Genomic DNA, 143,637 nt, shown 5'->3' with positions numbered 1-143,637 from the left:
TCAATGAGAGGGCCTCAACATCGATTGGTTGCCTCCTGCATGCCCTCTCCCGGGGGCCCAGCCCACAACGCAGGCATGTGCCCTGGCCAGGAATTGAACCTGTGACCTCCTGGTGCATGGGTCCATGCCCAACCACTGAGCACACCTGCCGGGCAGGAGAAAGCCTTTTGGGAAAAAGGGAATGATCAGCAAAGCACCTGGAAGCAAGATGCTATGTGAGAAGCTCAGAGAGGAGAGGAAAAGGAAAAAGGGACCAGCGTTAGTGACTGAGGAACCGTGAGAATCCATGACTCCTGTGACTTCAGCTGGATTCTCTGCACATGGTGAGTCACCATCAACTCCAAACAGGAAGGCCCAGCTTCTCCTTTGGAGACACGAAGGTGAAACCTCAGATATTACAGCTGCTCTCCAGCCAGCCTCCGTCCGGAGCGGTGGCAGCATCCGAGGGGGGAGGAACAGGTTGCATTCTGGGACTGGGACTGGAAAGGAGAATGGATGGCTAGGGGGCTGTCCTGGGAGACAGAAATGACCGTGGATGGCTTCCCAGGCAGAAGGACTGGACCTTTCTCGAAACTCCTTTTCTTCTGCCTCAAAGGAACAATATCCCTACTGTTATCCAAGAGCAATTCTTCTCCCCGTGTTTGTGAGGCCTGGGCTGCCTGCCGGAGCTGAGCCCTGGCTCCACCGGCCGTCTCCTCCCTCGTCTGTATTTTCCATGGCTTCCTCCAGCCTGGCTCCTTCCCCTCAGACTACAATAACGCCACTCGGACCTAAAAGAAAGCTCTCATCCTCCACCCTTCCTCCCCTCCGACTCCTGCTTTCATTGCTTTTACCCCAAACTTCCTACACCGATGCTCGCGCTTCCTCACTTTCTTCTTGCCTGCACCCACTGGAATTTGGCTTCTGTCCCTGCCACTGTCTCCAAAGCCACCGCCACCTCCTAATTATCAAGCCCAGGGCCTGCTCCTCCAGGTCCTCGCCTCAGGCTTTCTCTCTCCGCTCTGTTTTACACAATGGCCGCCCATCCACTGCTTCTGCAAACTCTTGCCTCTTTCCTGGCCCTCACCATCCCGCACAAGTGCTTTCCTCTCCCTCCGTGCGGCCTCAAGAGTCCATGACCCTCTCAGTTCCAGAACTGGTGGTCTTGTCTCCCCCTCTGGCCTCCTGAATGATCTCACCCATACCCTTCCACAACCAGCTGGCCATGAACGGATGACTGACAACTCCTTGCACTGGTATTTGCAGCTGCCTGTGTGACACTTCCATGTTCCACAGGCAAACAAAATCCGTTTGCACTGAGTAAATGTATACAGATGCTCCTTGACTTAAGATTGGGTGATATACCAATGAACACATTGTCAGCTGAAAATATCGTAAGTTGAAAATGCATTTACTATATACATAACCTGCCAATCACTATAGCTTAGCTTGCCTTAAACATGCCCAGATCACTTACACTAGCATACAGCTGAGCAAAGCCATATTATAACACAAAGCCAATTTTATAATAAAGTATTGACTATCTCAAATAATTCATTATGCATATTGCTTTTGCACCATCGGAAAGAGGAAAATTTGTAAGTCAAACCACTGTGAAGTCAGGACTATCTTTATTAAGTACATGTTTGTTGAATAAACTGTGTTGTTTTTTTTTTCTTGCCAACTCCTGCCTCCTACATATTCAAGAAAAAACAATAAGTAATAAACAAAACGTAAACACCTCCTCCCCTCCTGTCTGGGTTAATGGGATGACCTCACACCTTTTTCTCTCACTACATCTAATAAATCACACAGGCTTATTGATTATCTCTCCAAAATGTTTCTGGAACCTGTCAACCAGTGGTCATTGGCGCTAATTCAACACCAACAGGAATCCCCAATTTGGGGTTGATGAAAAAGGCAACTGTTCCAGGCAAACAGCTCAATTGTGATGTAGCATGGCTGTGAGGTGATCCTGGACCAGGTAGCCCTCTCCAACTAGACAGTTCTGCTCTGCTGTGGTTCAGTCCAGTAGTGCTATCTTCACAGCCCCAGGCGCAGGCCCAGCCCCAGGCCCAGCCCCAGCCCAGTCTTTAGTCTTTGGTGGGAAGGGAAAGGGGAGCTTACTTACTAGTATATGCAGAGAAATCCCGGATCCTGGTCCCTCTCCAGCTAGACAGCTCTGTTCTGCTGTGGCTCAGTCCAGTAGCACTGTCTTCGCAGGCCCAGGCCCACCTGATTGGGTCTGTCCTCATGCAGATGAGGACCCCAAAGCTTCACAGTTTGGTTGGTCCAAAAAGCACTGTCCTTATTGGTCAGAATGGGGCCACTCTGATTGGTCAATACAGCTCCAATTGGATGGAAAAAGTCTCAGTCCTATTGGTTGAAATATGACTCAGGTACTCCTTTATAAGAACTGGCTCAGCTGCCAGGGGACAGTTTAGTGTGGGAGGCAGGCAACTTAGTGCGGGCTTTTCCCTGAAGTGTGGTTTATGTGAGAGGCACCTGTTTAGAAATAGCTATTAAGCTCTGTTTTTAACTTTGAGCCCAGTTAGCCACCACGAACTCTTCGTGGTAGGTATTTTCTTTCTCAGGGTTGACAAATCTTTCCTCTTTTCTCCTTCCCATTCCTACTCTGCTGATATTCTCCTCTCTCCAGCTGACTAACACTGAACCTAATTCTGAGGTTTTCAAATCTGGCTACACATTAGAATCACCGGAAAGGTTTTTAAATCCTGATGCTGGGCCCTGGCTGATGTGGCTCAGTTGGTTGAGAGTCGACCTATGAACCAGGAGGTCACGGTTCAATTACCAGTCAGGGCACATGCCCAGGTTGTGGGCTCGATCTCCAGTAGAAGGCATGCAAGAGGCAGCCAATCAATTATTCTCATCATTGGTGTTTCTATCTCTCTATCTCTTTCTCTCCCTCTCTGAAATCAATTAAAAAAATCTATAATAATAAAAGCATAATATGCTAATTAGACCAGACATCCTTCCGGACAAAGCCGGGGCTGCAAGGGAAGCCCGGGTCCCAGGTGCCAGAGGGAAACTGGTGCCAGCAGCTGGGGGAAGGAAGGCCTACTCTTGCATGAATTTCATGCATCGGGCCTCTAGTTTAATAATAAAATAAAAACATACTTTTTCAAAAACCCTGATGCCTGGCCCTATCCCAGACTAATCAAATCAGAATATCTGGGGAGTGAAGCTGGAGCAGATGATTATTATGGGCAGTCAGATTTGAGAACCACACATGGTTGCCTTCTCCGGTACCCAGTACTTTCCTCCAAAAAAATCAAATCTGATCTTAACACTCTTCTCCATTGTTTTTTTTTTTGTTTGTTTGTTTGTTTGTTTTGTTTTTTTTAGAGAGAGAGTGTAAGGGAGGGGGGAGAGAGAGAGAAACATTGATGTGAGAGAGACACATCAATTGATTGCCTCCCGCACCAGCCTCAACTGGGGCCGCAACTGAGGTACCTGCCCTTGACCGAGATTCAAACCTGCAACACTGAGGTGCTCAGGCCAGTGCTCTAGCCACTGAGCCACGAAGGCCAGGGCTGATCTTAATACTCTTCTGCTTTAAAACTTCAGATGACTCCCTATATCTTACAGCAGGATTCTTAACTTGGAATCCAGTGTCGGGGGAGGGGGGGAGGCAGAGCTGTGAACCCCATTGAAGCATACACAAAATATTGTTTGGAGGAAAAAGCTTCACCTGTTCTAAAAGGAATCTGATGCAGAAAAGGTAAAGAAATATTAGCAAGATGTAGTGATAGCTATTGAATACCTACTGTGTTCCAGGCACTCTGTTAAACACTTTACTTATACACTAGCTCATTAGCATTCAAAACTAACTCAGTTATGAGTATTACCCCCATTTTACAGATGGTGGTGAAGCAACTTCCCCAAGTCAACCAGCCCTTGGAGTCTGGGCTCACATCCTACTAAATCTCTTTTCCACCTCCCTAGTTTGAGGAAAGGATTCAAACACTGTAGCACAGCAAACAAGGCCCTCCACCATCCACTTAACTGGAGACATCCCTCCCCACCACCCAATGCTCCAGCCACACACTTCTCTCAGTTCTCTGAAGAAGTTGTGCAGTCCAAGCCTCTGTCGCCCGTATATGCTGTGACCACTCTCTGGAATGTCCTCCCTACACGTTCCCGCCAGGCATTATACTACTAACACTTCAGGACTTAGCACAAAGGTCCCCTACAAATCTCTGAAGTCTTCTTTCCCCTCACACTTTGCCAGAAGATATGGATGATGGCATGATCAGCATCTGATGATAGATAGTGGTACTCACCGCCCACCCCTTCCCCGGCAGGTGGAGTTCCCTGAAGGAAGCAACTGTGTCTTGCTCATCTGTGGCTCCCCAACACATTGCAGTGCCCAGGCCCGTGGGCGGGGCTCAATGAGCATTGGTTGACAATAATATAATTAAGTGTGCTTAAATTATATTTACTAGAAATATAGTTACCGTAATCTCCCTACGTGCTAGGGAGTCCCCAGGTTCGAAAGTCCGGGGAGTTGGGCTTTCTCTTCCAAGAATGACGTGTAGGCTGTTCTTAGGTTGCCAGTCTGTCCCTACTGACCTCATAGAGCTATTGTTAAGATCTGATGACATAATTATTTAAAAGCACTTTGCATTGTTCAACACGCTAGGAAAAATAAGTTATTAACTAACTCTCGGCTCACAATCCAGGGGCTCACATCCATTGTGAATGTCAGGAAATGCAGACTCAACAGCCACCAGCTCCATGCCTTAAAAAAATGTCTGTCATCACATTGGCATCTCCTGCTCTGGAACAAACAATGTCCTCATTGCTGTGGCATTCTGCACAGCTGACAGAGCCACACCAGGAATGCTCAATTGAATTAATACGCACTTAAAATTAGTTTTGTAAAACATGCCTCAAGTGTCTTCAGAGGTTCAAACAAAATTGCTTTTGTAGCGGAGGGAGCGGGGCACCAGGGGTGCAGTTGTACACACATAGGCCATGAGGAAGCTTCTTGATTGTGATAGTATCCTGCTGAGCTGAAATAGAGCACTTGGGAGAAAATGAGATAAAATTAATCTTTTCATAAGAATGATCCTATTGAGGCAAAGTCGTTTAGTTTGATACTGATTTGGAATGTGCTCGTGCTTTCTAAGTACTCTTAAAGGTGACCCTAGCTTGCCCCACTTGCTAATGAGAAATTGGGTAATTTCATTTGTGAGGCGTGATTCCCAGGCCCATACCGTCTGGTGGCAGAGAAAACTGTTAAAGCATCAGGAAGTGTGAGGCATTTGGCAACTTGCCAATGAAGGAAGGAAGGGAGGAAGGAAAAATGAAATAAAAAAGAAAACTAAAAATTGAAAGTCTATAAGGAAAGGATGACTGGAAACATTACCTAGTTCCCCATGAATGGATACCTATCTCTAAAAACTTTTTAACTGGGAGAGTTATAAGGTGTGTGTGTGTAAGAGAGAGAGAAAGAGAGAGAGAGAGAGAGAGAGAGAGAGAGAGAGAGAGAGAGAGAGAGAGTTTGCTCTTGTGCATGTACTCAAAGTAGAATATTAAAAGAAAGTCTCAAACTATTTGGCGGGCGGGGAGTGGGGGGTCAGAAAGACCCTACCAACTCCTGACCTCATTCGATTCTTCTTAGACAACAGTATGATGAATAGTTAAGAGTTTTGGTTTGGAAGTCAAACTGTTGGGTTTGGAACCCAGTTCTACCTCTGAGTGGCAGAGATCACTGTTTGATTTCCAGTATCCATTCTCCCCTTCTTCCGTGAACTGTAACCGGACATGTGACCAGAATAAAGACCACATTTCCTAGCCTCCTTTGCAAGTAGATGTGACCATGTGGCCAATGGAATGTAAACACAACTTCCAGGCCATGCCCTTGAAAAGAGGGCTGGATCCTCCATTTTCCTCCTCCCTCCACCCCCCAATGGAATGCAGAGGTGACATTGTTCCTTCTTTGACAAGGTGGAAGAGGGTAGCCCTTAGGGAAGGCAGAGCAACAGGGAAGTAGCATCCTGGGGCCCCAACAAAGTTGAGCTGCTTATCAGCCCTGGACTGCTCCTAGTGAGACTGACATGAGAGAGAACTAAGCTTCAATCTTGCCTAAGCCATTGCTACTTTGGGCCTGTTAGCAGCCAAATTGATATCCTAACAGTAACTGATTAAAAGCAAGTTACTTAACCTCTCTGGACCTCATTTCCTCATCTGTAAAATGTGGAAAACACAATAACACTAGCCAACAATAATAATACCTTCATTATAGGAATGAGTGCGTGTCAAAGGATTAGATGAGGTTCTGTCACATAGTGAGTATTCATAGTGTGCACTGGAGATGCTCTTATTATTAAAGTAAAATTATTGAATTCTGGTAATATGCATGGCATGATAGTAGTCTCTGGTAGTTCTAAGTTTATTCTTTATGCAGCCATCCTCTCCTCATTGGCATTTGAATATATATTTTTAAAATTTTTTATTGATTTCAGAGAAGACAGGAGAGGGAGATAGAAACATCAATGATGAGACAGAATCATTGATTGGCTGCCTCCTGTACACCCTCTACTGGAAATGGGTCTGCAACCCGGTCATGTGCCCTGACCTGGAATCGAACCTTGACCTCCTAGTTCATGGGTCAAAGCTCAACCACTGAGACATACCAGCTGGGTGGCATTTGAATATTTTTAGTCAATTACTAAACACTATTGTAATTCTGTTTGGCGGGTATACGTTCTGTCCCCTAAGCATTGCATGCTGTATTTTTTTGTTGTTGTTGTTTGTTTGTTAAACAGCTATCCTGTATAGGTTCCAGAATATGATTTTTTTTTTACAGCAAGGAAATTTTATACATCAGGTCAATAGGAACATAACTTAATGCTTCAGAATCGACAACTTTTTCTTGTCTGTTCACTACATACCATCCCTTCCCATGCCATTAAATGTGCAATTTTGTTATAGTATAACCACAGCAGAATATGACTTTCACTACTTAAGAAAATCCAGGGCAAGCTTAAAGATAATCACGAAGGCTAGTATATACTTGAGAGATGGGCAGCTGTGAAACTCCATTAAAATCAGGATTTAGCCCTAGCCGGTTTTGCTCAGTGGCTAGAGCATTGGCCTGTGGACTAAAGGATCCCAGGTTGGATTTGGGCCAAGGGCACATGCCCGGGTTGCGGTCTCCATCCCCCCCCCCCCCCCGAGTGGGGGCCTGCAGGAGGCAGCCAATCAGTAATTCTCTCTCATCATTGATGTTTCTATCTACCTTCCTCTCTGAAATCAATAATATATATATTATTTCCTAGCCTCCTTTGAGGCTAGGGAAAAAAAAAAAAAAAATATATATATATATATATATATATATATATATATATATATATATATATTTTTTTTTAATCAGGATTTATAATAGAAAGAGCAGTCATACAGATAAACTCATTATGTTCAGAACTGATTTCATCTCCCAGGCCCTCTCCAAACTCAGTCCTCCTCCTGCGTTAGCCCAACCCACTTTACCCAACTCAACCCAACCACTGAAGTAAAAAACCTGTCTGTGTCCTTTGGGGCTGAGCTGCTCTGGTGGTAAAGTGAGGTGGTGCCCCTCCCAAAGGTACCCTTGTTTGCAACCTGCAAAGAACTTTCTGGAAGGAAACAGTGAGACCTAGAGCCTCTCCTTTTAATTTAAGGGTTAATGTAATATCCCTGCTGGACTTGGGGTGCAGTCGGAGGTGGCTTGGACTCAGGTTGGCTGGCAGGAAAGAACAGCCGTGACCCTGAGGAGGCTCAGGGTCAAAGTGGTGTTCTGCTCGGAGAGCTGACTGTGGGAGCAGTGTCCATCCCAGGGCCAGTGCCCATGGTCCAGCCAGCTGCCCCACCAGTGCACCCAGGGAAAGTGGCTAAATGTGAGGGGAAATGTTAGGCACTGAGCATGCGGGCCCCCTTGGCTGTGGAGCAGTCGCATCCAAACATAACACAGGGCCTCTCTCTCCTCAGACTGAGACTAGGGGCCTCCCTGGGGCCTGCGCTTTTCACTTTTCGCCAGGGCCTCGCCTGGACTGCCCGGTGCTGCCCGCATGCGTGCTCAGTTACCGGGGTAGGTCCAGAATGGATGGGGCCTCCTGGGGAGCTGAGGACTTACCTAGCTGGATGGCTTTGTTCTTGGGACCCTTGCACCTTAAGGCACTGCAGAGACTGATGCCTGGGCCTGAATGAGCTCCCCTGGGGTTTCCTAAACTTCTCCTGAGAAGAACCCCCAAGAACCGTGGTCGGCAAACTGCGGCTCGCGAGCCACATGCGGCTCTTTGGGCCCTTGAGTGTGGCTCTTCCACAAAATACCACGGCCTGGGCGAGTCTATTTTGAAGAAGTGGCGTTAGAAGAAGTTTAAGTTTAAAAAATTTGGCTCTCAAAAGAAATTTCAATCGTTGTACTGTTGATATTTGGCTCTGTTGACTAATGAGTTTGCCGACCACTGCCCAAGAAGAAAAGGAAGTAAAAGGTGGAAGGGAAGAAAGCGTCATCATGACTACTTGAATATACATTTTAAAATGTCTCTGGAAGGGTGCATAAGAAACTAGAAACAGTGGTATCTTTTGCCGGTCAGGGTGGGAATTGAGTGGATGGGGGATGGTGAAATACTCTTCACTATCCCTCCTTCTCCCCCTCCCCTCCTTTTATAACTGATCTAGGTAGAGGAAGGGAGGGGAGGATGGAAACATCAATGTGAGAGAGAGAAACATCCATCGGCTGCCTCCTGCATGCACCCTGACCAGGGACGGAATCTACAACTCAGGCATGTGTCCCAACTAGAATGGAACTTGCCACCTCCTCAATCCTCCTCACCCCCCGCAACCCTCACTCTGCCCACCCCCAGTGCACCTGGATGATGCTCCAACCAACTGAGCTACACCAGCCAGGGCATTCACTATTTTCTTATACTTTCTAGATTGTTGAAGCATCTGAGACAAAAAGTCAAATAGAATAAATTAAAATAATCTACCTATATAAAAGGCCAATATGCTAAGTGTCCTTCCTTCCGTCGGGTTAGTGATGTCAAGTAGCTACACCTGGCTTCCTCCTTGCAGTTTCTTCATCCCAGGATCACTTATACCCAGGTGGAAACACTTTACACTGTAACCAAATGTCTGTGGAGCATTTTCCCGTGCCTCATCTCATTTGATCCTCACAGAAGTCCTGAGGTAAGTAGATAGGAGACTCGGTGGAATCCTATTTTCTTTTCATTAGCCAGAAAAACGGAGATTTAGAAAGCTTAGAAACTTGACCCAACTGAAAAGAAGTAAGAAATGGTGGACCTTGGAAATGACTTCAGGTTTTCTCATTGCACAGAATATAGTCAAACACTGCTGCAGTTCAATATTTTACCCTTTGTTCTCTCTGCGTGATCTACAACAATAATCTGCTTGGTGTTGATATTTACCACTGTGTTGCTGACAATTACCTGAAAGAGAAGTTGGGGTACTTGACTGGGCTGGAAAAAGTTTAGCTAAATCAGAAAGCAGGTCTAATTAAGCAAGTTTGTTATATATATATACTAGAGGCCCGGTGCATGAAATTCGTGCACGGAGGGGGGTGTCCCTCAGCCCAGCCTGCACCCTCTCCAATCTGGGACCCCTCGAGGTGGGATCGGGCCTAAACGGGCAGTCAGACATCCCTCTCACAATCCAGGACTGCTGGCTCCCAACTGCTCGCCTACCTGTCTTCCTGATTGCCCCTAACCGCTTCTGCCTGCCAGCCTGATCACCCCCTAACCACTCCCCTGCCAGCCTGATTGATGCCTAACTGCTCCCTTGCCAGCCTGTTTGCCCCCAACTTTCCTCCTCTGCCAGCCTGGTCACCCCTAACTGCCCTCCCCTGCTGGCTTGATCATCCCCAACTGTCCTCCCTTGCAGGTCTGGTGCCTCCCAACTGCCCTCCCCTGCTGGCCATCTTGTGGTGGCCATCTTGTGTCCACATGGGGGCAGCCATATTGTGTGTTGGAGTGATGGTCAATCTGCATATTACTCTTTTATTAGATAGGATAGAGGCCTGGTGCACAGGTGGGGGCCAACTGGTTTGCCCTGAAGGGTGTCCCGGATCAGGATGGGGGTTCCCTTGGGGCATGGGGCGGCCTGGGTGAGGGGCCTATGGTGGTTTGCAGGCCAGCCATGCCCCCTGGCGACCCAAGCAGAGGCCCTGGTATCTGGAATTTATTTACCTTCTACAATTGAAACTTTGTATCCTGGAGCAGAGCCAAGCCTCCTGCTTGCTCCTTGGCCGGCAGCCATTTCTGTTGGGGTTAATTCACCTTCTATAATTGAAACTTTGTAGCCTGGAGTGGAGGCCTAGGCCTGCCAGGGCTGCAGAAGCTTTGCTTCCTCTGTTGCTGGGGACAACCCTGGCCTGCTCTTTCCAGCTCCGTGGCTGCCGCCATTTCTGTTTCGATTTGTTTACCTTCTATAATTGAAACTTTGTAGCTTGAGTGGAGGCTTAGGCCAGGCAAGGGCAGGTGGAAAGCTTGGCTTCCTCTGTTGCCTGGGAAACCTTGCTCTCTGTGGCTGTAGCCATCTTGGTTGGGTTTATTTGCATACTCGCTCTGATTGGCTGGTGGGCGTGGCTGGTGGGTGTAGCGAAGGTATGGTCAATTTGCATATTATTCTATTATTAGGTAGGATATATATATAAAAGGCTAAGTTGACTCACACATGCACAATACATATAAAGCTCTTGCTGGCACCAATCGCACATGTGTGTTTCCATCTGTCATTGTCGATCATGAATTTGGTTGACACTTCTATTACAGAGAAAGGACAAATAGTGATATTAAAATGTTTCTTCTAATTAATTTCCTTTCGATGTGCACGAATTTGTGCACCGGGCCATTGGTAGTAAAATAAAAGACATGTCTTCAGGTAATTTAGGTAGGCTAAGCAGGGTGCACTGAGAGGAGGAAGGAGAGGGGAGGCAGCTGCAGACCCCGCTCCCATCACAAGGCTCCCACATCTTTGTCATGAGAAGGGGGCATGGGAGGACCTGCCACCCTCAGCTCTGTAGGCTCGCTCCACCTCACTGTTAAGTGCAAGATGAAAAGAAATGTAACCTCATTTAGGACCTCAATCTACTACAATAGGTACACTTATTATCTTGTCTCTGATATCCTCCTGAATATGGGCTTTCTCCATCTCTCACCTTGATTACTCTGACAACCTTCCTACTGGCCTCCTTGGGCCAAGCTTCCAACTCCTCAAACTCATCCTCTAAACTTCACATTTCTTTCCGGAAATGAACAGCTGGTCATGCCCCTCCAGGCTCCCTCCATGCTTAAAATCCCTCAGTCACCCAGTGAGGACAAGACAGTGTTGGAAGCTACCCATTGTCTTCACTATCAGAGAAGTGTGGACAAGGAGGCCGGAATGCTGGTGAATCTTGAGCCCTGGCAAAGGTCAGAGCTGTGCACTGACTGTTTAGTAGAGACAATGGTAGCTGAAGCAATTTCCCGACCAGATAGTCATGTAAATCCTTACTGATAAGATAGTCTGTCTGTTACTAGAATTGCCTGCCTAAGGGCTATAGGTGTATTCCAAACTGAATAAAAGGATGACAAGGCCTGAGCACAAGTGGAGTCCTTCCTCTTGCGTTGGGCTCCCGCCTGGCCCCCTAATTTCCAAATTATTATTTCTTGTTTCGTCTCTGTCATTTGCGTGTGGCCCTTCTCCAGAGCCCAAACCCTGAACCACACGGGACGTGGTTCATCACAAGACAACATCTACATTCCTTCTCCATCCTTCTAGAATCTTGCCTCTCCCCACTTACCTTTGCTCCGCCCACCCATGGCTGCGTGTGGTTTTCTGAATGGCCCACCCAGTCATGCTTTGTGGCTTTGTATATGCTGATCCTTCTCCATGATGTCCCCCCTTCCCGTATTGTCACCTGGAAAACTCCATTCTTTCATCAGGATTGGGCTCAAATGCCATCTTGTCTCTGTGACCCAAGATGACTTCTCTTTTTGCCTCCCCCCAGCCTGACTTACCCGCACACTTTGGACACGTGCCTCTTAACACTTTACCCTGTATTAACATTATTTCTACATTTTTATTAGACTCTGCCGCATGAGAGCAGGAGTTATAACTTACTCATCTTTATATTTCCAGCATGTTCCATGGAGAAACTTGGAAGAGCAGTTTGTTCTGGATTAAATCCTCAGGATTGGCCACAAAGAGCAACAGCTAAGGTACCCTGAGGTTGCCTTCCAGAATTCTGTAAACTTGGCTCTGTCCCTGTCTAAATAATGATGAAGTTTAAACACTACAATTGGCTCTGCCCCTGACTAAACAATGATTGGAGTTGAAACTCCAGCCAGCTAAATGTTTAGCTCACTTGTGTGTGTGTGTGTGTTTAATGCTTAAGTACTTGAAGAGATGTGGCCTTATACCACGGAACACAGAGTGGATTTATGTGCTATGTGAATGCTTTGAAAGTTAGGACATGTCACATTCCTTAGTAACAGCACAGTGATACTGTGGCAACAGGTAGGCTCCAATGGCAACCATGTGTGGACAGAGTCACTTTGGGGGAACTCCAACGAGTAGGGTAGTGGTGTTCTTGGTTCCAGAGTGGAGAGCCAAGTGTGACGTTTGCACAGCGCGCCTCTCTGTAGGGTGCTTGTGGTGAATTCTAATGAAATGAGAAACTACTGAAAGACTAAAGCCCATAAAACTTTTTGCATCTCTTTTATTGTAGTAAAATATACATCACACACAAACCTACCATTTTAACCATTTAAAACAAGGGTGTCAAACTCAAAGGCTAACATGGGCCAAATAAACAAGGTTTAAGTTTATGTGGGCCACAAAAAAACAAAAGCTTCAATTTTCATAGAAATGTAGGCTTATTTCGATAGAGACGGGCTGAAATCAATGAGTAATCTTTAACATAAAAAAATAGAACATTTAAATAAAAATTAATATTTTTTCTTGAACATTAACTTATCAGACACTGAATAATTGCACAAATTAATAAGTGTAATGCAAATAAACCTATTTTTCTTGTTTTCCAAAAGCAAAATATTTCCTGTTGCTCACACCGAACAAGTCAGTACAAGCCTAGTGACGTGGCAATCAGCTGCTAAAATATTCGCTGCTAGTATTTGTGGAGAGATATGGTGCACCTGCGTGTAAGGCATGCAAGGGAAATGAATGCAACATGATTATAGTATAGTAATCAGTCATTAGTGAACATTGTAGTTCGTTAGTAATAACTAGAGGCCCGGTGCATGAAAATTCATGCACTGGACGGGGAGGTCCCTCAGCTCAGCCTGCCCCCTCTCACAGTCTGGGATCCCTCAGGGGTGGGAGGCGACCTGGCGATCAGGGGAAGATGACACCTCATCACACCTCTGCTGCTGCCACTGCTGGCAGCGCAAGCCTTAATTGGCCCTGGTTACCTGAGCCTCGGGCAGCCCTGGGCAGCTGGGCAGCTGCCATCCACAGCTTGCCTGTGCCTCAGGCCCACCCTAGGCAGCTGGGAAGCCGCCATCCAAGGCTTGCCTGTGCCTCAGGCCAGCCCTGGGTGGCTGGGGGGCTGAGGGGACTCGGGGCTCCGGATGCAGGTGTGCAGGGCGGGCCTGGCCTTGCCGCATGCCTGCTGCCCCAGAGGGGCTGAGAAGACTGGGCTCCGCCATCTTGTGGCTGTGGGTGCCTCCATCTTTGAGGGCATAACAGTCAATTAGCATATTCCCTCCTTATTGGCTGTGGGCACCACCATCTTTGCGATGGTGTGAGGGTCAATTAGCATACTCCCTCTGTACTAGATAGGATTATGTATAATAGGATATTGTATAAATTAGATTATGAAATGTTTATTAAAAAGTTTCTTACATCCAGTTATATTGGCTGGGCCACAAAAATATTCCTTTCGGGCTGGAAGTTTGACATGCTTAAATTGGATCCTCTGGATTTAATCCAATTAACTAGATTTTATTTGATTGGATCAGTTTGATTACGATTAAACCATTAAGCAATTGATCCAATTATGTTGACCCAATTAAATTGAGGCCAGCTAATTGGATTCAATGCAATCAATCTAAATAAGTCATTAAGCTAATTGATCCAATTAAGCCATTAAGCAAATTGGTCCAATTAAGTCATTAGGCTAATTAGTCCAATTAAGTCATTAAGCCAATTGGTCCAATTAAATCATTAGGCTAATTGGTCCAATGAAGTCATTAAGCCAATTGGTCCAATTAAGTCATTATGCTAATTGGTCCAATTAAGTCAATTGGATAATTGGTCCAATTAAGATGTTAGGCTAATTAGACCAATTATCCAATTGACCTCATTAGACCAATTAGCCTAATAACTTAATTGGACCAATTTGACTAATTCGATCAATTAGCATAACAACGTAATTGGACCAATTATCCAATTGATTTCATTGGGTCAATTAGCATAATGACTTATTGGACCAATTAGCATAATGACTTAATTGGACCAATTAACCAATTGAGTTAATTGGACCAAGTAGCCTAATGACTTAATTGGACCAATTATCCAAATGATCTAATTGGACCTATTAGCCTAATAACTTAATTAGGCTAGTTGGTCCAATTAAGTCATTAGGCTAATAGATCCAATGAAGTTGAACCAATTAAATAAGATCTAGCTAAATAGATTAAATCTGGATTATCCAATTAAATCACATATAGCTAACTGGATTAAATTTGATTCGATGGGATCAAGCATTTCAAATTCTAAGGCTAACACGGGCCAAATAAACAAGGTTTAAGTTTATGTGGGCTCCAAAAAAACAAAAGCTTCAATTTTCATAAAAACGTGGGTTTATTTTGATAGGAACATGCTGAATACAAAGGGCTGAAATAAGTGAGTCATCATTAACATAAAAAAATAGAAATTTTAATAAAAATGAATATATTTTCTTGAACATTAACTTACCAGACACTGAATAACTGCACAAATTCATAAGTGTAATGCAAATAAACCTATTCTTCTTGTTCTCAGAAAGCAAAATATTTCCTGTTGTGCACACCAAACAAGTCAGTATAGACTAATGACGTGGCAATCGGCTGCTAAAATATTCACTGCTAGTATTTGTGGAGAGATATGGTGCACCTGTGCATAAGGTGTGTAAGGGGAAATGAATGCAACACAATTATAGTAATCAGTCATTAGTAAACATTATAGGTTATTAATAATTATGTATAACATGATATTGTAAAAATTAAGTTACGAAATTTTTGTTAAAACGTTTCTTACATCCTGTTATATTGGCTGGGCCACAAAAAAATTTTGTGGACTGCATATGGCCCGTGGGCAGTGAGTTTGACATGCTTGATTTAAAATATACTAGAGGCCTGCTGCATGAAAATTCTGTGCCCTTGCAGTCTGGGACCCCTTGGGGGACATCCCTCTCACAGTCTGGGAGCCCTTGCTCCTTACTGCCTGCCTGCTCACTGCTCCTTACCGCTCGGCTTGCTGCTCCTTAGCACTGCCTGGGAGGCAAGAGAGGCTCCCCCCACCACCCCTGCACTCGCCAGCTGTGAGCCCGGCTTCTGGCTGAGCGGCGCTCCCCCTGTGGGAGCACACTGACCACCATGGGCAGCTCCTGATTGAGCATCTGCCCCCTGGTGGTCAGTGCGCATCATAGCAACTGGTCATTCCGCCGTTCAGTCGATTTGCATATTAGCCTTTTATTATACAGGATAATTCAAAGGCATTAAGTTTATTTAACTGTGGTACATCTACACAATGGAATACTATGCTGCCATAAAAAAGAAGGAATTCTCATCATTTGCAGCAACCTGGATGGAATTGGAGAACATTATGTTAAGTGAAATAAGTCAGTCAATGAAAGAAAAATACCACATGATCTCACTCATTTATGGATAATAAAGAACATTATAAAATTGAACAAAAAGATAGATACAGAGACAGTAAAGCATCAAACAGACTGTCAAATTACAGGGGGAAGGTTAGGGAGAGGTGGGGGAGATAAGAGATCAATCAAAGGACTTGTATGCATGCATATAAGCATAACCAATGGACGCAAAACTCTGGGGGGTGAGGGCATATATGGGAGTGGGGTGGGGGGGGCAATGGTAAGATATGTACACAAATAATACCTTAATAAAAAAATTGGAAAGAGAAAAAAAAACAAAAAAACAAAGGCATTAAGTTTATTTACGGTGTTGCATAAATACTACCCATTTTCACAACTTGTTCATCATCCCAAATGGAAACAATGCACTTACTAAAACATCTCCCTGTTAACCTCTATTCTACTTTCTGTCCTTATGAACTTGCCTATTGTAAGTACATCATACAAGTGGAATCATATATATGTCCTTTTGTGTTTGGTTAATTTCAGTAAGCATCATGTTTTCCAGGCTCATCCATGTTAGGGCATGGATCAGGACTTCTTTCCTTTTTATGACTGATAATATCTCACAATTTGTTCATCTGTTCACTTTTTTTTCGTAATCCTCACCCAAGGAAATTTTTCCCATTGATTCTCTTAGAGAGAGTAGAAAGGAGGGAGGGAGGGGGAGAGAGCGCCAAAAACATCAATGTGAGAGAGACACATCGATTGAACCTGCAACCCAGCTACGTGTCCTTGACCGGGAATCAAACCCAAGACCCTTTGGTGTTCGGACCGACTCTCTAAGCACTGAGTGACACTGGACAGGGCCATCCATTCACTCTTTTTAAAAATATATATATATTTTTTTTATTGATTTCAGAAAGGAAGGAAGAGGGAGAGAGAGATAGAAACATCAGTGATGAGGGAAAATCATTGATTGCTGCCTCCTGCTCGCCCACAATCCGGGCATGTACCCTGACCGGGAATCAAACCATGGCCTCCTGGTTCATAGGTCAATGCTCAGTCACTGAGCCTCGCCGGCTGGGTTCTACTCACTTTTTGATAGGCATTTGAGTTGTTCCACCTTTTGGCTACTGTGAATAATGCTGCTGATTCTTGAACAATAGTGTGCAAGAATCTGAGTCCTTGTTTTAATTCTTTTGGGTATATACCGAGAAGGAGAATTGCTGTATCCTTTGGTAATTCTATGCTCAACTTTTTGAGGAATTGCCCAACTGTTTTCCACAACAACTGCACCAGTTTACATGCACACAGGGCTTCCACTTTCCCCATATCCTTGCTAACACTTGTTGTTTTATTTTGCTTTGCTTGTGTTAATAACCATTCTAATGGATTTCGTGTAGTTCTTAATTACATTTCCCTGGTAACAGGGAGCACCTTTTCACGTGTTTATTGGCTATTTGTGTATCTTCTTTAGAGAAATGTCTATCCAAATCCCTTTGCTCCTTTTTAAGTTGAGTTTTTTTCTTTTTCTTCTTCTTTTCAAATTTCTTTCTTGTTGAGTTGTAGGAGCTCCCTTTATAATCTGGATTTTAATCCCTTATCAGATATATGACTTGCAAATACACTTTTGCGTAATATTAAAACCCCATTCAAAAGAAAGTAGCAGTGTTATCATCAATAGCCATGAAAGTGGTATCGGCCTGCCTATCGAATGCTAACGTGAAACACTTGTCGCCAGCTGGGAGACTAGCTTCCTTCCTGTCAGCGCCTCCGAAATGGGGGCAAGCCACCAACAGGTGGCAAGAATGAGAGCCCCACGGGGTCAGGGCACAAGGGGGAGAAAAGCCAGAGCGGGGGTCCTGTTTCAGAAACGTGGAGGGTCGAGGGATAGACCCTGGCTTCTCCCTCCTCCTGCCCCACAGCCATGCATATTGACTGGGAAAGCCTCTTCTCAGTCTTCCTCCCAAGTGGCCTGCCCTCCTCCCCCAGCTTCACTTGCTGAATTTGTCACCCTCTCTCCTCCTGGTCCTGTTCCCCCACAGGGAGTCAAGCAGTTATTTCAGGCCAGGCTTTCTTTTCACTTTGTTTCTAGGGCCTCATTCATCTGAGCTGACCATGGAGCTGGCAGTAAGATGGCTGACAGACCACATCTCTCCAAGACAGGGCTGTGGTTAAAGACATGGGCTCAGGCCTCCGGTGTAGTGCCATGTTTGAGCTCAGTCTTCAAAGCTGAGTTTGTATCCTGGATCCCCTCTTTCTGAGCCCTGTGATCTTGGGAAACCACTTCTCTGAGCCTCATTTTTCTCGTTTGCCATTGGGGAATCATCAGAGGGCTGTGGTAAGCATTAGATGAGATAGTTCCTGGAATGTCTAGACCAGGGATAGCATGGTGTATGGGCTTAATAAGCTATTATTGTCGTCGCTCTCTCCAAAGTTCTTCTGGAGTTCTGGAATTGGCACGTCCCTGTGAGTGACCCCAAACATGCTATGATTTTCTGCTCGGTGCCTTTCCCGGGTTGCTGACTGCATGCTCCACGAATAGACAATGATGCCGCCCCAGGTGTCCCGTTAACATTAGAAACTGAATCACGGTGCCCAGATACAAAGCAAGCGAAGAGGGTGTCCCAGAGAAAGGTGGGTCACTCAGAGCCACCCTGTGGAGCATGGACAACACTATGTGATATTTTCCTTGACTGCCTCAAACAGCATCACACCCACCTGGGAACATGATGCAATTTTAGTGTTGCCGCCAAGGTCCAGTTGTTGGCGGTGATAATGCCACCAGGCGTTAGACTGGTGAGGTCAGACCGGACCTCAGTTCAGCAACCTCGGTTCTTGAGTTCTGGCTAAGAAAGAATTCAGAGCCAAGACTCAAACCATAAGAGAAAGTTTATTTAGAAAGTCGCAAAGTGCCTGTTTGATTCTCAGTCAGGGGGCGGGGCGTGCAGGAGGCAGCTGATGGATGTTTCTCTCTCATAGATGTTATTATCTCTATTGCTCTCTCTTCCCCTCTCTCTCTAAAAATCAATTTAAAAATATACAGGAAGTCACAGAGGTAGAAGAAGTGAACTGTAGAAGACATGGGCTCAGGAGACGAGTTGCAGAGGCAAAAGAAGGGACCCCTGGCGCTTAGGAGAGAAGGTAAGGGTATGCACCTGGGGAAAGAGGAGGGGGATGGGAAGGGCGTGGGCGTACTCTTGATAGGGAGAAGGCACTGGGTCCTCTGTCCTAAGGGCTTTTAAGGGTGACTATTTCAGGGGTGCTCTCAGGGAAGGATCTCAATAGAATATTCATCAGCTTTCCAGGTGTGTCCTTTCGGGGTCATGGTCTCCACTGATTGTTCACACCAGGGCAGGGGGTCCTGATGTCAGCCACGGCGCGGGCACTGCTTGTCTGGTTTTGCTGCTTTTCTAGGCCTGTAGCTGAAACACAACTGAGGCCTAGACGTTATCCCTGGGGCTAATGCTTAAGGGAGTGGTTTTACAAGGGCCTCCTTGGAAGTTGATTGAGACCACTCTTTGGCCCCTTGTTCCTCCTCTAAGGGGGGGGGGGGGGGGAGGGTCAACCGCATGAGAGCGCTCTGAAAGGTCAGCGGGTGTAAACCGCATGACCAGCAATATGCTAAGGGAGGAAAGATTACCCTGGGGGCAAAGTCCTTGTTTTCCCAGTTTTGCCCCTGGCTAGGCACCTGGGGCTTCCCACCCTGGTGACCTTCTGTTCCTGGCCCATCAGCCCTGGTCTGATCTTGTCTAACTGCCTGCCACACAGCATGGCAGCAGCAACCCGGCCATGGATAGGTCTGGCCTGCCCAGGAAGGGATGCTTGAACGAACACCCTGACTCAGTCCAGAATCACTATGGCAGAGCAGCTAAGAGCATGGGTACTAGAGTTAGGCAGTACTACTCATCAGCTGTGTGACAGAGGCAAGTAGCTTACCCTCTCTGGGCCCCAACTATTTATCACCCGTAAAATGGGAGATTTTAGTACTACCCACTTCATACTATTTTATGTGGATAAAAAGAGTTCGTGTGTGCACGGGACATAGAGCAGGGCCTGGCATTTGGTAAGCACGCTCTTAAAAAATGCACGTAATGTTCTGGATTCATCACGAATCACGAAAGACACAGTCATGGAAGAGAAACGTAACCATCAAGGAGAAACACACGGAGAGAATGACCCGAGACCCAGCAAGCAACATGCTTGGCTGTGCAGGGAGGAAGAAGATAGCTGGGTGCCAGGCCTTGGTGTTGGCATAGTTCCGTCACTATCACACAGAGACACCTGCACCCAGCGGGGCGGGGCAGGAAGCTGAGGTGAGGAAAGAGAAAGAACCTCGCTGGGGCTCTTCTGGGGAAGCACGCTGGGGAGGAGCGCTCATTTCATTCAAAGCATCTTAGTAGACATCTCATGACTTAAGCAACGTCAGCTTCGTCATTATTACTACTATTATTTTGCCTCAACAAAATACATTGAGATAAATTTACATTGAAATAAATCCTAACACCCTTCCGTGGCTCTCCACACCTCTGCAACTTCCACATTCGTTAGTGTCAGGCAGTGGCTAAGGTGCTGCCTTTTTATACTTCTGCCAAATGAACTCAAAACGAGTCTGGAGCCCGGCCGGCATGGCTCAGTGGTTGAGTGTCGACCTGCAAATCAGGAGGTCACGGTTCGATTCCTGGTCAGGGCACATGCCTGGGTTGCGGGCTCGATTCCCAGTGTGGGGTGTGCAGGAGGCAGCCGATCAGTGATTCTCTCTCATCATTGATGTTTTTATTTCTTTATCTCCATCTCTCTTCCTCTCTGAAATCAATAAAAAAAAATTTTTTTTAATAAAAAGAGTCTGGAGGCTTGAGCTAGAACTAAATGTTAAAGATTTATTCACCGGTTTTAGCCTTTGCAAACTGGGAACACAACTAGGCAGAAAAACTAGACGTGTGTCAGAGAAGAGAAGGTAAAGAGTTCTTATTCTAAAAAGTACATTTTGAGAATTACCAGTCCTGTATTTTTAGCCCTAGGACTGACCAGGATGGCTATCAGCCAGACATCATGAGGTCTGAATAATGGGTATCAGGTGGATGTTAGGTAGCCTGGATGAGTGAGTCTTTGGAGGGGAGGGGGAGGGGCTGTAATCAGAGGGTTATCTGGAGGTCTGGATATCCAGGAATTGACCCAGGACTGAAAAGTTAACAAAGCTAAGTTTCCAGTCTAGTTAGGACAAGAATAGTCTTTTCTCAGCCCCAATCTCAATAATGTTAATGACTTTAGAGCTTGGCTAAAGTGACCCCATTTTATATATTCCTTAGCTTTACTCTTTCCTCATGTCTAAACGGGCACGCAGGGTCTGCTGTTTGTGTCCCCCTCGGTGTCCCAGGAACACCCCCTCCCCCCTCCGTTCCCCTCCCCACACACACACTGGGGTTTCCAGGAGGCAATCTATCAATTCTCAGGTTTCAAACCCCTTTGGGTTTGGCATTTGGCAATGGCTCCCTTCCTGGCTCAGCTGGCATTTCCTGGCACCCACTCTCCTTAAATTCATCGGCGGGGGAGACACAGCCGTGTCGCGTGGCCCTTAGAAGCACAGGACCAGATGAGAGTTCAAACGGGTCCTGACTGGCTGTGTGAATTTGGGTAAATGACTCCACCTCTCAGTGCCTCAGTTTCCCCCGCATGGGAATCACCTGCCCTCCCCAGCGCGGTGGTGAGGATTACCAGAGATAAGGGAGCAGCGCTTAGCACATACCTGGCTGCCTGAGTGCTAGATAAATGGGAGCTATTATTAGCTGGCATCTGATAGCTCAGCCAGGCCCTGCAGCTGCTCTTTTGAGTCCCCACCCAGACTCCCTCCTCCCTCCCAGTCGCCAGGGTTGAGGAGTAGGATAATTACGAATGTGTGGAAAACTGGGTGAGGCACAGGTATCTTTAAAATCACAAACCAGTTTGCGACAAACTATTTCGGCGGGCAGATAGTAGGGCACCATTTGCCCCAGGCTGATGGCTGCTGTTTTAATCATTTGGGTTGGGGGCGGCAGTGGGGAACCATGACTGGGTCCCAGATGCGGGGCTCTGTTGTTGGCTGACCTAGGAAGCCACCCACAGGAAGGGGGAGGTCACGTCCCTCTCCGTTCTCCTTGTTCCCACTGGAGTCCTTGCGAGGGCTGCGGACAATTGAGCCACAAGTAGGAGGTACCAGGGTTTGTTGCTGGCACCAAGGAAACCAGACTCTCAGTGGCTCGTGATACTCACTCGTTCAAAACAAAACAAAACATACAACTAACCCAGGCGTCTCTGGCCGGTATGAAGCGGAATGCTGACCTCTGAAGCAAGGTCACAGAAACAGTTGCTATCAGGAGTGAAGTATTCGGTGACTTTTTATAAAGCTGGAAGGAGCTCTACTTGTCTTCCAATCAGAAAACAAACACAAAACAAAGAGATCTTGGGTCCTCTGGTGCAAGGGAAAGCGGTCTTTATCTCTCTGAGGTTCATTAATGTCAAATGAAGGCCACGAAGAGGTCAAAAGTGCCCATGCTTATCTCTTAGCTAAAGCCAGGCTTTCCTTGCTTACAGCAAGGTTCTAGGCCAGGCTCAGGTGAGTCAGGGCCTTGTCCCCGAGTTCCCTCTCTCGGCTGCCCTTTGGGTCCACGAGCCTGCAAGGGACCTCTTTTGGGGACCAGGAAGCGCTGAGTTCCAGCCTCCCAGCTTCATGACAGCTGATGTAATGTGGCCAAGTGGACTGCATCGCGCGTCCCGTGTGGCATTTGGAATCCAAACCGGAGCTTTCTGCTGAATGAGAGGCGACAAGAGCGAAAGGGAATGGAGGGAACTGAGAGAAAACACAACAACGAAATTCCTTGTGGCGTTTCTAAGTGCGGCTGTAATTAAACACACAACTATAGTATCTGCTCTAAAAGCAAAACTTGTTTGGAGGGTATTTTGGGTCCTGATTAACCTTCCCTGGAAATCTCCTAAGAGAGTGCCAATGTCCAGCCCAATAGGGAACCCCAGAGTGCCCGCAGCCACAGACCCCTAGGCACCTTCTTTGTGAGGTGGGTGAGAGTAGGAACGTCTCCCCACGGAGGGGCTGGGCTGCATCCTAGCATGTCCGGCCTTGAGGGAAAACTCAAAACCCTCTAAGTACACAGGGAAGCAAAGCCTGGAAATACCCTGGGGCTTCACATGGGTGAGTCCTCAGCTTTGGAACTGGAGGGGAGGCACGGGGCTGTGGGAAACCCCTCCCTGCCCAAGAGGGGAAAGGCTTTTCTCCCTTGACACCCGGGAGCTTAGACAGAAGTGATTTTAGTTGATCTGCGTTTTTTTTGTTTTTCTGTGTGTGCACCAGGAGGGCGGTTGTGATTGTGATGGAGGTTTCTTTCTTTGCAGTTAGACAAAGGCATAGAAGAACTCCAACATCGGCTCAGAGGACCAAACGTGAACTTCGATCCTTGAAGGATTCCTGGAATACTGCTTAGGGGAGCAGAGAATCCCCACTCATCCCCAGGGAGTTTGATCCTTGCTGCCCGGCCCTTCTACACATGCCAAATAGACAACATGTGCTAACCCAGGAAGCGGAAGGTCTTGTGAAATTCAAGCAGAAAATGGTCTGAAGGCGGCTGACAGGGAACAGGGAAGGCAGCGAGGCCCAGGGAGGCCTTGGTGAATCACACCCACAGTGGCTCACAGTTTTGCCTGCAGGCACTGAGCCCACGCTGTGAAGTGATTATCCTATGTGAATATGTAAATAGGAAGTTGCACTGACACCCATTTTACAATCCGTGAATCGGAGGCAGCGTGGCCCAGGGCTCAGTGACCAGAGCCACACAGCCAGGTTCAAATCCCGACTCCATCACTACCCGGCCATGTGACCTTCAGCGAACTACCTACCTATCCCAGGCCTCGGTGTCCTCTTCTGTGATTGGGGAAAACAATAGTACCTGGAGGTGCTGTGAAAAGTAAGTGAAATAAGCCCAGCCAGCGTGGCTCAGAGGTTGCTGTTGACCTATGAACCTAGAGGTCATGGTTCAATTCCCAGTCAGGGCACATGCCCAGATTGCGGGCTCGATCCCCATTGTGGGGCATGCAGGAGGCAGCCGATCAGTGACTCTCATCATTGATGTTTCTATCTCTCTCCCTCTCCTTTCCTCTCTGAAATCAATATATAAAAGTGAGATAAGAGTGGCAACGTGCTCAGGGCAGTGCTGCACGCACATACACACACACACACACACACACACACAGTAAAGTATGTGCTTTATCACTATAACCTTGTTTACCCAGCTGGGAGGACATGGAGCCAGGATTAGACCCAAGTCATCTGGCCACCAAGGCCTCTGGTTGTGCAGGTGGATTCTGGGAAATAAGGAGCTGCTGACAAAGCCCTGGAAGCAGAGCATGGCCTTGCTGCTCCTGCTTCGGGTGCCTCCTGCTCAGGCAGGTCTGGGTTTTTCCTCTCACCCAGAGGCTGAGCCGCAGCTCTGACTCCCTCTGACACATCCATCAGCAGCAAGCCACAAGCAGACAGACAAAACCTGTGAGCGCCATCTGTCCCTGCAGTGGCCAGTTTTTGATGCAAAATGTTCCTCCGATTCTGGGAGGCCTCCCCTGTCTGTACCTTTCAGGCCTGGTGTCCTGCCAGGCACTGTGCTTGAGGCGGCCTCATTCTCCAGGCCTGGCCTCTCGGGCACCACTCTTTTCCATGAACAATTCAATGAGCTCTTTCTTCAGCCCAGCCATGCATCACCGAGGCACGACATGGGCTTGGCTCACCACCGCCGAGCAGAGGGACTTCTGGACTCCAATGCCCAGTTGAGTTGGCTGCCCTCCCTGCTGAGGGCTGCTCTTTCTCGGGTATTCCCCTGGCTTATACCCTCACCCTGGTAACTATTCCCAAGGGACTTCAGTGATTGTTGCTAAAGCAACTTCCCACCCCTACTCTGACACACACACACACACACACACACACACACTCACACACACACACACACACACCATTGTCAAACAGGGCCCCTAAGCTCAGGGAAATAGGCCAGAATTCAAGCCCATGTCCTGCTCAGTGGAGAGGCTCATGGGACATGAAGAAACTACCACCCCAAATCTCCGCTGAGCAGGCTTCTAGCCCAGGAATCTGTCCATTGCAGGCGTTCCTTCAGGTTATATTTAGCCTAAACCTCTGTTCCAGGTTGCCAGGACACACCTAGTTTACACCTGTTATTCTTTATTTTCTTTTATTTATTTTTTTGTTTTGTTAATCCTTACCCGAGGATCTTTTTCCATTGACTTTTAGAGAGTGGAAGGGAGGGGGAGAGACAGAGAGACACATGCATGTGAGAGAGACACATCGATTGGTTGCCTCCTGCACATGCCCAACCGGGGCCAGGATCGAGCCTGCAGCCAAGGTATGTGCCCGTGACCGGAATCAAACCTGGTTCCCCTCAGTCTGCGGGCTCTATCCACTGAGCCACACCAGCTAGGGCTACACCTGTTATTCTGACATAACTGTTACCAGGGTCCCTTTCCTTCTCTAAGTGTCTTGATTTGAGCCTAAACTATCTGGTCCTAGTTTTAGTACAATCTCTCTCTGTGTTAAGATGCAGCAAGGGAGGGAGAAGGAGGGAAAAAGACGCAACATGGACCTTAAGTACTTGCCTTTGCTAGGCCAAGGTACAGAAAAGTACTTAGGGGACTTGGAGAAATGGCTCTAGGTTTGTTCACCCGGTGGGGGGTGAGGAGGGAGTGCAAAGGAGTGAAGGAGGGGAGAGGCTTCAGATCAACTGTGCTGAAGAAAACACCTGCAGCTTCCTCACCTCCCTTGCCAACCCTGGTCTGGTCAGGTGCCACTTCCTGTGCTTTCTTACCTCCCCTGGGTTTCCTCCAGGATGGCAATTGCCTGTTGATCTGCCAGATTCTCCTCTAGACCACAGGTTTCCTAGGGGCAAGAACATGTTGTTCAGCTTTCTACCCCCAGTGTCTAATCCCACGTTTATTACATAGTACTCACCCATTAAAAATTTTCCCTGAATAAATGAATCTGAGACTCAATCTCTTAAACCAGTGGTCGGCAAACTCATTAGTCAACAGAACCAAATATCAACAGTACAACGATTGAAATTTCTTTGGAGAGCCAAATTTTTTAAACTTCTTCTAACGCCACTTCTTCAAAATAGACTCGCCCAGGCCGTGGTATTTTGTGGAAGAGCCACACTCAAGGGGCCAAAGAGCTGCATGTGGCTCATGAGCCGCAGTTTGCCGACCACTGTCTTAAAGGGACAACCTAGCTTTCCAAGGTGGTTGTGGGGCTTAGAGATATTTATGTAAACTGTTTATTTAACACATGCTCCTCCCCACCCCCACCCCCCAAAAAAGTATAGACTTTCATTAGATAATAACTCACATGCTATGTTATTATTAGTCGTGCAATCAACCTAACAGCAGTCCCACTGAAACGAAGCGGGAAGACTGGAACTGGGCCTCCCAGAGGGTTGCCATCTATTGTGACATACCTTTCCTTCTCTAGGCCGCCTCTCAAGTTCAACTGCAACTGGGCTCCGCTACAAGGACTTGATGGAATGGAAGGGGAAGCACACAAGGTGGCTTGTTCCACAACTCATTTAGGGTCATCAGCTCTTCGACAATAAGGCAATTAAGTAAAATGAATGGGGGTATAGGGGGGAAGAACCAGGTGTTTGGGAAGGGTGTACATACAACATTGTTGGTCACAGAAAGTGGGGTGAGGAGAAAGGGGGCAGAGCAAATATGAAAGAAGGGTGCTCCAAGGGCACCTTCATCCGTTTTGCAGTACTGTGCAGGACCGAGATGACAGCTCCGTTTCCGGGCGTCCTCACAGAGTCCTATGCAGCGGGGCATTATTACCCCTTTCACTGGAGAACACTGAGGGGAGTGGTCCGATAACTCACCACTGAGCACTGAAATGCACCCCAGACCTGCCTGGGCCAGAGCTTCCACACAGTCTTCCCAGCTCGCCGCCCTCCTGGGGTAGGGAAAGCAAGAAAGATCTGGAATGAGGTAGCCCAATTTCCATTTCCTGACCCAAGCTACAAGAGGTGGGATGCCGCTGGGCTCACACACACACACACACACACACACACACACACACACACACACCAGCAAAGGGCCTGGTCTCCAATAAGGCTCCCAGCCAACATCGAATGAAGCCAATGAGGACCGAGTTCAGGTAAGCTCTTGCTGGGCCATGGCAGTAAGGCAGACAAATACCCAAACTGGAATTATCATTGGCATCATTCCTGGATACTCTTTGTTTGCTTCTTACACAAGGTTCTTGAATCAGGAACCAAGAGAGAAATGTAATTATATATTTTGCTTGAAAACCATTACTTTTAATTTTTTAATTAAATTTTTTAAATTTTTTTATTAGTTTTAGAGAGAGAAGGAGGGAGAGAGAAAGAGAGAGACATCGATTTGTTGTTCCACTTATCTATGAATTCATTGGTTGGTTCTTGTAGGTGCCCTGACTGGGAATCAAACTCAATCTTGGCACATCGGGATGATGCTCTAACCAACTAAGCTACCTGGTCAGGGATCGTTTTATTTTTTTAAATAGGAGAAATAAAATAAGAGTGCCCATTAGCCTTTTGCACTCGGATGTCGAGTGTGACTCGACACGGTTAGCATCGAGATTAAAATTACTCTATGAGTGTATCAATAATTTGAAATATAAAAAATCCAAATAAATAAGTTTGTATGAAAAGAAACTCCAGTTTTTTATTCTACTGCCACGCTTTGTAAAATCTGGGGTATTTAAAAAATTAAATCCCGAGTAGAATAAAGGAATCGAGAAAAAAGCAAGCGAGTGCAAAGCGTTAGATGCCTATAAAAATAAGGTTGGCCTATATAATGTATATACAACTTAAAATTCATGCTTAATGACTTTCCTTCCATTCTAATACCTTTTTAAAAATTAGAATGTGTACTTGTAATATTTTGGAGCTTGGCGTTTCTCTGATCAAACACCTACTTTTCAGATGAGAAAGTTGAGAACAATTCGTAGTATGTGGCTTATCTAAGGCCAAGCTCTGTGGAGCTGGTTAAAAGGCACTCCCTCTAAGCTACAAGTTTTCAAATTGTGAAGAGTGACCCATTAGTGGATAATAATATCAATTTTATAAGTTATAATCAACTTTTATTTTACTTAAATTTTGTAAAAAATAAACTTCATTTTTAGAGCAGTTTTAGGTTAACAGAAAAAATTGCACAGAAGGTGAAGCATAGTAATCTCTATTTTGTAAAACTGTTTGGAATTCTCTGCTATTTTTAGATAGTCCCTTGTTCTGTGAGTCAACTCTGCTATTTTTGGACGGTCCCTTGTTCTGTGAATTAACTCTGCTTTTTAGCTTCTGTAAACACACGCTTCATGCTTGCTTGAGTAATAGGGAAGATAAGCTTAGCTGTCTGACCTTGCAGGCTAGTCATCTAACGTACGGGGCTGATACTCCCATGCTCTTATACCAGGTGCCTTTTAGTTATCTGTACTCAAGGCTACTGCACTGTGTTGTACTCTCAAGGCTACAGGCTAACTGCAAGATATCTGCTAAGCGTACATAGGGCTCTTTTGAAAACTTGCAAAAGGGACCGGAAGTCCCATATTTAGGAGACAAAGACATTTAGAAACGTATAAAGGGGAAACTTCCTCCATAATTGCTTTGCTCAGACTCTGGAAGCATTATCCCTCTGAGCCCGCTAGCGTAATAAAAGACTCCAAATTAATTTGGCTTATTAAGGCGTCCTATATTCAGCTTGCTGATTTACAATATAACAAAGGTACATTTGCTACAACTGATGAACCTATATTGATACATGATTATTAACTGAAATCCATAGTTTATGTCAGTGTTCACTGTGTTTTACATTCTGTGGGTCTTGACAAATGCATGTCATGTGTCCATCATTAGCATATCATACGGAGCCCCCATGCTTTGCCTGTGCATCCTTCCCCCACACCTGCTGGGCCTCTAGTGCGATATCTTTACATGTAAGATAGAATATAATTTAAAAAATCATAGTACATACCTCACAGCATGGGTATTATTTCATGAAACTTTTGCTTTATATGCATATATATGTAAATATATGTATACTAGAGGCCCGGTGCATGAAATTCATGCAGGGGTGTGTGTGTGTGTCCCTCAGCTCAGCCTGCACCATCTCCAATCTGGCATCCCTCTCACAATCCAGGACTGCTGGCTCCCAACCGCTTGCCTGCCTGCCTTCCTGCCTGATTGCCCCTAACTGCTTCTGCCTGCCAGCCTGATCAACCCCTAACCACTCCCCTGCCAGCCTGATCGACGCATAACTGCTCCCCTGCTGGCCTGATTGCCCCTAACTGCCCTCCCCTGCCAGCCTGGTCACCCTTAACTGTCCTCCCTTGCAGGCCTGGTCCCTCCCAACTGCCCTCCCCTGCAGGCCTGGTACCCCCCAACTGTCCTCCCCTGCTGGCCATCTTGTGGCAGCCATCTTGAGTCCACATGGGGGCAGCCATCTTTGACTACATGGGAGCGGCCATCTTGTGCGTTGGAGTGATGGTCAATTTGCATATTACTATTTTATTAGATAGGTGGATTTAGGTTAGAATGTAAAATATATTTCTTATTGTGGATTGGAGGGGGGGAAAGTCCAAGAAACACTGCTTTAAATGGTCTCTTACTTAAAATTCTAGAGACTAAATCTAGAAAATGAAATACACAGATGGAACATTTCATATGTGAAACCAAAACAAGAAAGATCACAACCAAGAGACATTAAGAAAATAAACAAGCACACAAAAATTTCCTGAAGAGTGAGTACAAAGAGGTCAGAAAGTTTTCCCCTAAATCAGTTTTGATTTTAGTTTCCCTGTTGAACTGCAAACCATTCAGATTTGAAAACTTGTTCTCAAAGTACAAGATATGGAAAATTTCAGGGGGATGGATAAGAGGAGCAAGGGTTTCATCCTTGTGAATCGATTTTGTTCAAAGTTACTAAAAACGTTTTCTGGGCTGTAAGCAACAGAAAAGGACTTTTTGAGGTTTGTTTGGCTCTACAGCTTCAAATTTCTTACCTTTTTTTTCCCCCCAAGTTATTAAATTTAATTACAGAGCAGTTATGGAGATGGTGATGAATCAGAATAGGTTAAGTGTACATCTCTTTAGTGTAGAAGTAACTATAGTTGATATTCCACATTGTTTGGGGGCAGTATTTAATTTATTTATTTTTTATCAGAAACATCACAGAAGTAACAGGGATGCTTCTGTATTTAACTTCATGTCGAGCCAAGTGTCTAAAGATTTCTAAAGGATTCTAATTAATGCTTGAGTTAGAGTCCTATATTTTAAAAACTCTCCCTTCCATATGCATTGATGCTTCACCTGTCCAGGAGCAATGTGGAATCTAGATACGCCAGGGTCTCAGAGAAATCGTGATTTCAAACTTTGAGTCACATCGGCCAATCATGTGGCCTGCCCCCAAGACTAGGATTCGAATCCCAGGTTCCAGTACTGATTACTGCGTGAGCCTGAGAAGGGATTCTCTCTGAGTATTCTTTTTCAAGCATGCTATGCAAACAGTCCACATTAAATGATGCTAAGATTATATTTGGAGCTTCTTATGAGTAACATGTTGGACTAAACCCTTTGCACGTGTCTAAGCCTATTAACAATCCTATGACAGAGAGATTATCATACTCATTTAACAGTTGAATAACCTTAAGCTCAGAAAGCTCAGGGAACCTGCCCAATATCACCCATGATAGCAGTGAAACTGGTTGGGAACCCATATCTGAAAGAACATGGGCCTATTCTTCGGAGTGTCTCCAGGGCCTAACATAGTGCATGGTACATAGTACACGTTCAGGAAATGTGTCCTGAAGGGATAGCTGATGTGAAGAGCGAGGCTTAGCAAAGATTGTTGGTGGTTGTAAGGATAAATAACGCTTTTTTTTTTTACTACTACTATGCCTGTCATTCATTGAGCACTTACTTCATGTCAGGCACTGTGCTAAAGGCTTTACCAGTACAGTTGTGTATAGATAATGTACACAAAGGAATAAACATGAGGCATGGCCTATAGTAAAGACATCAGTGTTACTAACATAATTCTATGCCACTATAATGCTAGCTATCATCATTATGGCAAAAGAGCATAACATTGTGATCACTTCCAACCCACACGCTGAGCCACATTGAACAGGGCACACTGAGGGTCAGCCCTCTCGAGCAGTGAACTAGCCCCAGTCTGGTTTCTCTTTCCACCTCCTTTTCACTTAAGTGCCATTACAGCATATTGTGTTGGTTGATCCCTAAATTACATAAGGATCCCCCAGTGTGCTTTTTTGTGTGAGGGAGGAAGGGGGCTGTGTTCTGTGCTCGCACTTAGTTTGCATAACGTGTTCTTCTCTCTCAGGCTGAATTGAGAAAGAGGCTATGTGGTCTGGTGGCAGCAGCTGGGAGGCAAGTGTGTGACTCAGCAGTGCTCTGCGTGGAACAGTGCAGGGCAGCTCCGAGGAGCAGCGAAGATCGGCCTCCCCCGAGCCCTGAGGGAGCTGCGTGCTCTGAGCAGAATCAGCCCCTCAAGCAGCCCTGGCTGGGAGGAAGGAGAGGAAGAGAGCTCCCGTGGTGGGACCTGGTCAGGCTGTGTCAGTGGCCTTGAGGAAACTGAAGAAGTTCTGGGGAACCGGACCATGTGGTATCATCCTAGTATGGAAAGTTCTCTGTTCCATAGCTGGTTTGGCTCAGTCAATAGCGCGTCGGCCTGCAGACGGCAGGGTCCTGGGTGCGGTCCCAGGTTCAATTCCAGTCAAGGGCACATGGCTAGTACATATTAAAAAGAAAAACAACACACACACACAAAAAACTTCTTTGTAACCTGAGCTAAGATATTTTAGGGTGAGGAAGTACTAGGTACTGGCTGCCCATGGGTCTAGGTTAGCTCTTGAGCCTACAGCCTTGAAATTAAACTTCTCCATGGTAACTGGGATCCAAGAAGCATAGGCCACAGCGGGAATATTATGCATATTTGTAGAAACAGAGCAGTTTATTACAACAATAGATCTTGAATCTAGTGGTTCTACTATTAAACTCAGCATCAATATATTTTGAAAGAGGATCCATATAAATATGAAGTTACTGCTAACTCTAATGTCTTGAAAGTTTTTCACCAAAAGTTCTCATGAAAGAGATCTTAGAGGTTATTCGTTCATTTGTTCATTCATTCATCCCTTCATTCAATCAATCAATCTGCAATGTATCATCCTTAAAAATGATTCTTTATATTCTCTGATGTAGAGTTGATGGTGACCTGAGCAGATAGAAGTCAGAAGGCTGGTGTGTAAGTCCCATTTGCACTAGTGGCTTAATTGTGAAATCTTGGGGAAGTTTCTAAGAGGTGAATAAAAACACTTTGCTTGTATTACAAGAACTTTTTAAAAATATATTTTTATTGATTTCAGAGAGGAAGGGAGAGGGAGAGAGAAATAAAAACATCAAAGATGAGAGAGAATCATTGACCAGCTGCCTCATGCCCCATACTGGAGATTGAGCCTGCAACCCAGACATGTGCCATGACCGGGAATAGAACCGTGACCTCCTGGTTCATAGACCAATGCTCAACCACTGAGTCATACTGGCCGGGCCCAAGAACTTTTTAAAAATTCACGAGATAATGTATGAAAAGGGATTGGTAAGTGGTAAAGCACCATATGAAATCGTGGTGTTTTACCTATTAAAGAAACTGAGACATGGAATGACAAAAAATTTGTCCAAGGTCATAATTAGCTACTAAGGAAGGGCCAATAAATTCAAGTGATTGAACACGTTACAGGCTGGAGTTGCTTCAGCAGAACAATTTTTACTTTTTGGCCAGGATGCCCGTGATGAAAAGGGGTAGGAGTACTTACTGAGATTATCCAGCGATCTCACAGCATTCAAGGATGGAAAACAAAGTGCTGCCCTAACTGGTTTGGCTCAGTGGCTAGAGCATCGGCCTGCGGACTGAAAGGTCCCAGGTTCGATTCTGGTCAAGGGCTTGTACCTTGGTTGTGGGCACATCCCCAGTAGGAGGTGTGCAGGAGGCAGTTGATGGATGTTTCTCTCTAGTCCAGGCGTCCTCAAACTACGGCCCGTGGGCCACATGCGGGTGTTTTTGCCGTTTTGTTTTTTTTACTTCAAAATAAGATATGTGCAGTGTGCATAGGAATTTGTTCATAGTTTTTTTTTTAAACTATAGTCTAGCCCTCCAACGGTCTGAGGAACAGTGAACTGGTCCCCTGTTTAAAAAGTTTGAGGACCCCTGCTCTAGTCGATGTTTCTGTCTCTATCCCTCTCCCTTCCTCTCTGTAAAAAGTCAATAAAATATATTTTAAAAAAACAAAGAACAAAAAACCCAAAGTGCTGCTGGGCTTCATTTACATTGGCCAGAGAACGGGGAGCCCTCAGGGACAGGTGGCTCGCCCTGTGTTTCTGTCTCTGCTCCTGAGCAGCTCCAGCCCTTCCCCCACTGTGCCTGCCTTCCTCTGCTCCTTCATCTTGCATGAGGCCCAACATGGCTGCTCCTCCAGGACCTGCACCAGGACCTCTAAGCCCCGGCACCCACCTCCGTTGGCAACACACACTGAAATTGTAGGGAGGGAGGGACTGGCCTGGCTTCTCTGAGTACTGGGGCCACACGGGTCATTTCTGAGCAAGTGATTGATTCCTCCTGGGTCAGGTGTGTGCTTACCCCTGGTCCAATCAGCTCTGGGCTTCCCCACCCCCACCATCACCAGCTCCATCCTTAGAAGTCACATTATCACACATTATCTTAAGCAGCTATAGCTTCCAGAGAGCTGTGGGTGACTGTGAGCTAGATTGCCAGGCTAGATGTTATCACATAAAGAGAGGAACTATTTATAGGGAGAGTGTAGTTGGAATGATTTTATGATGTATTTCAATCATGGAATTTAAGACTCGGATTTCTTAGTCAAAAAAAATTAATTCAATGTAATAAATATTCTGTTGGGCTCTGAAGCTAGACACATATGTCTACAAGATATGTGCACAAATAACTATAATATAAGACAGTCTATGGAAGCACAAAAAGAGGATTAGCTCTAGCCGGTTTGCCTCAGTGGATAGAGTGTCAACCTGTGGACTGAAGGGTCCCAGGTTCGATTCTGGTCAAGGGCATGTGCCTGGGTTGCAGCTTGATCCCATGCGGGAGGTAACCAATCAATGTGTCTCTCTCACATTGATGTTTTTCTTTCTCTTCCCCCCTCTACTCTCTCTAAAAATAATGGAAAAATATCCTCAGGTGAAGATAAAAAAAAAAAAAAAGAATTAAATCTGGGGGACTCCCAAAGGTTGCACTGAATAAGTGCAATTTGAGATATATCTTTAGGTATTCACTTAATTTTTATAGAGAGAGATGGGAGATCGGAAAGACACACATGAAACAGTGGATAAAGTATGAAGCAAAAAGATGGAGAAATGAAATTCCATGTATGCTCTGAGAAGGCAAAACCTATAGTGTGGCTGAAGAGCAGGGTGCGAGGGAGAAAAAGAAACCAGCATGAATTGACTGGTATCAACTATATGACAAACATTTTCAGATGTCACCTTATTTAATCCTTTCAACACACAATCCTTGTTGTGGTGTGTATTGTTCCAATTTTACCAAGTGCACAAAGGCCAAAGCCATTCCTCCCATGGTAATGATGAGGATGACGTGAAAAGCCCAACAGAAAGCAGATAGAAGGAGATCCACCCATCATATAAGGAAGCCACAAGGTTCGTTTGACTCTGAAGGCATTGAGACGTCTTGCAAGATTTCTGAGCAAATCATAGCATAATCAGATCTCAATTTTAGAAAAATAATGCTGGTGGTGATGTGGGAATTAAATAGAGTATTCTTTCTCTCTCCTTCATTAATTTAATTAAAAATAGATATTGAAGCCCTAGCCGGTTTGGCTCAGTGGATAGAGCATCGGCCTGCAGACTGAAGGGTCCCAAGTTTGATTCTGGCTAAGGGCACATGCCTGGGTTGTGGGCTCGATCCCCAGTAGGGGCTGTGCAGGAGGCAGCCAATCAAAGATTCTCTCTCATCATTGATGTTTCTCTCTCTCCCCCTCTCCCTTTCTCTCTGAAATCCATAAAAATATATATTTTTAAATAGATATTGAAAATTTAATGTAGGCCAAGATTTTGTACCAGGCACTATGGGGAAAAAGTTATACATGCCAGACACAACCCCAAATCTCATGAAGTTTACAGTCTCTCTTTGTGTGACTGCATATAATACATAGCCTATATGTGCCTTTGTCTACATAAATATTGTCTAATATATGCACAACACACACACACATATATAATTAGAGAGAGAGAGTAAACTTTTAAATTTTAATTCTCTTTTATCTCACAGAAATAATATAATATTCCTTTAAAAAATAATCTGTAGATTCTGGAAATTAATTCCTTAACAGATATAGAATTTGCAAATATGTTCTCCCATTCTGTGAGTTGCCTTTTAACTCTGTTGATAGTGTCTTTTGATGCACAAGAGCTTTATGTTTTCAGAACATCCCATTTGTCTGGTTTTCTTTTGTTGCTCTATTTTTGGTGTCATATCCAAGAAATCATTGCCAAATCCATGTCATAAAGATTTCCCCCTGTTTTTTGTAAGAGTTTTATAGCTTTAGCTCTTAAGTTTACATCTTTGATCCATTTGAGTTAATTTTTGTATATGGTGTAAAGTAAGGGTCCAGCTTCATTCTTTTGCATGTGGATGTACAGTCTTCCCAAACCATTTGTTGAAAAGACTGTCCGTTCCCCCATTGAATGGTCTTGGTCCTCTTGTTGAAAGTCATTTGACCATGTAAGTCAGGGTCTATTTCTGGGCTCTCTATTCTATTCCATTGGTCTAGATGTCTGTCCTACACCATCACCACACTGCTTTGAAAATTACAGCTTTATAGTAAGTTTTGAAATCAGGAAGTGTGAGTCCTTCAACTTTGTTCTTTTTCAAGGTTGTTTTGTCTATTTGAGGTCCCTTTAGTTTCTATATGAATTTTAGGGTGTTTTTTTTTTCTTTTTAAATATATTTTTATTGATTTCAGAGAAGGGAGAGGGAAGATAGATAGAAACATCAATGATGAGAGAGAATCATTGATTGGCTGCTTCCTGCAAGCCCCACACTGGGGATTGAGCCCACCACCTGGGCCTATGCCCTGACTGGGAATTGAACTGTGACCTCTTGGTTCATAGGTCGAAGCTCAACCAGTGATACTTGCCGGCTAGGCAGGGTGGGTTTTTCTATTTCTGCAAAAAAAAAGATGAGATTTTGATAGTGATTACATTTGAATCTGTAGACTGCTTTGGGTAGTGTTTGCACAGCATTTTGAATGCACTAAATTGTACCCTTTAACATGGTTAATTATGTGTAATGTGAATTTCAGCTCAATTAAAAAAGTGATAGGGTGATTATACCTGCAGAGTAGGTATGGGGGTGGCATGAGGCAGCTGGAAGGGAAAGGAGGTTGCAATCAGATGGAGGAATGTTGGGCTTTAAGACCCCTAATACAGAACAGTGTAGGGTAGGTGAAGGAGTTGAGCAGATAAAAAGGCTGCGAGGCTAAGGCACTCCAAGGTAATCAAAAAAGACACCCACTTCACAAGGAGGCTCAAGACTGCACTTTCAGAGGGATACATGTGCATGTGGGAACGGTGGACATCACTGGAGTGTAGGGTTACAGGGGACTTTTATTATTTAAGGAGAAAAAATAATGAAAATTGTTTTAAAGCTGTAATATAGAAAATTTAAGGAGACAGTGAACAAGGTGCCTCTCTCACTTTCAACCACCGTGGGAGTGGCAGGAAGGTGTTAGATGATACGGGCATGGATAGAGAGGGGGTGGGCATACCAGCTGGTTTAATCTCTTATTTATTTTCAGTATAATGGTCTGGCAATAGCATTGTGGAGCTGGGAGAAGGCCAACCCTGCCTCCCAACCCTGAAGTGTATGAGGCTTGGTAGGGTAAACACCCCTCGATTCAAGACTTGGCAGGGGAAGCTATGTTCTTGTAAGACAGCCAACGTTCAGTTAAAGCAAGGAGTAAGAGACAGGCTGGGGATGTAGAGTGGTCTGTTCATCATGGAATGATCTTCCACAAGGAACAGAAGGGAGTGTGAGGAGGGAAGCAGCAGTGCAGGAAGGCACAGGATGGGCTGGGGACCAGTGAATAGGATAAGATGGGTGATCGAAGGCGCTTAAATTTTGGGTGCTTCTCTAGCACAGGAATAGAGGGGTTCAGTAGGGAATCGTGGCTTTGTCAAGTTTAGTAACAGTGGAACAGGCCCTCTAGGATCTGAACAGGATGTTGGACTTGAGCTGGGACACCTTGGAGGGTAGAATTTGGATAGACAAGACAACAACAGTACAGAGTCCCAGAGTCAGACACTAGCACGGATGACTTGAGGGCCAGTGAGCAAACTAGACAGAGCTAAGGTCAAGGTTTGTGTCAGGGATTAGAAGGCTGGCTCCCAAGGATGGAGCTGGGTTCTGAAGAACTGTATAAGCCAGCGGAAGAGTCAAGGTGTGATTTGTAAAAAAAACAGAGGTTCCTTATGGGTTTGCCAGTGGAGGGACAGATGAAAACAGCATTAAGGAAGATCAGTGTGAAAAATAGCCACGCAAAGTGGATTGGGGCAGGAACACTTAGACTTGCGGAGGATTCTGCAACTATTCACACATGATGTGGTGTAGGATTGGACTGGGAGGAGAAGGAAAAGATAATTTCAAAATAAAAACAGAATTTGTTTTATTTTTTAAATTTTTGTTGTTGAATTCATTAGTGTGACATTGGTTAATAAAATCATATAGGTTCCAGGTGTACCATTCTATTATAACACAGCATCTGTGCATTGTGTTGTGTGTTCACCACCCCAAGTCAGGTCTCCTCCATCACCATGTATGTCCCCTTTACTTTCTACCTCCCCACCTCCCATTTCCCCCTGGTGTTGTCTGTGACTATGAGGCTTTTTGTTTTGGGCTTAATCCCTTTACCTTTTTTAACCCAGCCCCCAACCCCTCTCCCCTCTATATCTATGAATCTGTTTCTATGTTGTTTATTAGTGTATTTTGTTCATTAGATTACATGTATGAGTGAAATCATATGGTATTTGTCTTTCTCTGACTGGCTTATTTCACTTAGCATAATGCTCTCCAGGTCCAGAACTTTATATATGGGGAGGTGAAGAAAAGGGATAAAAAATTTTCAAAATTTTGTACCTGGCTGATGAGTTATAATAAGAACATGGGCAGGGAGCCTGAACGAGGAGTATCGGTTTAGGCCAAGGAGTGGACAATGATGAATTTAGTTTGGGACCTAGAATCCTTTGCATCTTACAGTTAAATGAGACTTTGCATCACACTATGTGGAACATCTAAATATTTTATAGATGAAGAAATCTGGAGTTTGAGATAATACAGATCATCCTAGTAGAGTTGTCCTAGAGGCAGTTTGGCCATTTGTAGCTGGATTTTATGTGTGTAGTTTTGTGGGTTTTTATTTTATTTTAATTTTTATATATTTTTATTTATTTCAGAGAAGAAAGGAAAGGGAGAGATAGAAACATCAATGATAGGAGAGAATCACTGATCGGCTGCCTCCTGCACACCCCCTACTGGGGATTGAGCCCCCAATCCGGGCATGTGCCTTTGACTAGAATCAAACCTGGGACCTTTCAGTCCCCAGACTGACACGGAGCCAAACCAGCTGGGGCTATGTGTGTGTGTTTTGTTTTTTTTAGAGAGAAAGGGGAACCGGGGGGTGGGGGGGGTGGGGGTGGGGGGACGGGCAGACAGACAGCAGATCAATTGCCTCCTGTACACTGGGGATCGAACCTACAACCTAGTTATGTGCCCTGACCAAGAATCAAACCCGCAACCTTTTTGTTGCATGAGATCATGCTCCAATCAACTGAGCCACCCGGCTGGGCCATAGCTAAATTTTAATGACACAAAACTAGTGATACCAATTTTGGATTCACAGTAATAGTCTTGTCAAATAATTCTATAAGAATGGATGAATTATCTGAGAGAGGGAATGGAGAAAATGAGGAGATGACTAAAGACATGAAGGAAACAGAATTGAATCAAGAGGCAAAAAAGAGACAGGAATTTTAGCTTTGCTACTTACTCGCTATATGAACTTGACAATTTATTGACCTTCCCTGGGTCTCAGGCTGCAGTCATATCCCAGGCTTGAGGTAAGGGGGTGGGGGTAGGTGGAGGAGGAGGGGGTTGGAAGGGTGGAAGGCTCTGCTTCTAAGCTCACTCATGTGGCCTCTGCTCCTTGCTGGCTGTTGCCTGGAGACATCGGTACCTTGCCATGTGGGTCTCTCCTTAAGGGCACTCACAACGTGGCCGCTGGCTTCCCTAGAGTGCTCTTGCCTCCTTTGCCAAATACTAATTGACCATGGAGGCATGGGTTGATTTCTGGGGTCTCTGTTCTGGTCCATTGATCTATATGCCTGCTCTTATGCCAGTACCAGGCTGTTTTTATTACAATGGCCTTGCAGTATAGTTTGATATCCAGTATTGTGACCACTCCAACTTTGTTCTTCTTTCTCAAGATTGCTAAGGCTATTTGGGATCTTTTTTTTGGCTCCATATACATTTTTAGAGTATTTTTTTCCTAGATCTGTAAGATATGCCATTGTTATTTTAATAGGGATTTGTGTTGCTTCTATAGATTGCTTTGGATAGTATGGACATTACATTAATTCTTCCAATCCATGATGGATTATGCTTCTACTTGTTTGTATCTTCTTCAATTTCTTCAATGTCCCATTGTTTTCCGAGTACAGGTCCTTTACCTTTATTAAATTCCTAGGTACCTTGTTTTCTTAGTTGCAAGAGTAAATGGGATTGTTTTCTTAGTGTCTCTTTCTGATAGTTTATTATTGGTGTATAGGAATGCTTTCGATTTCTAGATATTGATTTTGTAACCTGCTACTTTCCTGAATTCATTTATTAGATCTATTTATTTTCATAACATTTTAAAATGCAAGTTTTTTAAATTATTTAAAACCTATATATTTGGGGTTTCTATATAAGGAGTACTTAACGAATGAAACTCAGCAATAAAAATTGTTATTAAGCTCTCTTTACACAGTCCCATTAAACTGGGATTTTTACTCTCAGTTACTATTGGACTCTACACTTACCACATTTATATGTGACTATAAAATACTAGAGGCCCGGTGCACGAAATTCGTGCACGGCGCGGGAGGGGGGGGGTGTCCCTCAGCCCAGCCTGCAGCCTCTCCAATCTGGGACCCCTCGAGGGATGTCCAACTGCCCGTTTAGGGATCGGGCCTAAACGGGCAGTCGGACATCCCTCTCACAATCCAGGACTGCTGGCTCCCAACTGCTCGCCTGCCTGCCTTCCTGATTGCCCCTAACAGCTTCTGCCTGCCAGCCTGATTACCCCCTAACCACTCCCCTGCCAGCCTGATTGATGTCTAACTGCTCCCCTGCCAGCCTGTTTGCCCTCAACTTCCCTCCTCTACCGGCCTGGTCACCCCTAACTGCCCTCCCTTGCAGGCCTGGTCCCTCCCAATTGCCCTCCCCTGCTGGCCTGATTGCCCACAACTGTCCTCCCTTGCAGGTCTGGTCCCTCCCAACTGCCCTCCCCTGCTGGCCATCTTGTGGTGGCCATCTTGTGTCCACATGGGGGCAGGATCTTTGACCACATGGGGGTAGCCATCTTGTGTGTAGGAGTGATGGTCAATCTGCTATTACTCTTTTATTAGATAGGATAGAGGCCTGGTGCATGGGTGGAGGCCAGCTGGTTTGCCCTGAACGGTGTCCCGGATCAGGGTGGGGGTTTCCTTGGGGCGTGGGGCAGCCTGGGCGAGGGGCCTGTGGTGGTTTGCAGGCCAGTCACGCTACTGGCAACCCAAGTGGAGGTCCTGGTATCTGGGATTTATTTATTTTCTACAATTGAAACTTTGTAGCCTGGAGCGAGCCAAGCCTTCTGCTTGCTCCAGGGCTGCAGCCATTTCTGTTGGGATTTATTTATCTTGTATAATTGAAACTTTGTAGCCTTAAGAGGAGGCCTGGGCCGGCCAGGGTGTGCGGAAAGCTTGGCTTCCTCCATCGCCGGGGAAACCCAAGCCTCCCTCCTGCTCTCTCCATGGCCACAGCCATCTTGGTTGGGTTAATTTGCATACCTGCTCCTGATTGGCTGATTGGCATGGCTTGTGGGTGTAGCAGAGTGATGGTTAATTTGCATATTACTCTTTTCTTAGATAGGATTTCTGTTATAGGCTGGTGATTTTAGGTTTACCTCTTGTTTTTGAGTGACTTGTCTTTATCAACAATCTAATTCATTCAATCTTTTATATCTATTGGTACAACAGTAAGTAAGTTTGAGTCAGTGTACCAGGATGACCTAAGTGTTAATGGTTATATCATTTTATCTTAGGGCTCTCTATTTAATGATAATATTTCCTCTGGCACTACCTGTGTATGTGTGTATGAGTAACCCAACTTGGCAAAAAATCCAAAACCTCAAACCCCAAACACAATTAAATATGCTGTTCTCATTGGGAAGCTATCATTCTGTTCAAGTTACACACTATGCTGTCTATTTCATTGCAGTACAGTTTTCATGGTTCTATTGTATACATTGAAAGCTAGCATTTATTCTTTAAATGTGAATACAATGTTTAATTGTGGGGACACACCGTTTGAATAATAAAAGTTGAATTACTTCAGAATAAATGATGCCGGATTAGGCTCTAGTCCAGTAGCTTCCACTTGAAAGAGTGGTCAACATTCACTGACTTCATGTCAGCTGCTCCTCACGCCAGCCTCTGCAGCTCATCTGTGCCTCCCACTCCACTGAAATTGTTCACTTAAAGGTTACAGATAACTTCTTTTCAGGCCCTTATCATTCTTCCCTGTGAATCACTACAATAACTTTCCAGCCCAGCAGGTGTGGCTCAGTTGGTTGAGCGTCAGTCAATCTGTGCATCAGGAGGTCATGGTTCAATTCCGGGTCAGGGTACATGCCCTGGTTGCGAGCACAATCCCCAGTGCAGGAGGTAGCCGATCAATGTTTCTCTCTCTCTCCCTATCCTGCCTCTCTCTGAAATCAATAATTTTTTTTAAAAAAAAAGCAGAAAAAAACACCAATAGCTTTCCAAGTGTTCTCTCGGCCACACACAGTCCTTTCTCTTACCAACTCCATATTATTCTCTTTTCTAAACTTCAAACTACCATCATGGTTGAAACTTTTTCAGGATAAAAATTCAAACTTCTTTAGAAAAAAAAAATTCAAACTTTTCAATGTGAGACTGGATTTACCAATGATTTGCCATTTGCCAAAATCAGAACCCCCTTTTCATCCTGCTTGAGGTATATGATATCCTGATCACTCAGTCCATCTTGAAGGGCTTGACAGTGTACAACTGTGACTATCCCACTTCTCTGGCTGGTCTTCTGCGCCGGCATCCCTTCTCTGGCATTTCTCTAGATCCTGTGCTTATATCCCTTTTCCTGTAGAGCTCAACATTTCCTTAATTATCATGCCTATAGAAGAGGCTCCCAAATTCACAGCCAAAAGGGCTCCAGCTCTCCCTATTTCCAGGGGCCTTTGCACCATCTTTACATGGATATTTCATCAACAGCTCAAACTATGTTCAAAGCAGGCTCATCTTCTTCCCTCCAAAATTCGTCCTTCTATTTCTATCTCTCATGATCCCAGAATTCTCCCTGTTGATTAGCTTAAATCTCCAAATCATTTGACACTTTATGTCCCATGACATTCAAGATTACCTCTACTTTTCCTGTCTTTTCCTTCCCATCCATTCTGAATACCTTAGTCCCTTAACTGCCGTGAGAGTCTCCTTTACTTTCTCTCTCCCAAACGTTCTATTTTCAATCCCACCGATGCCAGAGTAACCTTTTAAAAACATCTTTGAGTATATCGTGTCCCTGCTTAGTGTTTCCAGAATAAAGTCCAAGCTCTGATCCCGTCTTGACCTCACCTTAACCTACCTTTTCAATCTCATTTGCAACCTTGCCCCTATGTTGGATCCCGAAAGCCCATTTGCAGTTCTATAAACTGGCCCATTTCTGTGCCTTCTCTCACCTGGTTCCCTTACCTGGAATATCTGCTCTCAAAGTCACTTGTTTCCCATGTTTGGAACTTCTGCTCTCAAAATCTATCTTTATCTTTTCCCAGCAGCCTTTTTCTCACTTAGCTGCAATCATTTCCTCCTTCTATTAGATTCCATGCAGCATTTTATCTATTTATCTGTCAACAGTTCAGTTATTTTGTGTCATCTTATTTCCCCTGCTAAATTGTAAGCAAGATTTCAAGTGGTGTATTCATTTCTTGCCTTCCTATTTCCACCAGGGGGTCTCGTGAAGTGCTGTGCTTATAAATATTCTGAATCAAAGAGAATTTTTAAAATGAAAGAGAAAGCCAGGAAAGCAGAGTGAAATATGGAAAGACAAAATCAGGAATAGAGTCCACAGCTTCTGATTTCTACCCAATATTTTCATCCGAGAGCCCACATTCCAGCATTGCTCCCTTTCCACACAGAAAGGCTCTCTTGCCATTTGATGATTTATTAATCAAGCACAGAGCTGCTCACAAAGTAAACAGACGGCGGGGAAGAACGGAAAAAAAAAAAAAAAAAACAAAGCAACTCAGGGTCTTAATCTCAAAGACTTGAATTTTGGAGGGGTGTGTCAATTCATATTTCATTTGTGTCCCTGAGTCTGAGTTGCAAGGCGTTTTCACCCCAGAACTCAGGGTTTCTCATCACTAGTGCGAAGACATTTTTAAAAGATGAGAAATAAAAAAAAAAAACAACTATGTAGGTTGTCCCAGGCCCGCCAGTAAAAGTTTGTTATGCAGTAGTAACATTAAAATAATTGCGAAAACGAGACGGGGGGGAAGATTATAGTAATGCGAGCTTGGAACATCAGTAATCCCCTCGCCAACACCGGTTCTTGATTAGTAAGGGCTGGGTCTGACTGCACCAGCACCTTTAAAAATGAAGACATACAAGCCGCCCTCCTTAAAAGACAAATCCCTACTGCACCGCACTGCAACTTCCGAGCACTGGGGACCTGCTCGCGCGGTCACCAACACGGGGCGGACGGGCCCTGGCGATTGGGAACCCGCAGCCCGCGCGGGCAGGAGCCTCAGGCTGGAAGGTGGTGCCAGCTCGCCCGCCGAGCTCGCCCTCACCAAGCCGAGGGCTCCCGAGGGGGGGGGGGGGGACGCTCCCCGATGGCCCCCACAGGCCTCCTTCACACCCTCTCTCCAGGCAGTGCTTGCATCCCGCTAGCCCGGGCCCGAAACAGCACGGGCTGCCGGGGCCGCCGGGAAGCCAGGCCCCGCTCCCGAAGCTCGGGCCGCCGCTGGCGAGAGCTCAGGAGCCCGAGGGGCGGGGATGCGGGGCGGCGCCGCGCCACGGCTCAGCCACCTCCTCGACCCCGCCCGCCCGCCCGGGTCCGCGCCGCCGGCCCTCCGCCAGCCTGGGACGCGCGGACCGCGGGAGGGCGGAGAGACGCCAGGCGGCCGGCACCTGCACCGCGGGGCCGCCCCGCCCCCTGGGCCCCGTGCGCGCGGTCCCCTTTCGCTTCCGCCCCCTCCCTTCGGCCCGGCTCTCCGGGCCGGAGCCGACTCCGCCCCGCTCGCGCGGCTGCCGGCCGGCGTGACGTCGCCAAGCCCCGCCCCCTGCTATAAATACTGGCGGCGCCCGCACCGCCTTCCCACACTCTCTCTCTGGCTCTTCGTTCCGCTGCAGGGTTTCCTTTTTCTTCCGCCTTCGCTGCCTCTTCTCATCCTTTCTCGCTCTCCTCCTCTGTGGTGTGGCGACGCCGAGTCCTCTCCCCACCCGCTCCTCGCCCTGCTTCTAGCGCCCGCGCTGGGGTTCAGTTTCTCTCCGCCGGCCGCCGCCTCCACTGCTGCCCAGCTGGTGTCGGTGCCGCGCTTTTCCTCCTACGTCGTCCCCGCAGCTTATGGCCCAGGCCGCCTTGGGTATTTCTGCTCAAGGTAACCACATCCCTCTTTAAAAATTCCGCCGAAAAAGAGAAGACGCTTTACCCGACTCTTTGGGCCGTTATCTCACGTGAGTACCCCCATCCGAGGGGGGCGGGCGGGCGGGCGGGCGGGGCCGGGACCGGGACGTGGTGCCGGCCTCGGGGGGCGGCCGAGTGCCTCCCGGCTGGGCCCCGCCGCCGGTCGGCGTCCCCGCCGCTTGGCCGCCTCGAACATGGCGGACGGCGGAGTGTGTGGCGGCGGCGGCGGCCGGTGCCGCGGCGGCGGGCGCGCCTCGGGGCCTCGGCCGGGCGCTCGGTGGGAGTCCGAGCGGCTGGGCCGAAGGGGGCGTGTGCGTGTGGGGGGCGCGCTGGGGTCTCGCGGCCGGGGAGGGGCGGGGGTGTCGGCGTCGCCTCCGGCGGCGTGGTCCCCCCACCCCTCTCCCGTGGTGCTTTGCTGTTTCCGGGGAGGGGGCCGGGCCGTCGCCCCGAGGGGCCTGGGTCCCGCCGCCCCGACCCGGAGAAGCGCCGCGCCTTCGCCTCCTTCCTTCGGGCGCCCGGCGGGCGGTGCGACGGGTGCTGTGGCCGGGGCCGTGGGTTATGAATGGAGCGGGGCGGGCCCGCGCCGGCCTCCTGTGACAGCTGCCGGGGGAGGACGGGCGCTGGGCGGGCGGCCTCCCTCTGGTGGAGGAAAGTTGACGCCACGCGGGGCCCGGCGGCGGGGAACCCCGGTGTCAGGTAGCGAGGGAGAGAGAGGCCTTTGGCCCCTTCTGGAAGCCTCGGGCCCGCCGCTCCGCCCCCCGCGGCGCCCAGGATTGGGCCCCGTCGCCTTCACTCACCCCCCCAGTCACCTCCCGGAGCCGGAGGATTAGTCACCATGGCTTCGTACTCCGGTCCACGCCGCGATTCCTGGGCCGGGAGGGAGCACCGTGGGCTGGGGTGGCTGATCAAGGACTCGTTGGACTGCCAACCGTCGATGGTGGTAACGTGTTTTAACTCTTAACCCAGACTATATTCTGAGCGCAGGCTTCTTGTGCTGAGCTGCTGGTTCGGAAACCTGGAAGGGCCGGGGCCCAGTTTACAGCCCCCATGATGTTTCAGCAGTTTTCACGGGCTTTGGGGGAGGCGGAAGGGGGGGGGGCATCTTGGATACTTGATGGTATTTTGGTGTCCCGTCCCGTTTCCACTGTTGAGCTCCCTAGCTTAGGTGGGAACCCGAGGACACTCGAGGAAGAGAGAACTACCGAGCCTGGCAGGAACTTGAGCAAAGCCCTAATAATCCTTTTATTCCTCTTACAAATGTAAGAGTTGCAGATGCTGGTCCTGAATACAAATAAGCCCCGAGGAGTTTGCCTTTTGGTAGTGTGGGTAGACTCCTAATTACTCCTGGGTGTAGGTGCAGGAATCCAGTGACAGGACCTTCAATACTGCCGCCCAGGTTTAACTTGTAGATTTTCAAACATCCAGAGAAAGGGGAAAGAATTGCACCCTCGCCTAGATTCACATTTAACTTTTATTTGCCATCCCGCTATCCATTCATCAATCCATCACGTTTTTCCATATATTTCGAAGTAATTGCATGCCCTGGCCGGGTGTCTCGGTTGTAGCAAGGTCCCATACACCAGAGTAAGCTGAAGTTGCCTGAACACTTCACTGCTCCAACTTCAGTATGCACATATCATTAAATAGGGTTTAATACTGTTTATTCTTTTATAAAATTTCTTTATTGATTAAGGTGTTACATATGTGTCCTTATTCCCCCATTACCCTCCCCTATTCCCCCACTCATGCAATACTGTTTATTCTTTAAAGAAAACAACACACACACACACACACACACACCCTGATAAAATTCACATAGTTAATGCACAACCCTCAAGTAATACCGTTTGATGAGTTTTGACAAAAATAAAGCTGTGTATTTCAAACCTCTGTCAAGATGTGGGTTGCAGCACCCCAGAAAAGTTATCTTTTACCCCTTCAAACGCTATCCCCTTCTCACCACCGAAGCAGCCATGATTGTTTTTTGTTGTTTTTAGCAGATTAGTTTTGTCTATTCTAGAATTTGTGTCTATAAGTGGAATTATACTGTATGCATTGCTTTGTTTAAAAGACTTCTTTAACTCAGCATATTTTTGATACTCATGGTGCATATATTAGCAGGTTTTTCCTTTTTGTTGCTCAGTAGTGGTCCATTATATTAATCATTTTTCTAATTTTTTAAAATAAACTTTATTTTAGAATAATTTTAGATTTATAGAAAACTTGCAAATTTTGTACAGAAGCTGGTACTGCATACTTCTCACCCAGATACGTTACTACTAACTGTACTCCAGACTTTCTTTGGCTTTCACAAGTTTTTAATGTCCTCTCTCTGTTCAGGATCCAATCCAAAGTACCACGTTGCATTTAGTTGTCCTCCTTTCCCCAGACTCTCTGATCTGTGACAATTAGTCCTTTTTTTTTGTTTTTCCTGTCCTTGACAGTCCAGAGAAATATTGACCAGATATCCAGTAGAGCGTCTTCCAACTTGGGTTTATCTGGTCTTTTGTCATGATTATTCTGGGGTTTTGGGTTTTGGGAAGGAATAGCACAGAACAACTTTAAAAGTCAATGGTAAAGGCAGTGTGAGTTCAGAGAAATATTGGCAGTTTGGTGTTACTAGGTTTTTGTGGGTAGTATCTGTCAACGTGATGGGAGAAGTTTCTTTTTTGTCTTACTAGCTTACTGCCGACTTTCTGTTCACCAAGATGAAGACAGTCTCTTCAAACAATTGTTAAGGAACTTGAATGCAGTGTTGTACATGATCCAACTGATTTACACACACCATTCTAAATGAGAATAATTTATTTTCCTATGACTCCTTTTCTCCACATTTTTATCTTACTTTTCATGGTTTATCTTAACTGTACAGATAATTCTGTTTATCCTGTATATAAAGGTTCTCTTACTCTACATACCCTTTTTATTATTTCTGTTGAGATATGCTTTTCAAATTTTAGGGCCTTCATTTCCTACTCGTATCTTTTAGTTATATGGAAATGTTTAGAGATCATACTGAAGAACATTCTTGAATACCTGAAGTTTAATGGCCTTAACATTTCACATCACTGCTCTTGGGTTGCATTAAGCAGCATGATATCTGGAACTATATCGGGGAAAAGAGAAAAATGTCTCTGTCAGGATAATTACCCTATTTCTTGGAATAATTGAGAATAAACCGTCTCTGTCTCCAGCATGAGTATTTTAGTTTATTTTTAAAATTATCGTGGTGTGGGAAGAATCAGAATCTTTGTTATGGAGTTTCATGTAAGGTTGTAATCATTGTTGCATGCTAGTATCTTGCCTCATCATCCATTAGTATCATTGAGAGTGTGAGCAGACCCTAGTAGATTGAAAGAACATTTTCTTTACCTCCTACAAAGGTGACCATCCTGGTTGAGATGAGATATGCTTTAGATATGTCTATAGTGCTTCTGAAATCTCTCAGATTCTTGCCCTTAAAATTTCTAGTTTTGTCATTTTTCTGATTTCTTTCTTACCTCTTTTCTAGCAAATGCTGCCAGGTTATATTTAAAGTAGCAACCACGGAATTATGAATAGAAGTATGAATAGGTCTAGCGATTTACCTTAGAGATTATATAAGTCTGTCCTATCAAACGATAGCAAGTAATAAGCATTCCTAAAACTTACTCAGCATTTTGTAGTGTGCCAAGCACATTCACATTCATATGTTGTTCCTAGTATAGTAGAGTGACTTAAGTCTAGACAAGTGTTAGGTATGAGGAGGTAAACCTTTAGTGGTCACTGCCCAATATATGACAGTTCTCAAAAGTTAGTTCACATATATACATAATGTATTAGCCAAGTCATAAAGTCTTTTTATCGTTTTGGTATACAGTAGGATTTTATACTTTAAGCAAAAAAAAACTTGGAATATGGAGAGTAAAATAAATGTTCTGGGTAGTTCTAGACTACCTGTTATGTTAGAACAGTGGTCGGCAAACAAACGGCGGCTCGCGAGCCACATTGCTGCTCTGTTGGCTAATGAATTTGCCGACCACTGGACTAGACTAAATGTTACCGTGTAGTTGGAAGCTGTGAGGATTAGGCAATTGTGGCATATTGTGTGCAAAGATGTAAAGGGTAGTATATGACAGTGGTCGGCAAATTCATTAGTCAACAGAGCGGCAAACCGCGGTTTTGTTGACCACTGTGTTAGAACATTATACATACTAAGTCTTGCCTACACATCAGGTTGGTGAGAGTACTGGACATTTAAATTTTAGGCAACTTAGAAATTTTGGTTTTGGAGGACAAATAAAAGCAAAAATGAAATTAGATGAAGGCTGGAAGCTGAGTAAGTAGGTAAAGATACTTGGTAAGATGACCATGTCCTTAGGTTATATGAATTTTGTACTATTGCAGCTTGGAAATGCTTACTGTGTAAAAAGTAAGTACTTCATACTGTGGTGTAAACCCTTTGAAAACATTTTGTGTAATGTGACATTATTGAAACCAGAGGCCCAGAGCACGAAATTTGTGCCCAGGTGGGGTCCCTAGGCCTGGCCAGTGATCAAGGCCGATTTGAACCAGGCCTGCAGGCTGGGTGGAGAGACCATGGTTGGCCTGCTGGCCCAGGGGAGGGACCTGGGGAGGTTGGCTGTGGGAGCACAATGACCACCAGGGGGCAGCTCCTGCGTTGAGCGTCTGCCCCCTGGTGGTCAGTGCGCGTCATAGCGACTGGTCATTCAGTCGTTGGGTCGTACTGGTCACTTAGGCTTTTATATACTAGTACTACTATATATAGATAGATTCTATTAAAACTAAAACTTATTTCTGCAGTTAAGATGTCAATTTAACCTAACATTTATTTTTTATTTTTTTATTATTTTTTTTTCCAATTTTTTTATTAAGGTATTATATGTGTACATATCTTACCATTGCCCCCCCCCACCCCACTCCCATATATGCCCTCACCCCCCTAACCTAACATTTTTAAACATAGGATTATATGCTACTACTTTTATTTTCTTCTTTAGGGCGAACTTTCTGACCAAGTGTACAACTACCCAGAAGGCCTAGGAGAAGTGCTGTATAGAGAGCAGTTCGACTTCAACGCTGAGCCACCTTGGGAACCTAGCTGATGATAGGGGGGTTCCATCTCCTAACTTGTCCATGTAAGTATTTTCACATCCATGCAGGGGTCTTGTAAAGTTGAAATAAAGAAGAGTTCTGTTTGCTCGCTCTTTTCCAACCCTGCAATTGTATTTATCTCTTAAAATGCAGTGACTCTTAAAACTCTTTAAAAGTTCTAAAACAGGCTTGGCATTAGAGGTATACTGATTCAGTTATATGCATTGTTTACCAAAGACTGGACCACAACATTTATTTTGATTACATGACACGTATGATCATACTTAAGTATTTATTGTAGGTTACATTTTAGGAAATCTTAATAGTCCAGGTTTTAATATAAATTGGAGAGAGGTTTTTAAAGTTAAGATGTGGGTAGTAGTTTATCACATCATTCATGCAGAGCAAATGCTCTCTATTCCACTCACTGCACCTATATCCTAGAGCAGGCGTCCTCAAACTACAGCCCACGGGCCACATGCGGGTGTTTTTGCCGTTTTGGTTTTTTTACTTCAAAATAAGAGATGTGCAGTTTGCATAGGAATTTGTTCATAGTTTTTTTTAAACTATAGTCCGGCCCTCCCAACGGTCTGAGGAACAGTGAACTGGCCCCCCGTTTAAAAAGTTTGAGGACCCCTGTCCTAGAGCATGGAATATGAGGAGTGAATCTTAGTTCTTGTTTTTCTAGTTATGAGCATCTTGCCAGTGATGTTTAGAGTTTATATTCTTTTTTATAAAATAACTTTATATAACACTCAGCTGCTGGGGAAAAACGGGTTGTTTTTAGAGGACTTACTAGGAGATCATATATGTACACCTGAGCAGATTTTTCAGGGGGTAGTTTTGTTTTGACTATACTTGATTTTCTATGAATGAATTTGACTTTTGAATTAAATCTCTGAAAAATGTAATTCCACCGTAAACTTGTTTGAATTTAAATTTGTGCTGCTAGATTCATGTGGTTAATTTTTAAATCTATTAATGTATAGATTTCTTGCTTTTGAGATTTGGGTTTTGGATGTTTTTAAGTTGGCCAGAGACTTTGCAAGAACACTTGAAATTTTTAGGAAAGCTTAGGGTATCAGTTTAGTTTTTGTTAGTCTCTCTTGTTAAACAGATTCTATCAAAAGTATTTGCTCTATCAAATATGGGAGAGTATCTTAAAGCAAACCTTTTCAACACATTTGATATTAACCTCAAATTACAATTTAAGACTTTGGTTTTTTAAAGATTAAAGAGGGGGGGGGGGAACACAATTTAAATAATAGCGTTTCTTGCAAGTTCTGCTGACTTAGAACCCTGACTGGAGGGTTTCTCATAGCTTTATGAATTTGAGCAAATTGCTTACTTTACAGCTGTGATTTTTATATAATGTTCCTTTATTTTATATAAAGTTCCTTTAGTCCTGAAATGATAAAATGATTTCTCTTTGAGTGTGTGGTCTTTGGAACAGCATCTATTAGCATCACTTAGAACAGAAATTTGGGATTTTGGCCCCACCCAAACCTTCATTAGAATCTGCATTTTAACCAAGTGGTATGTATGCATATTAAAGAGAAGCACTGTTGCCACCATCTCAGTTACCAAGTCAATTATCTCTTAATTTTTGTTAATCATCTGTTCTATTTCCAACATATCTGATGTTTTCCCCAAGTTGCCTTGGATATTTAAAACTTTCCTGAGGTGGCGTCAGTTGACATCATAGTCATAAATAGATTCTATTCTAAGGTGGAAATTTAAGAACAAGTGCCATTATTATACATTATTTTATTTATTTATTTATTTAAAATATATTTTATTGATTTTTTTTACAGAGAGGAAGGGAGAGGGATAGAGAGTTAGAAACATCGATGAGAGAGAGACATTGATCAGCTGCCTCCTGCACACCCCCCACTGGGAATGTGCCCGCAACCAAGGTACATGCCCTTGACTGGAATCAAACCTGGGACCCTTCAGTGCGCATGCTGACGCTCTATCCACTGAGCCAAACTGGTTAGGGCTTATTTATTTAGTTTAGATTATTTTTTAAATTGATTTCTGAGAGGGGGAGAGAGGTAGAAACATCAATGATGGGAGAGAATCATTGATTGGCTGCCTCCTGTACGCCCCACATTGGGAATAGAGCTTGCAATCCAGGCATGTGCCCTCACTGGGAATTGAACTGTGACCTCCTGGTTCATAGGTTGAAGCTCAACCACTAAGCCACGCCAGCCAGGCTCTAAAGGTTTCCTGACTAAAATTAATAAAAATGGCAAGAGAAAATTTTATGTTCCCAAAATATCCTCAGATAACTTATAGCAGTTGACATTTGAAATTTCGAGGTTAATTCTTTGTGGAACAACAATACTGTTTGGAAAACTGGAAGTCATTAAAGCACTTAACACACTGGCCTTTATGGAAAATACTTGGCATGTCGCATTGCAGACTGTGTAACTAAACTAAACTATTTGAACCATATAAGACTCGAATACTCCCAATAGGATTTCTATGCAGGTGGTTTAAGATCTAGGACTTGGCTTCAGAGTTAGGTTTTTAAATCAGATAACCATCTGAATTTTGAGGTGTGGTCTGGAATTTTTGGAAGTTGCTTACATAATGAAGTTTTTTTCTTTCAAGACTTTTCTTTAGAGTATGTGTATATTATAATCTGTGACCACTCGCCCAGTTGAGCGTTGACCTATGAACCAGGAGGTCACGGTTTGATTGCTGGTCAGGGTACATGCCTCGGTTGCAGGCTTGATACCCAGTGTGGGATGTGCAGGAGACAGCCAATCAATGATTCTCTTTCTCTTTCCCTTTGTCTCTGAAATAAGTGAAAAAAAGAAGAAAAATATGACCGCTATAAAATATCTTGACAAGTATTTTTTATTATTGTTTAAAGTTTTACATGTGTCTCCTTTTTCCCCAATTGGCAAATATTTTAATGCCAATAATCTCAGATTAATAAAGGGGTGCTAATTGTACAAAAGTTTTTTCATGTCTTCAAAATTCCTTAGGGTTTTATGATGGAGTGGTTTTTTTCCAGTGAGCTAGATTTTCAAGTTGTTTTATAGCTCTGATTATAATTAATAAATTAGCCCAATGGAAAATTTTTAAAGATTCCATTCCAGAAAACTAAATTTTCTTCTAACCAACAGCTTCTATTAGTTGATGATGAAATGAGATTGAATTAATCATTAGCATATACCTTATGTGTTGTATCTAAGTATGGAAAAAGGATGCAATTAATTGATTTGTTCAAATGAACTCTTAAAATTTGCGTTATGTGTTTGTTCATGTAGAAATTTCATATGAACATCAGGGTTTTAAATATCCATACTCTCTCATTTACATGTGCCTTCATAGGACCTGCCCAACCTAAATTGATATTATTTTAACTAGGGAAATAAAATGTTCTTTACGAGTTTACTGGTACTACTAGAGGTCTGGTGCACGAAATTCCCATCAGGTTCCCTGCCTCCTTCCCTGCCACCTGCACACCACCACTGCATGGTTCTCCACACCCCACCTCTCCCTTCCCTAGCACCCTCAGGGCCCCACCCTGCTGCTAGTTGCCAGCATGTTCCGTGCCGTCCCCTGGTGATCAGCACACATCATAACGAACTCCTGAGGGGACACTTTGCTTGCATATTAGCCTTTTATATATACTAGAGGCCCGGTGCATGACATTCATGCACGGGGAGGGGGGGAGGGTTGTCCCCTTAGCCTGGCCTGCACCCTCTCGCAGTTCGGGAGCCATCAGTCAGACATCCTTAGTGCTGCTGCAGAGGCGGGAGAGGCTCCTGCCACCACTGCTATGCTTGCCACCTGTGAGCTCAGCTCAGGGCTTCTGGCTGAGTGGCACTCCCCCTGTGGGAGCTCACTGACCACCAGGGGGCAGCTCTGGCGTTGAGCATCTGCCCCTGGTGGTCAGTGCGCGTCATAGCGACCAGTGGTTCAGCCGGTCAGTCTGTTTGCATATTAGCCTTTTTTTATATAGGATATATTTTTTTTTCTCATGTTTAACTGTTAACTGTCAGTAAAAAAGGCAAAATATTTACTCATTATGGAGATAAGAAATTTTAGTTTTGGTAATTTAAAGATTCTGTGATGCAAACAAATTCAACAGTACATTCATTAATGGTTGTTGGTGCTCTTTGGCCAAAAAGCTGAACAAAACTGTCATTGAAATTAGGAACCAGTTTTTCTAAAGTAAGTGTATCCTCTTGACATGCATAAAGTAGGTAGTATCTGATGGTGATTCATTGCTTGTGTAAAAGTAGCGGAAATATATTCTGTACAAGCACAGTATGAATAATAGCATGTTAATAGATAAAACACTGTTTGAAGGACATGATATTCTTTCTTTGGGCCAATTTAAGAATCTTTCTGGGAAGGCCAAAAAGATTGGAAAGCAGTGTAGACCAGTTTTTAAAGGGGGGTAAAATGGTTCCTGCATTTATTACAAGAGTCAATTGAGCCTAGAGACTTAACAATGACTATCAATATGTGTGTTCATTACACTCTCTTTGCCTGGTCTTATTTCAGAGTTTTTGAGTTTGAAGTTTCCTCCCCTTTTCCAAAATAAATTTTTTTTGAAACACTTAATTCCAATTAGGAGTAAAGGTGGTATTATGTAAACTATAAAATCTAGGTAAGGGTAGGCTGCCATTCTAGGTTGGCCATTGATAAAATAAGTCTAAGGCGGCTGTTACACGTGAAGTGCTCTCAATACTGGAAAGGTGTAGGAAACACAGATATTTTTGTTCTTCACTGCCATTTCGGGGTCATCCATGCACACTTGAGCAATTTGTCGCAAGCTAACTGTAGCAAAGATTTGGCCTCCCCCCCTCCCCCTTTAGTCCAGTGTTAGCCATTCTTATCTTCAATCCAGTGAATATTTTGAAGAACATTATGGCATAAATAGAAAATATTTGTACAGCATACAGTTGCAAGGATTAGGCTGATTGATGTTCAGCCTGCCCAGACCATACCTAGCCTTCAGGAGGTCTATAACTAACAGTAGGAGCCAAGATAAACTCTTCTGGAATATTCTGCTCTAACCTTTTGCCTTTTTATTTTATGTAAGCACACATTTCAATCTCTCTTTAGGATTTCACTTGCTATGGAGTTTTGTTTCCTTACAATCTGACCTTTTGTTAAACTTATGAATTGGTCTTTGCTACCTTGAGCAAAGTTATTGGGGGTGGGTAATCTGTAATGTGTGTGGACTTGGTCCTTAGTTTAAAATTTTCTTATGAAAACAGAATCTTCTAGAACTGCTCTGTTTAGTACAGTAGCAACTAGGCAGGTGACTATTTAAATTTAAAATAAACTTTAACTAAAATTTGAAATTCGGTTCCTCAGTTGCATGAGTGTTTGGGAGCAATATGTGGCTAATGGCTATTGTTTGAATAGTGATATAGAAAATTTCAATCGCAGAAAGTTCTATTGGACAGCATCACTCTAGGATAATTGTTATTGTGAGTAGTATTAGCCATAATAATCTTAAAACATCTATTAATAATCATAAGATTTATGTATTCTCTTTGTTTTTTTTCCTCCTTACATTTGTGTAATAAAACAACTGTTCTTTAAAAAAATATTATAAGGACTTTTTTTAGTTTCTTTTTTTTTCCTTTTCCTTTTTAAAAAAAATTTATTATAATAACTTAATAGAAAAAAAGAAAGAAAAAAAATTTATTGTTGAAAGTATTACATATGTATCCTTCCCCCCCCCCCCCCCCATTGACCTCTTCTAGCCCACTCCTGTTCCCTGCCCCAGGCCTTAACCAGGACTTTTCAGTTTTATATTCTAGTCGAATTCTTTAGTTGCCTACATGTTCTTAGATCACAACTTCCTACTACTTTATGTGCTCATGCAGACTGAAATTAATATTAGGTTTATGTTAACTATGTGACTTTCTATTTGTTACTTTTTACTGCAAGATCCTCTGATGCCCAGTTTATAAAGAACTCCTAAATAAATATGGTATTTTCTTAGCTCATTATGTTTGGCATGACAGAAGTAGAATGGGATATCCTAATATGTTCAACATGGACACTATAACAAAACTCCCCAAATAATTAAGCAATCCTTAAAATAGGAGATATTTGTATAATAAATAATGAATATTTATAAATGTAGCAAAAAATGGGAAGTAATCTATAGGTCAGTTCAGATAAATAAACATGGTATATCTATATAATAGGATACTACACAGCAATGAAAAGTAATGGACTCCAGTCACATCAGTCCGCATGGATGAACTAAAACTGTAAAGTTAAGCAGAAGAGGTCAATCATAATAGAGAAACAATAGCAATTCCATTTATAGTTTAAAACAGTAAAGCTAATGTTTTAGGGACATATGCTATATACTATATAGTAAAGGGGTAATATGCAAATTAACCCTCACACCCTCACAAGATGGCTGCCTACGACCAGGCCAGCAGGGGGGGTTAGTGAGGGACGACTGAACAAGCAGGCTGTGTGGGGCGACCAGGCCAGCAGGGGTCGTGAGGGGCAACCAGGCTGGTGGGGGGGGGTGGTGCAGTTGAGGGTGACCAGGCTGGCGGGGGGGGGGGGGGGGGGAGGCAGTTAGGGGCAACCAGGCAGGCAGGCAGGTGAGCAATTAGGAGCCAACGGTCCAGTATTGTGAGGGATGTCCGACTGCCTAAACCAGCAGTCAGATATCCCCCAAGGGGTCCCAGATTGGAGAGGGTGCAGGCTGGGCTGAGCGGACCCCCCCCCCCCCCACCCCGTACGAATTTCATGCACTGGGCCTCTAGTAGAAGAATAAAACTATTAAATAACGAGGAAATGATGATTAGAAAAGTCCGACATGCCCTAGCCAGTTTGGCTCAGTGAATAGAGCATCAGACTGGACCAGGGTATGCCGGGTTTGATTCCAGTAAGGGCATGTACCTCAGTTACAGGCTCCTCCCCAGCCCGGGCCCTGGTTGGGTGCATGCAAGAGGCAACCAATCAATGTGTCTCTCTCACATTGATGTTTCTCTCTGTCTTTCCCTCTCCCTTCCACTCTCTAAATCAATGGAAAAATATCCTCGAGTGAGGATTAACGAAAGAAGAAAAGTCTGACATGCATATTCTTAAGTTTTCCTCTTGGAGAGGTGACAGTGAGATCTGCTGCTATAAGGTATTCAAAGTAGTAATTAAGTACATCTGTTTACAGGGTTATTCCTATGCTGCACCAGGAGAGCTTGAAATTAATATGGTTATGTATTTTCTGTTCGTGTTATATTACAGTAGTTATCTTTAATGTTATCACCTCTTAATTACCAAAACAGATATTCCCTCCAGAAACAGACTTAGTTTTCCCATCAAACACCTTTATTTTTAAAGGGAGCCTAATCTTGTCAGTTGCATATACACAAGCATATTACTATGAAAATCCCATGTTTCATCTCATTAAAGATATATTTTAGAATTTATTGTGAGGCATTTCATTGGGCAGCTTTATACAGGTACTTCATACATAGCCTGTTGGGTTCATCCTTTTAGGGGTTCCCTCACCCCTCCTTAAATCTATTCTATGCATTCTTGTTCTTTTCTGTCTTTTAAAATTCAAGCAGTCAGCTTTAATGTTCTTCCTCTAGGATTTCTCAATTTTTTTCCAACCTCATCACCTGAAAAATAACTTGAAGGATGCTTATTGCCATTACTGGCTTTCCTCTTACGTCGAGTGAAGTAAACCCTGTCCTGTTTCTTCTGAGTACTCAATGTAGGCTATTGTTACCTCTAAGACTACCAGTTCCAGAGTGTAGCTTCCTGGAACTACTTTTTTTTTTTTTTTAGCAGGTTTACCTGCTCCAGGCTTCCCATCTATAGTGCCCAAGCCAACTTTTAGAAGTCTCTTCTAATACTCTTTTGCCCAGTTACTTCTAAAGGTATTCTGTATGGTAAGTAACTTTTCTTTTGGAGGTAGAATGCAGAGGTGACTGACAGCATTGTGCATATTTTTAAAGCTGTGAGCTGAGTGCTAAATTATCAAATGCCAATGTAATAAAAAATAATAAAGTTAGGCTTCTTCAGAGTAATAGTAGTAGTATAAATTTCCAAATAGGTCAAGTTCTCATTTGTAATGAGTAAAAGTCCTTTTAGAAAAGTGGTCGATGTATTAAGGTTGGGTTTCCTGAGTAGGTGTCTCTGAAACAGTGCTCTTCAACCGTTCAGCTCTCCCTGTTCTGCTTCCAGGGAGGTCTTCACTTCAGAAATCCAAGACTCCTATCCATCCAGCCTGGTGTCAAGTGGGCTGTTGCTGCCAGAATTATCTTGTGATTATTTGAGAGATGTATCAGTTTCTTCTGAAGTACAATCAACTGTAGAAGCCTTTGTAGCAGGTGTGTAACAAGGCAAGTGCCCAGTGCTGCAGCCATTACTCTTGGAGCTGCCTTTTTGATGAACATGAGGACTCAACTGCCTCATGAAAGGCTCCAGGGAGAGCAGTGTGCAGTTCTTTGGAGATTTTTCTTTGGCAGCTCTTCATAAAAAATGTATTATCAAAAAACACCAATGTGAAGGTGTATAGGAATGTTCAACAGTTCTTTCTCCCCAGCTAGCCAAGAAGAAATTACTTATTACAAAAGTAGTAGTGTGATTACACCACTTGTATTAGTGTAAAATAAGATGAGCTTTCTTTCACCATGTATTGTATTCATAAGGTGTTTAGTTATGAAAATAGCTTGAAGACTTGTGAGAAGAAAACATTTCTTAGTATCTATTGATAAAAGTAAATTTGCTCTTAAGTTATAAAGCATTTTGGAGAGAATGTAAGATTTACATATGGTAGATTTTCTCAGGCTTAATGTAAATAATTCAGTATCCAGCAGCACCAGACTATAGTATGTAGTGGTCTATATTGTATTGAAGCCAGTAAATCAGTCCTGTTTCTGACTTACAAGCCATAAAAAGCGGTACAGTGTCTGTTAGGAATTTTACTCAGGATTAGAGCACTGGGAAGTTTGGCAGAAATTCCCTATGGTGCTTAAAATTGAGGTGGATTAACTTGGCAGATCTGGCATAGAGCATAACCTCTGCTTACCCCCCAAGACATGCACACTTATTTTCATTTTGGCCGCCTAGAATATGCTCGTGTCTCGGATTCTGGGTTAATGTGTCATCACCAAGTAACTTTACATGTCACTTGAAAACATTTTAGCAAAATGTTTTCTTATTATAGTGCTTTAATTAAGACAGAGATGTTCCTTTGTGAGACAGTGGACTTATGATTAAGAACTGCTTTTTAGCCCTAGCCGGTTTGGCTCAGTGGATAGAGTATCGGCCTGCGGACTAAAAGGTCCCAGGTTTGATTCTGGTCAAGGGCACATGCCCAGGTTGCGGGCTCAATCCCCAGTAAGGGGCATGCAGGAAGCAGCCAATCAATGATTCTCTCATCATTGATGTTTCAATCTCTCCCTCTCCTTCCCTCTCTGAAATCAATAAAAATATATTAAAAAGAAAAAAAAAACAACTGCTTTTTAGGAATCCTTCAGTGAGATTGGGGGTAGGAAAGACTCAATATCTGCCCACCCTTATCCAACTATACTTAAGCCTCTTCAGTTTTGGAAGTAGGAGGCTTCCAAAGTGACACTTGGTTTGAACAAAAGGCATTGGTGGCTCAAAATGTATTGAAAACTTCCCTCCTGAAGGTTTTTGTGTTTTGCAGATTATTTTGAGGAATTAGTTTTCCCTGGGCAAAGCTTTTAGTGTTTTAACAGTAACTGACAGTTGAGGTTTACATTTACTTGTGGGTTGCTCGTGAATCAAGGTTTTGGGCTCCTTTTTAGAATGTGAAAGATGGATCATGGTTTTCAACACACTTTAAGGGAGTGTATTGCTGTCACCACCATTGCTAAGTTTAAAGAGTTGTGAAGTCCTTTGTCCCATCTGTTTCTGAGCACCTACTCTGGGTTAGGAATTAGGGGAATGTCAAAACCTTCAGGGAGCATTTAAGAAGGTGGTGGAGATAGAGCTCACTTATTCACATTTACCATCTGTTGTGTATAGGCTTTATTAGTATTGGTTTTAATAAACAATTTTATTGCAATGCTTGGTATAACTAAGTAAATTAAGTAATATTAACGTCCTGTATTTCTTTTAGTGTTTTAAGTGTGTTTACAGTAGTTTGTTAGTCCTTTGTCAAATATTGCCAATATAATAAATGAGTTTATTTTCCCATCAATGTCCTTTTATGAGTCAACCAGGGTTTGGTAAGCTAATGCTATGGTTACTTCTGAATTGAGAGTTCCATTTCAATGATGGTATTAGTCACTCTATAAGCATTGTATCTTAATCACTCTATAAGCATTGTATCTTTACTTTAGAGCAGGGAATATTTTCTAATATTTTTATTCATGTTGGTAGTACCACTATTTGCCAGCTGTTTCAGTTTGGTGCCCTCAGTTGATGTTTAAAATTTTTCACTTCTACAAAAGTCAGATTAGACAGAAAGCAGATGTGTTTTGAGGTGGAATTGGGGAATGATTGCAAAAGGGACATGAGGGAACTTATCTTTATAGTAGTGGTGATTACTGGGGTGTACACATTTGTCAAAATTGGGTACACATTGTATGCAAACTGTTGATACGGTGGATGAAAAAGGAAAAAAATAATTTTGGGTTTTTCCTTGAGAATTAGGCAAAAAAGAAGGAGCAGCTAACAAGGTTAAAATGTAGAAAATATTTATATGACGAAAGGTTAAAAGTCTAGGAATGAGTAGGCATGATAGGATGTTTTTATACCAAATTTGAATAAATTTAATTACTGACTAACAACTATGGAAATTTAGTCTGAGAAATGGTTAATAGGTTATGAGAATATGCTAAAGCTCTAATAAAGAAACTATTAGTTGTGTTGGTTTTCCCGGAAAAGGAATCCTGTGTGCTGAGGAGACAGATTTTTCCTTTTATTTTAAACATGATTTGATCAGCATCTCTAGAGATAGCCTAATTAGTTATTCTGTGCCCCAGTGTCTTCAAAGGTAATTAATAACACCTTGGTTTTAAGGGTTAAGAAAATTGATACTAGATAGATGATGTACTTAAAACAGTGCCTGGCATACTGCTCTAAAAAACCATTTGCTGTTACATTTAAGCTAGTTTAGCAGGCAGTGAGTGTTGGGACATATAGATTATGTCGTTCAAAAATAGCTTGGGGGGAGGGATGTCCTTATCTCTATAAGCATACTACTCTAGGAAAAGCTCTGAAGAATATGGGCATTCAGCAGAAAAGACTGCATGGAATGGGCCTGATCTTTTGTAAGTACTGAGGATCCTGACATTAGAGGAAAATTACCTTTTCCCTAAGCACTATTGCTATAAGAAACTAAGATTCATCTTGTCCTGACTCTAAAGCTAGACTTCTTTAAAAAATTAAAAAGCTAGAATTGTTGAATTTAGTAGCAATTGCCTGTGGTGGTCTATAATTGATAACCCAAGATTCCCAAGTAAATATTATATATATATAGTAGAATAGCCCTAAGTCAGTTTGGCTCAGTGGAGAGCATCTGCCTGTGAATTGAAGGGTCCCTTGTTTGATTCTGGTCAAGGGAATGTACCTGGTCGTGGATGTGCTGGGGGCAACCATACCAGACACTGATATTTCTCTCTCTGTCTCTCCCCCTCCCTTCTACTTTCTGTAAAAACCAATGGAAAAATATCCTCGAGTGAGGATTAACAAAAATAAATAAAAATAGTAGAACATACTGAGGAGTCACATGAGCTGAAACATTAGGCTAAAGACCTTGGTTAAATTATTTCTCAGTGTTAATAGAATAAATGAAAGCCTTTTTGCCAGAAAGATTTGTGGTATAATTTAACAGGAAGTTTCTACCTACTCTTTTTACACTTAAACCTTTCCATTGAACTTTTTGAATGAGTAGCCTTTATATTTTCTGTTTCTCTTAGTGCATAGTTGACTATCTCCCTAAAATGATGCTCTAGCTAGAGTTACATTGCTTAAAATAAACATGTATCCTCATGCCTACAATGTCTTACTTTCTGGGCACAGATTTATACCAGTCCTAGTATAACAAACTTCAGAGAACGTTCAGACCACCATTTGACTTACTGCATAAGTAGGAGGTCTCCTGTTAATATGCCCTATTAACTTCCTTGGTAAAATAAAAATATTCTCACCTTTACAGTTTCTACTATTTCAGAAAGATTTGATGACCTAAACCAGCGATCGCCAACCTTTCAGACCTCACGGACCACTGGTTGGCGACTGCTGACCTAAACTGAATGTAATTGACTTCTTGGTTGTTGGTGTTTAAATTTTAAAACTAAGCATTGTTTGTATTTCATGAAATTTGACTAGTATTATGGCTTATTGATGAGTTTGTTTTGGTGCAACCAGAAAGCTGACACTTTGGGAACCATTGGAGTATGCTTCTAGGATGAGGGCCATCACCATGGTGAAGACCTAGGCTAGAACAGGGTTGGTGGGAGGAAAATGGGTTGAAGACTCAAGAAAGGCTGTGCAAATTTTAAAGTAGGTTGCCAAGGGCTGGTCTATGCCCATTGTTAATGTGGCAACCAGAAATCTGTACAAGACAATGAGTAGTATCCTGCCTGAAGGACTTCGTTTGTGGACTTAATGTTAAAAAGATGTTTATGTCAGTACTAGAGGCCTGGTACACGAAATCGTGCACGGAGTGGGGGGCCCCCTCAGCCCAGCCTGCACCCTCTCCAATCTGGGACATCCCTCTCACAATCCAGGACCTCTGGCTCCTAACTGCTAACCTGCCTGATTGCCTCTAACCGCCTCTGCCTGCCCGCCTGATCGCTCCTAACTGCTCCCCCTGCCAGCCTGGTCGCCCCACGCAGCCTGCTGTTCAGTCGTTTCATCGTCCCTCACCCCCGGTGCCGGACTGGTCACCCCATGCAGCCTGCTGTTCGGTCGTTACTGTTACAGTGACGGTGTCCCGGACAATTTGCATATTCCTCTATTATTAGTATAGATATGCTGCCCTAGAGGAGAATGGAGGTCTGGGTAGGGGAAAAAGTTCTTTGGAGAGGGATGGGATTTAGTCTGATGCCTTTTTTTTTTTTTTTAAGGTCTATATTTTTATTGACTTCAGAGAGGAAGAAAGAGCGGGGTTGGGGGGGAGAGATAGAAACATGAACGATGAGAGAGAATCGTTGATCGGCTGCCTCCCACACGCCCCACATTGGGAATCGAGTCCACAACCCCGGCATGTGTGCTGACTGGGAATCAAACTGTGACCTCCTGGTTCATATATGGGTCGATGCTCAACCACTGAGCCACATCAGCTGGGCGCTACACACACACACACACACACACACTAGTGGCCTAGTGTACGAATTCATGCACATGCAAAGGGAATTAATTAGAGGAAATATTTTAATATTGCTATTTGCCCTTTCTCTATAATAGAAGTATCAGAGATGAAAGAAAATTAATAAAATGTATAGGAAAATCTCCCTCCTGTTTGAGTCTGAGGCGTGCTGCGGGACCCAGAGTCAAGTCCCCACCCACCCGCATGTGCCTCGAAATCACACAAGACCCAGACCTGGCCGGCCCCACCCCCGTCAAGCCCTGCAGGGCAGGGGATGCAGCCTCAGGCCCCCCATCAAGCTCTGTGGGGGGTGGGAGAGGATGGGCACAGCCTCGGTTCCCCATCTAGCCCTGCTGGGGTGGGGGGCATAGCCTCAGGTCCCCCAGCCCCGGCGTGAGGGTGTGATGACCATTTGCATATTAGCTCATTATTATATGGGATTATATAGGATATTTTTAATCTTCACCTAGGATATACTTACTGATTTTAGAAAAGGGAGAGGAGGGCAGAAACATTGATGTGAGTGAGAACCCTTCCATGTGTGTGCTGACTGGGATCCAAACTGCAATCTAGGTATATGCCCTGACCAGAAATCAATTTATATTGAACTAGTGCCCTGGTGCATGAAATTCATGCATGGGGCGGGGGGGGGTGGTGGTGTGTGTGTCCCTCAGCCCAGTCTGCACCCTCTCCAAATCTGGGACTCCTTGGGGGATGTCCAACTGCTGGTTTAGGCCAGATCTTACAGGTCTAAACCGGCAGTCAGACACCCCTCTCAATCTGGGACCACTGGCTCCTAACTGCTCACCTGCCTGCCTGACCGCCCCTAACCACTCTGCCTGCTGGCCTCCTTGCCCCCAACTGCCCTCCCCTCCTGGCCTGATCGCCCCTAATCACCTCTGCCTCTGCCTCGGCCCTGCCACCATGGCTTTGTCTGGAAGGTCTCCCGGTCTAATTAGCATATTACCCTTTTATTAGTTTAGACTAGAGGCCCGATGCATGAAGATTCGTGCAAGAATGGGCCTTCCTTCCCCTGGCTGCCGAAACCGCCTTTCCGCCCTCCTACACTGCCCAGAGGCCCAGACCTGCTGGGGCGGTGCAGAATGTCTGTGTCATCGCCCTGCCCCTGGCCACTTGGTGCCTGCATATGCAAATTAACCAGCCATCTTTGTTGGGTTAATTTGCATACTCCTGATTGGCTGGTGGGTGTCAGGAAGGTATGGTCAATTTGCATCTTTCTCTTATTAGTGTAGGTACTTACATTCTATTGCCCCTGGGGGGGGGGGGGTGTCCCTCAGCCCAGACTGAACCCTCTCTAATCAGGGACCCCTCGAAGGATGTCCGACTGCCCTCTCACAATCCAGGACTGCTGGCTCCCAACTGCTTGCCTGCCTTCCTGATTGCCCTTAACTGCTTCTGCCTGCCAGCCTGATCACCCCTTAACCACTCCCCTGCCAGCCTGATTGATGCCTAACTGCTCCCCTGCCAGCCTGTTTGCCCCTAACTGCCCTCCCCTGCAGGCCTGGTCACCCCTAACTGCCCTCCCCTGCAGGCCTGGTCACCCCTAATTGCCTTCCCCTGCAGGCCTGGTCACCCCTAATTGCCTTCCCCTGCAGACCTGCCCTCCCCCCCAACTGCCCTTCCCTGCAGGCTTGATTGCCCCCAACTGCCCTCCCCTGCTGGCCTGGTCCCTCCCAGCTGCCCTCCCCTGCTGGCCATTTTGTGGCCATCTTGTGTCCACATGGGGGCAGGATCTTTGACCACATGGGGGCAGCCATCTTGTGTGTTGGAGTGATGGTCAATCTGCATATTACTTTTTTACTAGATAGGATGCTTACATTCTATTGCCCCTAGTGTCAATTTCTATAGACTCATTGACCACTAGTTAAGATTTATTTTTATTTTGTACTTATTGGTAGAAATTTTGTTGTATACCAACCTTTTGGTATACAGGACAATGCTCCAAACAACTGAGCCACACCTGCCAGGGCTCCGATGCCTTTTTAAAAATCAGTTATCAGTAAATGGTTTAGGATGTACAGTGAACTTAGTTTATACCTTGTTTTGAATTACGATAGCATTTTTGTGTTTCTGGCAATTGGCAACTTAATTTTAGCTCTAATTACAACATTTTGAGGAAGTAGTTAAAGATCATTAACTAAAATTTAAAGAAAATGACCTAGGATTGCAAAGTTGTTAAAAGACATGGCCAGGACCAGGTCTTATGACTTCTAGTTCAGTTAATCAACTCGCCTCATAAGACACATACATTGCTAACCTGACCTAGTCAGTCTATTACAAATTTCCTCTTACATCACCCTCCACTTCCACTGACTTCTATTACTTACCTTTCATCTACTCTAAAATTTTATTTAGAAAACATTTATTTGAGTTACCTGGTAGCATGCTATGTTATCTGGCTGGCAATATATTGAAACTCAGTATTTTAATTTCTTGGCTGTAGATACTTAATTCACTAATTCATAAGCTTTCTTCACTTAAAATTAGTAAATTGTGTTATGGAAGAATTATAAAACAAGATGATGATTAATACAGACTGGGTCTGCAACTTTATTCATTAAATTAGGCATTTAGCACACTTTCGTTGACAACTTGTACACTAAGGTTAACTACTGAAATAATATAAATTTTTAAATAACTTCTGTTTTGACAGTTTGTTGCATATTCTAAGGACCCAGACATAAGGATTGGTGGCCCGTCTCTTGTTTTTCCTGGTTTATGACTTTCGGCTTTGTGGAATACGGCTGAGATGAAAGGATTTATTGACGATGCAAACTACTTCGTTGGCCTGTTGGATGAAGGAACAAACCTTGGAGATGTTATTGATAACTATGTTAATGAACATACCCTGGTAAGTGCGCTGTCTCACGTTTCTGAATTCTAAAATACCAATGCTTTATTTCCAAGATGTTAATCTAATAAAGTACCTGTTCAGATGTTAACTTTTCCAGGTTGTCTTTTTTTCTAGGTTGCCTTGACACTTCCATTGAATAGGAATGAGGTTTTCTTTCCAGCCCACATTTTTAAAAAACATGCTCCCTGATAGCCCTTTCCCTGCTGTGCCCTTGACTGAGAATGAACCCTCCATCCTGCGGTGCTGGAGGCCAAGCTATAACCACTGGAATTACACTGACCAGGACTAGATCTTCATTTATATTTCAGATAATCTGGTGTATGTGGACTGAGAATTGATAATTTACATTGAATGCTTACACTCTACTGCCCCTAGTGTCAGCTTCTATAAAATCATATTCATGGCTACTTAAGATCATTTATTTTTTATTTTGTGCTTATTGGTAGAATTATTTTTGTTTATCACCTTACTGATAGAATTTGCTTTTTTATTGGAGCTAATTTCTCATATTCCCCAAATTTGTTGAATTGTTTTCATGTTACTAGTGTTCAGTAATAGGGTGGGGAAAAAAACTTGTTCTTCTAGGGGCAGGTAAATAGAGAAAAATAAAACCAAAAAATGATTCTCCTCTTGACTTTTATAGATGTGCTCACCTTCCCACACCCCAGCAAAGTTCCTTTGTTTCTGTCTTATCCTGCCATCAAAATTCTTGGGGGTAGGGGGAGCCACACTTTGTCATACTATTCAATCTATTCTATAGCAGTCACTCTTCAGTTAATCTCTCATGATCTTTGACATTCTCTTTTCATCCGTTCTTGTTTACAGTCTCAAACATCCCACATTTAGTTAAATAGCTGTGTTCTCTTAATGATTTTATTTAATTGTATGGCTGAAGGTTGATTTACAACTGAATATCTTATTTCTCTTGCTGGTACTTTAAATTGCTTTTTTTTTTTTCATGTTAAAGTAAAAATAAAAAATCTGTCTTCAGGACATTAGAAATGGCATGTCTTGTAAGGATGGGGTAATTTCAGTACAACTGTCTCATATCTGCCACTCATAGCCCATAATTTCCAATCATGTCTATTTCTTGGCATGTTTCAGTCGTACATATATTTTTCAAAAATACGTTTAAAAAATAGAAAGCAGTAATATTGGCTTCATGGCTTTTAAAACAATATTTGGATGTTGTATATTCTAAATAAGATTATTTTATCTGCCAACCAACGTTTTCTCATTGACGTGTACGATCATCTTTCTACCCCGGGAGTAGGCACAGCTTTTTAAAATCATTACAGATCTTCCCCGAATCCCTAACAAAATCACTTTTCTTTTGAAGGAAGGATATTTTTATCTGATATTTAGTATACTTCTGGAATTTTAAATTTAATTTTGCCTTTTTAAATAGTGGTATGGAAGGAAATAGGTAATCTCCTTCCCCTCTACTCCTAAAAAGTAAAATTGAGGTAATTCTGAAATAGAAAGTCATTATAATATTTTAAAATCAAAGTAGAGAATATTTTATATGCCACAATATAGTACAGCAAAAAGTCAAGTTAAAAAAAAAAAAAAAGAACAAATGTGTTTAGATTCTCCTTTGTTTGCTCAATCTAGCGTAATTCTTCCACAAGCCTTAAATGTAGTGTATAAATAATACATGTTTTGGCTCACTTGTGGAGGAAAAAGGGAGTTCTTTCCTACTCAATGGTCCTCTATTTTCAGTAGGTGTGACTATTTCTCTCTCTTTTTTTTTTCATGAACATAATAGACAGGAAAGAAGGCATTTTTTGTGGGAGATCTTGGAAAGATTGTGAAGAAACACAGTCAGTGGCAGAACGTAGTGGCTCAGATCAAGCCATTCTACACGGTAAAGTGCAACTCTACTCCAGCTGTACTTGAGATTTTGGCAGCTCTTGGAACTGGATTTGCTTGTTCCAGTAAAGTAAGTATTTTTTCATTATTTTGCCATTAAACTGTAATACTTAAAAGTTAACTTTCTAACTTTTGATTACCCACAACAAGTGGAGAAAAACTTCAAGGAAATTTGACTTTTGGATAGGTTTTTTAAAAAACTCTTGTTTAAATTTGCAGCCTAATAGTGGAAATTGATCAACTTTTTAAGTGTGCTATCAATGAAAGTTTCAGTGAGATGAGACTTTTAAAAGTTTTCTTTATCTTTAACTGGCACTTTTTTCCCCCCTCATTCCCTCTCTCTTTTTTAAATATATTTTTACTGATTTTAGAGAAGAAGAGAGAGAAAGAGATAGAAACATCAATGATGAGAGAGAATCATTGATTGACTGTCTCCTGCCCACCCCCTACTGGGGATCGAGCCCCCAACTTGGGTATATGCCCTTGACCGGAATTGAACCTGGGTTCCTTCAGTCCATAGGCCGACGTTCGATATCCACTGAGCCAAACCAGTTAGGGCTGTTCCTCATTCTTAGGCTAGACCTAGCTAGATCAAGTTACTTCTGATGACAAGTAATATTCTAAATTAAGAAATTTCTTCGGTAGTAATTATACCTTTTAAAAGGTTTTAACACAGGGTAGTATAGTAAGCATTACCAGAATATGTACTGCGGCATTATGTAATACAAATTTAACCTCTTATAACTTGAATTTAACAAAAGAAATAAAAATATAAGGTAGTAATTGAATGAAAAGTTAAAAGGAAATTTGCCTTTTAGATGACACTGTTTAACATCTATTTTTACAGACTGAAATGGCTTTAGTGCAGGAATTGGGTGTGTCTCCAGAAAACATCATTTACATAAGTCCTTGCAAGCAAGTATCTCAGATAAAGTATGCAGCAAAAGTTGGAGTGAACATCATGACCTGTGACAGTGAAGTCGAATTGAAGAAAATTGCACGTAATCATCCAAATGCCAAGTAAGTGTAAAACTTAGTACCTCGGTAGATTATCTTACTTGCTTAGGGTTTGGGTTTGTCTTATCCTTTGAAAAGGAGGCAGTAGTGTGTATTGTAATTATTTTAACTTATTTAAAATTTCTATATAGAAAAAGCTAGTGTTTTATTGGGTATTTCTGACCCTTCAGATGGAGTTAGGATGAGATAAGGACAGTTTAGGGCATGAATTTATAATCTTTAACTTAAGGAAGATGTGGTTGGTAGGATAAAAATTAGGGCCACAGCTATATTTTTATAACCACATTAACCCTGCTAGTTATGTCGTGTTAGGAACAGGGTGCATTTTGGTCAGCTTTTTTTCCTGGTTAGCTAAGGATATATTCTGCCCTTGGCTATAGCTCTTGAATGGTTGTCCTTAGTGATTTGAGGGATTTCTTTAAAGTCCACACTTCTATTTGAACAGAAAGTGTGATTTTTTTTTTTTTACTTTGCATTCCAAGATTGTTTTATAAATTAAAAATTTACTTTTTAAAAGCAAAAAGTTTTGCCCTCGCCGATTTTGCTCAGTGGATAGAGCGTCAGCCTGCGAACTGAAGGGTCCCAGGTTTGATTCCGGCCAAGGGCACATGCCCTGGTGGCAGGCTCAATCCCCAGTTGGAGGCTTGCAGGACGCAGCCAATCAATGATTCTCATCACTGATGTTTTTCTCTCTCCTTCCCTCTCCATTCCTCTTGAAATCAATGAAGAAATGTATATATTTTTAAAAAGGCAAAAAGTTTAGGCAAAAATAATCTCAAGAGGACTTCAGCATATACTTAGTCTATTGTATTAGCACAAAATTATTTGCTTGCTTTGCTTTTTTTAAAATTGATTTCAGAGTGGAAGGGAGAGGGAGAGAGAGATAGAAACATCAGTGATGAGAGAGAAAATCTGTCGGCTGCCTCCTGCATGCCGCACAACCCAGGCATGTGCCCTGACCAGGAATCGAACCGTGACTTCCTGGTTCAGAGGTCAATACTCAACCAGAGCCATGTGGGCTGAGCATGTTTGCTTACTTTGAATGAGTTATATGTTCCTGGAAATGTATATGATCCATATTTTCCTGGTATATTTATAATTTTCTTAAGTGATGTTAATGTTATCCTGAGAAAGGCATCCTGATAGGATTGATTACCCTAAAAACCTTTGGGCTTTTTCAGAAAATTTTCTAGAGAACTCTCTCTAAAAGTTTCTGTTCCATGATCTTCTAAAGATAAGCCCTGATTTGGATGGAATGTTTACTGTGTTAAATTGTAAATGGAATGGTATATTTTTGCTACAATTTATTCTACCCATAGATAGAACAATTTAGTTTTTTATCAGATTTGCCCATTCATTATCAGTCATTCACCAAAACTTCCTACCTAGGGAAAACAGTATTTGTGTATTTGCAGTTTTTAGTGGTTTTGTAATTATTTGAATATCTCATGATCATTTTCTCTAGATTGTCATGGTTTGAAAGGAAATACCAAATAGATTTAAATCAGTAGTCTAATAAGCTTTAATACAAATAAAATAACTGAAAGCTTCCCAAATTTTTTGTTAGATATAAGAGATTAATAGGAGGAATGTTCAGAATAAGTGGGTGGAAAGTTAGTGGTTAGAATAATTTAGAAATTTGAAGCCCTAATATTTTTACTGAAAAAATGATGGCATTGCTATTCAATTTAGTCTCTCCAGGTGGATTTATGGACTGATGGACTTCATTTGAAAGTAATGTCTTTCATTACAGAGCCCTACCTACCCTTGCTGCTACAACAGAGTCTTAACTTCCTATTTCCAAATTCCATCCTTTTAAGCTTCATGCTTTAGGCCCTAATTGCTAGTTTTTTCTCTATACAGGATTGTTTTTCATTAGGTTCACTTGATTCATCCGTCGCTGGATTTGGGAACACTGGCAACATAATGAAAACAATTTCTACAATCTTCAGGCTTCACATGTGCTGATGATGATGTAAACCAACTCTGCCCCAATCATCTTCCCCTTCTCTTAGGGTCTTACTACATATTGCAACAGAAGATAATACTGGAGATGAAGAGGGTAACATGAAGTTTGGCGCTACCCTGAAGAACTGTAGGCATATCTTGGAATGTGCTAAGGAACTTGATGTCCAAATTATTGGGGTTAAGTGAGTATTTGTTTTAAAATCATTTTATGGTGATAATCTTTGTCTTAAGATTATTGATTTAAGACTTCATTCGAATGAACTCATAGATTCAACTTGCAGTTTTGTATATTTACATATATATATTAATGTATAATGTATATATATTTTTTAACCTTCTTAGTGTAGGAAAAAACTAAATATGCTTTATCTTTCATACTATTTTGTGCTTCTCTCATCTAATTTTCTGAGTTGCCATTCCATTGCTAGTCCCACTACAGTACAAAATCTTGCTTTTTAAATTGTTCATAAAGATGAATAAAGAATCGTCACTGTTAATCACTACTTTAGGTGACAATGTTGACATATATTTGAGAGTTTTCACATTTCAACTCAATTTTATTTTTTAAGTTAACAGAGGGGAAATGACTTTTTGGGGGGGTAAACTATGAATTTTAACAGATTTATGTAATCACTGCCACAATCGGAGTACAAAATCATACTTCAGTTAAATTTAAGTATTCTCTTCTAAATCTGTCACTTAAGTAATACTGACAAGTTTAAATGTGTAATACTCAGGTGAATTAATGTTCATTTGTATTTCACAATAGACATGTTTTTATATTTTGTCAGCTAAAATTACACATTCATATTAATGGTTTTTGTGGCCCAATTTTATTGGTGGAACTTGTTACTCTACCATATCTGCAGAAACCTTCCCTTCCCCAATCTGATAGCCATGAATCATGACTGATAGCTCATTGTTAAGTATTGTAACTTGATAATTAGAGGTTAGGGCTTTTAATACTTGAACTATTTGATAAAGTTAAGGTACATACTTAATTGTGTCAATATGGTGAATGAGAATTGAAAGTAATTACAGGAAGGGCCTCTAAAATTTGCTGCTGCTTTAAATTTATTACTTTATTTCTTTCAGATTTCATGTTTCAAGTGCTTGCAAAGAATCTCAAGTATACGTACATGCTCTATCTGATGCTCGATGTGTGTTTGACATGGCTGTAAGTTTTTTCCTTAAATTTTGATATTTATATCAGGTTGTTAGAAAAACACTTCTATCTCTGAAGTACTCTCAGTATATTTATGACCCATACCTTACTTATTTTTTTACATTATAAGCAGAGTTCCATACAGTTCATTTTAAAAGTGGGTGAAAGAATTAGTGATTTACTTGTCTACAAGACAGTACAGACAACATCAGGAAGCTAACATATATAACATTTAATTAATCTGCTTCTGTTAGGAACCAAAAAACTTGCTGTATTCAATGTCAGAACAGATATTTATCAACCTGGGAGGGGCTTTTCAAAATGTTCCTATTTTTCATCTCTAGGGAGAATTTGGCTTCACAATGAACATCTTAGACATTGGAGGAGGCTTCACAGGAACTGAATTTCAATTGGAAGAGGTAAAACTGTTCAGTGCATGGACATACTGGAATAATCTCTCTTTCTTTGCTTCTTAGGTGGTAGATGAGTAAGTAGTCTAGGGTTTTTACAGTGGCAGGAACTAAAAGCCTGTGATATCTGTTTAAAATTTGATTCTAAGAAAATAAGCAGGCAATGAGAAGACCTAGCTAACTTTGATAAGTTTAATAATTTTTTTTTTTTACCTCTGTATCATAACTTTATCACAGAAAAGTTTCTATTCTGTTGTGCTCTTACAGACTGCTTAATGGCACAAATTCACAACTTGGATATCTTAAGTTATTTTATCCATGTGTACGTCACTCCTTAATTTCCTGCTCTGTCCTCCTCCACATTCTTTAATACCTAAAAACTGATTTGAAATTTTGCTCCCTTGTTGCTAGACAGAAACGTGGCTTAATTTGAATTGTCTAATCCAATATTGAAACTATAATGTGGGATTTAAAATCCATAGGTTAATCGTGTTATCAGCCCTTTGTTGGATGTCTACTTTCCTGAAGGATCTGGCATTAAGATAATTTCAGAACCTGGAAGCTATTACGTGTCTTCTGCATTTACACTTGCAGTTAATATCATTGCAAAGAAAGTTGTTGAAAGTGATAAATTTTCCTCTGGAGGTAAGTTACAAAGTTTATAGTTTCTTCTGTTAGTAGGTAATCCCAGTTATTTTGAAGATGAATTTATCAGATACTACAGTGTAATTATATTGTAGGACATTTTATGTATTATATAGGTGGGTGGTCTTCAGCCAGCTATAGACAGTTAGGGATCTTTTCAAAATGTCCACCAGACATCTGAATGCAACTCTCATGTGCTGATGCTGAGCTAGACATATTTTAGATACACTTCCCCCAGGTGATTCTCATAGCTTGTTAAGAAGCAGTGCTTTATTGTGTGTGTTTTTTAGTCACATGAGTCACAGGGAGAATCTGCCTTGTACTTTCTTACATAACAAAGGCCAACAGAGACCTTTTAATCTAGACGGTCTAAAAGTATCACATTTATTTATTTTCAAAATTCACTATTTTTTAAAAAAAAAAAAACTTTTATTTCAGAGAGTAAGGGAGAGGGAAAGAGATAGAAACATCAGTGATGAGAGAGAATCATTGATCGGCTGGCTCCTGCATGCCCCCCACCGGGGATCAAGCCTGCAACCCAAGCATGGGCCCTTGACCAGAATCGAACCTGGGACCCTTCAGTCCACCGACTGACGCCCTATCCACTGAGCCAAACTGGCTAGGGCTAAAAGTATCACTTTTAAAAAAACGGGTAGGAAGGTACTGTTCTACATTACGGAGACTTATTTCTTCCCATAGTTTTTTTCCAGTAAATAAGCAAGAGTAAGATTGTCTTTTTTTACCTTTGAGTTCTTAATAAACATACTTATATATCAAAAGCAGTGAGAGTGATACACCACAGGGCACATTTGGTTTCTCCCTTTCCCTGTGTTAACTCCCTTCCCAACAATGAGAAGCCTAGCTCCCATTATTCCTCTCTCTCACTTGCTTAAGTCTAGAACACACAGAAGGGGTTTCCAGAATAGCTAATCCACACCACTGCACAACAGCAAGCCATTTAACGACCAAGCATGTCAAACTCAAAAGGCTAGCACGGGCCAAATCAAAGTTTATGTTTAAAAAAAAAAAAAAAAAGCTTACGTTTATGTGGGTTGCAAAAAAACAAAAGCTTTCATTTTCATAGAAACGTACGTTTATTTTGATTGAGACATGCTGAATACAAAGGGCTGAAATAAATGAGTCATCGTTAACATAAAATAATAGAACATTTTAATAAGAATGAATATTTTTTCTTGAACATTAACTTACCAGACACTGAATAACTGCACAAATTCATAAGTGTAACACAAGTAAACCTATTTTTCTTGTTCTCCGAAAGCGAAATATTTCCTGTTGCGCACACCAAACAAGTCAGTACAAGACTAATGACGACGTGGCAATCGGCTGCTAAAATATTCGCTGCTAGTATTAGTGGAGAGAAATGGTGTGCCTGCACATAAGGCGTGTAAAGGAAATGAATGCAGCACGATTATAGTAATCAGTCATTAGCAAACGTTGTAGTTTGTTATTAATAATTATGTATAACAGGATATTGTAAAAATTAGGTTATGAAATGGTTATTAAAATGTTTCTTACATACCGTTATATTGGCTGAGCCGCAAAAATAATCGTTGTGGGCCGCGAGTTTGACAAATTGAACTAGACTCAGTATCTGTTTAGGTTTTGGGGGAGGGGGGGTTTGACATAGAATGAGCACAATCTTAAGTATGTTATTTGATGAGTTAATGACATAGTGATATCCCTTTCAAAATATATTTTTCATATCTTAGGATTATTTTTTCTCAGTTATGTTCCCTCGCCAGACAAACACTATTCTGATTATTTTTCTGCCATAGGTTAATTTGAACTGCCTTTACTTCATATAAATGGAATCATAATGCACAGTGGTCGCCAACCTTTCGGACCTCACAGACCACCAGTGGTCCACAGACCACCGGTTGGCAACCGCTGATATAGCATATATTCTTTTGTTCAAGAAAGCTCAGTATAATATATCTGATTGAACCATTTTGTTTCATGTTTATTGATAATATTCTGTGAATATACATGTACATTCCCTTGCTAATGAATATTTAGTTTCAGTTTTTGGCTATTATGAATAAAGCAACATTCTTGTACAAATCTAGTTGCTGCTTGGGTAAATGATTAAGAATAGAGTTGTTTGGTCATAGAATAGATGTTTTCAAAGATATCAGTGTGGTGTTACTGTTTTACCCTCCCTCCGGCAGTGTAAATTATATGCAGGTTCTGCTTGTTCCCCACCTTTATCCTCCTGCACGCCCCGCACTGGGAATGGAGCCTGCAACCCGGGCATGGGCACAGTCCGCAGGCCAATGCTCTCTTCACTGAGCCAAACCAGCTAGGGCGTTTTTTGTTTTTTTGCATTGCCTATCTTTCAGTAGGTGTGTAGTGGTGATAGCTCATTGTACTTTTAATGGTGAATGATGCAGAGCACTTTTTCATATGTTCATTGGTTATTTTCCTTTGTGAAATGCGTTGTTTTTTAGGCTAACAGTTTTAAGGTTATGTCAGTATATATCTGTGGGTTGGTGTTTTTTTTTAACGTTGACTTTTAGAGAGGAAGGGAAGAGTGAAGGAAATATCGATGAGAGAAACATCATCGATCGGCTGCCTCCTGCACGCCCCCTATTGGGGTTCTAGCCCACAACCCTGGCATGTGCTCTGACCTGTAATCCAACTGGGACCTCTGGGTTCATGCTCAACCACTGAGCCACACCGGCTAGGCTGTAGGGTTTTTTTAAATTAAATATTTTCAGACTAGAGGCCCGGTTCACAACATTCATGCACTGGGGCGGGGGTTTTCTCAGCCTGGCCTGCGCCCTCTCGCAGTCCAGGACCCCTTGGCTTAGGGGTCCCACCACCGTTGCTGTGCTTGCCAGCCATGAAGCCCGGCTTCTGGCTGAGTGGCGCTCCCCCTGTGGGAGCACACTGACCACCAGGAGTTAGGTAGCTTCTGCATTGAGCGTCTGCCCCCTGGTGGTCAGTGCGCATTATAGTGACCGGTTATTCTGCCGTTCGGTCAATTTGCATATTAATCTTTTATTATATAGGATGTGAAAACTAGGAGTCAGTTCTATAAATTTTCAATGTATTTGATATGCATTTCATGATAACCATTAGAGGCAATTTACTGTAAATTCACCTTTATTTTTTCCTCTTTATTTCAGTAGAAAAAACCGGAAGTGATGAACCAGCCTTTGTGTATTATATGAATGATGGTGTTTATGGTTCTTTTGCAAGTAAACTGTCTGAGGACTTGAATACCATTCCAGAGGTTCACAAGGCAAGTTCTATTACAAATAATATTAAATCTGCTCACTTGGCAGTTTGTAAACTGAGCTGATACATATATATTTTAATATTTTATTGATTTTTTAACAGAGAGGAAGGGAGAGGGGTAGAGAGTCAGAAACATCAATGAGAGAGAAACATCGATCAGCTGCCTCTTGCACACCTCCTACTGGGGATGTGCCTGCAACCAAAGTACATGCCCTTGACCAGAATCGAACCTGGGACCTTTCAGTCCGCAGGCCCACGCTCTATCCACTGAGCCAAACCAGTTCGGGCTTGAGCTGATATTTTTAAGATGTATCCTAGTTTTTGAAGAAGTACTTTAGGTTAGGGACTAGTGCCCTTTTTTGAGGATCTGCATTCTTCTGGCTTTAGTCTGTTGATTTAGATGGAGTTGTGAAGAACTCTACTGACCCTGGCTCTAGACCTGCCTTTCATGGCACATTGGATCTGAGATAGTAAAAAAATGCTCTTATCTACCCTCAAATTCAGTACCTGCACGAGTGAAAACTTAAACTTTAAAATACTTTTTCTTTCCTACAGAAATACAAGGACGATGAGCCTCTGTTTACAAGCAGCCTTTGGGGTCCATCCTGTGATGAGCTTGATCACATTGTGGAAAAGTGTCTTCTTCCTGAGCTGAATGTGGGAGATTGGCTTATCTTTGATAACATGGGAGCAGATTCTTTGCATGAACCATCTGCTTTTAATGATTGTCAGAGGCCAGCTATTTATTTCATGATGTCATTCAGTGATTGGTAAGGTGTTTTTATTTTAAAGCAGATTAGATATTTGAGGTGACAGAATGTGTGCCAATTTTTAAAAATATATATATTTTTATTGATTTCAGAGAGGAAGGGAAAGGGAGAGAAAGATAGAAACATCAATGATGAGAGGCATTGATCGGCTGCCTCCTGCACGTGCCACACGGGATTGAGCCAACAACCCGGGCATATGCCCTGACCAGGAATTGAACCATGACCTCCTGGTTCAGAGGTCCACGCTCAATCACTGAGCCATTCCGGCTGGGCACTAATTTTAATTTTGTGATGAGTGCATAACTTATAAGTAATAACAAAACGTTCATCTTTTAAGGGTTATTGAAAGATAATTTTATTGTCTGTTACGTAGTTCTGTGATCTTTGTGCATAAATTCTGAATTATGCTTGTCTTTTTCTCTCCTGTGTAGGTATGAGATGCAAGATGCTGGAATTACTTCAGACACAATGAAGAACTTCTTCTTTGTGCCTTCTTGCATCCAGCTGAGCAAAGAAGACAGTTTTTCCACTGAAGCTTAAAACAGGCATTAACGCTTCTTTAGATCTGAAGTTGCAGGTTAAGCTTGTCTGGTCTACATTCCAATGCGGAAAAAATTCAATCTTACTCTGTTAATTCTCTTGGAAACAAACTACTAGTAATAACTATTTGGGACCAGACTAAAACAGCTTTCATCTATAATTCATTGGGGGTTAATTGCGAGATTTAGATGATGTATCCAGATTTAAACTTACCAGTTTGTTCTGCCCCTTAAGCGTTTAAAATAAAATATGCAACAAAATGGATGACTTAGTGGAGATGGAAGCCCATTAATTGGGTTCCCCATTAAATCGTTTACATACAAGTACACAGTTTTTATACTAAGGATTCGTGTTTAAAGTCTTGTAAAGTTAATGTCTTTCACCCAGATATATCAGATGTCAGTGGAAGACCAGTGTGACTTCATTAGATACGTTTAGTGTATTTAGAAAGTGTAAATTTGTGCTTTGAACTGTAGTTTAATAAATGTAAAATTGCATCATAGTATTTGTTGTATTTGACCTAATGTAACCCTTGTATGATTGCAATAAAATTTTGTGTAGATTTTACTGTTTTTTCAGGCTAAAACTTTGGGAAAGGGGCTAGCTAGTAAAGGTAGTTTTGAAATAGATGTGTATATGGACTGTTTTGAAGGTTATTTTCTTTTATAGCCCACTTAAATTTAGTTTGACTCAGTACATTTCAGTTATTTAACTAGTAATTTAAATAAAATGTTTCATTGTGAAGTTCAGATGCATCATGGAGAGTTGATGTGCAGTAAGCATGATGTTTAACAATTTTAACACCAAAAATGTTAATCCTGCATAAACCAATTGTAATAATAGGTGTTTCTGTATAGATAGAATGCATAGAGTAACTTAGTAAATCTTTGAATCACAAATCTTTTGGCTGAGATGGACATCTATTAAATACTCAGTAACCTGGGGGGAGGAAAATAAAAATTGCAGAAAACTCTGCAGCACACTAAAACTTGAAAGAAGGGCTACATCTATATCCAGAAACCTGATACTCTTTTGCATGGAATATTATTTAATTTCAGAGTTGCGAGGGGCTGAGGGTGAGTCACACCTATTTCCAATTTCTCAGTTTGCAGTGGTTTCAAACTTTAGAGGTTTGTTTTGTTATTTAGCCAATCGATTAGTTTCTTATTTCCCTATTTGTTCAGCTTAGTTATTGCTTTTAATTCTTTTCATACTAAAATTTTATGGTGATTGGGGGGAAGGGAGTTAGGGTCACTTATCTGACAGTTGTTGCCAGGAATTTGCATTGTTCACTGCTAGTATATTAGTAATCCTAGATCTCAGAATCCTAATAGTAATAAAATAAACAACAGGGGTCATCTTTTCCTAACTTACTCTATGTTCAGATGTAGAATTTCTGTCTCCCAAGAGGAAATGTGACTTCACTTTGGTGCCAATGGACAGAAAATTCTACCTGTGCTACATAGGAGAAGTTTGGAATGCACTTAATAGCTGGTTTTTACACCTTGATTTCAAGGTGGAAAGAAATTGATCATGAATTTCAATAAATTTCACTTAAACCAGTAGGTGCTTAATATTTTTTGATTTGATTAATGCCCATTTGAATTTTATGGGTTCTACTAATAAAAAAATTTAGGGCCCCAATCCATTGTCATCTTATACCTTGGACTTTACCAAGGTATAATATGGGGTTTTATGCAAAATTCCAAGCTACCATGCAACTTTTTTTAACCGAAATAAGGAGGAGGAATTGTTCTCAACCCTTTTTGCATATTGTGCTTTGGTCCAGAAATGCCAGATCTTTTAAAAGGTGTTACAATTTTGAGTCTTTGGCTTTACTATACAACCTTGAGCTTCATGGCGTGTCAATTGAGCTGTTCTATGTATAACAGCTCAAGAGTTGCAAAACCACATGTGAATGATATGGTAACTTTAAGAAATGTCTGTATTGTATTTGAAGACTGTTTGCCATAAATCTGAAGTTTGAACTTATGTATTTCGATTTGTATGCTAAAAAGTACTAAATTAATGTAACAACCTTTTTTTAATTTACAATATTGTAATCTCGGTTCAGAATTTAACTGAATATAAAACCCAAATGATTTCTATATAGTAAATTGAACTGTAAAGGTAACTCGTGTGTGATTCTGAATACACAGATAAAATGTTTTTTATTCCTCCTCACGTTTTATTTTGATGGCTTCTATTGTGAAAGAAAGTTAAAATTCCATATCAGCTTTGTATATTAGCTTGCTGAGCATTATTTCAGAATCTTATTTTATTACAGAACAACAAACTGAATTTGGTAAAATGATGCTGGGCATTACAGAGGGAACAATGAAGATTTTGATAAAATCTAATATATATATATATATATATGTATATGTATATGTATATGTATATGTATATGTATATGTATACACACACACTTACAGCCACATTTTCTAGGCACATTAACTGACCAGCCTCCTAACAATTTTAAACTTAAGGTGAAATAATTTATAAATTGATCTAGTTATTCCAAGTAATCGTGAGCACAGAAGATATACCATTCAGTGCAAATATTGGGTTGAAAAAGTCACACTGTACAGTCTTTTTGGTCCTTGAATAGGGGAGTTATAATTTCCTCACTCTAGTTAGCAACTTGACCAACAAAGAAGGCTTGCTTAATGGCTTCGAAGTATGAAATCAGAAAATAAAGTAAGTCTTCCACATTCAAGTTACTGTAATTCTTGTCCAACCTGAAGGCAAAGTAGAAGTATGGTGTAGGTATTCGCAGGCACAGGCCTTCATAATGGCCCAGGAGTAAGAGGAAAACCAGTTCTGGTCTTTACTGGCCATTTGCTGGAGGCTGATCACCTATTTTTAAACCAATAAGCTACCAGCTGTAAGGTGGCTGTATTTTTTATAGCAAAAGTATGTTAAACCTACAATTTCTGGAGCTTTTTCTCTGCTGGGGTGAATCAGATTTGGGTCATGGATCATTTGGGCTGAACATTTTCCTAGCTTTGCTAATTAGGGGCAGGGAAAGGATAGAAATAGGAAAGTGCTCGGAGTTTGAAGAAATTCTGGTCATGTATGATTTTTGGGCAAGTTAAACCTAACCTGAAAAGTAGCAGTTCCTACTCTTAAATGTACGAAGGAATTTTGTGGGTCTTACATGTGTCTTAATCATAGTACATATTTTCACCCAGAAATGCTTATAGGTAGGGGGGCATGAAACCATTCCAGGCTGAAGGCACTCACTCAGCGTTACACAGTTGAAGGATTTGGATTTTGTTTATTGGAAGTGGGCTGGGCAAACATTTGTATTGGCAGTGAATAGAAGGCTTTCTCTGCCCAACATGCTCACTTTGTTGTCGTGGACTTGGGCTTCAGAAGCAATTCCATTGTAAATGGCCTTTTCAAATTCTAACTCAACCATAATATCGCTTATGTCTGTCAAAAGCCTTTGCACTTGATGGCTTCGTGCGAAAATTAGCACTGGATCAATTATGGGAAGTTGGTAAATTAAGAATCTGCAACTGGCAGATGAAGTGTGGTGCGTTGGCAGTAGAAAAAGGGTTACGTTAAAAGATGATCTTGCAGTGAACTAACTAGTGGGATCTTCTGCTTGAATGTAATCCCAGATGCTAGTTAAAGCTTTTTCTAAATAATGGTGCCATACTTCACCTAGGGCGTGCCCGTGCCTGCAACCTTGTCACCAGTTTCTGGCTTTCTTAGCAGTATGCAGAAGAGGGGACACTTGGCTGAAGTTTAGAAATTTTAATTCTCTATTTCATTTATTTCCTCACATCTCTTTTCTGTTTCTGAAATTGTTGCTACTTTCTCGGCTCCATATTCCAAGTCTGTTTTTCATTTCTGCAACTTCGCTTCCAAGCTAAGGGTGCAATTGTCGACATTGCCCTCTCCCACCAAGTTCTAGATAGTGTTTTCTCCAAATTGTTGTTTTCTGTTTTTGAGTTCTGTGTCTTCCGTGATTCGAGGTATTCCTTAGGTGCCTGGTAACAACCCTGTGTCAGTGAATTCTCTAGGTCCTGCCTGAAGGTGACGGGCCATCTGCCAGTGTCCAGAAGCCAAATGAGGTCAGAGGGTTGGGCTTCTGGACACAGTGTACAGTAAGACAGTCCAGTGGTGCCCAGTTCCACCCCGAGGCCCATTCCGGAGGCCCATTTATACCCTGTCTAGACGACGAATGTTCAGGAGGGCTCCTGCCCAGCTGTGCAGCATAGGAATAAGGATCTGGGATTTGAATGCCTAGACTTTTAAGTAATGTCTTTGCCAGAGGTCAGGACTGGCTAATTGCTGCACCTTTTAGAATTAGCTTTCTGTTTCCCTACTGCCTGCTTGGGACTCTGTTTCCTACAGCTGTTAAGTAATTTACTAATCTGTCCACTTTCCAGCTTCTGTTTTTCATCTCTTCTCTCATTGTGTTTTTGCCCTTATAAATTCCCTTTTAGTTCAGAAAGAAACAAGAAAAGGCAACACATTCACTGCTGTTATTGTGCCCCCCCCCCCCCCCCCATATATAATCACATGGATAAACCTTGTCAAACTAAGAGGCCTTTTAGATTTGGGGAGACAAAACTATCTCCATCTGCCTCATGGAACCTAATTGGGGGTGGGGGGTGGGAGGGGGGTTTTAAAGGGAATCTGGTATCCAAACACAAAAAGCTCAAGTTTTTGCACGTGGTTACAGGAATGGTATATGACAGCATTTTAACAGTTGACTTGAATCTCTTGTGGCTTGTTGGTACACTTGTTCCAACAATCCTTTACCATAGTGACATACTGTGGTATAGAGTTTTATTTTCTGCATTTATCTAAAATTGTTTTTAAGCTTAATGAGTGATATGCTTATAAATTGTAACTTATGCAATACTTGGTCACACATACCCTGAGCTTTGGTTGCTACAAACCAGTTTTAATGCACTGAAGGCGCTTTGTATGTTTCAGCACTCAGCAATGTCCTGCAGCATCAATTGTTAGTGACTTAAACCCGCCTCTTAAGATATCCTCCCTTCCTGTTGAGTTCTCAGCAGAAATAAGGAAGCCAGAGCATTTTCAAAGTTAGGTTCCCTTTTCTAATTCTACAAAAATGGAAACAACACAGAGCTTGCTGGGAGAGGAACATTAGTGGTTCCCTAAAGCAAGGTGTTTAAAAATGTTAAGAATGGGTCTCGCTACTATACCTTCACTAGAGGCCCGGTGCACAAAATTTGTGCACTGGGCAGGGGGTGGGGGGTGTCCCTCAGCCTAGCCTGCACCCTCTCCAATTTGGGACCCCTCGGGGATGTCCGACTGCCCATTTAGGCCCGACCCTAAACCAGAAGTTGGACATCCCTCTCACAATCTGGGACTGCTGGCTCCCAACCACTCACCTGCCTGCCTGCCTGCCTGATTGCCCCTAACTGCCCTCCCCTGCTGGCCTGGTCACCCCTAACTGTCCTCCCCTGCAGGCCTGATCGCCCCCACCTGCCCTCCCCTGCTGGCCATCTTGTGGCGGCCATCTTGTGACCACATGGGGGCAGCCATCTTGTGTGAGGGTGTGACTGTCAATTTGCATATCACCTCTTTATTATATAGGATGTTGCCCTCCTAAGAACTGGGTTTAGGAAAGGTTAGGAAACGGCAGAAAAGTGCAGAGCTGAACATACAAGAAGTTCACATTCCAAAGGAGTTTTACTTCCCAAGTGGCATGAGGGTACTGCCCCTCCCTTTGAAGTCCAGTGAGTTTCACTGTAACTTGAGATCTGCTTTCCTAAAAACCATTACCCTGTGACATTGCACAGTGGGCTGATGGGAAACATGGGGTTCAGAGCAAAGAGTCCAGCGTTGTCTGTGCAGCATTGCAATATTGATAGAACCAAGCTGCAGTCTTTACGTTAAACGCATAAATATACAGTCACTGTCGCCGTGGACCTTAAAAGACCCACAGTTTGCGGCAGGGCCACTGCTTTTGAGTTCCGGCGCACTCCCATTGAAACTGGGTGGGAAGTTGTAACATCGGTTGTGGATGGGTGTGGCTCATGCGCACGTGGTGAACGAAAGTCGCTGGTAGGTAACTGAGGAATGTGCGTTTTGCACTAGTATGTTCCTACGCAGTTTGGTTCAACTGGGTGCAGCTTTCTGCTTTCCCTGGTGTTTCTGTAAGACAAAGTATATTAGGAGTCATGGAGTTTATTATCTTAACACTAGAGGCCCAGTGCATGATTGAATCATGCACGTGTAGGGTCCCCTACATGCTTTTGCTTTTCGCAGTGGAGCTGGGTGCCTGTCCGCTGGTGCACCAGGCCTTTCAGAAGCCTCCGGCTCGGTGGAGGCTTCTGAAAGGCCTGGTGCCTGAGCAGACAGGCACCCAGCTCCCCCACTTTTGATGGTCTGCGGCCGCTGAGGGGGGCTACCCTGCTGTTGAGAGGCGCAGGGGGCGGGACTCCCGCCCCCTGCGCCTCTCAACGGCCGCTGAGGGGGGCTGCCGCAGATACCTGGCTACCCTGCCATTGAGAGGCGCAGCTGGGTGTCCGCGGCAGGCCCCCTCAGCGGCCGCGGATCTGGCCATTGACAGGCACAGGGGACGGGAGTCCCACCCCCTGTGCCTCTCAACAGCAGGGTAGCCCCCCTCAGTGGCAGCGGATCCATGCCTCTCAATGGCCGGATAGGCCACCCCGAGTCCCACCCCCCAGCCTCACGCCGCCCAATCGTGGGCTTAGCGGAGTGATGGTAATTTACATGTTACTCTATTATTAGATAGGATTGATCCCTAATAAACCAGTTACCCTGAAACAAAGTGGTTTCAAAACATAATAGAACTGGTTTGTTTTCACCCTGTTGAGAGTAGAGTTGAAGGATTATACTCCAGCCTTCACTATCAGCAACCCCACTGTTGAATGAGAGTAATTGGATGGCAATACAGGGAAGAAAAGCTATTTAATCAGGGACCAACATCTCAGGAGCCTCATGAGTCTATTGTATGACACATAGTCAGAAATGAGCTGTAAGTTCCCTAGAGATTTCCTCATCTAATTTCCTTGTTTTACCTGTGAAGACATGGACACCCAGATATGTTCAGGAATGTGCCCCAAATTTTACAGCCAGGACATTAGAGCCAGGATTTGAACCTAAGACTTGATAAAGCCGGGTCACTGTCTGACTGGGTGTCCTGGACAGAGATGGAGACAACCACGCAGGTCGTTGCAAGTGCTCTTGGGAGGTGGGAGGCAGGAGAGGGCAGAGAGAAGTTCATCCACAATGCAGTTCCCATGGAGGCCTTAGCTGATCCTTTGGGGAGTTCTGGAGCTGGGCTGGCCCTCAGAGTTGAACCAAATTGAGATGTGGGGGCTGGGACTTCGAATCCCAGTATCAGCCAGTCTTTGGCTCCAGGCTGCACCTTGCAAGGAGGCTCAGCCTGGGACAAGCAGTTCCCTGTAGCAGAGGGCAATTCTCAGTGATGAACAAGGTTGGGAGTGTCATCCCATACACCAAAAGTTGTGGGTTCAATTCCCAGTCAGGGCACATAACCTAGGTTGCGGGTTTGATGCCCCTGGCTGGGGTGTGTGCGGGAAGAAATTGATCGATGTTTCTCTGTCACTCTCTCTCTCTCTCTCAAACCATAAGTATATCATTGAATGAGGATTAAAAATAATTAATTAAAATACTTCATTAAAAAAAAATTAGATGAAATGGAGGTGAAGTTAGTACAAAAGTGATCATAAGGTCCTACTAAAGGCTGACCCCATTTTGACTCTGAGGCAGCCAGGGTTGAAGGGAAATACGTTTAATATAAACTTTTAAAAAATGTTAACAAAATTCAAAGCATTCAGATAATATGAGTGAGGTTTTCTCTCTCTGTGCAGAGCACAATGCCAGGGGCTATTAAGCTCAGAATGCTTTCTCTGACAAGGGCCCCATGCCGTTGCTGGCCTCCGGGTCGGTCGATAGGAAGAGAGACCTGTCAGGCTTCTGGGATGCAGCTCAGAGAGCTCAGGGACGGGGCGGCAGCGGCGTATTTTCCACTAGATGGAGCTTGTGGCTTGCCTTTGCTCATAGTGCCCCGGAAGTTGCAGCAAACAACTTTTTCTCAGTGCACTTAGCTGACCTCGTGGAGTATTGAATTCGTATGCTCTGTCGTGTTGCTGAAGGTCACAAGTGCCCCTGCATCGCTGCCCTTTGCATTGCTGCAGTGGGTTTTGAAGGGGGTGTAGAGCCAAGAGGAAGAGGGGACCCCTAGCTCCCTGCCCTACACCTACTCCTATATGCCCACCTCTAGCAGCAAAGGCTGTGGGATGGGGATTCAAGGGCCTGAGGAAGAAACCCAGGAGCCCTGGAGGTCGGAGACTCATCCCACAAGCAGTGGGCAGGGCTGGGCCACTCCGGGCAGCGCCGCAGGCCTTTTCTAAGGATTTCTAGTTCTGTCCTACGAGAGGCGTGGGGGGTCTTGCTGTTTTTAGAGTTAGGAGGGTGTGTTTCACGGCTGCCAAAGTTTTGCAGGTCCCATGCGGCAAGGGTCCTAGGTGAGGTTTTAACCCGGGCAGCTCCCCGCTGGTGGCCCCTGGGGACGGTGTGACCTAATTGACTGTGTTTCAAAGCGATGCCTTGGGCTTCATTGCGGAGAAGGGACCCGAGTAGAGTGAAAATTGGAAGTGGAAGCTGGTTGGGCTCTGCCCTGGGACTGGATGGGGTGGTGGAGGTGGAGGGAGAGAGCAGGACCGGTTGGAGGGCTGTCTCAGGGGTACACGGACAAACGGACAAACGTGACATGAGGCGGAGAAGGAGGGAGAAGGAGGCGGCAGGTGCCTCTGAGTTTCTAGCTCGGGGAACGGACGGCTGACAGGCTCCATCACATGGGCCACAACAGGAGAGGCCCGGGTTTGAGGAAAGGGTTGTGAGGGTGGACTTGGACATGCTGCCCTGGAGGTGCATCTGGGATGGGAATCCAGTGGGGACGTCAGCAGGAGGCTGGACACGGAGTCCGAGCTTGGAGAAGCTGCGCATGGCTCTGTGCGTATGGGAACAGCACAGCTAACGACGGCTGGTGGGGCACACGGCTTGGGTCCCAGGCCCTTCCTGAGAAGGGACAGTGGCACCCTTTGGGTCACAGTAGTGCTCGGGGTGGGTGGAGGCCTTTGTGGGGAGTTCAGCCAATTTATTTCAAAAGCCCCAGTGAATCCAGGAAGAGGAAGGTATAACCACAAAACGGCTGACTTTCATTGGTTTGCAGCCGGGAGTAGGGAAGGCAGTGTGATTACATCTGAAAGTCTAGCCCAACCAAACCCTCTGCCTTCACACCCCTTGCCCCACATTCATTCACATCAAATCAGTCAGCAACGCAGTTCCCCGAGTTACCGAGCACCCCAAGTGTGTAAGAGACCGAGAAATGGGAAAGCACGGCTCATAGCACAGACTCATTCACGTCACCAGGCCCTTGGGGGGTCCCAGGGGTTAGTACTGGTCCAATCTCTTTGAATTAAAAATGCTCTGGCCCTAACTGGTTTGGCTCAGTGGAAAGAGCGTCGGCCTGCGGACTGAAGAGTCCCGGGTTCGACTCCAGTCAAGGGCACATGCCTGGGTTGCGGGCTTGATCTCCAGTAGGGGACGTGCAGGAGGCAGCCAATCAATGATTCTCTCTCATCATTGATGTTTCTATCTCTCTTTCCCTCTCCCTTCCTCTCTGAAATCAATAAAGATATATATTTTTTAAAAATGCTCTGGAGACCCAAAGCTTTTTGTTTAAAGTGGAAAAAAACTCATTTGGCCTCAAAACCCGACCTAACTGACCTGAAGCTGCTTATAGCGTTTATTTATCCTACTTAGTGTGACTAGTCATGCATTTCGCCGCAGGAATGTGGTGTGTTTGATTACAGGGTGTTGTCCGGACCCCAGTGGGGGGTTACCTTATATGTGTACGCTGAATAATTCTGAATTCCAAATGCATCTGGCCTTCAGATTCTAGCCAAGGGGGCTAGTGGTCCATTTTACCATCAAACTCTTACATGTGGGGTCAGGGGATCGTAAAGGAAAATTCAAGCCTGCTAAAAACATGTCCGGCGAAGCAGATCCCCTGTGGGGAGAGAGAACACGTGGTTTCGAACACCTGGAGCACTGCCAGGCAGTGTTGTAGACCCTGAGGGTGGAGCAAGAACTGACAGTATTATATTGTATTTTTTAAAAAAATATATTTTATTGATTTCTTACAGAGAGGAAGGGAGAGGGATAGAGAGCTAGAAACATCGATGAGAGAGAAACATTGACCAGCTGCCTCCTGCACACCCCCCACCGGGGATGTGCCCGCAACCAAGGCACATGCCCTTGACCGGAATCGAACCCGGGACCCTTCAGTCCGCAGGCCGACGCTCTAGCCACTGAGCCAAACCGGCTTCGGCATATTGTATTTTTTATTCTATAAATAACGCACATAACTGACAATATTGTATTTTTTATTCTATACAGAATGTACACACACAGGCGTGCAGGTATGAAGCGCTGAAAGGGCAGACAAAAATCCTGAGTGTTTCTTTATAGACACAGGCATTATATGAACGACTTTTTCTTCTTCTCCACACTTTATGTTCAGCTCAGGGCTCATTTATGAATTTGTTTAAAAAATGAGAGAGAGGGGAGGGAGAGAGAGAGCGATGATCTTTAGTAATTTCTGGGACCAGCCCTGAGCTGCCCTGGGCCTCCGCAGTGGGTCGTGGCTGTAGGTGCGGTGGCGCCTCTGTGCAGCGCGGAGGCAGCACCGGCAGAGGGCGCTGTGCCCGCGGGGCTGGGGCGGGGCCGCGGCCCAGCCGCGCTTTTTCTCCCCAGCAACACCGGCCCGCGCGCCGCCTGGGAGGCGCGGCCTCGCGGCTTTCCCCGCGGGGCCTCCCCGCGCCCCGCCCCCGCCCCCGCCTTCCCGCGGACCGCCCGGCAGGGGCGGCAGCCGTGACGCCGCGGCCTCTCGGGCGCCTCGCCCCGTGGGCCGGGCCGAGCCGGGCGCGGCAGGCGGGCCAGGCCCCTCGCAGACCCGCCCGCGCCACGCGGGAGGGAGGAGGGGCCGCCTCCCTCCCGCCGCTGCCCGCCTCGCCCCGGCGCCGCCTCCCCGGCCCCCGCCTTCCCGCGGGGCCGGCGGGGCTGCGGCTGGCTTGTACTTTGGAGCCGGATGGGGAGACGTGACCGCCGAGACGCGGGCTGCGCAGGGAACAGGCGCGGGAGGGGGAGGCCGCGCTTCTGGGCACCTGGCGGCCGCCGCCTCCTCCCCCGGCGCCGGGGCGGGAAGCGGGCTCCTCCCGGGCGTGTGCGCGCGCCGATCCCCGTCCCCGGCTCTGCGCGCCGCGCCCGGGCCACCCCGCAGCGGAGCCTGGCTCCGGAGGGAGGCAGGGCGCCAGGCCCGGCCACAGGAGGTGGTCCGGCCTCCCGCTGGGCCCGGGGAGGAATCCACGGAGCCCCATCCAGCCACAGTGGGATCCCAGCGGTACCTCTCTCCAGCCTCAGTTTCCTCATCTGTGAAATGGGAAGACGAATACCCACTTCCCAGCAGACCCGCAGGCTTTCCCACCGGGAAGTCGGTGGCGCTGCCAGGAGAGGTGCGGTCGGGGGATCCCAAGAGAGAGCAAAGCTGACTTTCCGTAAAGGGCCTTCTCGAGGCCCCTCTTCTGCATTTCCCAAGACAACCCCCCCCCCCCCCCCCCGAGTCTCTGGCTTGCCAGGAAAGACCTTCCAGTGAACACGGGTTACAGAAAGAGTTTCCTCTTCTGTGACGGGGACTCAAAGGGGAGAAAGGGCACAAGCATTTCAGTGACACGTTTTCCCTTTGGGTTTAATGCCCCAACACTAAGGACTAAGTGTGTGGCTTTTCTGGGGTTCTGATTGCAGCGTTTGAGATGAAAAACTCAATCCCAGGATGTTGGGGGTCAAAAGACCCCACTGCTTTTCACTGCCACCCGTTCCGAGTCCAATTCCAGCTCTGCCACTGTGGTTTGCTTCACCAAGTGATTGAATGTCTCTCAGCCTCAGTTTTCTCAGCTGTCAAATGGGAGCAACCCCGGTGACCACAGGGTCAGGTGCTCAGGATGAATCTCCAACTTTTCATGGGTCCTTAAGGCTGGCTTGTCATCTGTCAGGAAATTTCTTCTTATAATTTTAGACCCCCTCCCCCTCCAGGCGGAAGGCCATATTTCTGTTCTGTCCAGGTAGAGTCCAGCTGGTCACCCCTTTCCATCAGTGGCAGTCCCCTTGTAGCAGGAGAGCCACTGCCAAGTTCCTCAGCCTGACCTTGACACGGGGCCTCTTCTCTGGTTTCAGGGTCCCGTCCCGCCCCAAAGCCTGTAGATTGTGGGTGGGGGTGGACAAATGCTGAGCGTTGTGAGGGCTAGACTTGGAGATTTTTCCCTCAATTTGTGAAAGGAGGCACTAGCAAAATAGGAGGAATAGAATGCTCCCTGAAAACTATCCATGCCGGAGTGATGTATGTGGAGTCCGCGGGAAATGACTGCAGCTCCTACTGCCGCCTGGCTCTCCTGCAGTGAGGGGCAGGGTGGTGATCACTGGCTCCCCTGCAGTGAGGGGCAGGGTGGTGATCACTGGCTCTCCTGCAGTGAGGGGCAGGGTGGTGATCACTGGCTCTCCTGCAGTGAGGGGCATGGTGGTGATCACTGGCTCTCCTGCAGTGAGGGGCAGGGTGGTGATCACTGGCTCTCCTGCAGTGAGGGGCCTGGTGGTGATCACTGGCTCCCCTGCAGTGAGGGGCAGGGTGGTGATCACTGGCTCCTGCAGTGAGGGGCAGGGTGGTGATCACTGGCTCTCTGCAGTGAGATGCCTGGTGGTGATCACTGGCTCTCCTGCAGTGAGATGCCTGGTGGTGATCACTGGCTCCCCTGCAGTGAGGGTCCTGGTGGTGATCACTGGCTCTCCTGTAGCGAGGGGCATGGTGGTTATCACTGGCTCTCCTGTAGTGAGGGGCAGGGTGGTGATCACTGGCTCCTGCAGTGAGGGTCCTGGTGGTGATCACTGGCTCTCCTGCAGTGAGATGCCTGGTGGTGATCACTGGCTCCCCTGCAGTGAGGGGCAGGGTGGTGATCACTGGCTCCTGCAGTGAGGGTCCTGGTGGTGATCACTGGCTCTCCTGTAGCGAGGGGCATGGTCGTGATCACTGGCTCTCCTGCAGTGAGGTGCAGGGTGGTGATCACTGGCTCTCCTGCAGTGAGGGGCAGGGTGGTGATCACTGGCTCTCCTGCAGTGAGGGGCAGGGTGGTGATCACTGGCTCTCCTGTAGTGAGGGGCAGGGTGGTGATCACTGGCTCCCCTGCAGTGAGGGGCAGGGTGGTGATCACTGGCTCTCCTGTAGTGAGGGGCAGGGTGGTGATCACTGGCTCCCCTGCAGTGAGGGGCATGGTGGTTATCACTGGCTCTCCTGCAGTGAGGGGCAGGGTGGTGATCACTGGCTCTCCTGTAGTGAGGGGCAGGGTGGTGATCACTGGCTCCCCTGCAGTGAGGGGCAGGGTGGTGATCACTGGCTCTCCTGCAGTGAGGGGCCTGGTGGTTATCACTGGCTCTCCTGCAGTGAGGGGCAGGGTGGTGATCACTGGCTCTCCTGCAGTGAGGTGCAGGGTGGTGATCACTGGCTCCCCTGCAGTGAGGGGCAGGGTGGTGATCACTGGCTCTCCTGCAGTGAGGGGCCTGGTGGTTATCACTGGCTCTCCTGCAGTGATGGGCAGGGTGGTGATCACTGGCTCTCCTGCAGTGAGGGGCCTGGTGGTGATCACTGGCTCTCCTGCAGTGAGGGGCAGGGTGGTGATCACTGGCTCTCCTGCAGTGAGGGGCCTGGTGGTTATCACTGGCTCTCCTGCAGTGAGGGGCAGGGTGGTGATCACTGGCTCTCCTGCAGTGAGGGGCCTGGTGGTGATCACTGGCTCTCCTGCAGTGAGGGGCAGGGTGGTGATCACTGGCTCTCCTGCAGTGAGGGGCCTGGTGGTTATCACTGGCTCTCCTGCAGTGAGGGGCAGGGTGGTGATCACTGGCTCTCCTGCAGTGAGGGGCCTGGTGGTGATCACTGGCTCTCCTGCAGTGAGGGGCAGGGTGGTGATCACTGGCTCTCCTGCAGTGAGGGGCCTGGTGGTTATCACTGGCTCTCCTGCAGTGAGGGGCAGGGTGGTGATCACTGGCTCTCCTGCAGTGAGGGGCCTGGTGGTTATCACTGGCTCTCCTGCAGTGAGGGGCAGGGTGGTGATCACTGGCTCTCCTGCAGTGAGGGGCCTGGTGGTTATCACTGGCTCTCCTGCAGTGAGGGGCAGGGTGGTGATCACTGGCTCTCCTGCAGTGAGGGGCCTGGTGGTTATCACTGGCTCTCCTGCAGTGAGGGGCAGGGTGGTGATCACTGGCTCCCCTTCAGTGAGGTGCCTGGTGGTGATCACTGGCTCCTGCAGTGAGGGGCAGGGTGGTGATCACTGGCTCCTGCAGTGAGGGGCCTGGTGGTGATCACTGGCTCCTGCAGTGAGGGGCAGGGTGGTGATCACTGGCTCCTGCAGTGAGGGGCCTGGTGGTGATCACTGGCTCGAAAGCCCAGTTGGCTCTTGAGAAACAAACAGAAGTCTTCCCCTCCCTTCCTGTTGGAAACTTGGGTCTGGGCTGCAGAACGGGCGCCTGGGAAACACGTTTCAAGTCCAGGCTCAGGGAGTCCAGCTGCTGCTGGAGATGGGCCAGGGCCCCTCTCGGGGGCAGTCTGAAGGCCGGGAGGCCCTGCTCCGAGCGGGGTCTGGCCAGGCCCCTCTCGATGGTGACCACTGGCACCAGGGGCTCCCATCCCTGAGCCCGTGGAAAGAATGCTGGTGACTGAACCAACTAACAGCCGCCCTAAGGCGGGCTCCCGCAGCTGTGACTGAGCAGGACTGTGGGATTCTTGGAAGGACTTCATCTGTCTGGGAACTGGCATGACTCAGTGCCCCGGGGCACAGGGTGGAGCCCGGGGCTCCAGGTCCCTCGGGGCCACTGGGCCTGCCTCTGAGATCCGCACCGGCGCTTCGGCTCCCGTGAGCTCCAGTTCTTCGTCCAGCTGGGTGGCCTGCCCGTTCCCAGAACTCACCCTGCTCTTTCCAGCCCCTAGGTCTTGGTTCCAGACATTTGTTTCTGCGCGGGGATGTCTGTCCTTGCCCCCTCTGTTCAAATCACCCTTCAAGGTCCCTGCCCGCATGCCCGCTCCACCAGGGCTTTGTGTGTGCCTGCACCCGCCCCCTTCCCATTCGGTCCCGGCCCAGGGTGTGCCCGGGGTTGTGTCCCTGGCCTGGGCGGAGAGGCAGGAAGGGTGAGGCCGCTCTGCGACTCTTCCTCCCCCACCTGTCCTGGAGGGGGGCGGGAGGGGCGGGGGGGGGGGAGAGACACCTTGCACAGGAGCCGCACACAGTTCCTGAATGCCGGGCACGTGCCCCTGTTCCAGGACAGACAGGGCGGACGGCCACGGAGAAAGCCCCTCTGCTGTGCCCCGGACCCGCGGGCCGCCCTCCGGCCCATTTCCCGAGCGCCGGGGGACCCTGTGGTTGGCCCGCGGGGACGGAGGGAGCTGGGCCTGGCCTTGACCCTGCACGGGGCCGTCTGCAGCACCGGGGCCTCCCCCTGCGGAGGGGCGGGTAGGGGCGAGGTCGGGAATGAAAGCGTCCAGCCTTGGAAACCGGTGCAGCCTCTTCCCAGACAGACCAAGTCTCAAAGGGAGGGGGGTGGAGGGGGCGGGGGGACTCGGGCGCCATCGAGGCCAGTGCTGGTGCCACGGAGCCGCCTTCTCCCGAGAGCGGGTGTGCGCGACACCGGGAGGGGACGCCTCCCGCACCCCCCCCGTCCCCCACCCCCGGCAATCGCGTAAAGGCCCGGACGCCGCTCGCAGGTGGCTGGGGGTGCGGGACGCGTTCCCTCCTTTTGCCGCCCGCGCTGCAGGTGACCCCCCGGCAGCCGCCTCCTGGGGTTTCCCGGCCCCGCGCGCCTCCAGCGACCTGGGCCGCCGCCAGCCCGACCTCGCCCCGATCCCACCCCACCCCATCCCCCACCCCCGGGCCGCACAGCAGGGCTTTCTGATGAGTCCGCGGGAGCAGGGGCCCCCCCAGCCCCCCACCTCGCCCCGGGCATCTGCTCCGGTGACGCAGCGTGACTCACGGGCGCCCAGGCAGCCGCAGCGCGGCGCCCCCCGGCCCTCCTGGCGCCCCGCACCCCGCTCCTCGCCTCCCGCCGGCCCTGCGCTCCGGGCACCCGCCTCCCACCCCCCCGTCCCGGCCTCTCCGCTCCGGGGCCGGCTCCAGGCTGACATCAGGCCCTGGCCGCCCGGCCACCCTCTGAGTCAACAGTTTCCGCAGCGGAGCCCGCGGCCAGGGCCGGGGGAGCGCGGGGGGGCGCGGCCCGGCAGCCGCGGGAGGGCGGGCGGGCGGGGGTGGGTGGGGACGGAGCAGCCTTTACGAGAAGTCACGGCGGGGGGCGGGGGTGTGGGCGGGGAGAGAGGACACCACCCCGCGTCTGTGCCGGGCGCGGAGGAAGCCGGGCGCCGAGGAAGCCTGCAGCCGCGGAGCCACGTGCTGGAGCCGGCAGTGGTGGGTGGCTGGGCCGCCCGGAGGGACTCGGCGGCGGGGGGAGGGGGTCCTGCTGGGAAAGGCCGAGTGTGCGGGGGAGGAAGAGAAGCGCCGGTGGACGCCCTGGGTCCCCAGGCGCCCGGGAGCACGGTGTCAGGGTCACTGGGCCCAGGTCCCGGGACCCGGCGGCTCTGGCCTGGCCCGGGGGGGGGGGGGGGAGGGGGGCTGGCCCTGCCCGCAGCAATGCACCGGCCGACCCCAACTCTGCAGCTTCCCCACCCACCCACCCCGGCCTGCCCACCTCCCCTGTGTGTCCGAGGGGGAAGGGGAGGCTCCGTAGCCGAGGGTGGGAGGCACCAAGGGTGGGAGGCGGTCCAGCGAAGGGGCGGGTGGGAGGAGGAAGGAATGAAGCACAGAAAGAGGGAAGAAGAATTGCAGGCGCTTGTGAGGGACAGGACTGGAGTTCCCACTTCCTGAGGATTTAGGCCGAAGCCCCCTGAGGGGAGGAAGGGATGAGAGGTGGGGAAGGAGGCTGGGCCCCTGCCTGGTCACAAGTCTGGGAGTCTGTGGGTGCTATGGTCTGCCGTTTGGAGAGGCGGCATCCTGTGGTTCTAGGGTGCTGGAGGAGGGTAAAGGGTCCTTTAAGAACTACCCACCTGGAAGGCGGGTGGGAGGTAATCAACCAAAGACCTTGTACGCATATATGCGTAACCCATGTTCGGAAGACAGTGGGGTGATGAGGGCCTGTGGTGGGGAGGGGGGCTGGAGAGGGTTGATGGGGGGGAGGGGGGGAGAAGGGGGACATGTGTAATGCTTTCAACAATAAAGGTTTTTTAAAAAGAAGCAACCACCTGGCCCAGCTGGCATGGCTCCGTGGTTGAGCATCGACCAATGAACCAGGAGGTCACGGTTCGATTCCAGTCAAGGGCACATGCCTGGGTTGTGGGCTCGATCCCCAGTGCGGGGCGTGCAGGAGGCAGCAGACCAATGATTCTCTCTCATCATTGATGTTTCCATCTCTCTCCCTCTCCCTTCCTCTCTGAAATCAATAAAAAGAAAAAAAGCAGCACCCACCTGAACTGGCCTAAGGCAGTGGTTCTCAACCTTCCTCATGCCCTGACCCTTTAATACAGTGCCTCATGTGGTGGTGACCCCCAACCGTAAAATTATTTTCGTTGCTACTTCAGAACTGTCATTTCGCTACTGTTATGAATCGTCATGTAAATATCTGATACGCAGGATGTCTTAGGCGACCCCCCCAAAGGGGTCGCGACCCACAGGTTGAGAACCTTAGGCCCTCAGGGGTGCCTGCCTGGAAGCCCTGTCTGTAGCCCTGACAGGTTCCCCTGACCTCGTCAGACAGGAAGGGAGGGAGAGAGGAGCCAGGAGGGCGGGCACTTGGGTTTCCTCCCCTCCCAAGTCCTCCCACCTCACCCATCCCGTGACCCCCAGGGTGAGCGAGGCACCACTGTCCTTGGTGGGCTGCCAGCTGGAACTCATTTCCAGGGTCCGTCTCCTTCCGGGATTTGACTTGTTCTTTCCAAAGCCACGGCTCCACCAGTGATGCCAGCCCCGGGGAGGGGGCGCCTGAATCCCGTCTTGCAGGCAGAAGCCGCACACCCGCTGGGTGAACGGAACCACTCGGGTCCGTCCAGAGCTGCCCGTCCCCACAGCCTCCAGCGGCCACGTGAGCTGCTGCTTGCCCCATAGGATCCTCATTCAAACGCCTGCAGAGCAAGAGCGCTCGGCCTGTCTCCTTGGGCAGCCTTTTCCCAAGTGTGCGGGCGGGCGGGCGGGCGGCTCGTTGCTGCCAAGCTACTCCAGCTCAAAATAGCATTGAACCAGACTGCTGGGAAGCCCTGAGCTCCCGGCCTCGGTAGAAAAGAGCGAGAAATGACAGCTCTTGGGAAACCGAGGGGGCTGATTTGCTGAGGTGGGACAAGATGCAGAGCCCTGTGACCTCAGAGGGCAACAATAGTGGCCAGGGGTGGGTACAGAGCGTGTCAATGTGGCAGGTCCCCGGCCCTGTGTGGCCGCCCTTCTGGGAAGCTGGTGGGCTGGGCCAGTGGGGATTATCCTGGGAGCGAAGGCCAGGTGCAGGAGGAGGCCCGTGGCCAGATACTTAAACCACACACACCACAACCCCCAACTTCCACACGTGTTCGTCGGGCTGAGAACTCTCCTGGTGGGGGTTGCCTCCTCCCCTGTCTCAAATGCTGATCTCTCATATTGCAGGCTTGGGCCATGGCGGTCCCGGGCCACCTCCTCTGCGAAGCTGCTTTCTCCCACCCCACGGAGCGCTCTTGGGCCTGGGCACCTCCACAGAACCCTTAGGTGCTTTGCCTGGCCTGAGAGGTTTTGCCGTATTCAACTTCCCCTTCCACCCAGAGCCCGCCCCTCGGCCCCCGGGAGGCCCAGACTGTCCCCTTAGCCGCTCCCTCTCGGGGGAACTCCTGGGGAAGTCAAGGGTTGTTGGCTGTCAGTCTGCCCTCTTCTGCCCTTGTGGCCCGATAAGCCTTTGTGTCTGCCGGGACTTCCTGTTTGCTGGGTCTGCTTCGTGGGAGCCTCATGTTGGGTTCTGACCCAGCCTGCTCTTGGCCTGACTGTTCACCCCAGCCTCTGGGACCGTGGCTCCTCATCCCGATGGACGCCTGGCAGCCCGTCGGCAGGAAGAGCCTTGGCTCCCTCCCTCAGCGATTGGAACGGGGGCAGAGGGTTCAGTGTACGGCACTGAAACTGTGGCCTTGTGTGTGCCCCCACCCTCAGGACCCAGGTGCTAACGTAACCGGTCAGGGGTAGATGTCCATGCATACAGAAAGCAAACTGGCTTCACAAGGCTTTTTTCAGAGCATACCAATGAATATAAGATTCCTCGTATGCACTTAGAGGGCTCGCTTTCCTTGTGACTTTCGGGGAGCAGTTGGATTGAAGATGAGATATGAGATCAGGAGATGGGTTAGCAGGGGTCAGACTATGTTCAGGGGTCATGTAATAAAATTTTGCATGATGGCAGATGCCCCAAGAGTTGGAGGTGAACGTGCGCTGGACTGGGACCATCTGCACAAGGGGTTTGGCATAACATCCGCCTGCCTTGGTAGCATTGATGCCTTCCCTGAGCAGCTACCCTTCTCAGGCCTCCCTGGAGCACAGACTGGGGGACACTGGTCAGGAGCCCCTGGGTCCACCTCTGGCTCTGCCAGGTCTGAGTTCTGCTCTCTGGGGCCACCTGCTTACCTGTCTGGACCTTGGCTTCTTTGCCTGTAAAACAGAGGTCGTTACATCTGCCTCTTAGAGCTCTTTAGCACCAGAGGAAGTGACTCCCAATGGGCACATGGTGACGAGTAGCTTAACGCCCTAACCAGTTTGGCTCAGTGGATAGAGTGTCGGCCTGTAGACTGAAGGGTCCCATGTTCGATTCCAGTCAAGGGCATGTGCCTTGGTTGCGGGCACAACCCCAGTAGGAGGTGTGCAGAAGGCAGCTAATCGATGTTTCTCTCTCATCGATGTTTCTAACTCTCTATCCCTCTCCCTTCCTCTCTGTAAAAAATCAATAAAAAAATATATATATATTTTAAAAAAGAGTAGCTTAACATATTTTAGATTTTTTTTTGGGGGGGGGAGGGGTGTTAATCCTCACCTGAGGATCTTTCATTGATTTTTAAAGACAGGAAGGGAGGGGAAGAGACAGAGAGAGGGACACATTGATGTGAGAGGCAAACATCGATTGGTTGCCTCCTGCAGGCACCCCGACCTGGGGCCGGGGAATCGAGCCTGCAACCGAGGTACATGCCCTTGACCAGAATTGAACCGAGACCCTCCAGTCCCAGGGCCGATGCTCTCTCCACTGAGATTTTCTAACTATGGGAGGTAACAACTTCCTACACTTACATGATCTTTTTTCCATCTGCGGTTCTTTAGATCCCAGTTCTGTCCAGGGCGTAGAAGGTCAACCTGAGAGAGCAATTCATTCTTTCCGAAGCCACTGGAGTCAAGACCCAGATTTCTAGAAGGAAGGAATTTAATAGCAGAGCAAATCTACCCACTGACAGGGCCTGAGAGAAACCTGATAAGGAATCAGTCAGGCCTAATCAGCGACAAAGATGGCCTTTGCCCCGACACTGGGCCCCGAACGTGGCTTTAATCTGGGAGGTGCGGAAAGAGCATAATACATACTTACTCCGTCGAGTCAAATCCAAGAGTTTGAAGAAAAAAATGCAAAGTTTAGGTTTTGTGTGTGAGATGTGACTCTGAGGGAAGACACTAAGCCAGACCCTGACGGTGGTGGGGGGGCCCAGAGGCTCGTGCCGGGCCCTGGACTCCCGCCCCGGTGAACGGGAGCCGGAAGGACACATTAACCACCGACACCGGCCGCCCTTCTGAGAGGGAGCAAGCGCTGTCCTTTGCACCTCAGCTCCTCCTGGCCCGGCTGACACCAATTCGGGGCAGACATGGTGTATTGATTTCCTACGACTGCATAACCACGCACCACCAACTGGGTATCTTAAAGCCACAGACATGTATTTGCTCCGAGCTCTGGAGGCTAGAGGTCTGAAATCAAGGTGTCAGCGGGACCATGGCCCCTCAGAGATTGGGTTCCATTCTTCCTTGTCTTTTCCTAGCTTCCTCGTCGCCAGAAGCTGACAACCCTTTGCATTCTTTGGTTTAGCAGGGGTGGGGAATGTCCGGCCGGAGGGCCATAGAAGGCCCTCGAAATCATGCGGCCTGGCCCGGCCAAGCCAACCGCAGGCAGGACTTGAAATGCAATAAATCTAGGAGCTTTTTTTCATAGCAACATAAAAGTGTATTAAGTGAATGGTATTAAGCAAATGATGTTATAAATATCCAAATGGCCCTTGGCAGGAGAAAGGTGCCCCGCCCCTGGTTTATAGCCACATCCCTCCAATCTCTGCCTCCGTGGGCACATGGCCTTCTCCCAGGCTCTCTGTCTGCTCCAGCATCCTCCTCTTTGTAAGGACACTGCCGCGTAGTGGATAGGGCCCACCCTACCTCTTCTTAACTTGATTACATCTGCAAAGAACCAGTTTCCTAATAAGGTCATATTCACAGGTACTAGGGCTTAGGACTTCACAATACCTCTTTTAGGGAAAAAAAAAAAACAACACCCATAATATATGGTAACGGGGCTACGTTTGATACACGGGCTATAGCACAAGCTGAGGGGGTAGTCAACACGGGCGTTCCATACGTGCCGGCGAGGGGGCAAACTGAGACAGCAGGTCCATCTCTCAGCAGCCTCAAACACATCCGTGTCCTTTAATCCAGTGATCCATTTCTAGGAAGTCATCAAACATGTTGGTAAAACCTGCACAGAGGTATGTATCTCAATGCTGTTTGTCATAATTAATTACTAGGAACAACTTCAATGTCCCACAGATAGGGATGATGACTAAAATAAGGCGTATCCACATGAGGGGATATTATGTAGCCTTTAGAAATGATATTTCCAGAAAAAAAATAACAGGAAAAATGATATGTTTTAGTATGTTGTCAACTTTATAAAAATATACAAGGAAGGGAAAAAAAATCAACATAATGTTAATGTCCCGTCCCCCCTTTTTATGGAGGAATTGTGAGTGATTTTGTTATTTAAGAAAATTACAGCGTTATATAAATTCTCTTCATTAGCTTTATAGTCAAGGAGGAAAAAAAACTAATGGTCTTTTAAAAACAGATATATAAATAGTTTCCTGGAGTATACATTCCAGGAAGGTTCTGGCTGGAGGAGAGCAGCAGCTGCTGGGTGTCCAGCTGATTTCTGAGCTCATAGGCCACAGCCATTATCCCCCGGGAGCTTTTCAGCATGTAGTTGGGTGGCTACTTGCATCAGAATTACCCAAGATGCACCGGGCGGGTGTGGCTCAGTGGTCGAGTGTCGACCTATGAATCAGGAGGTCACGGTTCCATTACTGGTCAGGGCACATGCCCGGGTTGCAAGCTCGATCTCCAGTGGGGGGCATGCAGGAGGCTACTGATCAACGATTCTCTCTCATCATTGATGTTTCTATCTCTCCCTCTCCCTTCCTCTCTGGAATCAATAAAAAATATATTTAAAAAAATAATTGCCCATGATGCTTATTTTAAAATGCAGAATTCTAGGTCCCACCCCAGACCTCCTAAATCAGGGTCTCTGGGTGCAGGGCCCAGGGATTTGCATTCTCACAGGCTCTGCGCATTTGAAACTGAATTCCCCCAACCCACTCATCAGTAATCCAGTGTGGTTTGTCACACCAGTCATCGATGCCCTCTCAGCCCACACCGTGCTTGGAAGAATAAAACAAAATAGAGAAGTTATTCTTTTCATAAAGCCTATTTTTGGTTGTCTCACCTAAGAAGGGAAGCTGCAGAACGCAATATTAAAACAAATAGAAAATTCATAATTGTGTTTTATTTTGGGATTCGGCAGCAGCAGATTGCGTTTCTTCATTTATGGCTAATAATTAAAATGAGTTCAACATTCCCAGACTCTGCCCTAGTTTGGGGTTCAGAAAGTTGCAGGAAGACACCAGCCCACAATGGAAGGTTTGCCCATTAACCGGGGGGTGTTTCATGTGCAGGCAGTTGAGAACCGTAATTATAGACGTGATTTCTTGTAACTTACAACCTTGAGGTTTCCTTTGTTGCCGGCCTTGGGGGAGCAGTATCAGAGGACAGAGGCCGGCAGGAAGCTGTCCTCTTGAAGGCGTGTCCTGGTTCAGGGCAGGGTTGGTGTGAAGGCCCTTCGAGCCCTGCGGTGCTGGGGCTTGTCGAGACCCAGGGAGTCCTGGCATGCGCAGAGGGGGCCCCACAGCTGTGCAATCAGACAGCTCATCCGTGGGTGAAATCCAACCCCACGGAGAGGCAAGAACCCAGGTATTAGTCCATACTTGTTGCTTCCGGAGTTGGTCATAGGCGCTGAGGTGAGCCATCCTGAGAGTGGAACACGTGTCCACATGTGGGAGCAATCAGAAGGAAAAACCAGCCCTGACTGGTTTGGCTCAGTGGATAGAGTGTCGGCCTGCGGACTGGAGGGTCCCAGGTTCGATTCCGGTCAGGGGCATGTACCTTGGTTGCGGGCACATCCCCAGTGGGGAGTGTTCAGGAGGCAGCTGATCGATGTTTCTCTCTCATCGATGTTTCTAACAAACTACTCCTGGAGTCCCTGGAGTCCCCTCCGCCTCCAGCTGGGGATACACCTTCCGTGAAGGGCCACCATGTTTCTAACTCTCTATCCCTCTCCCTTCCTCTCTGTAAAAAATCAAATATATAGAAGAAGAAGAAGAAGAAGAAGAAGGAGGAGAAGGAGGAGAAGGAGGAGAAGGAGGAGAAGGAGGAGAAGGAGGAGAAGGAGGAGAAGGAGGAGAAGGAGGAGAAGAAGGAGAAGAAGGAGAAGAAGGAGAAGAAGGAGAAGAAGAAGAAGAAGAAGAAGAAGAAGAAGAAGAAGAAGAAGAAGAAGAAGAAGAAGAAGAAGAAGAAGAAGAAGAAGAAGAAAGAACCAGAAGAACAGCAACTGTGATACGGTGGTCTCACCTCCTGGATGCGGTCATGGTCCCTCTCTGCGCCTTGGCACAGGTGGCCTCGGGATGCCCCTCACCTGACCCCGTCTCAGGGGGAGGAGGGCCACAGGAGGTAGGCTCCAGAGGGGCGAAGTGCCCGGCACCTAAATAACACCTTCCGTTTGTGCTTTGTCATCATCCCCAGCTCACCAGCTGGTGGGGGCTGGATCCCCGCCGTGGGAAGGAGAGCTGCGGGGCAGGGCTGCCTCCCACTCAGCGGCTCCGGGCGGGGGGCCTGCGAGGCCAGAGGCTGAGACCCGGCCCGGGGGGCACAGCCCACGGTCAGGCCCGCTGCCCTCCCAGACGCCCCTCTCCTGCGGCCCAGGGAGGAGGCGGGGGAGCCGGCCGGAAGGGTTAGGACCCATCACGGAGAAAAAGGTGAAAGGAGCCTGTGTCTTGCACACACATGTAATTAGCTCCCAGAGGATGCCACGGATTCACAATGGGAGCCGGCCGCGGGGGAGGGAGGCTCTGACAAGCGTGAGATTTCTCGTGGGTTTCTACATTTAATTTTTTAAAGGAACACGAACAGTGGCAATTATAATGGTGGCCCTTCACGGAAGGTGTATCCCCAGCAACAAGTCTCATCATGCTGTATCCGGCCCCCACCCAGGAAGGATGACCCGGCAGGGCTTGTCCCGGGTGACCCAGGGGGCCTGTCAGCGGCCCCTGCTCTGGCAGCCTGCCCCAGGGTGACAGCCAGCCCCAGGGCCCCTGGAGTCCCTGGGGTCCCCTCCGCCTCCAGCCAGAGGCTCCCAGGGTCAGCAAAGCCCGGGCCTCCTCCCGGGCGCCCTGCCCTCAGCGGCGGCCCCCACCCCCACCCCCACCCCCGGGAGGAGGGAAGCTCAGCTGCAGAGGTGAGGTGGGAGCCGGCAGCGTGGCTGCACGTGGGCAGTCCCTGGACGCCGGCCAGGACAAACGGCCAGCCCTCTCCCGGGCACAAAGGGCTCTCTGTGGGGGACACGCCCAGCCGTGTGCAATCGGGAGGCTCAAGTTTCCTCACACAAAGGAGGCCCGTTCCCAGGCCAGCCTGGGCGTGGCCTGTGGGCGAACCCTGCTGGGCAGGCCCTGTGGACTCCTGGTGACCCAGCTGGGTGACTTCAGTCCTCATTCTGATCTGGTCTGGACATGAAGGTGGAGAGAGGCCTGGACAGGCAGCTTAGCGTCACAGGACATGGCAGCTGCCCTCCTTCCTCTGGGAGGAAGCCTGCCTAGGTCCGCCCCACACACTCTATCATCTATCATCTATCATCTATCATCTATCTATCATCTATCTATCATCTATCATCTATCATCTATCATTTATCATCTATCTATCATCTATCTATCTATCATCTATCATCTATCTATCATCTATCATCTATCTATCATCTATCATCTATCATCTATCATCTATCATCTATCATCTATCTATCATCTATCATCTATCTATCATCTATCATCTATCTATCATCTATCATCTATCTATCATCTATCATCTATCATCTATCTATCTATCTATCTATCTATCATCTATCATCTATCTATCATCTATCATCTATCTACCTATCATCTATCATCTATCTACCTATCTATCATCTATCTTTCATCTATCTATCTATCTATCATCTATCATCTATCTATCTATCTATCTATCTATCTATCTATCTATCTATCATCTATCATCTATCTATCATCTATCATCTATCTACCTATCATCTATCATCTATCTACCTATCTATCATCTATCTTTCATCTATCTATCTATCATCTATCATCTATCTATCTATCTATCTATCTATCACCTATCTATCATCCAACTATCTATCTATCTATCATCTATCATCTATCTATCTATCTATCTATCTATCTATCTATCTATCTATCATCTGTCTACCTATCTATCATCTATCTTTCATCTATCTATCTATCTATCTACCTACCTACCTACCTACTATCTATCTCTTTATCTCTCTCTCACACACACTGATGGAGTCTAAATGAGACAAGACCCCCAATCTAACCATACCTAGATTAGTCAACTGTGCTGCACCGACCCTTCCCCCACCCCCAAGCCATCACCTCAGAGCAATTAGACGAGGCCCCAGAGAAATCAGGCGAGGAAGCATGTAGCAAGAGCCACCACACTGACCACAGGCAAATTATCCTTTTCTTTAGAACTCAGTCTCTCCCGCCACTCAGTGCCTCCTCAGGATAACCCTGTGGTGCATGAAAAAAAAGGAAGGTAGGCAACATAACACGGAAGACATGTTGGAAGGGTCCACACTGTTGTGTCTTTCAGCCAAGCTTGGGTTCACCTGGGGTCTGTGCAGGGAAAGGGACCCGTCAGGGAGTTACTTCACCCCTCGGGACCTGTGGGCTTCATGTTGTAAAATGAAAGCGGTTCTGAGGTCTCTTCAGCTATCAGCAATCGGTTCAGGCCGCCAGGCCCCGCGGCCGGGTCCCAGAGCCTGCTGCCCACACAGCTCCTGAGACCTGTGGCTCAGGTGGGCTCTGCAGATGTCCGCAGCATCTGAACTAAGGCGTATCCACATGAGGGGATAGGATGTAGCCTTTAGAAATGGCCTTTTCCTCCCTTGTATGGAGGAATTATGAGTGATTTTGTTATTTTAAAAAAATTATGGCATTATATAAATTCTCTTCATTAGCTTTATAGTCAAGGAGGGAAAAAAAACTAATGATCTTTTTAAAAATCTATACTAATAAAAGGATAATATGCTAATTAGACCAGGAGACCTTCCGGACGTCCTTCCGGACAAAGCCATGGTGGCGGGGCTGAGGCATAGGCGGTTAGGGGCGATCAGGCCAGGAGGGGAGGGCAGTTGGGGGTGATCCAGGGGGTGGCGGGCCCGGCCTGCCTGACCACAGCTGAGGCCGATGGTGATGGATGAAGAGTACCGTCTTTGCGTGGAGGACCTTCCTCGGTGCGGTTTGCCCCGTGCTGTGAACGATGAAGAAATGGAGACTCTCTCTTATTGAACACGTATTCTTGGACATCATGTATGTGCCAGTGAAGAAAGCAGACAGCATGCCCTGTTCAGAGCGTGCATTTGGCACAGAAGCCGAGCAGCGTCCCCTCGGCATTCATTGCCCAGGGCTGCTGTAACCCAGGACCACACACTGGGTGGCTTAAATAACGGAAATGTATTTCCTCCCAGGCCTGGAAGCTGGGGATCTGGGACCAGAGTGTTGGCAGGGTTGGTGCCTTCTGGGGGAGCGGGGGGGGGGGGGGGGGGGGGGCTGTGAGGGGCATCTGTTCTAGGCCTCACTGGCCTCGGTGAGTTGCTGGCCATCCGGCCTTCCTGGCCTTGAAGAAGCAGGACCCCGGTCTCTGCTTTCGTCTTTAAGCGGTGTGCGCCCCGTGTGTGACTGTGCCCCCATCTCCCCTGTTTATAAGGACACCAGTCCTATGGATTAGAGCCCACCCTGATGACCTCATTAACTTGATGATTTCTGAAAAGACCCTACTTCCCCAAAGGGTCACATTAGGAGGCACTGGGGGTTAGGGTTACACCCTATCTTTTCTTGGGGGGAGTAGAACAATGCAGTCTCTAACTACCCTTCATAGAAAAGTGTAGGAAAGAAGCGGGGAGCGGTGCCTGCAGTCTCCGGCTGCAGGTCTCACGTGAGCGCATCTGATTGGTGGAGCCTGGGTCACGTGCCTATTCCCCACGGCAGGGGAGGCTGGGAAATCAAATTTCTGAACTGGGCCTTGGGGAGGCATGGACCGCTAATTTGGGGTTTTCTCCAAACTCAGGAAGAACACGCTGAAAGGATTCCCGCAAAGGTGGCCACAAAGCCCAACAGGAATGGACTAGCCAGCAGGTCCTTCCAGGCTTTCCCCAGGGGACCCGCGCAGGGAATGGGGACCACAGCCTCCATTTCCCAGGTCTCCCCTTCAGTGCCTGGCGCTGTGCGCTGCCCACTGTAGGGACCACATGTCGATGACTCCAGAGGACCCCTGGCAAACCTAGAGAACAGCCAGGAAGTAGCATTGGGGGAGCATTGGAGACGGGCCAGGCATCTTTCTAAACCCTTCCCATGCTCTGCCTCGTTTAATCCTCACAACAGCTTTACGAAATGGGGCTGATCGTGGGCCCCTTTCACAGGTGAGAAGACTGAGGCACAGGGGCGTTAAAGTAACTTAACTCGGTAGCTGGGAGAGCCAGGATTTGAATCCAGCAACTTTAGTGCGAGACCAAGCGCTTCCTTCCCCACTGGGCTTCCTCAAGGGCAGAAGAAGGTGCTGAGAGAGGCCAGGACCGCCTCCCCGGCCAGCGCCCAGGCAGGGAGGGCGAGTGCCATGACGCTGCTGCCCTGCCGACGACCTGGGAGCTCGGCGGAGCCACCCGCCACCCGGGGCGGCTGGTGCGCTGTCTCACACGCTCTGAGCCCAGGTGGGTGTGATGCTGGCAGGAGGCACCCAGACAAAGTCCTCGGGCATCCCGGGAGGGAGGCGTGGGAGGAGGCGGGAGGGCAGAGGGGGCCCAGGAGGGGCAGCCCGGGAGGCTCAGCCTGGCGGGCGGAGGAGGGCCGACGTCAGAGGCCCGGTTCTGAGCTTCCGGACTCTGCCGGGCTGGGCAGCGGCTGCTTTCCTGAGAGGGCAGGGAGGGCCCCACGCTGGGCTCTTGCCAAGGTGCTCCCCAGGGTTTTTTCTGAAGTGACCCCGAGGAACAGCTGGGCCTGGGAGGGGCGAGGTGCCTGCGGGGCCGATGGTCCAGGCTGAGGCATGTGCCAGAGCCCCGGGGCCGGGGCCGCTGTGCCTGCCTGGAGGAGCCCTGGCCCCGCCCTGCTCCGGGGACGCTGGGACTTGGCTATTTCTATGACTTGGAGGAAAACGGTGGGAAAGGAGCAGAAAGAGGCAAAAATAGAAAGGACACAGGGCCACAGTCCCAAGCACCTCCAACGGGGTGTTGCCCGGTGCCCTGGCCACAGGCCTGGGCCTCCAGCCGCCCGCACTCCCAGCCCACAGCGTAGTTCCAGGAGCATGCCTACACCAGGCTGTGTGCACCCCCAGGGAGCCCCCTTCTCCAGGGAGCTGGGACCTGCCCAGCAGCTTCCCTTCCCGAAGGAAAAGAGGGTGCCAGGTGGCTGGGCTTTTCTTAAGGAGGACAGGAGAGAAAGGTGAAAGTCATGTCCTTCGAGAGCAGCGACAATAAAGTAAGAATAGGACGGTTTCCTAGAACGAGCAGGACATTTCCAAAACACACATGGTAACAAAGTGAGAACACGAGTGAAGGAAGAGGAGTGATGCACTGGAGGTTTGTTTTTTTGTGTTTTTTTTTAAAAATATATTTTATTAATTTTTTACAGAGAGGAAGGGAGAGGGATAGAGAGTTAGAAACATTGATGGGAGAGAAACATCCATCAGCTGCCTCTTGCACACCTACTGGGGATGTGCCCGCAACCAAGGTACATGCCCTTGACCGGAATCAAACCTGGGACCCTTCAGTCTGCAGGCCGACGCTCTTTCCACTGAGCCAAACCGGTTAGGGCTGCACTGGAGGTTTTCATTGCAGTCGGTGACTAGGGGCTACAGGAGTTCAAAGTAGTTCAGTTTCAGAGATGTTTGCAAACATCCGCAGGGCGCCAGGGTTTTCAGACCACATTAGTGTTGGCGACGACGTGCCCAGCACTGGTGCCTGCGTGCGCCCTGAGGTCTGAGTGTGCCCACGCAGATGAGGAGCAGAGAAGAGGCCCTCCTTAGCAGTTAAAGGATGAGATGGGGTCAGGGCGGCCAGATAAAATGCACAAGGACCTGTGAAATGTGGATTCTCGGTAAAAGGATGAGTATTTTGTTAGTATAAGTTTGTCCCAAATATTGTATGGGACGTATCTATACTGAGAAATTATTTGTTGTTTATGTGAAATTCAAATTTAACTGGCTATCATCTTACCTTATAATAGAGAAACATGCAAATTGACCGCACCTCCGCTATGCCCACGATTGGGCCGGCAGGAGGCTGGGGGCGGGACTATGGGTGGCATATCCGCCGTTGAGAAGATCAAGATGGCGGTGCCCAGTGGCCGGGCCCATGCCGCCGCTCCCGGGGCTGCCTGGGGCCATCGGCACCCCTGGGGGGCGTGGCCGGGCCCATGCCGCTGCTCCCGGGGGTGCCTGGGGCGATAGGCACCCCGGGGGGGCGTGGCCGGACCCATGCCGCTGCTCCCGGGGGTGCCTGGGGCGATCAGCACCCCGGGGGGCGTGGCCGGGCGATCAGCACCCCGGGGGGGCGTGGCTGGACCGCCGCTCCCGGGGGTGCCTGGGGCTATTGGCACCCCGGGGGGGCGTGGCCGGGCCCATGCCGCCGCTCCCGGGGGTGCCTGGGGCGATCAGCACCCCGTGGGGGCATGGCCGGGGCCCATGCTGCCACTCCCCGGGGTGCCTGGGGCAATCAGCACCCCGGGGGGCGTGGCCGGGCGATCGGCACCCCGGGGGGCGTGGCCGGACCCATGCCACCGCTCCCCGGGGTGCCTGGGGCGATCAGCACCCCGTGGGGGCATGGCCGGGCCCATGCTGCCACTCCCCGGGGTGCCTGGGGCAATCAGCACCCCGGGGGGCGTGGCCGGGCGATCGGCACCCCGGGGGGCGTGGCCGGACCCATGCCGCCACTCCCCGGGGTGCCTGGGGCGATCAGCACCCCGGGGGGGCGTGGCCGGCCCCTCCCGCTGCTCCCGGGGGTCCCAGGGGCCGAGGCTTTCCGGGCCTTGGGCACCAGCGGGGAGCCTGCACCGATCGCAGGAAACCACTGGGGGTCGGCTCCTGTGATGGGTAGCAGGGACGCTGGGTGCGGCGAGCTCAAGGCCAGGAAAGCCTGGGGCGGAGGCTTTCCCGGCCTTGGGCACCAGTGGGCAGCCTGCACTGATCGCAGGAAACCACTGGGGGTCGGCTCCTGCGATCCTTAGCAAGGATGTTGGGTGCCGCCGAGCCCAAGGCCACCGCCCGGGGCCAAGCCCCGACCCTGAAAAAGGCAGAAGGCGGTGGCCACAGCCAAGGCCTGGGTCCCTGGTGCCGGCAGAAAACTGGTGCAGGCAGCCAGGTGAATGAAGGTCTATTGCACGAATCTTCGTGCAAACGGGCTACTAGTGTATTTTTTAAAATCCATTTTTTTATATTGATTTCAGAGAGGAGGGGAGAAGGAGAGAGAGATAGAAACACCAATGATGAGAGAGAATCGTTGATCGGCTGCCTCCTGCACGCCCCACACTGGGGATCGAGCCCGCAACCCAGGCATGTGCCCTCACGGGGAATCGAACTGTGACCTCCTGGTTCATAGGTCGACGCTCGACCACTGGGATGCAGCTCAATCTGGGAGCCTTAGGTGGGCCTCAGATCCACCCCAGTAGGGGGAAGGCAGAGGAGCGAATTCTGGGAAGAGGCTGGCAGACTCCAAGGAAGCCAGGCCTCCGGCCCCAGGGCTGCCAAGGTGGGGCCCGGGAGAAGGCTGGGGCCTCCTCTGGGAGCTCTGTCTCCCTGGAGGGAACAGGTGGGGCCTTGAAAACAACCTGAAGACAATTCCGTCTTCTCCGGGGAGTTGCCAAACACAGGGGAGGCCAGGCTCAGGGTGGCAACATCTGTAAGTGCCCCAGGGCCCCACCCCGCATGCTGGCCCATCTCCCCCGCCTGGAGGGGTCGCCCTGACCCCCCGGGGTGCAGGAACACCGGGCCACACCTCAGCCGATCTGGACACGCAGCCAGTGCTGACCTCCCCTTCAGGCCCGGCTGTGTCAGCCCTGCCTCACACTGAATTCCCCCACATTCTCGGGGGCTGAGGTCAGTGAATATCCCCAGCCTTTCCTGCAAGGCTGACTGCCAATCCCGGGCATTAGCGGGGCAGCTAGTTATTTGTGTACTGCCCAGAGGTACCCTGGGAAGGGGGGGTAAGCAGCTGTTCCCCAGGAGCCCAGGAGGTGCCTGCCCGAGGGCGCCTGGCAGCTGCAGACCCACCACCCTCGCAGGCCCCCTGCAGGGATGGCTGTGATGAGGCCGAGTCCTCCAGGTCCTCCCGGCTTCCTCCAGGGCCTGTGCGAGCTGCTCTGTGTTTTTCCCCAGTTACCTGGGAGGAGTGAGGGAGGGAGGAGGGGCAGTCTGCCCTGGGAGGCTTCTACTTGAATGTGGAACCCCAGCACTCCCTGGGGTGCTGAGCCCGGGAGGAAGGGCAGCCCGTGAGCAGAGCACCTCTTTGATCAGCCTGCGGGGTGCTTTCAGTCCCATTTCACAGAAGCTGAAACTGAGGCCCAGAGAGGCGATGGCACTTCCCTTAGGGCACACAGTCAGTCAGTGGTGGAGTCGGCAATCCCACCCAGAGGAGCCGGACTCTAAAACCTGGGCCCGCCCCACTCCCCTGTGCCGCCCAGGAAATCCCTGCTCCCGCTCAGGAGGGAGTGTCTCTCCGCTGTCGACACCGCTTCTCCGCTGCCTGGGTCCTGCTTCCTCGCTACCTCCAAGACTCGGCTGCTGACGGAAATTTCCCCGAGAAAACAACGCTGAGAGGAAACAGCTGTCCTTCCCTGTTTCCCCGCCGGCAGCTCACCGCCTGGGCCCGAAAGCCTCCTCCCGGGGAGCTGGGGGTCCCTGCGGGCCGGCCACGTGGTCCCAGCACGTTGGGCAGTGTCCGCTGTCCCTGCTTTGGCGCGTCTCATTTGGTCATTTTTTAAAAATACATTTTTATTGATTTCAGAGAGGAAGAGAGAGGGAGAGAGAGATAGAAACATCAATGATGAGAATCATTGACTGGCTGCTTCCTGCACGCCCCCCACTGGGGATCGAGCCTGCCACCTGGGCACGTGCCCTTGACTGGAATTGAACCAGGGACCTTTCAGTCCGCAGGCTGATGCTCTAGCCACTGAACCAGTGGTCGGCAAACTGCGGCTCTCGAGCCACATGAGGCTCTTTGGCCCCTTGAGTGTTCTAACGCCACTTCTTCAAAACAGACTCGCCCACCTGGGTCCGGGTGTGGCTGGATCCCGGGTCCGGGTGAGGCCGTGCGCCCCTGGATCCGGGTGAGGCTGGGTCCCTGGTGCGGGTGGGGCCGCGCGCCCCCGGGTCCGGGTGAGGCCGCGCGCCCCTGGGTCCGGGTGGAGCTGGATCCCGGGTCCGGGTGGGGCCGTGCGCCCCTGGATCTGGGTGGGGCTGGGTCCCGGGTCCGGGTGAGGTTCGCGCCCCTGGGTCCGGGTGAGGCTGGATCCCGGGACCGGGTGAGGCCGTGCGCACCTGGGTCCGGGTGAGGCCACGAGCCCTGGGGCCCGGGTGATGCTGGGTCCCAGGTCGGGTGAGGCCGTGTGCCCCTGGGTCCGGGCGAGACCAAACCAGAGGGAGTCGGACCTGCATTACCACCATTTGTCCACCATCCAGAGCTGAAAAGTCAGTGCTGACATGTACACATAAGGAACTGGTGGACATTGAAATTGGGTCTCAAAAGATCTGTTGGTCCAGAAAGAAACTTACTACAGACTGATTCATTTGCCTGTCAGCATAACTATTATTGCTCGTCTCACATTCGGTTCTTATAAGTATATTTCTAGTAACACATGATCTCACTCATCTAGGGGAAATGATGAACAACATAGACTGATGAACAAGAACAGACCCAGAAACAAGGAGGCATTGATCGGACTGTCGGGCCTCAGAGGGAGGGTAGGGGAGGGTGGGGGTAGGGGGGAGAGATCAACCAAAGGACTTGTGTGCATGCATACAAGCCTAACCAATGGTTAAGGACAACAGAGGGGTGGGGTGGGGGATGGGAATGGGGAGATGAGGACAAATATGTGACACCTTAATCAATAAAGAAATTTAAAAAACAACAACAAAAAAAACCAGACTCGCCCAGGCCGAAAACCGACTTCTGCGCATGGGCCACGAAGTTTCAATCGCACTGTACGTGCGTGTCCACACGTGGTATTTTGTGGAAGAGCCACACTCAAGGGGCCAAAGAGCCGCATGTGGCTCACGAGCCACGGTTTGCTGACCACTCCACTGAACCAAACCGACTAGGGCTCATCTGGTCATTAAAAAAAAAAAAATAGATTTTATTGATTTTTTACAGAGAGGAAGGGAGAGGGGTAGAGAGTCAGAAACATCAATGAGAGAGAAACATCGATCAGCTGCCTCCTGCACACCCCCTACTGGGGATGTGCCCGAAACCAAGGTACATGTCCTTGACCGGAATCGAACCTGGGACCCTTGAGTCCGCAGGCCGACGCTCTATCCACTGAGCCAAACCGGCTAGGGCTCGTCTGGTCATTTTTGACAGACTGTAAACCAACCTCATAACGCTGACCTGTGTGGTTGGTAAAGCTGTGGGCCGGCCCCATGATGTCACTTCCCTTCCTCCCAGGGGCTGCGAGGTGTTGTCCTGCCCCCGTAGCCCTCCTGGACCTCCCCCCAGGGTCGGGGCCTGGCCTTCCTTATCTTCCCCGTTTGTTTGGGTATTTCTCATGCTTTCTGACACTCCTGCCTCCTTGGGCGGCTAGTCCTCCCCCTCAACACCTCACAGCAGTAAGATGGCAAGAAACTTGGAGATGAGTGTGGAGAGGAGAGGCTGGGGGTGGGACTGGGGAAGGCTGGAGGACAGAGAGCTGGGAGGGAGGGGAGGGGGGCCGTTTCTCCTCAGGGTGAACTTCACTCGCGTGTTCATTTGTTTGCCCAGGACAGTGGTCTGCAAACTCATGAGTCAACAGAGCCAAATATCAACAGTACAACGATTGAAATTTATTTTGAGAGCCAAATTTTTAAAACTTTAAGCCCCGAGGGAGTTGGGGGCGGGACGGGGTAATGGCAGCCAGGGCCCACAGCCCAGCTCTTGGCTCAGTCTGTTCAGAGAGGCACAGTCCCTCCACCAGAAGGAACCCCAAGCTCTGCTCGCCCCTCCTGTGCCGAGGATGCTCTGGCATTTCTCAGAGCGCTGGTCTTCTGCCACATCAGGCAGCTCCTCCAAGTCTCCAGAAACATGCAGCCAACACGTCTTCTCTCGGTGGGAGGGCGGCGTTTGGGGCCAGGCTGCCTCAGTTCCATTCCCGGCTCCAAAATGATCAGACGTGAGCACATTACATCATTCCTCTCTGCCTCAGGTCCCTCGCCCCGCACTGGGGATCGAGCCCGCAACCTGGGCACGTGCCCTAAAAGGGAATGGAACCTCCTGGTTCATAGGTCAACGCTCAACCACTGAGCCACGCCGGCCGGGCAGTGGGTATCATTATTGTTGCTGTGATGATCATTCTCTCTCCCCTTCCCCTCCCTCCCCTCCCACAGCTCCAGCCCAATCTTTATTAAGGCACTGGGCAGGTGCCGAGCAGAACCAGGCGTAGAGGGTGGTGGGTGGGTGGGTTGAACCTGTGCCTGGTGTTGGAGAAGGCGTGGGGACCCCTGCAGGTGGTTCTCAGATGGGAAGGAGCAATTGGCCTCCCCTGTAGGGGGTGGGTGAGACCTGGTAGCGAGCGCCTGCGTCAGGGCCAGCCCGTTTAGAGGTCAGTCGGTCCAAGCACTGTTGAGTGCGGCCGGAGGAGGCTGCCGTCCGGACGCCCCGCGACCGGACTCCGGCTTGTTGACTGTTGTCTCCCCAAAAGATGGGTTCACGTCCCAGCCCCCAGACCTATGAATGTGGCCTTACTTTGAAAAAGGGCCTTTGCAGGTGTGATGAAGACTCCCGAATTGAGAACACATCCAGGTGTGTCCTACATCGAGGATAAGGGTCCTTCTACGGGCAGAAGAGAACTCCCAGACACCGAGGAGAAGGCCACGTGAGGACAGAGGCAGAGATGGCAGTGATGCAGCCGGAAGCCGAGGAGAGCCGGGAGCCCCAGAAGCCGGGAGGGGCAAGGACGGGAGACGGGAGAGCGGAAGGCCTGCGGACACCCTGCCTTCGGATTTCTGGCTCCCAGAACTGTGAGTGAATACGTTTCTGTTGTTTTAAGCCACTCAGTTGGTGGTCATTCATTCCGACATCTACAGGAAGCTAACACAAACCCCTTCCCAGAAAGGAAAAGATGAGGGTCGTGGTCCGAAGTGGGGAGGCAGGCAGAGGTGAACTCCAAGGGGTCATTGAAGGCCTTCCATCGAGGCTGCTGCAGGTGGGGGTGTAGGCTGTGCCCTGCACGGCGGGGGCTAGCCACAGCATGGCTGTAGATTTGAGGATTTATTGCCGGGGTTTTTTCCTGCGTGTAGAGGGCCCCCTGGGAAGGCACATGGGCATTTCTTTAATTGTTGTCAGCTGAACTCAGGGCGATAGGCAGAGCCACGCCCTGGGAACATGCTTCCCCAAAAAGGCTGGACATGTTATCAGGTTGGCCTTCATGTCAGCCCAGGTGTCGTGACTTTGATATGTAAATCCAGTCAAGCACCAGGAATGCTCAGGCCTACTCAAGAATGCAAATAAGCTCCTTTGATCCTAAGTTTTGGCGATACTTCCTGGTATTTGGGGATATATAAATAAATTCGCTGCGTGGGCTCGGGGTCCCTGCCTCTCCATCAGAGAGGATGGCGTCCCACCTGGCTCCCAGCTTTGTTTCTATCTTCCTGTCTGGTCTCTTTCTTTCTTTTATTTCTTAATCCCCAGCTCCTCCACTCAGGAACTGGACCCGTACCTTTTCTGTGCTGGACACGGAAGAGAGAGAAATGCCCCACACCTGCAGGGGTCAGTAAGCTGTCTTGAAGCGATCCCTTTTCCTAAAACACACAACCCTTTGTTGGTTTGAGGGAGAGAAACATCTAGACTGTGTTGTCCAATAGAACTTTCTGCAAGGAGGGAGATGTTCAATGGGCACTATCCAGTAGAGTAGCCGCAAGCCACACGTGGCCCTTGAGCGTGTAGAATGTGGCGTATGCAACTGGAAAGTTGGATTTTAACCCTTTGCACTCGCTTGCTTTTTTCTCGATTCCTTTATTCTACTCGGGATTTAATTTTTTAAATACCCCAGATTTTACAAAGCGCGGCAGTAGAATAAAAAACTGGAGTTTCTTTTCATACAAACTTATTTATTTGGATTTTTTTATATTTCAAATTATTGATACATTCCAAGAGTAATTTTAATCTCGCCATCCGAGTGCAAAAGGTTAAAAGCTGTTTAATTTTAATGTAAATAGCCACGTGCTGCTGGAGGCTACCATGTTGGACATACAGCTCTAGGACAAGAAAACGGAAGCTCAGGGCTGCTTGAGGCACTGTTCCCTGGAGACTGTCTGGAGGCCCCTGGGCAACTGCACACCTTGTTGAATGGGGGTGAGAGGGTCCAACAGGGACCAAGGTGGTGGTGGAGGTGTGCCAGGGAGGGCGAGAAACGTCCAACCGGATTGGAGCAAGGTCCACCCGCCGAAGGAGGAAGAGAGCAAGGCATACCTGAGCAGGTAAGAGGCTGCTCTCCAATTGGCTGGATTCCTTATAAATCTGTCATTCATGAAGCTAGCTAAATCCTTTTGAACCTATTTGTGTTTTCAACTCTCAATTTGAAATAATGAACATTCATATGGAGATCATCATAGAGACGGGCAGGGGTGCCAGTCTGGGCTCCTGGGCCTTGGGGTCAATTGCTTCTTAGAAGGAATCTTTCTGCCCAGCTGGCGTGGCTCCGTGGTTGAGCATCGACGTGTGAACCAGGAGGTCATGATTCGATTCCCGGTCAGGGTTGTGGGCTCGATCCCCAGTGCGGGATGTGCAGAAGGCAGGCAATCAATGATTCTCTCTCGTTATTGATATTTCTCTCTCTCTCTCCCTCTCCCTTCCTCTCCGAAATCAATAAAGAAATATATTTTTTAAACTGAGTCTTTCTGGAAGCAGGTATGTTTCAGCTCCCAGTCAACTCTGTTGGGGAAGGTGGGAGCCCTCCCCACATCATCCGAGTGCAGCTGCACAGTGATGTCAAAACTCCGGTCCTAACTGCGGAGAGCAGGGCCTTTGCCCAGCGGTGCGTCATCCCTTGAAGGGACCTCGAACTTCTCCGAGGTGGGGCATCCTCAGCTTTAGATACTTTGACTTGGGAATTAAGGTCTCAGATGTCATTTGGTGATCATCACACTCGCTCCTCCTGTTGGCAAGCAATGAGGGTGGATTTACCTGAGACTTTGAGGGTAAGTCCTATCCGGATGGTAAGGGCCTGGCTACTCCGGCCACATCAGCATCACCTGGGAGCTGGTTAGAAAGGCAGACACGTAGCCCCGCCCCACACCTGTGAAAGCAGGACTGGGCTGTGACTGGATCTCCAGGTGCACTGGGCGCACAGCAAAGCTTGAGAAGCTCTGAGCTGGAACCAGCTCCATTGCCTGGCACGGATTGAAGAGACTTACCTTGACGTCGTTAACAGAGCTGAACTGACCTTGTTGCTTCAGGATTTTTTAAAAATATATTTTTTTATTTCAGAGAGGAAGGGAGAGGGAGAGAGAGAGAGAGAGCGAAACATCAATGATGAGAGAGGATCACCGAGCGGCTGCTTCCTGCACCCCCTTTCCTAGGGATTAAGCATTCAACCTCCCAGTTCAGACTCAACCACTGAGCTACGCCGGCCGGGCTGCTGGGCTATTTTTGTGGTTTGGACAATGCTCTTGTTTTTGTCTCGCTCAGACGTGGTTTTGTTTTTGTTTTGATCTTCCCAGTCACAGTGGCCTTGGCTGAGGTTGCTGTTCTGTGGAACTGGTTGTGTTCAAAGGAGAGGCCCAAGGCCCAGCTCTGAGTGCCAGGCCAGCGCCTGGCTGTCAGAAGCTGCTTTGCTCCTTCTCACGGGGAGGGGATGCCTCTGGGTGTTGGGATTAAGGGTGATTTTTCACTTTCTACTTCACATTCTAGAAAAATATATATTTTTAAAACAATCATGTATTACATTTATCTTTAGAAAAATAATTATGTCCTTTCTGTGGGGAAGGGGGGGAATCACGGATGTAAAAATTGCTCAACTAGATAAGCCCTACGCCAGTGCCTTTGGTGGGAGGGGCAGACGGCCCAGCACGCCGAGTGCCAGGAACAAGACTCATCAACAGCTGACCAGCTCCCTGTGCTGCTGAGCAGCTAGCTCCCCTCAGGATTCTCCCGGGAGGCAGGCCGGGCGTGCCAGCCTCCGAGTACAGATCGGATGGAAATGGGTGTCACCCCTGACCTCATTCCAGGGTCCAGGTGCTAAGAAACATGCCTGGCTTATCAGCACGGGGTGGCGGCCACCTGGCACCTTGGATGCTTGCTTGCTGGGGCTCCCAGGCAAGAGCTCTGGCTCGAAACTTGGCCTGCCCATTAGAATCACCTGGGCAGTTTGACCCCCTGACCTCTTTCACCCCCAGGGGTCAGGAGTCAGGACCAAGTAAATCAGGATCCCCGAGGGCGGGGCCCAGGTGTGAGCATTTCTGCCCATCTCCAGGTGATTCCTCCCGCGTCTCTCCGCTCTGCCTTCACCCTGCTTGCGCCCTTGTTCCTTCTACTTCTGTGATCTCTACTCTCCCCTCTTCCACTCCTGTCACCGCTAGTCCCGGTCAGGCCCTCACGTCCCTCCCCGGAATCATCTGTCCTCCACTCCCTGACCGATCTTTGTAAATGGAAGTCGAGATCACCGTTCCCAGCCCTGGTGGCGGATGAGAGTCCCCAGGGGAGATTGAAAAGCACCCCCCATGCCTGGGACCCCTCCCTCTGCGTTTCTGATTCCATTGGCTTGGCGTGGAGTCCGGGCTCCGGTGTTGTTGAAACTTCCCAGGGGCAGCCAGCTTGGGAACCGCAGTTTTAGGTTCTTGCATTTCCTAGCGCCGCAGGGGCCAAGTGAATGAGCTAACTCTGTAAACTGAGGCACGGAAATTCTTTAGGGCTCCTCTAGGGGAGTATATGTCACAAAGGGGAGACGACCTTCTTGCCCACTTTGCCCTCAGACCTCGGAGCTCTGTCTGTCCCTGTATGGGGCCTGGTGGTGCGGCATGGAAGGAGCTCAGCAGCTGCCGTGATAGCACCTGGTGATGAGATGGTCCCTGGCCAAGGAGGCCTGAGGGGAGAGGGGACAATAGTGGGAACTGTGTCCCAGCTGATGTCCCGAAATGCTCGAGGGGAACTTGGCAGTGGGCTGGCCCCTGCAGGAGCAGATCAGGGCAGAACCGGTGAAACAGCAGGCGTCTGTTTGAACACTTGATTGCCAAGATCTGTGAGCCCAGGAGGCTGGGAGTGGACGCTGTGGGCCCACCCCGACTCCCTTTGGGACCCAGGCTCTCTCTCCACTTCCAGCCGGAGGAGTGTTGCCGCCTGATGGGTGGCAGCTGTTCTCCTCCCCAGGCATTGCCCTCCGTGGAAGGCTCCAGGCTGTGCCCCCCCTGAGGGCAGCCTGCACACAATGACTAGTCAGGGGAGGGTGCCCAGGCTCCTTCCTTGTTTTAGGACATCCCAGCTTCAGAGAACCCCCCATGGGATCAGCTGAAGTATCTATTTGTAAAGCATCCAATTCAGGCTCTTCCCCAACCCTGTAGGGGTTCAGAACAGGCCTCCCCAAAATGTGCCACTTTGAGCTGAAGGCAATCAAAATGAGCTGAAGGCAATCAAAACCCTGTAAACTCATAAAAAAAATGTATACCTTTCCCTTAAAGAATTTAAATTAGATGCCGTAAGCCCGGCTAGTGTGCTCAGTGGTTGACCATGGACCTATGAACCAGGAGGTCACAGTTCAATTCCCCGTCACAGTTCAATTCTCCTTAGGCTGCACAATAACACAATGGCAGTGGCTCATTCATTCATTCAATAATCTCTTATTGTGATAAAAGTTACCATCTTAACCACCGTAAAGTGTACAACTCAGTGGCATGTACTATATTCACAAAGCTGTACAACCATCATCACTCTCTGGTTCCAGAACATTTCCCCCCTCCCACAGGATGCCCCCCCTCCATTCAGCAGTCACTCTTCGTTTCCCCTCTCCGCCAGCCCCTGGCCCTCATCACCTTCCTTTCTATCTCCATGGATTTGCCTATTCTGGATATCTATACTAATAAAATGGTAATAGGCTAATTAGACCAGGGGACCTTCCAGGAGACCTTCCAGACAAAGACATGGTGGCGGGGCCGAGGCAGAGGTGGTTAGGGGCAATCAGGCCAGGAGGGGAGGGGAGTTGGGGGTGATCAGGCTGGCGGGGGGGGGGGGGGCAGTTGACAAAGGAGGGGCAGGCTGGCAGGGGGGGCAGTTGTGGTGACCAGGCCGGCAGGGGGTGCAGTTGGGGGCAAGCAGGCCAGCAAGGGGGGGGCAGTTGGGGGCAAGCAGGCCAGCAAGGGGGGGGGGCAGTTGGGGGCAAGCAGGCCAGCAAGGGGGGGCAGTTGGGGGTGAGCAGGCCAGCAAGGGGGGGGGCAGTTGGGGGTGAGCAGGCCAGCAAGGGGGGGCAGTTGGGGGCAAGCAGGCTGGCAAGGGGGGGGCGAGAAGGCCAGCAAAGGGGGGCAGTTGGGGGCAAGCAGGCTGGCAGGCAGAGTGGTTAGGGGCGATCAGGCAGGCATGCAGGTGAGCAGTTAGGAGCCAGTGTTCCCAGATTGTGGGAGGGAACCCCAAGGGATCCCAGATTGGAGAGGGTGCAGGCTGGGCTGAGGGACACCCCCCCCCCCATGCACGAATTTTGTGCACTGGGCCACTAGTCCTATGTAAATGAAATCATAAACTTTGTGTGTGGCCTTTTGGGTCTGACTTCTTTTGCTTATCATGTGCATCCATGTCATAGCATGTATCCATATTTCATCCCTTTTTATGATTGAATGCTGTTTTGTCGTACGAATATATCACATTTTGTTTATCCGTGCATTTGTTGATGGCCAGGTGGGTGGTCTCCACCTTTTAGCTATTGTGAATAGTGCTGCTATAAACATCCGTGCACAAGTTCTTGTTTGAACAACTGTAGTCAACTCTCTTGCATCTAAACCCAGGAGTGGAATGACTGGGTTATATTGTAACTCTATGTTTAACTTTTTGAGGAACTGCCAGACTATTTTCCACAGTGGCTGTACCAGTTTACATTCCCACCAGCCAAGTATGAGGGTTCCAGTTTCTCCACGTCCTCTCTAATACGTATTCTCTGTGTGGGTTATTATTATTATAGCCATCCCAGCGGGTGTGAAGTGGTATCCCATTGTGGCTTCGATTTGCTCCGTGTATATTTTTTACTCCCTACTGTGTCAGGCACTGTGCTAGGCACTGGGATACTACAGAGAACACAGCAGACAAAGGCTCTGCTTCTGTGGAAGTTCTGCACTAGTGGGGGGATGACACAGGAGAGAGGAGCAGGGACATCGGTACTGCTCGGTTGCAGCTAGGGAAGCAGAAAAGAGAGCTCTCTCTGCCCTAGCCAGTTTGGCTCAGTGGATAGAGCGTCGGCCTGTGGACCAAAGGGTCCCGGGTTTGATACCGGTCAAGGGAACGTACCTGGGTTGCAGGCTCCTCCTCAGCCCGGACCCTGGTCAGGGCTCGTGCAGGAGGCAACCGATCGATGTGTTTCGCTCACATCAATATTTCTCTCTGCCTTTCCCTCTCTCTTCCACTCTCTCTAAAAATCAATGGAAAAATATCCTTGGGTGAGGATTAAAAAGGAAGAAAAGAGCGCTCTCCGGGCCTCTCCTACCTCTCCTCACCCTGGCCAGCCAGAGCAGAGGTTGCAAATTCAAAGGCTTCAAGGCACGGCCAGAGGAGAGAGCCAGAGGGGTGAGTGCGTGTGCATCTGTGTCTGTATTGGGGGTGCTATGGAATACTGGGGTGGGGGGTGGGGGGTGGGGGCATCAGCCCTGCCTCAAGGGGCAGGTGCCGCTTGGCACTAGTTTCTTATTGCCAAGGAGTCATGTAGCCCCGGCCAAACTGTGGATAGAGATACGATTTGTGTATGACACCTTCCCGTTTGTACACGATGGCACAGACATTTTTAAGACATTGCCTGGGGGCCAGTGCTGGTGAGCTGCCCACCCGTTTGTGCTTCTGACCTGGATTTGTTTCTCAGACGCAGAGTCTCCTTCAGAAGGTCAGTACCTCTGGGGGGCATCCCCGGGGTTCCGCCTCCTTCACCAGCCTCCTCTCTAACCACCCCCGCCCCCGGCCCCCCGGTGGTCTGATGCCCACGGGAGTTCGAACACCACCGAACCAGAGCTGTAAAAAGGCAGCGGCCCCCATCGGGGCGGGCTGGGCAGACTGGATCATGTTCCCTGTTTGTGCCAGCCGGAGCGCCCGCGGCCTTGCCCCAGTTTCTCAGGGCACACAGCCGTGCAGAGTACACACGTCCATGTGCCAGGAACAGGGAGGGGCAGAGAGGGCGCGCAGGAAGAGCACGCCCCCTGCCCGGGCCGCCCTGGCGCCGCCCAGCCCCACGTGCCCAGATGCCCGTCCTAGTGGCTTTTCCCCCAGTGGGCAGTGCCGGCCGCCGGCCCTGCTGCCTAGCCTCCCGGTGAACTCTGTCTGGATGGAAGCCCTTTCCCGGGAGGCGGCCCAAATAGAGATGCGAGGTTCAGGGGACGGCGGCGGGGCCCTGCGGACGGCCGGGGCTGACACAGGCCTGTGAAGCAATATGTTTGTGGGTCTCTTGCTCCATGGTCACAGCAGCAGTTAAAACGAGCAGTTCTCTGGCAGGGGTGTCGGTTCTGAAAAGCCACAGGGTCCTCTTTCCCAGCCGTGAACCCCTGCCAACCTGGAGGTGTTTATCCTGAAGCCACCGCGACACCTCACTGGGCTCACCTGGCCCCTCGGGCATCTCTGGGGGGTGGTTCGTGTTCCAACCCCATAGTTAGAGGTTCCCACAGTTCAAGAACTCCACGTCCCCTGTCCGCTCTCAAGGCGCGGCCGAGGGAAGGGGCACGTAGGTTTGTTGGCAAACGGAGCGACATGGGGGACAGGCAAGCCTGGGGTTTGTCTTTATGGGGGTAAGGATCAAAGCGGCCATTCCATGCGCCCCACCAGCCCCCCAAGGCTCGTTTCTGTGTTACACCTAAAGAAGGCACGGCGGTTGCTTTCCCCAACAGGAAACAACAAGGAGCACATTAACACAGGTTACGTTTCTATGTGCGTTTCTATCCCTAACGGATCTATTTAAGTACAGTCTTCCGCCTGGATTACGCTCCGCAAATATTTTTATTGTTAAGAACCGTCATCAACATAACACACAACTGCTGTAAAGCCATATAGCAGCCTTCATACCTGTAATGAGCTATCGAGCTGAGGAGAGGTGATGGGCCGTAAGATCAAGCGCTAACGTTCATAGAGCCCTTCCCACGGGCCAGGCTCCGTGCTGCGGGCTCCACTTGGATTGTGTCATGTAATCCCGACAACCCCGTCAGATTCATCCTCAAAACCACGCACCCAGGGCATTAATCTTTTGTATTCGGATGTCGAGTGTGACTCGACACGGTTAGCGTTAGAATAAAGGAATCGAGAAAAAAGCAAGCGAGTGCAAAGGGTTAATATCACCGTTTTTCAGATGGAGAGACTGAATCTTTTTTTTTTTAAATATATTTTATTGATTCTTTACAGAGAGGAAGGGAGAGGGATAGAGAGCTAGAAACATCGATGAGAGAGAAACATCGACCAGTTGCCTACTGCACACCCCCTACCGGGGATGTGCCCGCAACCAATGTACATGCCCTTGACCGGAATCGAACCTGGGACCTTTCAGTCCGCAGACCGACGCTCTATCCACTGAGCCAAACCGGTTTCGGCGAGACTGAATCTTAGAGGTTGAATATTCTAGATGCTTTATATCAAGCATGTCCAACTCACGGCCCGTGGCCCGCATGCCTCGTTTATTTGACCTGCATTAGCCTTTGAGTTGGACGTGCTTGCGGTACATGGTTCATATCATATAATCCAGCCCTGCAAGGTTTCCCTCCCAGAAGTCCGACGGGGAGGCATTATTACCTTCCTCTGGGTGAGGGACCTGAAGTGTGGGGGCATTTACCTAGGCTCACGGTCACGCAGCCGTGAGGGTGGGGAGATGGCATTGGAACCGCGGGAGATGTAGCTCTAAGCACACCCCTTCACCTCTAAGTGGTATCGGGCACGGACTCACAGCGCAGACAGGCAGACACCTAAGAATACATTCATTGGGTCAGTGTTTGTAAAGAGGAGAGCTGGAGACCACCCAGGTGTCCGTCGATCGGGGAAGGTCACACCAGTGGGGGCACCGCACTCCAGAGGGTACAGGCAGACATTCAGGTGAGCAAGGTGGATCTCGTAGGTGCGGAATGACACACGGGATATATTAAATGAAAAGGGCTAGATGCTAAATAATATGCAAAACACCACACCACTTCAAATAGGAGTATATTACGTTGAATCAGTCAGGGGCATGCTTGTATTGGGTGATTCAAGGAGAATTGAATAAGAAGAATATCTGTAGAGTTGTGGGCAGGATAGAGAGACACTACCAAGTCTCGTGTAACACTGGGGGTTCTATTCCCACCTGCTGGGACCCAGGGACAGAGAGAACTGTGTGGAGGGGCCACCTCAAAGGGGCTGAGACCCTCCTCCATAGAGGGATGCAGTCACTGCACTGAGGGAGGGAGGTGGGGAAATCAGTGTTCTGTCTGACCCCCTCCCCCTCCCTCCAGTCTCAACCTGGTGCTCCCCATTGGCCAAACCCACCTGGAAGCCAGAGGTGAGGAGACCATTGCCGCAGGCCAGCCTCCCAGGGCAGGTAGGGGTGGAGGTGAGAGGCGTGGAGAGGAGCCCTGGAGGCCCAGTGGGAGGTGGGCAGCATTGATACTTAGATACATGCTTGTAAATGGCTAGCAAAAGGATCCCAGAGGATGAATCCCAAATTGTTTAGGGAGGTTTCCTCTGGGGAGCAGGTCTCCTTCTCCCCCCCATCCCCCACTTCTACTTTCTCTGAAAAAGCTATGGTAAAAATATCCTTGGGTGACGATTAACAAGACAAAAAATAAAATAAAGGAACCGAGAGAGATAAAAAATGTGAAGTGTGGGGGTGATTTGTTATTCAGGAATAAGTCCCGTAGAAGCCAGCAGGGAGCGTGAGGACTAAGTTCCAGCAGCCAGCCTGCGCGCCAGGGAGACCCATTGTAGGCGAAAGGGCAGAGCAAAGGTCCCCGGGGACTCCTCACCCCTGGCCCAGGACCCAAGAGCGTTTTGTCCTTCACACGTCCGCGCCCTCTCCCAGCCAAGGACCTCGGCTGTGCCTGTGTTCATTCTGGGCTTCCCCTCCCCTTCTCTGCTCACCCTCATGTCCTTTCCCAGCAACCCATCTGCGTCTTCTTACTTCCTCTCCACCCTCCCTCCCTGCCCGCCGCGCTCAGAGGACCCTGGCCCAGGTGTGGGAGCGGCCTGTTTGGAGACCCCCCTCCCCTCCCTCCGTTGTGCTGTGGACATTGGGCACTGGGTCCCCAAAGGACTCTCTACCCCCTTCTTTTTGGATTTGGCCCCTCCCACTGCTTTGACCAAGAACTGGAATGGGAACTAACATCTCCCTGCCCCTCACAGATCCCTGCCCCTTCTCCCACCATAGGCCAACCAGGAGTGAGCACTGACCCAACAGGCCCCTCAGAGGCTGGATTAGAGGAACAAGAGGCCTTCTGGAAGTTTCCAACCTGTGAGCACAGAGGGGAGGCAGTTGTTTCTCTGTGGCTGAATGTAGCTCTGGAGCTGCCAGAAGCCAGGTTTCTTCACGTGTGGAGATGAGAATCACTCCAGCTTACAGGAAAAGAGGGACTGGGACCAAGAAGGGGAGTCCGGAGGGACCCTCGTTCTTGGGGGGAGACATAAGCTAGCACAGACATCTTTTTATCTGTTTAATCCTAGGAAGCAGGACAGTGTAGGAGTCTTGAAGAACCACATCACTGAGCTTTAACCCTGGCTTGCGAAGCGGTGTCACCTTGGACAGGTACTCGGTGACTTCCCGTGTGCAATGGGGACAGGAATAATAATTCCTTCCTCGTAGAGTTGTTGAGCGGACTAAGCAGTTAAGGTCTGAGAGCTTACAGAGGGTCTGATGCACAGTAAACGAGGTACCATATCGACTATTATCACTTTTACTTGGGTTGGATTTTCTGTCACTTCAGCTGGAAGAGTTTTTTTTTTAATTTCTTTATTGATTAAGGTATCACATATTTGTCCTCATCCCCCCATTCCCATCCCACACCCCTCCCCACACATGCCCCCACCCCCCTGTTGTCCTTAACCACCGGTTAGGTTCATATGTCTGCACACAAGTCCTTTGGTTGATCTCCCCCTTTACCCCCACCCTTCCCTACCCTCACCCCGAGGCCCGACAGTCTGATCCATGCCTCCTTGTTTCTGGGTCTGTTCTTGTTCATCAGTCTATGTTGCTCATTATTTCCCCTAGATGAGTGAGATCATGTGCTATTAGAAATACACTTATAAGAACCGAAAATGAGACAAGCAATAATGGTTATGGTGACAGGCAAATGAATCAGTGTGTAGTGAGTTTCTTTCTGGGCCAACAGTTCTTCTGAGACCCAATTTCAATGTCCAACAGTTCCTTATGTGTAATTGTCAGCAGACATTTCAGTTCTGGATGGTGGACAAATGGTGGTAATGCAGGTCTGACTCTGTCTGGTTTGGTCCTGGGCAATCTGCAGTGATGCACAGCTGCTAACTGCTAGTATGGGAAGGCCACATCAGCGTCTTCCTATGGAAGAGTTTTGATCAAGATCAAACCTTCCCCACTTGCCTCTGGGTTAATATGTTCCCATGAGCCCATGTGTCCCAGGAGCCGGAAATTGCCAAGCCACACAGGTGTGCCAGGAAATGTCAATCAGAAGTGTTTCCCCCGTGCCCTGCTCTGGCGCCTTGGCATGCATCGCCGCACTGTCCTGTTCCCACACCTTGGGAGGGTGGAGCCAGCTGGGCTCCGCTCCCTGCCCTTTGGCCTACTCAGGCTGTTTACAGACTTCTTCCCTCTGATCTGGAAACCAGACACCCTCCTGCCTGGGTGTTTGCCTGGGCTGCAGCCTGGCCCTGCTTGGGTGTCTGTACCTACAGGAAATGAGAGGTGAAGCTGGGCTATGGGAGAGCGAGCAGAAAATGCCATCTCTCAGGATGTTTGTTTCTTTCTTTCTCACTGTCCGCTTATCCTGTTCCTTGGCCTCTGTTAAATGTTTGTGTCTCCCATCATCCAGGTAACTGAATTAGAGGGACGAGGGGATTTCTGGGAAGAGAAAGAATGAAAGAAAACTCAAGTTCACAGGGCATTTGCTGGGATCCCATTCATTGTATGGGAAAGGGTGGAACCCATGGAGGCCCTCATAGAGGCGATGGCTAGTCAACTGCTGGTAGAAGGACCTCTTTGTACTCCCCGCACCTCTGACTTCTAGGAGGAGCTGGGAGTATTCTGCTGGGAGGCAAGGCTGGGGAGCAAGCAAAAATGAGGGACAAATGCCAAGGTTGGAGTGGCAATCCCAGGAGATGCTGGACAATTGCACCCAAATCCGGATTGTGGCCTGGGAGTTCTAGACCAGTTTCAAGTGTTAAGTCCCATTTGAAAGAGCAGAATAGGGTCTGAGCTTCCGATGTGTGATTCAGAGATGGTGGAAGGGCCAGCCTGGGAGAATAGGAGTTCAAGGGCCCCAGCCAATGAGGCTGTCCGGGCAGCCTGGCATCTCACTGAAGTATTCTGGAATGCCTAGAATTTGGAGAGACTCGTGACTGTCTAAGGACAATATCCCTTGGGACCATAGTGTCAAAGTCAACCTTCCAAACCCCATTAGCCAGTGGGGAAAGAGGGACTCATATTCTGCTTGTTTGTCTGTGATGCACAGGGAGGGGGAGGGCAGTCTACAGGGGTCTGAAAACACCCATGGGCCCTAGCCGGTTTGGCTCAGTGGATAGAGCGTTGGCCTGGGAACCGAAGGGTCCTGGGTTAGATTCCGGTCAAGGGCACGTACCTCAGTTGCAGGCTCCTCCCAGGCTCTGACTGGGGCGTGTGCAGGAGGCAACCAATTGATGTGTTTCTCTCACATTGATCTTTCTCTTTGTCTTTCCCTCTCTCTGAAAATCAATGGAAAAATATCCTCAGGTGAGAATTAAAAAAAAAAAAATTAACACATCTGTGAGCTACAGGGCTGGGCAGGACTGGGGCAGGAGCTGTGCTTTGGTGGATCCCAGGTTCTGTTCCTAGACATGCCACCCACCCATGCTCTGACGTTGAGCATGTCAATTAGCATCCCTGGGCCTCCGTTTCCTCATCTGTCTGATTATAGGGTTGGTTGTCGTCATCTTGAGGGTTTGGCATTTGCTTAGCCGATCCCCAAAAATCTGGTCCATAACCAAAAAGAGGGGTACAGAATTCCGTATTTCTCAAGAAGGCCGAGATGAATGAAGGCTACTTCACTTCTCCTGTAGTCTTCAGTCACATGTTTGGGTTGGGCTAGAGCAGTGGTCGGCAAACTCGTTAGTCAACAGAGCCAACTATCAACAGGACAACGATTGAAATTTCTTTTGAGAGCCCAATTTTTTAAACTTAAACTTCTTCTAATGCCACTTCTTCAAAGTAGACTCGCCCAGGCCGTGGTATTTTTGTGGAAGAGCCACACTCAAGGGGCCAAAGAGCCGCATGCCCCAGTTTGCCGACCACGGGGCTAGTTCATCTCGAAGGTCCCTTGCATCTTCCTTCACTCATGCCTCATGTATCGTGAATTCAGTCATCATTCATTCATTCACTCACTCAATATCTCCTAAGCTCACAAAACGTCCATTCATAGAGCTTTGCATACAGTTTGATTCTATAAGACAGGCGTGCAGTTCTGCGATGGCAATCTGTGAGCCCATGTGAGCATTTATTCCAAAAAGGCTACCTGTGCACCCACTATGTGTCAGGCACTGTTCTAGGTGCTGGGAGCGGGACTGAGCCAATGTTCCCGCGGCACTTGCTCGGGGGAGAGGTGCGATTAGCAGGGGGCAATGCATAAATGGGATCCGTTAAAGTCGTGTTCAGTGCTCTGGGGAAAGGAGCAGGGGGTGTGCTGGGGGTGTGGGGGGGGGGTGGTCGTTGATGACAACCAGATCTTGTACCTCTGCCGTCTTCCTGGATGAGTAAGAAGGAAGCGGGACACCTGGGCCTCTGCTGCGTGGAACTTGCAGGCTAGTCAGAGTGTGAGCTGGGCCAGGAGATGCGAGAACCCACTGGTGCCGCGCTGCCAAGGTGGTGACAGGTTATTATTTATGACAATACATTCCAGAAGCGTGAAGTGCTTGGCTGGTTCGGGAAGCTGGCAGGTGTCACAAGGGCTTGTTCTACAAAAAGCATGCATAGTGGGTCAGTGTGGGGTCATAACCCTTTCTGGATATATTTGGGTGACTTTTTGAAAAACACGTGTTGTTTTTTTAAAATTTTGTCTGTTTTCTTTTAACACATTTTTATTTTTAAAAAGACAAATTATAGCCTGGCTGGCGTGGCTCAGTGGTTGAGCGTCGACCTATGAACCAGGATGTCACTGTTTGGTTCCTGGTCAGGGCATATGCCTGGGTTGTGGGCTGGATCCCCAGTGTGGGGCGTGCAGGAGGCAGCCAATCAATGATCCTCTCTCATTATTGATATTTCTATCTCTCTCTCCCTCTCCCTGTCTCTCTGTAATCAATAAAAATATTTTTTTAAGCCCAGCTGGTGTGGCTCAATGGTTGAGCATCGACCTATGAATCAGGAGGTCTCAGTTCGATTCCCTGTCAAGGGCACATGCCCAGGTTGTGGGCTGGATCCCCAGTGTGGGGTGTGCAGGAGGCAGCCCATCAATAATTCTCTCTCATTATTTATTTATTTATTTTTTAAAATACATTTTATTGATTTTTTTTTTTTTTTTTTTTTTACAGAGAGGAAGGGAGAGGGATAGAGAGCTAGAAACATCTATGAGAGAGAAACATCGACCAGCTGCCTCCTGCACACCCCCTACTGGGGATGTGCCCGCAACCAATGTACATGCCCTTGACCGGAATCGAACCTGGGACCTTTCAGTCCGCAGGCCGACGCTCTATCCACTGAGCCAAACCGGTTTCGGCCTCTCTCATTATTGATGTTTCTATTTCTCTCTCCCTCTTCCTTCCTCTCTGAAATCAATTTTAAAAAAATATATTTTTTAAAAAAATTAATTAAAAGACAAATTATGCACATAACAATAGGTTGGGAAGACATAAAATGGTATACATTGCAAAGTGAGTCTGCCTCCTGCCCCTGGCCCGGCCCGCCCGCCCTGGCCACTCCAGGTAGCCCGGAGGGGTCTGGAGGGCTCCTCTGCTGGTCCGCGGGCTTCTTACACACTTGCGTGCAGACTGATACTCCTAAAACTTTACAGCCCTTTCTCTTCCCCTCTGCCCCAAAGTATGCCTGCTGCCCCGAGAGACGGGGAGAGTTCCAGAGGCCTTTGAGAGGCTCTTACAGGGACGAAGAGAAGCAGGCCCTGTTCAAATGGGGGCAGCTCCCGGCGTGGCTGAGAGCGCGGGTTTGGAGTCAGCAGACCTGGGCATGCATCCTGGCTCTGCCTCTTTCTGGATGAATGACTTGGGTGATGAAGGACCCTCCCCCCCGCCCCCCCAAGCCCAGGCTCCTCCTTTGTAACTGGGACAGACCTTACTGCAGGGAGAGGCTATGAAGGTTGCATGAGCTCCTGCAGTTAGCCACTGGGCACATGGCTAAGCGGCAAAACGTGGATGCCTTTTGCGATGATCACGGAGTGGGTTCCGGGCACCCGCCCGCCCCCCTCCACCCAGAGTATGTTTGCAGGCATACTCAGGTCAAGGGGCACTCTTGGGAGGATGTGGAGGTCCCAGACAACCTGTGTGTGTCTGTGTGTGGGTTCCGCTTTGGTGGGTCCCAGGTTCTGTTCCTGGACTTGCCACCCACCCATGCGCTGAGGTGGGGCGTGTCATTTGACAGCTCTGGGCCTCAGTTTCCTCATCTGTTTGAGGCCATGGCCAGTCTTAGTCATCTCTAGGTGCCTCCTGCCCTCAGTTGCCAGGATGATGTGCTCAGGAGAGTAAGCTGGCATGTGCCCTCCCAGCTGTGGCCTCAGGAGCCGGAACGGAGCTGGGAGGGGTCTGGGGCAGCCTTGCCCCCTGGTGTGCGGAGCAGTGGGCTGGCCGCCTTCTCAGTGCCCTCTTTCCTCCCCCGTTTTCTTTTTTTTTTTTAATTGTCTAAAGTTTTACATATGTCTCCTTTTTCCCCAATTGACCCCCCACCCCCACCCATTCCCATCCCGGGCAAGCCCCCACCGCCCCAGTGTCTGTGTCCATTGGTTGTGCTAATATGCATGCACACAAGTCCTTTGGTTGCTCTCTAACCCTCCCGCCACCTCCCCTGCCATTTGACTCTGGATCTATTCTTGTTCATCAGTTTATGTTGATCATTATATCCCACAAATGAGTGAGATCATGTGATATTTATCTTTCTCCAACAGGCTTATTTCGCTTAGCATAATGCTCTCTAGGTCCATCCATGCTGTTGCAAATGGTAAAAGTTCCTTCTTTTTTATAGCAGCGTAGTATTCCATTATGTAGATGTACCACAGTTTTTTTAATCCACTCATCTGCTGATGGGCACTTAGGCTGTTTCCACATCTTAGCTATGGTGAATTGTGTTGCTATGAATATAGGGGTGCATATAACCTTTCGGATTGGTGTTTCTGGTTTCTTGGGATATAGTCCTAGAGTGCTGGCGAGGATGCGGAGAAAAAGGAACCCTCGTGCACTGCTGGTGGGAATGCAGACCGGTGTAGCCACCGTGGAGAACAGTATGGAGTTGTCTTCTCTCCTGTTTTCTGTCTCTCTTTCTCCTCCCTGACTGAGTGCCCGGGAACAGGTGTGCATTCCCTAGGCGCTTGCCTAGCCCGGGAGGGTTCTGAGAGCTCAGGCAAGGCCGGACTACCAAGGAAGTTGAGTCGAGGGGTGGGGCTCAGCGGGAATCAGACTCAGGAGGGACAGGAACAAGCATGCCCAGCTGGCACCCGTCGTGGGCGGATGGGACAAAGGCTACTGTGGCAAATCACTGACGGTGCCTGTCGCCCCGGAGCCAGGCTCCAGGCTGCGGTTGTGAAGGACGGGGAGGGCTGCTGTGGAATGAACGCGCAGCCGGCAGCTGTGTGACGCTGGCCCAGCTGTGCTGGCGGCCACGTGCACACCTGAGCTCCTGCTTGTCAGGTCTGCCTGCAGCAAGGCGGGGAAGGGGGAGCTTCCTGGCAGGTGTGGAAACCCCATCCTGCCTCCGGGGGAAGCAGCTGTGGGCGCTCCCCATTCCAGCGGGGGTAGAGTGGGGGGTGGGGTGGGGGGTGGGACAGAAAGCCGCCCTGGGAAAGCCTGATGCCACTGCGCCTGCCTGTAGGGGAAGTTCACTGGGGGGTGTGGGAACAGCAATGAATTTCATTGTTTCCACGTACAAATGAGAGTTCAGAAAGCGAGGCCACGCTTCCGAGGAGCGTCCTACCGGCCGTGGGCATTGTGTTCGTGCCTCGTTTCCTAAGGAAGACAGGAGGCCACCGAGGGCAGGAAGCGAAATGATTCCCCGTGGCAGAAGCCTCCCGCCAGCCGGTGCACCCCAGCCCACGGCCTGACTCACGGCCCAGGGCCTCAGGGAGAAGAGGCGGTACATGCTTCCTGTTAGGGACCCCAGGGAGGAAGCGAAGCTGGGGCGGCGGGTGGGGGGGGGGGGCACCCTGAGTGTGCAGAAGGCTGAGCTTCTCCAGGGAAAAGGGAGCAGGAGCCTCCTGTTTGCCCCTCAGCACCCACACTCTCCCCCGGGGACCCCCATCGCCGACCATGCGTCTGCCCAGTGCTCCAAGCCTGGAGGAAGGCACATGAAGCTGTACCCGCTGGGGCCTCCCTGCTCTCATCCTGCATCCTGCCGACACCCCAGGGACCCCGTGGGGGAGACGCAGGGCCCGTCTGGACGTCTTCAGAGCTTTCGCTGAGCTCTTGCTGTTGGGGCTGCTGCCTGTCCCCCTGCCGGTTTTCTTCTGGGAAAACGAGGCCCTGTGGGAAAGGCCCCGCCACGCTGGCCCAGCCGAGCCAAGGGCAGGGGGCCTTTTGGGAAACCGGCTGCTTTGCCCCTCGGAGCTCTCCTCTCCGCTTCTCTCCTCACAGCTGAGGCGCACCCCTGCCCCCCCACCCCCACCCCCCTCCCGGCCCCAGCAGCCACGCGCAGAAGACGTTAGGGAAGGCTTAGGCCTGCGCAAGACGACCTCTGCCCACCTCCATCCTGTGCTGACTGGTGTTAGCAGGGCCTCTCCTACCTCCTCTGTATAACATGCGGGAGCCTGCATAAGGGCAGTCTTATAACACGTGGTAGCCTGGGACTGGAAATATGCAACCTTACATGGTCACAGGACTTGGCACGTGTGACCCAGTCCAGCATCTTGAGATGGGAAGCTCTCCTGGATCACCTGGTGGGCCTGATGTCTTGTCAGAGCTCTTATCCGAGCGAGGCGGGAGGTCAGAGCGGAGAGAAGAGGCCGCGCTCCTGGCTCTGACGATGAAAGGGGGGGCCGAGAGACAGGAACGCAGGCGACCCCTGGAAGCTGCAAAGGACACCTCCTCCCTGGGGTTCCCAGGAGGAAGGCAGCCATGCTGAGTGTGGACTTGTGACCAGAACTGTCAAAGAGGCCATTTATGTTGTTTCCAGCCACTCGATTCGTGGCACGTTGTTACCGCGGCAACTGGAAACAAACACAAACATGAACAAACTAGAGGCCCGGGTGCACGAAATTCATACACGGGTAGGGTCCCTAGGCCTGGCCAGCGATCAGGGCCGATCTGTGGGGCGACCAGCAGGGCGATTGGGGGGCCCCTGCTGGCACCCACCTTGGCTCCCCATGTGTAAGAATGAAGTCCGAACTGTTTAACAACCCCCATGAGGCTCAGCTCACGCAGGTCCTCACCCTCCAGCCACACCCTGCCATGTACGCTACGCTCTGTCATGCTGGACTAAACCCTCCAAAGCTGTGAAATGCTTTCCTCCTTCTACTCTTCACTCAAGCTGTTCTCTCTCCTGGAATGCCCTCCTTCCTCTGTGAAGTTTCTTCTGTGTTCCCAGTACCTTTGTACATGAATATATGTCCATGGCTTGTAAGTATGTAGCTGTGTGTGTATTCACTTATGGGAGCAAATAAATATGGGATAAGTATAGTCACCTTGCATTCTAGCTATCTTTGTAGCTCTTGTCTCCCTTGCTTAAAGTTCCCTGACGGCAGGAACCGTGCATTGGATAGAACCATAAATCTAGACAATCACAAGGGACAAAAATGGAATTCAAACTCCCTTAGAGACCTACTAGGGCAGTGGTTGCCAAACTGCGGCTCGCGAGCCACATGCGGCTCTTTGGCCCCTTGAGTGTGGCTCTTCCACAAAATACCATGGCCTGGGCAAGTCTATTTTGAAGAAGTGGCGTTAGAAGAAGTTTAAGTTTAAAAAATTTGGCTCTCAAAAGAAATTTCAATCATTGTACTGTAGATATTTGGCTCTGTTGACTAATGAGTTTGCCGACCACTGTACTAGGGGATAGATTTTGCATGAAGTACCATGGTTGACCCAAGCTGGGTCTGGGGCCAGCCATGCATAGAAAGGAATGTCCAAGTGGCTTCCATAGGAACCATAGAGACATGGGTGGGGCAAGGGGAGGGGAGGGGAAGTTCTCAGAAGCCCAGGAGGGGTGTGGGGTGTGTCTTTTGGGATAAATGAAAGGAGAGATGTTCGCTAACCCTACATTCCCACTGGGCTCCAACCAAGTGTGTCTCCTCCCTGCCAGAGTCTCCTCCATGACTCATTCCAACTCTTTCCTTTGTCATTCAGTTTCCCGAATTCCAAGCCCTCCCTCTCCTCTCCTCACCTGCACAGCGTGCCTGTGGTTTTGCCTTCCCAGAATCCCTTGGTGCTAGCCATAGGTCCCCTCTTCTTTTCCTTTGGGGAACTAGTCCCTTCCACCAGAGTTGGAATTAATTATGTATGATGCTCAGTCTTGAAGGTTGGAGCCTTTGGGAGTAGGGGTGGGGAGGGAGGAAGAACATCTAAGCAGTTGGAACAGCATGTGCAAACGCATCAGGGCACATAATGTGGAGGCACTGAGGAATGGTGGGGGGTGGGGTAGTACACATGGAGAAGAGGATGGGAAGAGGACTGGGGAAGGTAATGTGGATAAAAAAAAGCGGGGGGAGGGTTCTGTGGAAAGTAACCTCACAGCGTGATCAGATCATAAATTCCTAACTGGGGCCCTGGCTGGCGTGGCTCAGTGGTTAAAATGTTGGCCCAAGCACTGAAGAGTCATGGGTTTGATTCACGGTGAAGGGCATGTACCTGGGTTGCAGGTTCCATTTCCAGCCCTGGTCAGGGCACATGCAGGAGGCAACCAATCAATGTATATCTCTCACCTCTCCTCTTCTCTCTCTCTCTCTCTCTCTCTCTCTCTCTCTCTCTCTCTCTCTCTCTCTCTCTCTGTCTCTCTCCCACCCTTCCTACCTTCCACTGTCACTAAAAATCAATGGAAAAAATATCCTCAGGTAAGGATTAACAAAAAATACAATTCCTAACTGTGCAGGTCATGGAGGGTAATCATGCCCAGGTCTATAACTTCTTCAGTGAAGGTTTTGTTTTGTTTTGTTTTGTTTTGTTTTGTTTTGTTTTGTTTTGTTTTGTGTGTCATCCTTGTGCAGGGGCCATGCTAATCTTCTCTGTATCGTTCCCATTTTAGTATATGTGCTGCTGAAGCAATCACTGAAAGTTTTAAACCACCAGCCCTACCCTTGTTCTTGTGCATCTAGGTTAACACACCTTTGAAACACCCTTCAAGGGGATAGTAACCCTCAAGAGAGCACATAATCTTAACTATCCTGTAATCCAATCCTGCCTTGCTTTCTCCCATCTTCCTACTGACCCCTCCTTAATTTCAAATGCATGAAAGAAGCTGCAAAACTATTATTCTCTAGAGCATTTGAGATCTTGCTCCTGGCATATGTCATCAAAGAAGAGATCAAATAAACTCTAATAAAAATTCTCTACATGTTGGGACGTTTTTTACGTAGACAGTAAAGAGCTTGATCACCCTCTGTGCAAAGGTGGAGTCTTTCTCAGTCTGTACCTTCAACCCCAAGCCAGCTCATAATCCCTCAATCAGTGTTTATTAAAATGAATTCAATAGTTGGGTCTAATTCCCTCTAGGGCCATACTCACTCTTAAACTGGGAAAGTGAGTCAGCCAAAAAGAAAAATCATCTTCAGTGGGCTTAGGCCAGAGCAGAGGCAGCATCCCAGGGCTGTGGGGTGGCCCTAGAGCCCTCTCGGAGTGGGTGGAGCCTTGGCAAGGCAGCTGGGTCCCTGGGCTGTCTATCCTCCTGCCCTCGTGCCCCTCCTCCTGCCTCATGGGACCCAAGCAGCTATGACTAGGATTGGGAAGCTGGGTGAGCAGCCAACTGTGCCACTGGACCCTCTTCTGGAGCTCAGACTCCAGCTCTGGCTGGGTCAGCTGAGGACATATAGGGGCCTGTGGCCACAGGAAGTGCCTCTGATACCCTGGGAATCTGTCTCCTGATTTTCCAATTCTGCTCTCCTTACTTTTTTTAAATTTTTATTTCTATGGCCTCACGAAACTCCTATTTGGCCAAGTCAGTGAGTCAAAACTCCCCGAGGACCTGTGGCAGGCAGCTGTTACCTTCTGAGTCATTTGCTGCCTAACACCCTACCCACCCAGAGATCTCACCCACAGAGTCCAAGCTGGTTTCCCACCACACCCCTTTCAACAGGACAGTCTCACCTTGTCAAGGCCATAGGGCATGCCAGAGGTCAGAGCACATTCTCTGCCAGGCAGGGAGGCTCTGAGATCATTCAGCACGGGCCCAGCCCTTGGTGGCCCCATGACGATTGCTTGAAAGGACTGCTTCAAAACTAAGAGACAGACACATAGGTCTCCAATTCAATCCTGGTTGAAAATTCGGGTCTGTTGCCACTGCTCATTTCAGTAGTAGGACCCAGGCTAGGCTACTGCGACAGAACAACCTCCAGATACAGTGGCTAGGATAAAATAGGAGTTTATTTGTCCAGAGTTTTTAGGGAGACTTTACCATTCTCCTTGCATAGGTTCCACCTCTGCAAAATAAAATAATTTCATAATTTCATAAAGTAATTTCGTCAATTACTTTAGTTCTTGTGATGTACCAGCTGATGGGAAGGAGAAAAGGGAGACAGGGAGCACTTAACCCAATCAAGAGAACAGAAATCACTTCTGCTTTTACAGACCATTGGCCACACTCAGTCATATGACCACACCTAGCTGCAAGGGAGGCTGGGAAATGTAGTCTTTAGCTGGGCAACCATGTTCCTACCTAAAACTCTATTATTATGGAAGAAGGGAAAAGTGGATATTGGAGAACAACCAGCAGCCTCTGACCCTGCGAGGTGATAAGTCCCGGTGAGATCAGAGTCCATGTGTCTGCTGCAGCTGCTTATGACATCCTGGGTAGAACTGATGCTGAACCACTCCTGGCCTCACACACAACTTTCTGTTCCCACCATTGAGCCAATCAACAAGCCCAGCTCATGCTCCAATAAAACCTGGAATTGCAAAAGGGGGGAGAGAAAAGTCAGTTTTGAAACAATCATCACATAAACAAGAGTGGATTATGGGAAAGTTAAAAGCCATTTGTGGGGAGCCCCCTAGATCTGAGCTACTCAAGTGTGGTCCATGGGTTTATCCTGGTCTGGGAAGTGTTACCGGTTTGCACAGGAGGACAGTACACAGACCGAGAGGGAGCCTTTAGAAACTTTAAAGCTATACGACAGAATAATTTCATGTTGGTTGAATATAACAGTGAAAATTACAGCTTGTATTTTGTATATCTTTTTACATTTAGTTTTTCATTTTTATTGTGTTTTACATAAGCACTGGTTCGTGACAGATAAGAAAAAACACCCCAAACTGTTCGTTTTCACAGATAGTTTGAGAAGCACTGAGCCAGGCCTTGGGAATTCTGTTCGGTTTTCACCTGTTGCTTCATTTACCCCTGAGGGAAGTAGAACTCACCCCGTTTTGTAGGTGAGAAAACAAAGGCTCCGAGCTTAGTCCCACAGCGGGAGACCGCAGAGCCGATGCGGCAGTCCTCCCGGGGAAGGCCAGGAGCCCCCAGAGCTCTGAGGGCGCAGGGACCAGCTCGCGGGCTCCTGGGGACCCAGGCTGCCCATGCAGTCGTAGCCAGACCCGGAACGCAGAGGCCGTGCGAGGCATCGGGAGGAGTTCCTGTGTGATGGTTCTCCAAAGGCCGTCCACCCTGCACTGCAGAGCCCTTTAGCGACAGGCTTCCCTTAGGAGGGGCAGGCGTGCAGCTGAGGGCAGTGCAGCAGGAGCCTGCATGTGGGTCAGGGAAGGGGGACACGAAGCCACACGGGGGGTCCCCCCTTTGCCTCTGGCCTTGGCTCCTCGAACAGAGGAAAGCACAGTTCAAGACCACGAGGGGTTCATGAGGAGCAGGTGCCTCTCTGTGGCCATTGCCCTTTTTCGGGCAGCGGTGCAGGGTTTTGCTTTGGGGGATGTCTCCCTGCCTCCTCCCTCCCTGGGTTTCCAAGCTACCAGTTCTGTCCAGGGAGGAGCAAATGACCCAATGAGAGCCAAGGAGACCCAGCGAGGGTGGAGCTGAGGCCTCCCCTCTTCAGGGAAACCTGGGAGGGTGTGAGGCTGGGGCTGGTGGGGCTGGCTTGCCCCAGGGGAGGAGCTGTTGGAGAATGGAAGGGACCCAGAGGAATTCAGCGAAGAGCTGGAGAGAGAGACACCAGGCCTTCAGGACAGCATCTGAGGCCTCGGTCAGGGCGGCGAGGGCAGCCGCAGGCAGAGGCGGAGGAGAGCAATTGACAGCAGGGATCTGTGGCTCAGGGGGGGGTCAGCAGGTACAGAGCAGCCCTGGGAGGTCTGGGGGGAGGGAAACCGAGGTGCAGAGAGAAAGGCCAGCTCAGGCTCCTTGGGGCTCAGGAGGCAGCCGATCAATGATTCTCTCTCATCATTGGTGTTTCTATCTCTCTCTCCCTCTCCCTCTCCCTTCCTCTCTGAAATCTATAAAAAATGCATATGTACTATTAGATCGTAATTCTTTAATATTTTTATAATTTTTCAATAAAGTTGTTTTCCTTTGTAATCTCATGATTTTAAGGACGTTATTCTGAGAAGGGCTCATAAGCGTCTCCAAACAGCCATATATATATGAATGCTTATTAGTTCCCTGGCTGTGTGACCTTAAACAAGTGACTCAACCTCTCTGAGCCTCGTTTTGCATTGTTGTAAAGTAAAGATGGTAAAATCTAACTCGGGGTGGGCGGCTGCTGTGAGGGTTTAGAGCGGCTGTGTATGGAAAGCTCCAGAACAGTCCTGGCAGATAGCAGGTACTCAGTCAATGGTGGCTCTCATTGCTATGATTGTTGACTTTGTTCCCTCTGCCCACCTCGCGAGATTTCTGTCCTCCTGGCCCAGGCATTGTCTCTCTCCTTGGCATCTCTCTCCTTTCCCTTTTTAAGGGCATCTCTGCTGCTCCCAGCTGCACAGTCAATTCCAGTTCAGACCCCCCTCGGAATCCTGGGATCCTGCCAGCAGTCATGGCCCAACCAGCCCGCGTCCTCAGCTAACATTCCTGCTAACTGTAGTCAGGGATCCGCCTGAGGTCTGTCCGGGTGTGTCTGCGCCGGAGAGGGAGGGGGCGAGGGGAGGGGAGCGGCAGCTGTTCTTCTATCAGCCAGTCACATCAAGGGTGAGGCCAGGGCACAGCCTGCCCAGGCCAAGAACAGGAAACAGGTGGACTTCGCTGAGGCCCAGATGGGGGTGGCCCCGAGGAGGCCCCGGCCTGGGCATCAGGAGGTGCATGGTGGAATGGGAAGGTCTCAGTACTGAGTTCCCAGGCTGGGCGGTCCAGAGGCCCTCGGTGGGGCCTCAGGTTGCTCTGGGACCCGACAATCAATGGGCTCATGCTGTTGCATACTGAACATTGTTTCGTCACCGTCCGCCTCTCTGTTGAGGTGCAGGATAAGTTGCTATAACGAAAGGCCCCCACAGATGACAGTGTAAATGAGACAGGACTTTAATTCTCTCTCACATCACAGTCTGACAGGGCAGCTCTGCCTCGTGTGGCTACCTGTGAGGGCAGTTTTCTTTTGTCTTGTTCTCCTACCATCCCCGAAGACAGATGTTCTAAAACTGGATGTTCCAAACATTCCAGATGTTTTAAACGGGGCTGGTCAGAATCCAGGCTCTCTGAAACTTCATTGGGGAAAAAAAAGACATCTTGATTTCCACTAAGGACTACCTGGAAACGAGCATTTCCTTCCATTTGACATCAGGCCACAAACACAAAAATATCGGCAGCATCTGTGACCTCGTCTCCAATAGAAATCACAGATAATTTCATGTCACATTCAGCTGCAGATACTGCGAAATGCCATTTATTCTCATCATCATTACTTTGAAAGCAGGGTAGTTTGTTCGACCCATTACTAGATTGTTCTTTGATGCATATGTACCATGAGATCGTAATTCTACCCGTAAGTATCTGCTCAACTTCTCGCAGCTGCATGAGGGCATGGCCGGGCCTTGAACCTACGGCGTCTGCTTCCCGGTGTGCCTCTTGAAGTTTCACTTGCCGCTAGTGGCTCCTGGTTTTCCTCTGTGCCTCCAGAATAGAGGGTCCCCCTGTGGCCCTCACTTCCCCAGGGCCCTCATTTATTCTCATCTGCCTGCCTTTGTGGGATGGAGGCGCCCCCACCCCTTCCCAAGGCAGCCCCCGGCCGGGGATGACTGCGCCGGAAGGGGAAGGAGGCAGACATTCGCTACCACCCCCAGCCCGCAGCGCCTGCCACAGCCCAGCTCTCAGGGGCGGGGGTGAGCAATTACCCGGAAAACGCAGGCAAAACTCCCACGGAGCCACAGGGCTGCTGCTTCTCTCTCTCTTTTTTTTTTTTAAGGCTCTGATGTGACAGTGTGGTGGCAGGAATCTCATCCGCTCTCATTTCCCAGCTCCCATAACAACCCGGCCCCTGAGATCCCACTGCTGGGAGCTCAGAACGTCAGTTTGCACCACGTGGAAATGAGAGTGAAACCCCAGGGAGCTGGGCCTAACAGGAGCGCAAACTGCAAACCGAAAGCAGCCAGCGTCCCTGAGGCCTGTGGCTCCTCTCCCTCCCCCTCTTAAATCGGCAAGACACCCAGATTTCAGGGCTGCTGGAGAAACCGAGGTAACAACGTGGTCATTGTTAGAATAAGCCAGACAGTTGCCTTGTGTATGTATATACATGCTCTTGCTTTAGGCATTTGACAGCTATCGCCCCATTATACGACATTTGGGGACAAATATGGCTTCCCTCATTTTCTGCACCCCTAACCCCACAGGGACCCAGCCGGCGGAAGCAGAGAACAGAAAGAAGCTCGATAGGAATAACCAGGATTCCTCGCATGGGGGTGGCCTTCTGCCACGAGCCCGGTGAACTGTTTTGTAAGTGAGGTCCTGGAGGCTGAGAGGGACTCTGGCTCCTCGTGGTCACTGGGCCGATCAGTGGCAGAGCTGAGACGAAACGCAGGCCTCTGGCTCCGACCTGGCCTCCTGCACGGAGCAGTGCACGTGGGACACAGCCCTGGCCCTGCCAGCCCCCGGGCAGAGGGGAAGCCGAACCCAGGAGGTGGGTGGCACAGCTGACAATTGCTAGGTTTAACGTGGCCAGTTACTGCTGGGGTGATTGCCTAGGACATTTTTAGACTGGGGCCACGGTCACGTGTGACCCAACAGGCCTCTCACGGGAGACTGTAGCCCAGGAGGGTGATGCCCAGACCCCACGCAGGACCCCAGCTGCCCGGGATCCAGAGCCTGCCGTCTCCAGGCTGAGCTGGCCGGCAGCTGTGTTATGTTTGGCCCCAAAGTGTCCTTTAAGATGTGAATGTTTTGCTAACATTTGAAAATTAGGCAATCTGCAGGAGACTTGGTATTTCTGGCATTCCTTACAAACGTGAGCGTGAGCAGGCTTGCTATCCCAGGAGCTGAGTGGGGCTGCTCCCCAGAAGGCGAGGGTGTCCTCCGTGGTCCCAAGTCCACAGCCATCCCTGCTGCTCACCCCCAGGAGGCCACCGGTCTGGCCCCGTAGGCACTGGGGCTTTTGATTCTTGCTACAGAACAAAAGTTCTTAACATTGTTAAGGCCGTGGGTAGAATTCAGGGGGTCCAAGAACTTAGAGGGGTAAAAATGACAAATTTATTTTCACTAACCTCTACCTAAAACCGAGCCTTTCCTCCCAGTACGACTGTAGGCAGTGGCCACGATCGTGGTGGGATCTGTGACTGTCACCAGAAACAAATCACAGACATTGGCATATCACGGAGTGTGGCAGATATTTCCAAAGGCCGTTTGTGTTCATCACTATTCCCAAAGCATGGCCAATGGCTAGATCTTACTCTTTCTTTTAATTTTAAAAAAATTTGGTTGCAAAGAGGAAGGGAGAGGGGGAGGGAGAGAGAGAGAAGAACATCAATGATGAGAGAGAATCATTGATCGGCTGCCTCCTGCACGCCCCCTACAACCTGGGCATGTGCCCTTGACCAGAATCGAACCCAGGTCCCTTCAGTCCAAAGGCCGACGCTCCATCCACTGAGCCAAAACCGGCTAGGGCTAGACCTCACTCTTTAATGCATCTGGTAGAGAAGCACATACGTAGCGATTTTAAAAGTTTGGTTTTACAAATAAGCCCTGATTTCTGTTCTCAATATCACTGGTTTCGTTGGTCACTCGTGTGTTTTATTTTATGCCCTTATTCTGAGAAAAGGCCCGCAGGCTTCACCAGCCTGTCGAAGGGTCCAAAGCTCAAAGCTGGACTCAGGTCTTCACAGTGTGGCTGTCCGGCCCCATGGGGTCAGGGAGGCAGTTGGACCACTCTCTGAAGTGGGGCGGGCGGGGCACTGCGCTGCGGGGGCTGCCCAGGACTCGCAGCCCAGCCCAGGGCAGGGCCCTCGCGGCCTCCTGGAGCCCTGGGAGCGCGTGGCCTCTGTGCAGGAGGCTGTGCCGCGGCTTTGCATCCAGGGGCCTGAGGCCCGGCTCCCAGGGGCCTCTCCGCAGCAGAGCCTGCGGGGACTTGGAGAGAAAGCTTAGCGTCCAGGCCTGAGCCTAGGTGCCCAGTGGGAGGAGGGCCCAGAGCCATAGGCCGGCTAGCCTCCCACCTCTCACTGGTGGAGCCGCCTGGATACTGCCTCATCCTCGGACACTCCCTGCCAATCAGGTGCTCGCCCGCGACATACCCTCCTTATTTTTTTTTAAATATTTTTTTATTGATTTTTTTTACAGAGAGGAAGAGAGAGGGATAGAGAGTTAGAAACATCGATGAGAGAGAAACATCGATCAGCTGCCTCCTGCACACCCCCTACTGGGGATGCGCCCGCAACCAAGGTACATGCCCTTGACCGGAATCGAACCTGGGACCCTTGAGTCCACAGGCCGATGCTCTATCCACTGAGCCAAACCGGTTTCGGCCCCTCCTTCTTATTTCTCCTGCTTCCTCCAGGCTCTTCCCAGGAGCCTGCAAACCCACATAAGGCTCTCCTGACCCCCCGCCCCCCTCCCACACACACACACACACAACTCCTCTGTCTCCGCAGCCCCTCCTAGCAACCACCCTCCTCTCTCCCTCCCAGAAGGGAAATGTGTGGTCTCCTCCTGTTTCCTCCTGAATCCTGGGAGCTCCCCCCCCCCCCCCCCCTCAGCCTCCAGTCCTTCCCCAGCGCCCATGCAGTTTGCTGAACTCACCCTGCTGAAGGCCGACAGAGCCGGCCCTGCCAGGACAGTGGCCCTGGGCCTCCCGCGCCGGCTCCTGCCCTGCGCCCCCCGAGAGCCGCCTCTCCCAGGATGCACGTTCCCACATCTCCTCTGGGCTTCTGCCAGCTCCTGTCCTCCCTGGCGTGACCTCCTGGGTTCGCCCGTGGGCATGCCTTTGCCCCCCACCTCCCTCCTCCTCGTGCCCCAGGCTCCCCTGGAGAGCTCCTACCCCCACACCATGGACCCTGTTTTAAAACTCGGGTGTCAGGCTGTCGGGCCCCAGAGGAGGTGTTGGAGCAGAGGCTGGCCAGCTGGTCATGAAGCTGGTGGGATGTCACTCTGGAGACGTAGGCATGCCCCTGCACCCGCGTGACTGTGGGCTGTGAGAGGCAGTCTCGTGTCAGGCTAAGAGCAGAGGACTCTGTCCACCCTCCACCCAGGTTCAAATCCTGCCTCTGCTACTCGCTTCTGTGGCCGCGGGCAAGTTCCTTTATTTGTTCATCTTATTTATTTAGCGCATGTTCATTGAGCCTCGACGGTGTGCCAGGCTCTGCTGAAAATACAAGTGGGAAAACGAAGTGGTTTCCCACCCTCTTGAAGTTTAGTTAGAGCAGGCGTCCTCAAACTATGGCCCGAGGGCCACATGCGGGTGTTTTTGCCGTTTTGTTTTTTTACTTCAAAATAAGATATGTGCAGTGTGCATAGGGATTTGTTCATAGTTGTTTTTTTTTTAAACTATAGTCCGGCCCTCCAACGGTCTGAGGGACAGTGAACTGGCCCCCTGTTTAAAAAGTTTGAGGACCCCTGAGTTAGAGTCATGGCATTAATCATATAACACCCAAACAGATGCTACATTGTGAGACACCCCCCCCCCCCATCACCAAACAGTCTTATCAGGGAGGTCAGGCTTCCTCCAGAACATGGCCTTTCAGCTCAGATCTGAAGGATGAATGTGGGGTGACGAGGGGTGACAGCCGAATAAATAATGTCCCCCAAGATGCGCACAGAATCTAGGAACAGGTTACCTTCATGGCAAGGAGGTGATGCCGGGAAGGGTGTGAGCGGGGAGACTCTCCCGGAGTACCTGGG

General features: G+C 48.1%; 1 protein-coding gene across 3 annotated transcripts; it reads left to right on the top strand.

The window, feature by feature from the left end:
• The first annotated feature begins 44,574 nt into the window (after positions 1 to 44,574).
• Positions 44,575 to 79,993, top strand: AZIN1 (antizyme inhibitor 1). Of its 3 annotated transcripts, XM_079796334.1 has the most exons (13): positions 44,575 to 44,946; positions 49,897 to 50,034; positions 58,187 to 58,332; positions 65,965 to 66,162; positions 67,934 to 68,107; positions 68,885 to 69,057; positions 71,070 to 71,204; positions 72,118 to 72,199; positions 72,532 to 72,606; positions 73,080 to 73,242; positions 76,392 to 76,507; positions 77,059 to 77,273; positions 77,705 to 79,993. In XM_079796334.1, exons 4-13 carry the CDS (start codon positions 66,061 to 66,063, stop codon positions 77,811 to 77,813), a joined length of 1,344 nt encoding a protein of 447 aa, XP_079652460.1. In that variant the 5' UTR covers positions 44,575 to 44,946; positions 49,897 to 50,034; positions 58,187 to 58,332; positions 65,965 to 66,060; the 3' UTR covers positions 77,814 to 79,993. The 3 variants fall into 3 exon arrangements, with proteins under 3 accessions (XP_079652460.1, XP_079652461.1, XP_079652459.1); XM_079796335.1 differs by lacking the exon at positions 58,187 to 58,332 and having other exon boundaries at positions 76,395 to 76,507; XM_079796333.1 differs by lacking the exon at positions 58,187 to 58,332.
• Positions 79,994 to 143,637: the final 63,644 nt, after the last annotated feature.

Source organism: Cnephaeus nilssonii (assembly GCF_951640355.1).
Source record: "Cnephaeus nilssonii genome assembly, chromosome: 18".
In the NCBI taxonomy this organism is placed as follows: Eukaryota; Metazoa; Chordata; class Mammalia; order Chiroptera; family Vespertilionidae; genus Cnephaeus; species Cnephaeus nilssonii.
The sequence above is the reverse complement of the archived record's forward strand: the minus strand, read 5'-3'. Positions and strand labels throughout refer to the sequence as shown.

What these genes read in the sequence shown, in the direction of transcription:
- AZIN1 (XM_079796333.1), top strand. Translation starts at nt 66,061, where the DNA reads ATGAAAGGATTTATTGACGATGCAAACTACTTCGTTGGCCTGTTGGAT. An exon ending in ATGTTAATGAACATACCCTG is followed by an intron (nt 66,163 to 67,933) that starts GTAAGTGCGCTG and finishes TGAACATAATAG; the next exon opens with ACAGGAAAGAAGGCATTTTT. An exon ending in CGTAATCATCCAAATGCCAA is followed by an intron (nt 69,058 to 71,069) that starts GTAAGTGTAAAA and finishes CCCTTCTCTTAG; the next exon opens with GGTCTTACTACATATTGCAA.